Source organism: Pithys albifrons, chromosome Z (assembly GCF_047495875.1).
Source record: "Pithys albifrons albifrons isolate INPA30051 chromosome Z, PitAlb_v1, whole genome shotgun sequence".
In the NCBI taxonomy this organism is placed as follows: Eukaryota; Metazoa; Chordata; class Aves; order Passeriformes; family Thamnophilidae; genus Pithys; species Pithys albifrons.
In genome coordinates this window covers 61,568,231-61,712,409 of record NC_092497.1, presented here as the reverse complement: position 1 = coordinate 61,712,409, position 144,179 = coordinate 61,568,231, and the positions used below count along the sequence as shown (strand labels likewise).

Genomic DNA, 144,179 nt, shown 5'->3' with positions numbered 1-144,179 from the left:
AACACAGCCCCATACCAGCCACTGTGAAGCAAATTAACTCAATCCCAGTCAAAACCAGCACACAGTACATGTGTGCAAGCAAGGTATGCTTGACTTTACATCAGGAACAAAGAATGCTCAGTCAGTGCTATTTTAAGTATCCATAGCAAGGCTACAAGAAATGTTTTATAACTCTTTGCCTCATTTAAACAACTCTGTTACAAACCTGATTACATAGAAATGAGTAAAACTAAGCCTGGGAAATGCTTTAAATTAGCTCTTCGCTTTGAGTATTGGCCACTGCATTTAATGGAACAAGGGAAATAGAACAAACTCCTTCTAATAAAAAAGTGTCTGTTTTTTTCATTAAATGATTAAAATCCAATCATACATTTGCATTTCTCATTGCACATGCTTCTCATTCCAGCTGTAGAGATGAATAATTTGGGGTATTTTTCTACAAGGCTTATTTTTTAATATAGGTCTAGTTCTGAAGCTTGTTTTAAAAAGGGTATCAAACTTCCACGTGTCTGAAGTTGCAATGGACATTTCACAATTGGAAAGTGACTCTTCCAGGAAGAGACTTGGAGAGCCATGTTTTTTGCTGGAAACCATTGCAGAGTTTCGTGGTAACACCTGAGGAACACACTACATATTCAATCCCAGGCATAAGAGTCAGGGATTTCAACCTCTTGAATCATTTGCTCTCCCAAACCCAGGTTGATGTTCATTAATATCAAAGGCATCTTCATTTCACTGACACAGATACATCACTGTGGTAGCAATAATTACTGTCACTGGAGGAAGCACCCCTGGCACAGGCTCATGTACTTTGCTCTATGCAGAGCACTATCTTCTGTTTGTTCTTTGCTGTCAGCAGATTCTCTCTGGCAGAAGTATTTACAAAGGTCTAAAGAGGCACAGGATTAAAAAAGCCGCAGTTTCTGCTTTGCTATTATTGCTATAATTGGCCAGTATAAATCAGGTAAAGTCACAGAGAGTGGTAAAGCTCTGGAATAAAGTGGTGCTTTGTTTCACATTTCAGTGTTTGACAATGGGAATATCTACAAGGCATACATGGGCTTCAGAGGAAGTACAGCCTGGATACCTTGGACTACAACTTGGTCATTGTTTTCCTTTAATTGTTTGCTGCTACTTTATTTTCCAGAAGTTGAACAGACAGTCATTGACAGCTGACTGGCTCTGAAACTGACTGAAGTCATGCAGGCTGGTATCAAATTCTACCAGGAACCCAAACAGAGGTGCAAGTTGCACTGTCCTTATGCTGATATTTATACTTGTGACTCTAACTTTAAAAATCCAGACGCTCAATATCCTAGGAATTTCACCACCATTAGCTGGGGGTCTTGAAATATTACTAACTTAGGTACTACTTCTATCAAAAACTCACGGTATAATCACATAGGAATGAAATGCTATAGGTTCGTGGAAATAAAATAACTTTGCAAAAGAAATAATTGAAAAATAGAGATGTTGTTTTATTTGGGGGCAGGACTATTTTTATATTTAGGAAGGTCTGATCAGAACACATCCGGGTGGCCCCACCTCAGTTTTCTTTTATCTAATACCCTTGTTCCATCCCATTTGATTTTCTGCTTTTTTGATTCTCTTTCCTGCTTAGTCTAATGATAGCATATTTTTTTATCCTAACACATTCATGCATATATCTGTATCTCAATGGGAGTATTATCTAAAGAAACACCTCTGGAAATCAGCTCAGCTCTCTCTCTACTGGCCTTTCATGTCAAGTGGTAAGTTTTTGTAACTCCTGGTGTGTCTGTCTCCCAGTTACCAGTGCCATTCACCTTTTTATTCAAGTTTTCTCCACTTACAAAACCATTTATCCTTTAAGATAAATCCCCTTATAATTTACATTACCAAGATAAAGCATCAGTGGTAGGGAAGGCCAGTTGAACCTAAAGCACAGTGCTAAATGTGTACAACATCTCCCTTTTCAGGGAGGCAGTGAAATGAAAGTGTATGGAATATCTCCCGTGTGTCGGTGTGTCCACAGGACAATGTCTGTGTTTCTTACAGACCTTCATACTACTCAGAGGGGACCTCTCTGCATGTAGTAGTCATGACAAATTCTCTGAGGCACTTAGCCTGTTTTGCTTCTCTGTCCTCCCCAAAGGCAGCAGGTATTTGAAGTGATCAAGGAATGCAGCACCAGCCCCAAAATACAAGCTCCCCAAGGACATCCCAAGGCTTGACTGACTGTTTTTTACTGTTATTACCAGAATCCTCATATCAAGTCATCCATGATATGATTTTTTCACTGTTTAACAGCATGCAGATGTTAGCATCATTCAGATGTTGACAGTATTCAGGGTCCTTCACACTGAAGAAATTCAGGTGTCAAGACAGTAAAATTATAGAGGCTTCTTAATCATTTGGGCTAATGTACCTGAAAACAGGGCACACATGTAAAAACCAAGTACATGAACATCCTTCCTTATACCCAACCATGACAGTGAACTTCTAACTCTTAAATTCTAGCTGTCTGAAATGTCATGTCAACATAAGGAAGTGACAACATAAGGAATTGACTATTAACTAGAGTTAATATTTTTTATTTATGTATTTGTTACTCTTGAGATGAATTCTTACTATAACCTGGAGAAGATTGTGTACCTTATCATTTTTACTTCACTCTCATGAGATGCAAAACACTCACTTGTGTTTGATTATGTGTCCATTTGAGAAATAAGGAAGGAATATGTTCAGCAATACTTTTTTGAGTCAAATTATAACATTTGTTTTTATAAGAGACGCATGACTGCACACTGAGTGGTGACTGCTTATGCACCTTTTACATTTTAATGGAATCAATGAACACTGGACTTCCCAGGCATTCAAAAGACATGGAGAAAGTCTTTTACTGCATGCAAGTGCATAAAATTACCTTTAATCACAGAGTCATTTACAACACCACATCTCTCTTTTCAGCATTTATGTTTGAAATGTCAAGATAGAGGATTTTCAGTGCTAAGCTTTCCAGATTTCTTCTAGTTTGCTTCCTTTTATTGGAGGCAGGAGTAAAAAATACTTCAGCTTCCTTGAAAAACCGGGAGCTGTCAGATTTTCAGCATCCTCTTTGAGTTATGACAGCACAAAAACAGCCATTGACAAATCCCTTGACATGCAAGGTCTAGTGATTTCCATCAAAGAGAGGTAGCACTCAGATGCAGTTCCAATCAGTTTGCTCTTGGATGACTGATTTTTGTTTTTTCTGGAGTACTTTGCTGACTTTTAGTCTTTTGTTATTAAAGTATATATAGGCATTTTGGACGCTATCACATTGATTAGAAAGAACACGCTAAAATACCAGGATGCACCCACTGCAACTTGTAAACTCGGCAAGCAGAAACCTCAGTGTTTCACTGAACTTGTTCACTCAGTTTATTATGCTCCTCTGTCTTTACAGATGGGGTTAAATGGACTAAGACAGGCAAAAAAGATTGAAAGTGAATAAAAAAGGGCACGCTTGTGATGTTCAAGAGCTTTCCTGTGCAATGTCTGCCTCCCTTGGGCTGCCCTGCAGGCATTGTATGGAAGGGAATGATGGCCTGCAGAGAAGAGGAAGAATTTGCTGTGATGCCTGATAAAGCCTTGCAAAAAGCTGAGCAGACCCAAGGATATAACGTACCCTGTGGCCACAAGTCACTGGTTCTCTGGTGATAAAAGGTATTTGCACAGGAGAGGGGTTGACAAACTGGAGGGGCTGAGGGGAAGCCACCTGGATGGCAGGACTGCATCCTGTTCACTGCAAGAAGAAGCCAAGTCCTTTGTAGGGTGGCTGTCTTTAGTTTTCTTCTTTTTTCTGCTTTTTGGGAGGTGGGTGTTATTATTTGGCTTGGGTTGGGTTTTTTTGTGGAGTTTTCTGTTGCTTTGCTTGTGTTTGTTTGTCTCATGTTTTGTTTCTTTTGAAATGTCATGAATGTCACACCTCTTCCAAAAAATGCAGCCCTCCCACACAGAATTAGAGATGCTCTGGAGAGACCAGAAGGCAGTGTGGGCTGACAGCTTTGCAGTTTCTACAGATGTGCAGCCTTCTGTCAAGAAGCAGATCAGCCCAGTGCAACCATCACCATAATTTATCTCTGAGCTACTGCTGATAGGATTGAGCCTGAGAGATGACATGTCCTGCGAAAGGCCTTTCTGGTACTGTACTGTGGGGTTATAGGAGAAGGTGAGGGCACAGGGTATATGCAAAGTGGTGACATTTGAGCACAAGCCTCTTGTCCACATCTGCTTTTTCCCACCTTCACACTCCTTGTCTTGTCTCCTCTGCTGATATGTCTTCATTTCTTCTCTCACTCCAGCTTTGGCCTGAAGTAAAGAGGTACAAAATACTGGAAGAACAATTGTCCATGTGGCATTTCACAAACTGCCCATTGTCTGTGGAAAGGGGAGAGGGAGGTGCTGACTTCTGGTCCCTGGGATACACTGACAGGACACATGGCAATGGCTCAGAGCTGTGGCAGGGAAGGTTCAGACTAGACATGAGGAGGCATTTCTTTAGCAAGAAGGGGATCAAACACTAGGACAGGTTTCCTTGAGAGGTGTTCAGTGCCCCAAGACCACCAGTGTTCCAGAGACATTTGGACAATGTCTTTAATAGCATGGTTTAACTTTTGGTCAGCCCTGAGGGGGTCAGGCAGTTGGCCATTGGATGGTCATTGGACTAGATGGTCATTGTAGGTCCCTTGCAAATGAAATAGTCCTACTCTGTTCCATTCCATTTTTCTTTCTAGTCTAGTCTAGTCTAGTCTATATTCTAATTCTTAAAAAGGCTGTTTGCATGGAGATGCTCAGCCCATTTTTCTTTCCCAGGCATCACAGTGTAGAAATCAAAGGTGACTGCTTGTGTTTCACCTTGATGTGCCTTTTACTCTTGGAGAAAGTCAGATTGGCTATGGAGAAGGTAAGTCTGCTGAACAGCACAGCTTGTCTGCTGTGATGGTAAGCAGAAATAAACCACACAATGACAAATTTGTTCTCATGTCACCTCCCTGTGCCTTTACTTTCCCCTTTTATACTGAAGGATGTGGGAGCACCAGTGTCCTTATAGGATCTCTGTGGGCAAGAAAGATAAGGCAATGGTGTCCCAAACTAAGGGGAATATGGTGGCTGACTATTGCATAAAGTGTTGTAAAATCTTTGAGGGGGAATGAAGATTAAACAAATCAGCTCAGAAAAAAAATCTCTTCTTTGCTATCCTAAGGTGAGTAATTTCAATGAAAGTGAGAAAAACACAATTTTTCCCGTTATCAGTTCCACAGAAGTTGGATACTTTGTTTATTCTGGGCATATGCTGGAGCTTTAAAAAAAAATTCTCCCAAATAACTGTATCAGGCTGCTGTTCAACTGCAATAAATACTTACGGTCATCCTTATTATTATTATTACACCACCAACATTGCCATCACAGTTATCCATCAAAATGTCTAATAGGTCAATTGTAGAAGATCCGAAAGAACATGCTGTAGAGAAAAATCCAATTTTTGACTATCCTGTTGGAGCTAAAATGCTGTCATTATGAGTAGGCCTGTTCTACAACATCTGAAAAGCTGAACCCTTGTGAGAGATGCTGACAGATAAACACTGGTGCAGCTCTAGGGAGTTTTCAGATGGAAAAAATGAAGATGGTGGGTGCAGAACAGCCAAACCAAACAGACCAAACCCAAATCTACACCCCAGTACAGCCAAAGGATGCAGCTATCTGGCTAATGATGTGGCCAACTGCTGGGCAATGCTTGGGGTGATGTAGCCTTAGTGCCACCCTCCTGTTTCCAAGACACGGAGTGCTCTGCCCATGACTTTGCTGTACTTCAATCAGAGAGCAGGAACTGATTTTTCTAGGAACAGGAGGTTCCTGGAGGTTACTGCTGTTAGCAATGGGTTTGGCAATCAAGACAAGCCATTGAACATGATGTTCTGAAATTGCTCATGGCCTGCAATCTTCCATCACAGCCCCTGTCCAGACCAGAGTGCAGTGAGAGAGGCACTGCAGCAAGTGCCATCCATCTGCCCTGTCCAGGTACACATGTTGGAGCTGAATGTCTTCTGTTGGTTGCTCCCACAGGAGGGAGGCCACAGCTTCCCATCTGCCACACATGACTGTGTTCAGCTGCATGAATCATATGAAGTTTAACAGGGACAAGTGCCGGATTCTGCACTTGGGATGGGGCAAACCCAGATGTACATATTGATGGGGGAATGAGAGGGTGGAAAGCAGTGTCAGGAGAGACCTGAGGGTCTTGGTTGATGACCATCTGGACATGAGTCAGCAGTGCCCTGGCAACCAGCAGGGCAACCATGTCCTGGGGGGCATCAGGCACAGCATCGCCAGCTGGTGAAGGGAGGGGATTGTCCCACTCTGCTCTGCACCAGGGCAGCCTCAACTGGAACATTGTGGCAGTTTTGGGCACAATACAAGAAAGATATTGAGCCTTTACAGAGTGTTCAAAGGGGGGCAATGAAGATGGTGAAGGGCCTTGAGAGGAAGTGTGTGAGGAGCAGTTGTAGGCACTTGGTGTGTTCAGCCTGGAGGAGACTGAGGGGAGTCCTTATTGCAGTTGCAACTTCCTTGTGAGGTGAAGAGATCTCTTCACTCTCATGACCAGTGGTGACAGGACTCAAGGAAACAGCATGAAGCTGAGTCAGGGGAGGTTGAGGTTGGATACTGGACAAGATTTTCTACCCAGAGGGTAGATGAGCACTGGAACAGGCTCCCCCAGAGCAGTGGTCACAGCAGCAAGCCTGTCTGGAGTTCAAACAGTGTTTGAACCACTCTCTCAGGCACATGGTGTTATTGTTGGGGTTGTTCAACACTCTGGGTTAGGATTGCACTATCACATTTTTAAACAGAATCACTTAGGACAAAAATCTGTAGGAGTGATGTATCTTGTACAATTTTTTTTAATGTTGTTGATAAATACTATCAAAAAAAGGAATAGCAGAGGAAAAGAGCATAGAGAAAGCAAGAACGGAGTGGGAAAGACAGCACTTTAATAATAATGTATTTCTGCATTTTTTTTGTATCACCACATTTGCTCTTCCCATTTGTCCTAGTTCAGCAGGAGGGACCAGCTAACACTGTGTGGGGGTGATCAAAGCTGTGTATTCTACCCCCTCTATTCATTCCCCAAGGACAATGGGCCATTAGCAGCAGCTGCCCAGGGAGTCATTATCACCTTCACACCCAGCCTGAGGGGGTATGGCTGCTAAGGGGTCATCAACAGTTCAACAATACCCCCTGGCTCCAGAGTTAATCACTCATTGTGTGAGTCCCTGCCCAAGGGGAGGGACTGGGTGCTCCCTGAGGTTACATAAGTGGTGGGTAAGAAGACCTCGGGAACTTCTCGTCAGATCCAGAGAAGCAGCAGGACCTCGACAGGAGGAGATCAGCAGTCTCGGCCAGACTACAGCCCTCGCCTGCACCAACAGGTTTTTCATTTCCTTTTGCTCTGCACTTGGGGGAGCCACAGGGGGTCTCAGCACAAGGGCAAACAGACACCCTTGGGTTTGTGCCCCAGGACACTGGGTTGTACTGCTGGGTTTTTGTGAGTTGAAAGCAATTTCCCTTTTGTGCCAGTGTATTTATTGTAATATTATTATTAAATTTTAGCTCTGACTTATAATCTCTCTCGTGGTGAGTTCATTTCCCCTGCTGGTTTGCCTTTAAATCAGCACATCTTTTTTACACAACGTGTTTCTCCATCTTTTTGCATTACCCACCAAGTGCAACCAGGTCCTTGAGCAAAGACAATCCCTTGGATGGGTTTGCCTTTGTTTGAGATGGGACTAACCCAAACAGTCTTTCCTAACATACCTCTCATATGGACCACAGGGACTTTATCTCCATCTACAGTATTCAAGAGTTCTGATTGGGCAGGGCCAGCTCAATTGATGGAGCCCCGGGTGTTGACCAACCAGGTGGCCTTTGCCAAATGCAGCTCCCAGTGTTTGAAAGTTTCTCCACCCAACGCCTTCAAGGTGGTTTTCAGCAGTCCATTACATCGCTCAACTTTCCCGGCAGCTGGAGCGTGGTAGGGGATATGATACACCCACTCAATGCCGTGCTCTCTGGCCCAGGTGTCTATGAGGCTGTTCTTGAAGTGGGTGCCATTGTCAGACTCTATTCTTTCTGGGGTGCTGTGTCTCCACAGGACTTCTTTTTCAAGGCCCAGGATGGTATTCCGGGCAGTGGCGTGAGATACGGGGTATGTCTCCATCCATCCAGTGGTTTCCTCTACCATGGTCAGCACGTAGCGCTTGCCTTGGCATGTTTGGGGAAGTGTGATGTAGTCAACTTGCCAGGCTTCCCCATACCTGTATTTCAGCCACCGTCCACCATACCATAGAGGCTTCACCCGCTTGGCCTGCTTGATGGCAGCACATGTGTCACAGTCATGGATAACCTGTGAGACACTGTCCATGGTTAGATCCACCCCTCGGTCACGAGCCCATCTGTATGTCGCATCTCTGCCCTGATGACCAGAGGCATCATGGGCCCATCCGGCTAGAAACAATTCACCTTTATGCTGCCAATCCAGATCTACCTGAGAGACTTCAATCCTGGCAGCTCGATCCACCTGCTCCTTGTTACGATGCTCCTCATTAGCCCGGCTCTTGGGTACATGAGCATCTACGTGACGGACCTTCACACTCAGCTTCTCTACCCAGGCAGCGATGTCCTGCCACATCTCAGCCGCCCAGATGGGTTTCCCTTTGCGCTGCCAGCCAGCCTTTCTCCAACGCTCCAGCCATCCCCACAGAGCATTGACCACCATCCACGAGTCAGTGTAAAGGTAGAGTCTTGGCCACTTCTCTCGTTCAGCGATATCCAAAGCCAGCTGAACAGCTTTCAGCTCTGCAACCTGACTTGATCCACCTTGTCCTTCAGTGGCTTCTGCAACTCGACGTGTAGGACTCCATACAGCTGCTTTCCATTTCCGGCTTGTCCCTACAATGCGGCAAGAGCCATCTGTGAAGAGAGCATATCGCTTCTCCTCTTCTGGTAGCTGGTTATATGGTGGGGCCTCCTCAGCTCGTGTCACCTGCTCCTCTTCTTCTTCAGAGGACAATCCAAAACTCTCACCTTCTGGCCAGTTAGTGATGATTTCCAAAATCCCAGGGCGATTAGGATTCCCTATCCGGGTTCGCTGCATGATCAGAGCGATCCACTTACTCCATATGGCATCAGTGGCATGATGAGTAGAAGGAGCTTTTCCTTTGAACATCCAGCCCAACACTGGTAGTCGGGGTGCCAGGATGAGCTGTGCCTCAGTGCCAATCACTTCTGAGGCAGCTCGAACTCCTTCATAAGCTGCCAGGATCTCTTTCTCAGTTGGGGTGTAGCTGGCCTCAGATCCTTTGTATCCCCGACTCCAGAATCCCAGCGGTCGTCCTCGAGTCTCCCCAGGTACTTTCTGCCAGAGGCTCCAGGATGGGCCATTCTCCCCGGCTGCAGTGTAGAGCACATTCTTCACATCCTGTCCTGTCCTGACTGGCCCAAGGGCTACTGCATGGGTAATCTCCTGTTTAATCTGCTCAAAGGCTTGTTGTTGTTCAGGGCCCCACCTGAAATCATTTTTCTTCCGTGTCACAAGGTAGAGAGGGCTTACAATCTGACTGTACTCAGGGATATGCATCCTCCAAAAGCCCACGGCACCTAGGAAAGCCTGAGTTTCCTTCTTGCTGGTCGGTGGGGACATAGCTGCTATTTTGTTGATCAACTCTGTTGGAATCTGGCGATGCCCGTCTTGCCACTTCACTCCTAGGAACTGAATTTCCTGAGCAGGTCCCTTGACCTTACTTCGTTTAATGGCAAAACCAGCTCTTAAGAGAATCTGGATTATCTTCTTTCCTTTTTCAAAAACCTCCCCTGCTGTGTTCCCCCATACAATGATGTCATCGATGTACTGTAGATGTTCTGGAGCCTCACCCTTTTCCAGTGCAGTCTGGATCAGTCCATGGCAAATGGTGGGACTGTGTTTCCACCCCTGGGGCAGTCGATTCCAGGTGTACTGCACCCCCTTCCAGGTGAAAGCGAACTGCGGCCTGCACTCTGCTGCCAACGGAATGGAGAAAAAGGCATTGGCAATGTCGATGGTGGCATACCACTTGGCTGCCTTGGACTCCAGCTCATACTGAAGCTCCAGCATGTCCGGCACAGCGGCACTCAGGGGGGGTGTGACCTCATTGAGACCACGGTAATCCACCGTCAGCCTCCACTCTCCACTGGACTTTCGTACTGGCCATATGGGGCTATTAAAGGGTGAGTGAGTCTTGCTGACCACCCCTTGGCTCTCCAGCTCACGAATCATCTTGTGTATGGGGGTCACAGAGTCTCGGTCAGTGCGGTATTGCCGACGGTGCACTGTGGCTGTGGCCAGCGGTACCAATTGTTCTTCAACTTTCAGCAGTCCCACAGCAGAAGGGTCCTCTGAGAGGCCAGGCAAGGTGCTCAGCTGTCTGATTTCCTCTGTCTCCACAGCAGCTATGCCAAAGGCCCAACGCAGTCCCTTTGGGTCTTTGAAATACCCATTCCTCAGGTAGTCTATGCCAAGGATACATGGGGCTTCTGGACCAGTCACAATGGGGTGTCTATGCCATTCCTTCCCAGTCAAGCTGACTTCAGCTTCCAGTACAGTCAGCTGTTGGGATCCCCCTCTTACCCCAGAAATAGAGATGGATTCTGCACCGACGTATCCTGATGGCATCAACGTGCATTGTGCACCAGTGTCCACTAAAGCTTTGTATTTCTGTGGGTCTGATGTGCCAGGCCACTGAATCCACACAGTCCAATAAACCCGATTGTCCCTCTCCTCTACCTGGCTAGAGGCAGGGACCCCCTAGTTCTGGTCATGGTATTCACTGCGCTCTCCCTGTGAATATGACTGGGAGGTTCCTTCAAGAGGATCGGGCATAACATCATCATTCCTATACTGTCTGGAGCCTTGCCCACGAGAGACCGGAGCAGCCTTTAACCTTGAAGAATTCCCTGTGTTAGTTGTGCCTCTTTGCAATTCACGTACCCGAGCTGCTAAAGAAGAGGTGGGTTTCCCATCCCATTTCCTCATATCTTCTCCATGCTCATGGAGGCAAAACCACAGATTTCCGGGTTGAGTGTACCCTTTCTCCTTAGCTGGAAGACGCCTGCTTCTGATGGCAGAGACTCTCCTTTGTTCTGGAGAGATATAGAAGAGTCCTTCCTTAATCTTCTCTTCCAGTTCAGCCAGTTTTGTTTCAACAGCTGAGACGTGGGCTCGTAATGGAGCAGTGACAGTGTCTTCATAAATCCTGAGTTTGCTGACCAGTGCACCTACCTTGTCTTCTCCCTCTCTCCACTGCAATGTTGCAAGGTAGCGAGAATACATTTCTGGTCCAAGTCGTGCAAATTTTAACCACATCTGGGATGTGCACTGGACACCATCTGGACTTTTAGGGAATCTCTCGTCTTCTGAAAAGATTGTCTCCAGTATGGCTAATTCCCTTAGGCACCGGATACCTTGTTCCATTGTGTTCCACTGTCCTTGCTGTACGTGGAGGTCCTCCTTACAAAGATATCTCTCTCTTACGCTTGACAACAGTCGCTGCCAGAGGCTGAGAGTTTCCTGTCTCTTTCCAATGCCCTGATCAATGACAACATCTCGAGAAAGGGATCCCAGCTGCCTTGCCTCATTCCCATCTAGAATTGTATCATTGGCTGCAGCATCCCAGATTCGAAGTAGCCAGGTCAAGCCTGTTGCGTGAACTCTCTCCGGAGCTCATGCAGCTCTCCCAGGGATAGGGACCGGGTGATTATTTCTGGCTCCATTTCTTCTGCTTGAGGTGAAGGTCCTGACTCTTCCTCGTCATTCACTATACGAACTGATTTGGTCTTTGATTTTCTTTTCTGGACAGGGGCAACTGCTATCGGTTTCTGTTGTCCTTCTGGCTTCTCCATGGTTTGTGTGGACATGGTGCTGGTTGATTTGTTTCCCTTTCTCTCTGGCTCAGCTGTGGTTTGTGTGGACATGGTGCTGGTTGGTGTATCTCTCTTCCTCTCTGGCTCAGTCATGGTTTGGGTGGACATGGTGCTGGTTGGTATGTCTCTCTTCCTCTCTGGCTCAGTCATGGTTTGGGTGGACATGGTGCTGGTTGGTGTATCTCTCTTCCTCTCTGGCTCAGTCATGGTTTGTGTGGACATGGTGCTGGTTGGTGTATCTCTCTTCCTCTCTGGCTCAGTCATGGTTTGTGTGGACATGGTGCTGGTTGGTGTATCTCTCTTCCTCTCTGGCTCAGTCATGGTTTGGGTGGACATGGTGCTGGTTGGTGTATCTCTCTTCCTCTCTGGCTCAGTCATGGTTTGGGTGGACATGGTGCTGGTTGGTGTATCTCTCTTCCTCTCTGGCTCAGTCATGGTTTGGGTGGACATGGTGCTGGTTGGTGTGTCTCTCTTCCTCTCTGGCTCAGTCATGGTTTGGGTGGACATGGTGCTGGTTGGTGTGTCTCTCTTCCTCTCTGGCTCAGTCATGGTTTGGGTGGACATGGTGCTGGTTGGTGTATCTCTCTTCCTCTCTGGCTCAGTCATGGTTTGGGTGGACATGGTGCTGGTTGGTGTATCTCTCTTCCTCTCTGGCTCAGTCATGGTTTGGGTGGACATGGTGCTGGTTGGTGTATCTCTCTTCCTCTCTGGCTCAGTCATGGTTTGGGTGGACATGGTGCTGGTTGGTGTATCTCTCTTCCTCTCTGGCTCAGTCATGGTTTGGGTGGACATGGTGCTGGTTGGTGTATCTCTCTTCCTCTCTGGCTCAGTCATGGTTTGGGTGGACATGGTGCTGGTTGGTGTATCTCTCTCCTCTCTGGCTCAGTCATGGTTTGGGTGGAAATGGTGCTGGTTGATGTATCTCTTTTCCTCTCTGGCTCAGCCATGGTTTGGGTGGACATGGTGCCTGTGGATTTGCTACTTTTCTCCTCCTCCTGACGATGCTGTACCACACCAAGCAGTGTGCGGTAGGCAGTGGCCAGGGCCCAGCAGGTTGCTGTCAGCTGCACATCTCTGGGACTATCAGAGCATCTTCCTTTCACATAGCTTAGCATTTTGGCAGGGTCCTGCAGTTGTTCCAGGGTGAATTTCCAGATCATTTGAGGAGAGAAGATCTCCAAATACTGGCCCATATCTTCCCACTTCCCGTGCCACTCAACATCATCTGCTCCCAGGGCAGGCCTCCAGCAAGCCTCCTTAGAAAGCCCAGTTCTGACCCTAAACATGGTGTATACAGTACAGAGGAGACAAAGCAACACTAACAGCACTAACAGTAGGATTATGCTGTCCCTAACATCAAAAGGAAGCTCAATATTTTCAATGATTGTTGTAGCAGAGGTGAAAAGGTGGAAGTAACCATCTCTGCCTGTTTTCCCCACAGTCTGGGTGCTATTTTTAATGAGACCCCAGAGGTAACAACCCAAACCAGGACAGGCACACCAGACTGAATATACATTCACAATGAAATTCACTGCTTCTGATGTTATGACAACATAAACATAGTATATTAATAAAGCAATTTTGATCCTTCTCCCTGGTATTAAAGAGACAATCAAAAAAGGCAAATGGTTTCCCATGTGTCGAAATATGAACAGGCCCAGATACACCATCCACATGAATACATCAGGCAACATGGTAGTCAGGGAGTTTCTGTATCCAAATACACAAAATGAAATCGTAATTCTGACTTCTCTCTCGTGGCCCCACGTTGGGTACCAAGAGATGTGCTGGTTTAAAGGTGAACCAGCAGGGGAAATGAGCTCACCACGAGAGAGATTATAAGTCAGAGCTAAAATTTAATAATAATATTACAATAAATACACTGGCACAAAAGGGAAATTGCTTTCAACTCACAAAAACCCAGCAGTACAACCCAGTGTCCTGGGGCACAAACCCAAGGGTGTCTGTTTGCCCTTGTGCTGAGACCCCCTGTGGCTCCCCCAAGTGCAGAGCAAAAGGAAATGAAAAACCTGTTGGTGCAGGCGAGGGCTGTAGTCTGGCCGAGACCGCTGATCTCCTCCTGTCAAGGTCCTGCTGCTTCTCTGGATCTGACGAGAAGTTCCCGAGGTCTTCTTACCCACCACTTATGTAACCTCAGGGAGCACCCAGTCCCTCCCCTTGGGCAGGGACTCACACAATGAGTGATTAACTCTGGAGCCAGGGGGTATTGTTGAACTGTTGATGGCCCCTTAGCAGCCATACCCCCTCAGGCTGGGTGTGAAGGTGATAATGACTCCCTGGGCAGCTGCTGCTAATGGCCCATTGTCCTTGGGGAATGAATAGAGGGGGTAGAATACACAGCTTTGATCACCCCCACACAGTGTTAGTTGGTCCCTCCTGCTGAACTAGGACACTACTTTTACACTTTCAATGGAAATAAAGGGAAATCATATCTCCTTTGTTAGCAGATAGTACTCCACTGATTGTAAAAAACACAAACTGTGAAAAAAGCTGACACATAAAGGATGGGAACAGAACAATGCAACATTGAAAGTAGAGCCCATAACTCAAGAGCTTGACTAAGAGCATGTTTAGAGAGATTTTGTAGAGAGCTTTAGCGAAGCCAAGGCAGAGTAGCCACTGCTCTCCTCTCATCTACCAAACTAGTCATATAATTGTAGAAGGTATCAGGGTGGTTAAGCAGGATTTCTCCTTGGTGAATCCATGATGAATGTTTCTGAGGACTTTCTTGCCCTTCATACACCTGGAAATTCCAGAACTCACCTGTTCCATCACCCTCACAGAACAAAGTAGATAAGTAAGGGAGGCAGCACAGGGCTTGTGGAAGATTGGCACAGGGCTCAAGGAACGGCTTTCCAAGGCCACACAACACTGACACTCTGAGTAGCCATTTCTGTAGCACAGAAAAACAATCAGTAGCTAAAAGCAGTGTATTTTTGCTACCTTTTTAGATATATGTAGCTTTTTATTTCTTGCTAATGATTATGATTTCTCTCTCTCCTCAGTTCTGGGAAATCACTTGTATTAAAGCAGGCCTGTAGTCCTTTCTGACAGCTCTAGAATCTACAGTGTGGTTTCATTTTATGGAGTAGGTTTATTGAGCTATATGCAATAAAGTATCAAACAATAACTGTTTTCACTGGCCAAGCTTTCCTCTTGCTCATCTTATTTTGCTTAGCAGAAACAGGTTGGCATAACACTTTCTATTAGTACAAAACCAATATGGCACTGCTGAACACTCACAAGGCAACCAGGGCCGCTCCACTACACTGTCAAAGACTCTGAATGATGCATCTTGTAACATGCAGAGGTAAAACAATGCACTGCTGTGCTACAATGCAAACCTGGACATAAGAGGAGGCAGCGAGAGAAGGAAGGACTTCCAGGATGACTGCTTGGATTTAGATGCCTTGCTGCACTCATCACAGGCTGGTGGACCCTCACTGTTCTTGTCAGAAGGTGAAATCACCCACCTTTTCCTGAGACGTTTAGTTCCAATGAACCTTAAGGAGACAAAGAGCCACAATATTTGCATGGGTTTTAAGGCTCCATTTCAAGTCTAGCTGCACTATACCTACATATGGATCTAGGCAAGTAGGGGTCAGAAACACCACTGACTGCTCAGTCTTACTATCCTGGTTCTGTGCACTGTCCTTCAGAAACTGGATTATCTCTTTCTAAAGCTGATGAAGCTCTGCCTTTTCTGCACCTTCCTTCTGTTTTTGACATGTTTCAACCACCTGTCAACAGAGACAAATTAACCATGCTGTTACTTTTAAAAACCTGGAGGTCTGATACAAGTTTCCAACTCTACCACACTAGGCTGGACAACAGACTAACATTTAAACAACCCACATGTACCTACTTTTCAACTGAAGAAAGAAGTTCCAGGCATTCTGTGGGACCTGTCCATCTTCCACAGTACAGTAAATAAGGGAAGAGACCTCAGGAGTATGAATTCTGATTCTGATACCTGCATTAAATCTACAGTAAAAGTATACTTAGACAGTCCTCTGATAAACCCTGAAGAAAAAATTTAAGCCTTGATGGATCTCCAGCACTACAAATAGGAAGAGAAGAACAGCAGCAGTCCATGTTGAAATTCCAGTGTGGAAAGCATCAACAGAACTGAGAAAGAGAAAACAGGACCCTCAATAACTGCATTTAATAGCTCCACCTGGTGGTAACCTACCTGTTTCTTCAAGGCCATGCTGACAGACTTCAGGAGTGCTGGGTGAGCCAAACAAAGTTTGGGTTGCCCTGAAGCAGCTTTGTGTGTTTTTATCATTAAGCGTGGAAAACACCATACAAGGCACAGGCAATGGAGGTCATGACACTTCACAGCCAGCCTAGAAAGGGATCACCAGACCTGTGAAGGGCAAGTCAGACACTTAGAACTGACCAAATGAGGCAAAGGACATGCAGGTAAAATAAAAGTGCATTTGGGACCCTGCTTGACTTCTAGAAATCAAATAGAAGAAAGGTGCTCCACCCTCTCAGCCTGCAGACTAATGTTCTTTGTCACACTCTGTCAGTTTAATGGATTGCATCTAAGTCTTACTCAGTGGAAAAGAAAGGAATATAGTTAAAATAAGTTATTCCTGGTTATGGTCCATGCAGAGATCTTAAGTGGTCTGTGGCCCAAAAACTTGGAGATTCTGTAATGAAGACTAGGTAGATCTGATCAAAAGGAAATATATTTTTAGAAGACAGAAAGCAAAGTACTCAGCCTACCTCTAGGTATTTCTTTTCTTGATGATAAAGTTCAACGATCTTCTCACATGCATCACACCATTTCTGTTTGTCACCACTAGAAAAGGAGAAGAAAATCTCACATAAACAATTCAAGTTTTTCCATAAAACCAAAAATGGCTTTCAAATTTTAGAAAATAATTATTAATAGATATAGATGCCAAACAAATAATACTGGTTATGCTTCAAAGTTTTACTCATTGCTGATGTGAGTAAAAAAAAACACATTAAGGGATTTTATTTTTCTTTTTGAACAATTTTCAAAGTAAGGAAACAAACTCAATACTTCAGTCAGTTACAGTGACAGCTGAGAGCGTGATTTGTTTAGACCTATACCTCTATAAGTTGAATGATACATACTCTGTGATTCTAAAGCAGAGAAAAATAAGTCTACTAATTAATGCAGAGTTACCAATGAACTATCAAAGCTAAATGCATCAAGGCAGTATATTTCATCAGCAGACAGAGGATACACAAAACGCTTTAAACTGCTAATCTCAAGTACAATTATGACAGGAGTACTTCCTCTATCAAAACAGACAGGATCAAGAAACATTATACAAGTACAAAGTGCTAACCCACTGATTTTTTTTTTCTAAAAAATCACCTATTTTGTGTATCAGCAATGGCATTCACTGAACCACAAATCTTAAGAATGAATTATGGTATTTAATATACTTTACCTTCCATAGAGTTCCAAGAGCTTTTGGTAAACATCCTCTAAGTCTTCGCTGATATCTGTTTGGTTGGATTTCTCTTTTGAATTTGATAACCACTTTAAATAAGAAAAAAAAGTTTTGGTGTCAACAGTCATGTGTGACAAGAACAAGTTCTGCCTACAAATATTATTTTATTGACTTCAGTGGGGTCAATAGTGTTTATATAGCACTCACTGAGCAGAATTTATGTTGATATTTTTACAGAGCCTTCTGACTCCTTGTATTTTTAAGTGAAAAGCTTTCCTTGCTTCCTGAGCTAATTGCCAACAACTATTTGAAACTTTCCTCTAATATGTAATCTGTCTGCATAACAGACAATATAGGAAGCATTAAGTCATGCCATAAAAGACCCAGACCCAAGTATCATATTGTCTTGTACAGGTAACAGAAAGCCAAAATCCAACTGCAAAACAGAAAATTTTAGTATGTCTTGAAAGCTGGCAACAACAGTTATAATTTAAAAAGGTGCTTATATTGGAAACATGAGATTCTTAGAAAAATAGTAATTGTTGCTGTCAGAGACAGACTTAATATGCAACCTTATGCTTCACAAATCTGCAAATGACACAACAGTATGTGGTAACTATATCCTGTAATAGGCTGTCATGCACACATCCCCCAGCACTCAGCTATTTTAAATGTATACTACTGCTTTTAAATAATAACAAAAAATTTCAGTAAAAATTCACTTGATGCTGGAAGGTGGAAAAATAAATAACTAGCTAAAACGAGATAAACTAGATAAAGCTAGAAAAGCATTGTCATGTGTTTCTTCAACTGCAAGAAATTTCTAAGCATGGAACAATGGCCTGCATTTGTTTCAATTCATGTTCTCCCTTGCATGCTTCACTGCTACCTAGTCTACACAGGAAGTACAAATTTAAACTCCCTGAAACTAAAGTTCACTGTGGCTTTACACTGGACACACAAGTAATAAGAACTTCAGCTCCTCTGAAGGTTCCCTATAACTAAGGACCTCCAGAAAACACAATCGAAATCTGAACTCTTCTTTGTTCCTGTGTTCAACTCCATAGTAGCACTCTTCAGGGGAAAAAAAGAAGTGGATCTTTACTGTAACTGACAATAATTGGTTTGCTTCAGGTTCAGTAGCTTCTTGTATTCCCCTTTGGCCCAATAAGGATGCTCTAAACCAAGAGCTGCCAGGCCAATTAGTTAACCCATGTGTTGTAGCTATTTTTTTCATGCTTCAGGACTACCTAGAAATACACAATTTTAAGTGAAATGAGGAATGAAATGAATGAAATGCATATTACAGCTCCATCATTTGACTTTTATCATTACAGTTTAGTACTCTACCAGGTAATGCCAGAAGGAAGAGGCTAAGATTAGTAACTTCAGCTTTTCCTGACAAAGAGTGCTTCATATCTGAAGTGTTCTGTCAGTAACCATACCAGGAGTTCAGCAATTAAAGCACCTTTGTGAGGTCAGGATCAGAAATGGATTTTTATCAATAGCATTCTATACTTCATATTCTTATCACCATGTATAAGCAAATCCAAAAGGAAAAGGAATAAAAGTTCAATTCACTTGTGGTCAACTAACGGGAATGATCAATGAAGTTAAACCTGAAAATCAATCTCAACCATTGTATCAGTAAAGTACTCCACACTCTGCATTACTATACAGCTGTAAGAGTATGGGAACAGCAAACAAAATGTGCAAAAATATTATCTTACAAGGAAAAAATTCATTACCTTGCATTGCTTTGAGGCTTCCTTATATTCTATATTTATTATGGCATCTCTAGCACTCTTTAATGTTGTTCTCACATCTTTATTTGTGTGGCTACTAAGTGAAAAGGACATATAATCAGTTCTTATAAAAATAACTACTCAACTTCAAAATGTTATTTATATCCAACTATAGTTGCACAGAGTATTTTAAACACCATAATACAGCGCAAAATCCCAAAATACAAACACAACAAGAACTGCTGGAAAAAATAATATGGTTTAAAAAATACTTAAGCTGAGCTCCAAGGCAGGATTCAGTCAATAGCCCAAGCAGTTGATACAAAGTAGCTATTCCAGAATGAAAGCTTTGTTAATGTTTAAGGTAAATTTACATGGGAGGAGATGTGTTATAGGACAGGCACCTCAGTTATGCTCCTAGGAAAACACCCTGCAGATAGCCTCTTTTAGGAATTACTAGCCAGTGAACTGTATTCAAGAGGCATTTCGCATTGGATATGTGCTCGATTCTTAAGGATCAGGGGTTTCCTTGTGTGGTCCCTCCAGCAGCACCATGACCAGCCTGTCGCTGCTGCTCTGTGTGGCCTTCCAGTTTCTCTCACTTCGTGTTTATTAAAGGCAGACCCTGCTTGCAATTACACCACACAAAAGCATTTAAGGACAAACAAAGAGGCACTCACAACTGCAGGGCAGGGCTGCTGGAACAGTGCTGGTGTGTGATAGGAATGCTGTTCTGTTGGCTTGGAAAGTGGGAAGGAAGGGAAGGTTGCTAAACACTGTTATCATTGGCAATTTCTGTCCTAATAACATTAGGGATGGGATGGAAAGTTCCTGTAATCACTGATGAAATGACTCAGTTAAGTTGTTGGGCATCATATCTTGATTAACTCAGGCTTTTATTAATTATCAAAAATTGACTTGCCAGATGAGTCTTTCCAGCTAGAAGGATAAAGGAAACAATAGATATGTTTTTATAAATTTCTAGCAGCTTTATTACAATGATTTATCTACACATTTGCATTAACCTCAAGGCAGGTAGGGAAGATTTTATTTTTTTCATTCACAAATACTAAGAATATTTCTTTGTGCAGTGTTAAAGAGAGTGCATTTTTTTATCCTTTTCTCACCATAGTTCTATATGTACATCTAGCATACTGGGCATGCTTTACTTCTAGGAAAGGGAAAGCCTGACTTCTCTGCTTCATCTGAGCTCTCCTTACTGTGGAATCCAACATAAGGTCAATGATATTACTGACAGGGCAGAAAACATTAACCATTTGTCCTAGTTCAGCAGGAGGGACCAGCTAACACTGTGTGGGGGTGATCAAAGCTTTGATCAAAGCTGATCAAAGTATTCTACCCCCTCTATTCATTCCCCAAGGACAATGGGCCATTAGCAGCAGCTGCCCAGGGAGTCATTATCACCTTCACACCCAGCCTGACAGGGGCAGAGCTGCTAATGGGCCATCAACAGTTCAATACCCCCTGGCTCCCAGAGTTAATCACCCATTGTGTGAGTCCCTGCCCAGGGGGAGGGACTGGGTGCTCCCTGAGGTTACATAAGTGGTGAGTAAGAAGACCTCAGGAACTTCTCGTCAGATCCAGAGGAGCAGCAGGACCTCGACAGGAGGAGATCAGTGGTCTCGCCCAGACCACAGTCCTCGCCTGCACCAACAGGTTTTTCATTTCCTCTTGCTCTGGACTTGGGGGAGCCACAGGGGGTCTCAGCACAAGGGCAAACAAACCCCCTTGGGTCTGTGCCCCAGGACACTGGGTTATACTGCTGGGGTTTTGTGAGTTGAAAGCAATTTCCCTTTTGTGTCAGTGTTGTTATTGTAATATTATTATTAAATTTTAGCTCTGACTTATAATCTCTCTCGTGGTGAGTTCATTTCCCCTGTTGGTTTGCCTTTAAACCAGCACACCATTTTGATTAAATCATTAGTAGAGCAGAGGAAGTGTCAGGTGCTGTTGAAACTACCAGCTTTTCTAGGGAAAAAAAAAATCAGAAGTCCTGCTGCCTGTTAAAAGGCCTGGGCTTTCATTTGAAAGTGTGCCTGTTTTTGTGGGAGGTGGCGCTCCCTGTGGAAGACTCAAACCTGTTTCATGAAGTGTTTTAAAAATTTCCTTCTCAGTGAAGAAGGCTGTATTCCATTTGGCCAGTTTTGTGGTGCTGAGTCACTTAAGGTGCTGTGCTTCTCACAGGGCTTGCTCATGGAATATGCTGTTTGGCAACTCAGGTCCTAAAGTTCTGATCGAGGTTAACTTGAGTGATGATATGCTCTTCTTGCAACTCAGCCTGAGTTCCTCGATGACAGAAGCTTGTTGGAGTTACACAGAATAATTGGACTGCCTCAGGTCTCACAAACCCAGCAAGCCCTACACAGTTCTTGGAGAGTGGATCTCCAAAAATAGCTGTTGAGTTTTCACCTTCTCAGCCTGTTCAAGAAGCTTCTTTCACTGAATAGACGTTGCTTGTCCAATAACCACAGAATGAACTCTTGTCTGTAGATGTTTAAACAAACATAATTGCTGGAGAAACTTGTGAGTATATGATTGACAGGGTGACACATCACTTGGGTACTCCCTCAAAAGCACTTTCAGCTCAAAGTCCCATTCAAGTTCCTATTTCAGATTACAGCTTTATTTCCCATTTGTCCTACTGAGTGCATGTTCTAGTTGCCACTCACAGTAGTGTACAAAATTAAGTGATTGGTGTTTTGACACATTCGGATATGGGCACCTGCTGAGATACCACTGTTAGCTCTACTTGTGCCAAGGGAAATTATTTTCTTTACAACACCATATTATACAAGAGCATTTGCTGCCACAAAACAAATAGGGGGATTTTTTTTCTGCTTGCATTCCCACTGTTAAACTCTAAATGGTGGAGAAAATGGCAATCTCTGATTGGGAGTGTAGTGTGAGAATGATGGAAGGGTGGCCAGTGAGGTAGTGAAGTACTCGTGCTGTAAGGCTAAAATATTTGAAACAGTGATAGAATAATTGTAATCTTAAAATATTTCTGACATTTACAAGAATTACTTCCTGCTGTGGAATACAATTTTGCTGTTCTTAACAATTTCTGGATTCTCTCTGAAACCTCACACAGTCTAATTATATGCAGTATCCTTTGCAAATTCTCACTGGGATTGTTAGTGCTTAACCCTAGGGAACTGTATGTAATGAAAGCAGTAGTAACACAGACTGTAAATTTTCAGGTTTGCTCTCACTCATTTTTGTTGGGGTTTTTTTGGTCCTCTCACAAATTATTTGAGAAAATTCAAATAGTAAAACTAAAGAGTAAATTGGAAAGCAAAAAGTTGAGAGTATGAAATTGATAAGAAGGCTTACGTTGTCAAATCTGTATTCTTGAGAAGATGAAGACAGAAAGAAATTTATGCTTCTAAAGCTTGATATAGGAGAACGTTATGTTCATCACAGCATTTGTTTCAAATGGCTATTTTAAAAATAGAGACAGTTTTTCAAAATAAAAAAAAAAGAAAGAAAGCATTTTCCTATTTTAATAACATGGCAGATTTCACTGGGAAAATAGTCTTCCTTCATGAGCTGAACCAGCATTTATCTGCCAGTATCTCTTACAAGGGTTCAGTCTCTCAGATGACTATACAACAGGCCTGCTCATAGTGGCAGCATTTTAGCTTCAACTGGATAATTGGAAATTGGATTTTTCTTTCCAGCATGTCCTTTGGGATCTTCAATTGAGCTATCGGATGTTTTGGTGGATAATTGTGATGGTAATGCTGGTGGTGTAATAATAATAATAATAATGGGGATGATTGTAAGTAATTCTTGCAATTGAACAGCAGCCTGAGACAGTTATTTGGGAGAATTTTTATTAAAAGCCCCAGCGTATGCCCAGAATAAACCAATTATTCACCTTCTGTGGAACTGATAATGGGGAAAAATTGTTTGTCTCACTTTCATTAAAATTACTCACCTTAGGTAAGTGAAGAGAGACTTTTTCTGATCTATGTAATCTTCATTCATAAATACTCTGTAGCACTTACACAATAATCATCCACCTTATTCCCTAGGCTTGGTAGAATAATGACCTGAACATATCCAAACAATCTGTTGATGAATTAGAATAGACAACAGAATTGAATATAGATGATTTCATTTGCAAGGGACCTACAATGACCATCTAGTCCAACTGCCTGACCCTCTCAGGTCTGGCCAAAAGTTAAACCATGCTATTAAGGATATTGTCCAAATGTCTCTGGAACACTGGTGGTCTTGGGGCATTGAACACCTCTCAAGGAAGCCTGTCCTAGTGTTTGATCCCCTTCTTGCTAAAGAAATGCCTCCTCATGTCTAGTCTGAAACTCCCCTGCCACAGCTCTGAGCCATTGCCATGTGTCCTGTCAGTGTATCCCAGGGACCAGAAGTCAGCACCTCCCTCTCCCCTTTCCACGGACAATGGGCAGTTCATGAAATGCCACATGAACAATTGTTCTTCCAGTATTTTGTACCTCTTTACTTCAGGCCAAAGCTGGAGTGAGAGAAGAAATGAAGACATATCAGCAGAGGAGACAAGACAAGGAGTGTGAAGGTGGGAAAAAGCAGATGTGGACAAGAGGCCTGTGCTCAAATGTCACTACTTTGCACTTGAGGGCACCAACTCTGTGCCCTCACCTTCTCCTACAACCCCACAGTACAGTACCAGGAAGGTGTTTTGCACACAATAAACAGAATAAAATTGTTGCTGGGCTTAACTGCATTTTTTTCAGTACTTGTCTGAAGTTCTTTGTTTAGAATGTTCCTCCCCGTGCTTGTTATAAATCATGCTAAATTTAATCATTCTGTCTGAATTTTATGGTGAGAAATTGACTTTTGCAGCCATGTGAACCTCAAACGTGAAGTACTAAGACACAGCAGAAGTCTCTCTTATCTTTTCCTTTGTTGCTGTGGCTTTTCAATGGTTTTAGAGTGCAGAAAAGTCCCTTATGTCTGTATGTGGAAAGCTAACAAGTAATACTTCGTTCCAAAGAAATAAATGCCTTTTTTTCTGTCTTATGTGGTCCCCAGGTGCCATTATGTGCCATAAAAACATAAATAGGTTACAACAGCTATCACTACACAAGAGCATTAACATTCTCTCCATTCAGGTGAAGAACTGAACATTAAGTCTGGAAGTAAGTTATGCTTACTAAAAAAACCCAACCCATATACAATTTATATAACTCGTGGCCTTTTCTCCTGAAGAGCTGCAAAATCTCTATCTGTGCAACAAAAATACAAAGACTTGGAAAAAAGGATATAAAAATTAATGTTGGGAGATGTGAATGTCTCTGTAATAGGGCTTCAGGTTCTTCTAGGAATGGTGAGCATTTTGTGGAGAGAGAGAGAGAGAAAGCATAGGGGAAATGTCCTCATTTGCCAAAATCAAGATCTATCTTGGGTATTAAGGAAAACTTGATAGGTTCATTTGGAAGTTTAGATGTGTCCTGGGAAGCAGGGGTTCTTTTTTTCTAGTCATGGACAGAGTTATAACATCCTTAATCCATAGTTTGCTGAGATCCTTTCCATCACTACCTACACATTCCTGATATGTGAACTACATGCTGCCTTTTATTGACCATTGCATGATTCTTCTGGAGTGTAGCTGTGGTTTGAAAATGACAGAGCTCAATGTGATGAAGATGTTTGCATGCATAGATGAAGAACTTGGATTAAATTTTAAGTCTGCTGGGGTGCTAATACAGAACGGAGTACCAACACAGTATGCTTGTAAAACCCTGTGTTATTAAGCAGATGGTCCCCTACATTTTTCACTAACTGGCACTTTTTCAGGGCACGTGGTTTCTTTCCTAGCCAAGAATTACAATCGACAAGTAAAGACATTATCTTACAGATCTTTATAACTAAATTGCTTGACATCTGTAAAAGGAAATATCAAAGTATTACAAAATTAGTCTAATGTAGGGAATTCTTTTTATCAAGGTGTCACAATTTGTCATCCACTGTTCTGGAGACCCTCCCAGATTAAGTGAATTTCCATGTTGTTCTGCAGTCTCACCCTGATCTTCTTTACACATACAGTTTATAGTCAATACAGTTAATGAGACACTGCCAGTACTTCTGTACTTATTCTAGAGTACAATTCTAGGAGTTTATTCTGCAGTATTGCTCTTAAAAATACATCAGCTATTAAAGAACATATTTTTCATTGCTACTCTTGGTTTCCAGCTAATTTTTATAGCTGTCTTTTAAAATGACATAATACCTGTGGAAGCAGAGGAAAAGCATGGAGAAGGTAGAAGCACCATGTAACACATAAGCAACTGGGGCCAGTTCTGCACACGCTGTGCCTCACCCAAAAAATCCACTGCACAGGCTCGAAGGGCACACCCCCCATGGGGAGAGCCCTTCTCAAATCTTCATTCGCGAAGGTTGGCCATACATACATACATACATAAACAACTGGTTTTTCTTGGACCACAAATTGAGAACTGTAAACTTATGGTAAAATATTTTAAATTATATTTGTAAGGTTTTTCATTTTAATTTTAAATTCAGTTGCTAAAGTATTTTTATTTTCTTCTTGGTTTTAGGTAACTTATGAAGCTATTAAAAATACCCAAATGGTCTTCTCTTTCAGAGATGCATCCAGTGGACTATTACTCATCATACACCAAGAATTGCACAGGAGAGTTCACAGAGCAAGAAGTGAGAAAAGTAAAGCATTTTATTACACTCTGTACAGGGACAGATGCCATTCTGGGTAGTTAATGTTCTGAATTTTTAGAGAAAATGCTGGCAGAATGGTATTTGGGGGAAAGAAAAAAAGAGAGCAAAACACCACAATTCAGGTCTGGGAGTAAGTCATGGGGATGTTGGTTAATCAGTCTATCTGACAAATACCCAGGTAGCTTTTGAGGCTCTTGCAAGGTCAGTGCAAAGCACTCTGAAAAGGTGTCATAAACAGCAGTTGGAGGCCCTGTAAAAGCCCAGTAACTGCAGCAAAGCATTGCATGACCCATGTACAAGAGGAACTAAATACTTTTTGCATAAGTGCTGACTGAAATAATGGAAACATTTATGAAAGAGGCAGACTGGCAAAGCACAGTTGGAAGGAGGCACAAATTTTAGGGCATAGATGACATGGTCTTGCATGTAGGCTAAAGAATAAGGTTACCTTAGCATATTATTGAAAGACTAGAAGAAAGAATTAATTGGGCATTCAGAATTCTTTCTAGTTTATAGTAAAGTTTTCATACATAAAAATGGCAAATGCATATCAGTCATAATTTACAGTGTTTTTATTTCAGTATTTTTTTAATTTTTAATTTGAAAAATTACCATGAAAGAACAAGAATTCCTTTGCATTCTAATATGAGATTCTTGAATAATTAAGCTAATCTCTTTAGTAATGTTGGAATAATAAAATAATTTAAAACTCACAGAATTACTTTTCCATATTTTATGATTTAAAAAAAAAATCAACAGAAGCAAGGGGATGTAGGCACGGAAACAAGAAGCTTCCATTGATTACATGTAAGGTAAGAGTCCTTCACCCTGGATATGGTGTCAGGGTTTCTGATGATACAAAAGTGATGACAGCAGCTTGTCCTATGATGCTTTCATGCCTTTTGACTTTTTTTTTATGGTTGTTCAGTGCCCTCAACACTTCATTGGGAGCCAGACCCATGCTACTCATTGGTGACTGAACACTTCAGACTTTGCCATCTGTGGCAGAGGGAGGAATTTCCAACCCGCTGGCTAGAATTCCTTGCAGTTTTCATGCTGTTTTGGAAGGAATATTTTGAACATATCTTTCTCTTGTTGCAAGTGAGATTACTTCAGCCATGGGAGATACTGGGCTTCTTACAAAAACAGTATTTATATTCCCTACAGATCACAGAGAACTTGCTATGGAACATCATCAGTTCCATAAAACGGATATGCATGAAGGAAGTTCCCATGTTCCTGTTTAAGTTGTGGGGCTGGGCATGAAAGGACAGCAACAAATGCCAAACATGGTGTCTCTTGTGAATATACACCCTGCTATACTTGATAAGCTAAATAATTTCAAATTATTTTTTTCCCCAGTTATTATTAGCATTATGCATTTGTAATACAGTCAGAATTAGGTCTGCACTTTGTGAGACAATGTAGTAACACAGCCAGAAGGAGCAATTTATCCGTGGAGCATAGAAGTATAGAATTATTAATGTAGGAAAATACCTCTAAGATCACTGAGTCCAACTACGCACCTGACACTGCTGTGTTCACCACTAAACTGCATCTCCAAGTGCCAAATCCACAGGACTCTTGAACACTTCCAGGGATGGTGAGACCAACACTTCCCTGGGCAGCCAGTTCCAATGTCCGACCAACCTTTCATTCAAGATATTATTCCAAATATCTAATCTAATTCTCCCATTTCCTCTCACTCTGTGACTTGTTAACTGGGACAAGGGGCCAACCCCCACCTCAGTCAAACCTCTTTTCAGGTAGAGAGTGAAAAGGCCTCCCTTGAGCCTCCTTTTCTTCAGGACAGGAAAAATACATATGGAATTAATACCAAATGCAGAAAATTGATAGAGAAATTAAATAAAGGAGCTCATGATTTTCCTTGTTTTTGTTACTGTCATCAACACAACTGCAGGGAACGATTATATAAAGGGTTATTTGTTAGTAAAAAATAAAGGTTCTAAAAAAAAATCACATGTGTTTTAGACATTAATAATTGTTGCTAGCTGTGATGTTTAGCCATTTACTATAGAAATTACAGTGTAAATGCATCCAGAGATAAGATTAAACCTGAAAACATAGCAGGTTCATTAGCTTATCAAAAAAATGTCCATTATGAAGGGTCATATGGAAGGAATGCAATAAAGGCTTTGTACAGGAAATGTATCACAGATCTGCGCACGCATGATAGGATCTGATAATAGGTATCAGTTCTTATCTTCTTGGAAATGCAGGCATTCATTATGAGAGAGAATCAGAGAAACAGGACTGAAATTAAATTACTTATACACACATGGAAATTGGTGTTGAGTGAATTTTTGAAGTGACCTGTGATTAAAAAAACAGGAGGTAAATCTCACTGAAATTAAACATTAGGTGAAGTCACTATTCTAGGCCTTTTTCAGAGTCTTTTAGGCTACCGATCAGAAAAATGTTCATTTCAATGCAGTCTGCTAAACTTGCTTTTTCACAAGTGTAAACTGCAGTTTCTGGAGAGAACATGAGGCAGTAGATAAAACTGACTTTCTAGCGGTAAAAGGCAGTGAAAAATCCTTTTCTCTATTGTTTTAAATTGATTTTCTAAAAACAGAACTGGATATATTCATGTGCTTGTCTTCTTGCAAAACTTTAAATCAGTTATCCTATGAAAAGGATATAAAATCTGAGTAGCTCTGTCTTCCAAATTCTTATATCAAATACTACGTATATATAGTAATCTGTATTAGATATGGTTCTTATATTATGGTATCATCTCTAAGGAGTTTCAAATCTGTTTTTTTCTACTTTGTGCCTTTTCTCCAAATAATATAATTGGACTGCTAGAATTTCATGCAGTGCTATTTGGTATTTTTTCAGTAAAATACAGGAATACAGGAGTGTGCAGTTTTATTCTTATTAAACATGAGAAAATGCACCCTGTGAGAGCTATTAGTGTTCCTGAGGATAGGCTAAAATTCAAAGGAGTCTTGACTGGCTGCAAAAAATTATCTGAACTCAATTAGGTAAAATTCATCATGGATTAAAGGTTAAAATTAAAGGAAAAAGAAAAAACATTAAAATGGTTACGAAAAAGCTTGCATATTCACAATAGGGAAAGGTGCAATATACCTGGAAATTTTAGAGAACCTGAAACAGAATATCGATCAAGAGCATGGTGTAGTGACAGAGGAAATGAGTGACATTCAAGTGTGACTGAAAGGAAAGCTGTATGTAAGACACAGGAGGCAATTTGTGCAGGGAATGGTCAGGGTATTGTCTCTGCTTTATGACATTGTCTTTTAAGAAGGACATAAACTGAGGAGAGCAGTTGGAAGAAAATTATATAAATAAGGGACCTGTGAACCATATTAGGTATCAGCCATCAGAGAAACCTTGGCAAGTGTTCAGCAATGACTACAGCTCACAAAAAAGCATGGAAAATGCTGCCACCCAGAGCAGAAAAATGAACTACTTTGTTATTCAGGCAGTGCTGTTCTGATGAGCTCTTTAGAGAAAAAAAATACAGAGAACTCCAAGTGGCCAAACATGAAAACAGCCTCTCAAGCTACCTAAACTTTGTCACTAGAATTGATTAGAAATAAGTTGAAAGTATTTGTCAGAAATGGCCAAGGTACATATGATCCTGCACAAGATTGGGGAGCCAGTACAAGTTCCCTGAGGATGCTCTTTACATCCCTTTCTACCTGCTGGAGAGTGATTTAGACTTCACTGCTATTACATCCTGGCAAAAGTTCAGTCCCATTTACACAGCACAGTTTCAGCATTTATAATAACCCTTTATCAGCAGCAGTAATTGAGTAGATGTGAATTATTGTAATGAGGTTCTGTAAAAACAGCACATGAGGTCACTGCTTTTGGAGTAATGTCTATTTCTTTAGACTAATGTCTTCTTCTAAGAAAAGGCCCCTTAACCCTAAATTTCTCAGAGGAAGCTTGTTCAGGCTGTCATACAGCCCCCGGTACCTTTACAGGTAGCTCCAGTACAACATGAGCCCCCACAGCGTTCTGATGCATGATGAGATATCCACAGAAAAGAGGGAAGTGCAGAGAAAAGATACTGGATAGGTTGGTGAGAGCCAGAGAGACAGCAAGACATGGTTAGGCTCAGATCCTGTGTCTGTAAACCAGTGATGATTTGTCACTCACAACCAGCAAGGAAAAGCCCCATGGAAGAGCAGGGGGACCCTGCACAAGTAGGAGCTTTGTTCTGAGCTAACTACCGTCACTCTCTGCCTGGGTAGCATCTGTGAGAGCCCAAATGCAGCCACACCACTGCCAAATGCAAGACCTGTATGGGTTTTTTCCAGCATTTTGGACTCCTGGGGTGTCAGTTGGTCTAGGAATCCGGCATGAATGCAGGAATATCTCCTGCTCCATCAGGTATCAGCAAGGTCAATTCCATGTGTGATAACAGCACCTAGCACAGGCCCAGTCTACAGCCACTGAGCTCTCAAAGTTACCTCCTTGATTTGTCCATCATTTTCATACACATGAGCTGTCATCAACATACTGAGGGTATTGATACATTTATGGTACCAGCCATAAACACTGCAGATTGCTCATGCCCAGTCCCACAGAAAACAGAGCTCTCACATCACAGAAAAACATCAGTTGATTCAGTGAGTGCAGTGAAAGTCTCATGAACAAAACCAGAACTGAATGAGGAGGATGCGGTCTCAGAGCAGTAGTCCTTCACTGCTCTGCCTTAAAATATGTTAGGCAGGAATTATAATTACAATGTTTTAGAAGACTTCTGCCACAGAAGGGGAGTTTTACACACAGACATCCCATTGCAGTGTGCCTGTTACAGTCCCCTGCTCAGTCTGTACAGCTCATTCTCTAACTAATGCAAGAATTGCACAAGCCTGCTTGAAACACACTGGTCACATCCACACCATTCTAATCGTTTAAACAAGAGAAACAATAACAAAAACTCCAGAGTATTCTTTGACTGATCGACTTTATTTCTGAATGAGGCATCACAAAATCCACTAAGTATGACCAAAATACTGATGAGGCTTTGTAAGGATGACAAGTATGTTGGGCTCTGAATGGGAACAACATCCAGGCAGTTTGTGTAGCTACTGCTATTTTGCTGATCTTACCTCCTTCTGTAAGTGTGTTTTTCATGAAAACACAGGGGGGGGGAAAGCAGAGAGTTAAAAGAAAAAAAAAAAAAGAAAAATAAGGAAATCCCTCAAACTCAGCCAACACTAAGGTAAAATACAACAGGCACCAGCAGGAGGATAGTGGCCACGCCCACCACGTCACCAGGGCATGCCTGGGCCATGCCCCACACAGCAGTGGTATTCTTCCCTCTCCCCAAAATAGAGGAAAATGAGTTAGAGGAGGGTACAGCAATAAGTTGCTACAATGCACAAATCTCAAACCCTTCTGCTGCTCCCAAACACCTTATTTCCACCAGGTGGCACTTGGCTATATGCTGTCTAGAATGCCTTGGAAAATATCCAAATAGCCAAACTTTTAAGAAAACATCAGGAAAAAATCTATTAGAAGATTTTACCTATTGTCTATATGTGTGGAAATAACCTTTTCTTTTGCTGACTTAAATGTGCTCACTTCCATGGCCAGGTGCTGCTCCAGGAGCTGGTTGGTAGCTCAGGATTCTGTCATGGGACCTGTGAGGGGGTGACCTGACCCATGGTACTCCATGTCTTACTTGAATGAATGATTCAACGTGATTAACAGCCTGGGAAAAACAAACAAAGAGAAAACAGGAGCAAAACAAAGATTAGTTCACCTTATAGTGCAGAGGACAATGTGCTGCCCCTGGGGCTGTGAGATGACAGGAAGGCAAAATGTCATTTTAATGTGGTTTTGGTCAGCAGGTGATGGTCACCAGCTCAGCTTATCTATGCTTAACACTTGAGCCCCATGGCTGTGCTATTTAAGAAAAGGGAGGGAAAACCAGTTCTTTGTTCATCTGGCACCAGCTATATAGGCAGTGTTGTCCAAGTGGCACCAAGCCAGGGCCTGAGAGGAAAGGGAAGGTGAAAACTGCTTTGTAAGTCTGTCACCTTCCCTTATGTTGGGTGCTGCCCCAAACTCAGTGGACTCCTTTAGGCAAGACTCTGTTGCTTCCTTTGGGGCTTTTGCTGCCTCTGGGTGCTATAGACTGAAATAGCAAAGTTCTATTCATACTTTGCAGGTTCACATCCACTTCATTGGTAAGAAAGTTGCCATGAGTAGGTGTGCAGTAAGAGGATCTGGTTACAGGTATTTCATGATGAGGAGTTCTTAACTATACCCCTTATCTAAGGGAAGAAAATATTTTGCCACCTTGCATTTAACATACTCGGTAGCATAATAACAAGTTGCCATAGTATGTTTCTTTTCTAGGACCTCTGATGTCCCAAGGTAGTTATTAATCTGCAGTTGGTTGTAGATAAGCATTCAAGTATCAGCTGTGAAGCAAAGCTGTTGGCTGTTGATTGCTTGTGCCTTTTGGGACACACAGGGCCCGCAACATGCAGACTCAGGTTTCAGAATAAGATGCCTGGATAATTTATGTGTGCAAAATCCAGGCTGACTGTGGAAATGTCATTAGAAAATGAGCTAGAGATTAAGTGCCAAGTGGTATTTTAGTATTGGTTCAGACCTACATATATGTGTGTGTGTCTTTGCACAAATATGTACGTGTGTGTATTCCTATAGGTGTATGTATTTATAAATACAGTTTTTTAGAGATGTCTTCGTAAGAGCGTTTCTAACTACATTGTGCATTTTAGTATTTTGGGCAATTTGCAAAGTTTATAGGCAGAGTCAGTCCAAAGGTGGTAGTAAAAACTGGGGATTTCCTACTCTGGTTCCTGTGGTTAGTTCGCTGCATGCTATCCTTATCTCCTGAAGAAATAAGTGTCAGTGCCTTACTGGGTCATTCTGTGAGTCTGAAAGTGACGCTTCACTTTCTGGGTAAGACTGGGTGGAAGTTCCTTGAACTGGAAAGCAGAGAGTCAGTCGGTCTTTGCAGCTGATTACATGCAGATCAGTTAACAATGGGCCTTGGCAATGGCACACCATCGCTTAAACCACACTTCCCAGTGCTGTGAAACATTGAAAAATGCAGCTGCTGATGCTGACAACGCATGTCATGTAACCTGTGACTTTCAGCAGGATTGAGAGAAGGCAGTGATCGCATGGGCGCACAGCAAGGGCAGCAGCAGAACTCCAAGCTCTCCTCTGCTGTTATCAGGCCAGCCCCAGCATGTCCCTGCTTCTTATCAGCTGGAGCAGAGCTGGGTTCTGACGTGCTGAGCCTCCATACAACCTGACATAGGGAGTTATAGGGGCTGGCTCCACTGCACCGTGTTTGCACATAAAGAGGGACACAAACAAGGCAGGGCAGATAGACACTGTGAAGAGAGGCAATGCTGGACCTCATAATCCTCAGCATCCATTTCTTCATCTGCATTCTCATCTCCATTGTCATCTGGCGTGGACCAAAGGTACAGTGTTGCTTTCAGTGACTCTGGATCCCCCTGCAGCCAGAAACCCCCCTACCCACGGTTCCCCTTTGGGCTCCATGTTTATTAGCACTTGTTTTAGCCTGATTTTTCTGAGGAAGTGAGGGTAGCATGGTTGTACTGGGAATTTGAAAGGAACTGGAACACAGTAGCTTATTGTAAGTAAACCTAATGGGAAAGCACGTTTTTGTCATAAAGCTGTTAAATAATCTTTTAGCAGAGGGAGAGCCTGTTCAATGTTTGAAATACGTAAGAGGAGGAAGGGAGAGGCAGGTACATACATAGGTAAATTTTATAGTATTTTACATTTACCATCTTTGTATTTGTTTGCATATGGTTTTTGAGGTGAGAAGGTGGTTATGGTGCAGAGTAAACGAATAGTGATTGAGAATTTATCTTGTCTCAGCCTCAGTTATCAAGTTGTCAACAGCTGGTTCTCCTTGTCCCAGTTCTGTTAATGAACACATGGACTGAACATTATCACCAAACTTCCGTGCTTTTCTTCATCTGCATGTTGATAGTCTTACACTGAAACTTCCCCTTTCACCTCATGCATCAGTGTTTTCTGTGTGATGTCCCCCGTACCCAGAGAAATCCAAATGTGAACTACTTTATAAGTGGCTTTTTCATTTGTGTGTGTGTTTTTATATTTTAAGGATGTGGATTTGCACAGCTCAAGCACAGAAACAGATGAAACAGGGCCAGGTGGTCTTATATGCATTGGCAAAGAAGAAAACATAAAGAAGTCTGGAAGAATAACAGCCAAAATCAATGGCAGAGAAATTGTTGTTTTCTATCACGACGGGAAATTTCATGCTCTGGACTCTCGTTGCTACCGTAAGATACTTCCACATATGATCTCAATGCTGCAACAATTAAGCAAAATATGTTTGCTACATAAATAATGATGATGTTTTGCCATGTTTCAGATGAAGGAGGCCCTTTGTGTCTTGGAGAAATAGAGGTATGTAAGCAAAATAAAAATAATGCAGCAGCCTAGAGTCATGTGAAAACACTAATGCATTTTTTCTAATACTTTTATCTGAGAGTAACATTGAAAAAATTGTTATATATGTGTAACAGCAGACAGCCAGACAGCCAAATCATCCAATGCATCTATTGTCTTAGATCACTTGCTGTCTTTTCTTCTTCCTACAGGATATCAATGGCCAAGCATGTATTGTTTGTCCTTGGCATAAGTTTAAAATTACCTTGGAAACAGGAGAAGGATTATATGAAGGAATAAACCCTTTGGAGCCATCACCAACACCACAGTGGAAATCAAAAGGAGTCAAACAAAGGATTCACAAGGTCACAATAGACAATGGAAACGTTTATGTGTGTCCTCCAGATTTGTCTGTGAGCTTTGACTCTGATTATTTTGCTGAGAAGTACAAAAATGGTGGTGAGTTAGCTATGCAAAAACAAAGCCCCTCAAAAGCAGCAGAGTAGGTCATGACCAGAAAGCAGAATCCTGGGGAGTGCACCCCAATGAAGAAGCATTATCATAAAATTAAAATGTACTGTGCCATGAAGACTATCTCCAGATTAAATTCTAGTGTTATGTTAAAGGATTGAAACCCATAGAAATGGATAAGAAGCCCTGCGTTGTCAAAAATGTGACTGATCTTGTGCTGAGGATTTTTTTTTTGTACTTGCATTTCAAAAAGACTTTTTTACAGCAGAGTGCCTCATAATATTTGAAATTTTAGAAGCCCTATTTTGCTAGAACTCTTTTACATTATAAGAGGGGGATATAGTATATTACGGCTTATAAAACTTATTACATAGTTAAAGGTCAATAGTCAGTTGTAAAGGTTATGTTTATATACTTAACAGTTTATACTTACAATGCCTTTAGTATAAATGACATGTAAATTTTTAACTTTTTATGTATTTGAGTGATATTTTGGTGTTTAGTAAGTGCCACAAATGAAAGTACAAAACTTGACCATATTTAGGTGAGCTTTTCTATGCTTATTTGTGCATTAATACTGTGAGTCTGGAGAGATATTTGTTTTCCTTCTCCTCATGGAATGACTCTTGTTAGGTCATCAAATAATGTGACAAGGATTTGCTACATATACTTTGTTCTTCCTGATTCTCTTGGTTAAAGTGGAAGCTGTTGTGTATGGTATGTGATATAGTGGCCATTGATTGCTTGTTTTTATTTATCATAAATACATTTTTTATACATTCATTTGAAAAAATGTGCTTTCTCTTTGGAGCCAAAAGTTGTGTTTCTCTGTGTGTGTTCGCTGTATAATATCACACCTGCTCTGAAAACTGAGCAGCATTGGATCACTGAGGCTGGAAAAGACCTCTGAGACCATCCAGTCCAACTGCTAACCCAGCACTGCCAAGCCCACCACTAAGACATGTCCCCAAGTGCCACATGTACACATCTTTTAAATACCTTTTGAATATATCCTCTTGTATGGCTGCAATTCTTCAGCATGGTTCGGGGTTTATTGTGATTTTTTGGCCTTTTTGCAAATTTCACTCAGAGCCAAGTTCAGTTTGAAATGCTTGTTTTTCCACAGGTTTCTCTTGACTGCTGTTTTTAATGTATGCCATGGATAACTAAGTCTGTGTCAACACTATCGTTCATACAAATTTATGTAAAAGTAGTGTGGCAGAGGGAGGTTTCAGAAGAAAATATCTGTGTCCCGTTGTTTACAATGAAAAAAGTAGAGTACAAAATCAATTTATTTTACCACTTCTAAATTGTAATAACCACCTTTGGTCACACTTCCTGATGCTGTTTTTGTGGTCAACAGGAAGAAGTGGCTTCTTGAGAGTGCTGTTGAGTTGACCTATTTCAGTTTTGTGTTTTATAAGAACTACAGCATGAAAATGTTTTCTTCCTCCTCCTCCCCCTCTCACTGAACACTCAGGCAGCAAGTGCCTGCCTTGTCAGATGAATCACATCTACAGAAAATGCTGTTGTACTGACCAGTTCTGTGTTTTGATGGGGTTTTTTTAATTACTATTTCTTTGTTTGCTTTTAAATGAATATGTAAATTCCTCTTGCAACCACAGGGTAGATGGAAGGAAGGTGGGACAGATGATACAGCTGTTACCCCAAGGGGCTTGAGAGGTGCCAAATGTGTTGGAGAATTGCTTCCCTTCACTCCCTCCTCAACCAACTACTTGCATTTGTGGTGAAACTAAACACACATACTGTGTCCAAGTGAAACATATGGATCATTAAAAGGAAAGTATTACAAAATCTTCAGATATACCTGCATTGACTGATGCGATTGCTGAGATATTGCTTTTATTGACTTTTTTTTAAGTAATGCATCGTAAAAATGAATTATTTAAATTAATAAAGATGCAGTTCAGTTTAGGAAACACGAAGTCCAAACAATATGCTATTGCCGGTATGACATTCAGAAGAATGCTAGTAACAAGAAGTTTTATTTAAAAGCTTCACAAACATGTTCATATTAGTGGAAGAGTGCTCAGGTTTTTGCAAAACTGGATTTACTGTCTAAAATTCAGCAAAGTGTTTAATCATATGCTTCCTGTTAATCATATGGACTAGGGGAAACTGCATGTCCAGGTGTTGTCCTTTATCTTCTGTACTTCTCAGGCATAATAACTATCTGCAAGGTTTTAAGGGGTTTTGCTTTTAAATTAACATGTTCTTATTCCCAAGAAGACTGCATTAAAAATCTAAATTAACACTAAAAGTTTGCCAGTTAGTTTGCCTTCTCCTCAATTTTCATCTTGATGATCACAGAAGGAACAGAGAGCAGCTGTGAACAAAGGAGGGAGGGCTGATGGGCTGCTAGTTTTTTATTTTAGTTCTTTTTTCCCCTCTCTTTTTCCTTCTTTTTTCTTTTTTCGTTTATTTTTGACAGCAAAGAACAAAGCCTGCAGCATGTTAAAAAGTCACTGTATAACAAAATGCACTATATTCTGAGCTTTATGCACCAAAATCAAAAATACTATACACATTTATTGTCCCAGAGTTGAACATTTTGAGTCTCTTGTCTTTCCAGCCCTTTCGAGGCTTCTATTTATAATATCTCATTAAGACATGGAAAACACGGAGATTATCCTGAACGGGAGCCAGTGAAGAGATTGGTCGTGAGGGATGGAAGAGAGTGTGGGGGGATCTCAGATGTGGTGGTAGAGCAGCCAAAGCCGGATGAGGAGTGAGGAGCCGGACAGGAGAGAAGAGGGGTTGCTGGTCCTCACAAGAGAAGGATACTTGAGAGGTGAAAACCAGGAAGGGCAGCAAAAAGCACTTTTGGGAGCAAGGAGACTGAAGCATAGTGCGGGACCGTCCGGGGAATGCCTGGAGGGCATGGCGGAAGGCTGGGAGTTGGCTGTTCGCAGTCAGAGACTAACACTGGAACAAGGAGGGAGACGAGGAGTTAAATTACGGCAGTGAGACTGAGGTGGCGTTTAAGGGACGACAACAGACAGAAGGAATGAGTAGCTGTGGGCAAGAGAACACTGAGTCACTGGATAATTGCCAATTCCTGGAGAGATGTGTCAATGAGAGTGATAAACCAAAGCATTCAGGAGTGGTTTTGTTGCTTTTGGGCGGAATCTAGTTTAATTTGACAAATGATGTTTTCCCGTCATTAATCGGCCAGGCAAAGAGAAGAGAAATATATTTTGTGCTCTGGAATGAAAACTTCCGTGATGATTCTGCAAGATATTCCAGCTCTATAAGCTGCTTTCACAAGCAGCTTGAACAGAGTAAGTTATGTTTATCTTTTCATGGAGTCATCTTTTCAAGAAAGACAGGTGAAAACTATGACTGTAGTAATCTGAAGTGCAGCATGAGCCTTGAACTGACATAGATTCACTGTAAACTTTGATTAGACAGTACTAACTGTAAGGCTGGATACTGTAGATTTTCCTTCTGCCTTATTCTGCAGTGTCTCCCTGACTGCACTCAGTGTTGCACATTAAATAAAGGACACCTTCAAAGTAAAACTTGCTGTTAAGTAGGGATTGAAAAGTTCATGAACGTATCCCCTTATGGAGCACATTCTTTGGAAAGAGTAGTCTTTGCAAGATAACAGACCACAGACAGAAAAATACCCACCCAGTAGGAAAACAATTTTAAAAGCAACCTTTCACTGTTGAAGCAGTTTTCAATAGCTTTGTGCTGTTCCTAATGTCATACTTAATATTGAAATTAAATCAGTTCTGAAATTTGCACCTCTGGCTTCTGAAATGATTAAGAGAAGTATCTCATATGGTTCCCTTGCTCATAGTACAAACGGATTGTGAGAGTCAGATTCCCATTACTCTATCCCCTTGGCTTGGCAGCTGCATTCCAAGGTTTCTGGGGGAAGCAGGAAATGGGGAATGGATATAATATCACAGAGAGGTACTTAAATGTCTGTGTGTGTGAGGGGAGGCTGCTCTTTGCTGGCAGAGCCATGGGACAGCTGCTTGCCTCAGCAGACCGGGCCACCGGGGTCTTCCACACCCTCTTTGCACCTGAGGCATCTGGGATCTGTGGTTCTCTGTCGGATCAGCAAATTCAGCCAGCATATGCTAAGGGATGCAGGACGAGTCTGTGAGGCTTAAAAGGGTGTGATAAGTTTGGTCAGTTCTTTGAACTCTATCCAGCAGACACTGGTTTTGATGTGGCATTTATTCATGCAAATCTACGGATTTTGTTAAGTGGATTTTTTTAATTGAATGAAGAATTAAGCAGTTTTCAGTGTCTGACATTTATAAATTATTGAACTAGAATAAAAGTGAAAGTGATTGTTTTGTCTGTAGGCACACAAACTGGAAAATTGGTGCAGATATCCTAATTAACACATTCATGACTCTTCCTCCATGAGGAGAGTTTCCTGACAAGCAGTGGTTGTGATGCTTGAATAGTGGGATTGTTCTCCTGAAACAGATGTTTCAGATGGTTTGTTGTACTACTACCAAAGTAGTTAGAAATATAAAGCTAATGAAGGAAAAACTACCCCAGAAATAATCATCCTACATGAAAAGAAAATGTGTGTTATCTTATTAAAACAACAACAACAAAAGTTATAATTAATTCAAGTCTTCAGATTACAATTAATTTTGGTTGGGTTTGTGATTGACTAAGGAGCCAGATAACACAGAGATTACAGATAAAGGTAATGCCTCTTTATTAACCCATCCACTGTAACAGAAAAACTAGAAAAGCTTTTACTCACACTGAAGTGAGGCTGTAGCATCTTGAGGCTTTTCTGGTTTTTTTTTTTTAGTGTATATATGTGAGTTGTTTAATAGGAGATTTCACCTCTGCTTGCAAATGTCCTGCCTTGATTTCAATTAATATCAAAGATTCACATTCAAGAAAAAACTATTTTTCACAGTGTCTGCTGAACACCCCCCCACCACCAAAAAAAAATTCGCATGTTTAATTGACACAGATTACTACAGGAAAAATGGAATGATTGTGTAGTTGCATTTTGGCCCAGGAAAGCACAACAGAGCAGTGAAGTGATGTCCTCCCCCTATATTCATTATATGGCCTTGAATGTTCCTAGCACCTGGAACACCTGGCTCCTGGCTCAGCAGCCCAGAGACGAGCACCATCCCCTGCATTTGAAGAGCTATAGAAGTTCAGGATCAGCAGCACCTCCCAGGAGGCTGTATCACCTTGCAGTGCTCATGGTATTTTTCATAAGACTCAGCACTGAAAGAATATCCAAAGCTCACAATCAGCCTGGAGGTGTAGGTGTTCTCAACAATTTTCATTATCGATTTGTTTGTGCTAAGCAGAACAAAGGGTTGATGTTAACTAAATTGATGTTCAAGATCCACACCTGTGTCAGGTTGTTATAGGTAAAATTGACCGAATTATTGAGTTGAAGTCGTTTTGAATAAAATTTGAAAGTATTAATAGGCAACTAAGCAAAGTCACAGCACTGGGCTCAGTAAGGAGAAACTTCACTTTTTCTCCCTGACTGGCAAAGATTTGGCAGCTTACAGTCCCAAGTTATAGTCTTCTTACTTCCTCTTTTCATCATGGGTCTTTTTCCATAATCGATTTCTTCCACAACATCTGCCTTGTGACTGGGGTCTTCTTTTCCTCTTCGTTAGATCGTATAGTGGTCTTGTGATGTTTTTAGATACCAAAATGGGATGAACAGTCTGGCTGCACATGTTTTTCGGACACGCAGGGTCCACGCTATCCACCCATCCCCGATAAATGTGGTTTTATATTTAAACCTTACACCTTTTATGGAAATCACAAGGTATATTACAAAATACATTTGAGAAAGTTCCCAAATAGTCTACAGTCTCACAGGATACATGAAGCAAAAATATTTCAATCCTATTTTTGCAATTCAGCCTTAGTTCCTCAAAAACAGCTAAGCGTTATAAATTTATTAAATAGCCACAAAGCTTTCTATGCCATAACAATACTCTTTAAGCTTTATTATTATTCCTTTTAATTGGTTTCGATGAGCAAATTTACTTCAGGTGTTCATTACAAAGTCACAATGAGGGGCAATGGCTTTAAAGTGAAAGAGGGCAGGTTTCGATTAGGCATTGGGAAGGAATTCTTTATTGTGAGGGTGGTGAGGCATTGGCACAAGTTGTCCAGAGAAGTTGTGGATGCCCCATGCCTGAAGTATTCAAGACCAGGTTTGGATGGAGCTTTGTGCAACGTGGTCTAGTGGTGACATCCTTGCCCATGACAGGGAGGCTGAAACAAAGTGATATTTAAGATCCCTTCCAATCCAAACCACTCTGTGATTTTGTGATTTCATTACTTTATGTGATGTAGTACTCCTGGATATTTTTTCAGTTATTTTTTAATAGCTGATAACTGGTTAAATTTTAACTATAGAGACAAAACATAATGACATTTAAGAATGTGCTACTTCTGTGTTGATCTCTTATCCCAATGGGCTTTGCTTTAATAATTCGGACAAGCCAAGTTTTATCAGTAATGTTCTGCTCATTTCATGGACATCTTTTACCAAGTTTTTCTTTGCTGTCCAGAATGGAACTATCCAAGACCATTCATAGCAGTAAAATACAGTATATCACTAATATTGCCTGATCAAGCCTGCATTTTCAAATTTTATCAGGCAGTTCCCTGGTGACTAATGTAACCAGTGCTTCATAGCTGTGAAACTGAAGAAGAAATAAACATTTTAAATGTTCCCTAGTTTTGGTATAGGTTAGTATTTGTCTATTAAAGAAAAAGTGAAAATGCTGCAAATGAAACAAACAAAAAAAATATACTAAATGTGGTTTTGGCATTTACCCAAACACTCATATCTTCCCAGTGCAAAATGGAAACAAGAAGCAACCCACAAGTTCCCTCAGGCTAAAGAAAATAAATTAGATTTCTTGTCTTTTTAAGTTCAAACAGGACAAAAAGAGCACTGTTGTAAATCCCTTCCTGAGATGTCAGATAAGCGATGGAGCTCATAGTGGCTGCCCCTTGCTCAGGGCAGCAGTTTTGCTCTCTAACATTGGTGACCGTTACTGAAGCAGTGACACATTTACCTTCTTCTTACCTGTGTGGGGCAGTTTTGTCAGAATACTCCCAAACCCTCCCTGTTCAGTCTTAGGACAAACCACATTGCCCATCAGAGACGGGTGGGGAGGAGGGGGAAGGACTGTCTTTTGTTGCTGCCACGCCCTTCTAAGTCCTTTCTGTGGGACTTGGCTGCATGTGGAAAAAGAACACGAGTTTATTTACAGAATTGTTCCAGGTGAAATAAAAAGTGCAACTTCACACTGGCAAACTTGTTCAGCATTAAACAGGCTTCTGTAACATCCTCTCTATGCCTCAGGAGCAACATAAGCATTAGTAAAGAATGAATACTTCTAACAAAATCGTTGTCAAGGTCTTTCATCTTCAAGTTTCCCTGCAGGCTGGGAAATGGAACAATGGAGGGTGAGGCGCTCAACAGCCAGCAGACTTCAGGTCTTTATTTCAAAGGGGAGGAACTGAGTTTCCAAAACAAGGCGCCCTGACTCTATACAAGTCTAGCTGACTGCAGCTGTGTCCTGTCCTGATGAGCATGGGGCATGCATGATGCGGAGACGGGATGTCAGCAGAACACTTGAGGTTTAAGAGGAGCTATGGTATGTCGTTTTGCACATAAATGCATATTACACAAACTATCTCTGCAAATAAAGCTCTAACTGCCAGGTTGTGGCACTTCATCAGTCACGAATGAGGTAACTCTGCGATCATGTCTTCACTGAGATGACCATCCTTTCCAGTCTAATAATTCAGGTTCCAACAAACAGAAGCCTTACAATTTAGTGGTATTGTAGCACCTAAAAAATCCGTGGAGAAACACAGCTGCTGCCTCCCCCCTGCCTTGTGCCCGTTTTGAGGGAACCATGGGCAATTTCTGCTTTATTGACCCTGAATTCCTCTGACAGGCTGAGAAGTTGCCTGTGGCCAATCTCCTCTTTCTCAAGTGGCTCCTGACCCTTCTCCAGCACATTGGCCACAATGCAGTCACCAGCACCTGCTACCTGCCACCAGACCAGCAGGAGGGAGGTCTCCTGTTGGAGGCCATGATGGAGCTAATGGAGTTTGTAATGCTGCCTGGAGCAGCAAGCTGTGGCTTTCCTGGCCCACCAGAGCTTGAGTACTCAGAAGTCCCTGGCAGCCCCCTCTCTCCAAGAACTGCCTGGAAGACCAGCCCCACACTACACCCTTCTGCTTCAGGGGGCTGCTTCACACCTCTTCAGTCACCTGGGTTGAGACCAAGGCTTTGATATGTGCAGGTGAAGGTGCTGGTGGAGTTCATGGTTGAAAACTGTGTTGATATCTTAGGGGAGGAGATGGCTGGCCTCTCCTGTCCATCAGCCCAAGCAACCCCTGTCCCCAGTGACAGGCTTAAGGAAGAACCAGAGGGTTGTCACAGCCTGAGGCTTGGGATATCAGAAAACTCAAAGTCAAGAAGACAACTGGTGAAGGGCTTTGGGTGGGTTTTGCTTCAAGTGTTCTTGGCTTCTAAGAAGTTGCTTTGCTGCATGTTTGTACATTTTAGAAGTGCATTTGGAACAGCAAAGTGGCCCTGGAGGCAGAGCAGACAGGGGACTATCAGGTAAAAACCTGTCTGGATAAATTCCTCTTTGCCAGACATCTTTAAAGAAGATGGGGGGGACACAGTGGCAGAGTCCAAAAGTCAGGTGTCTGTCAGCTTCAAAAACTCTGGGCCAATGTGTCCCAGGGACGGGTGCACTTTCTGCTCTGCCCACTGCTTGCAGCCCATCTCCTGATTATGGGTCCATCCTACTCAGAAAATGACACATTGTAACCCAAAATGGCATGCTTGTTTCCCAAGTGTATTAGGCATATGTTGAATTCAACTCCAAAATAGCCTAGAAAAACAGACGGGAGTAGCTACCATCTTCAGAGGGCTTTTCCTCAGCTCCTACTTTATCATGGCTTCATCCAGTCTGTTTTGGGGTGGGTGGACTGTGCAAGATGTGGATGATGCAAGCCAGTGTCTTCTCTGCAGAGCTAAGGTGGTGATGATTTGGTAATTGGTCACTTACTAATCCAGGCTATCTCTTGCCACCTTTTAACTCCAAACTGTCTTGTTTAGGTGCCTTCAGCTTTGCCTCCAGCCTCACCCCAGTGTGTGGCAGAGTCCCTGGTACATGTGAACAGCAGATGTGATTTGTGGAATAAAGACTCTACATGTGATAGGGCTATAGAGAGGTATGTTTATTCTGGGTCTGGCTGTACGTGGGATAGCTCCTCCAAAAACATGCTCACCTGGTCGAGCTAACAGCTTGTTTATATGCAAGTAAGTTATACATTTTCATTATTTCTTTATGCATAAATATTATTTTCTTAGAAAAGGCAGGGTTATTATAATGAGTTCTAAGAACTGATTTCCATCTTCTCCGCCCCCATGCACCTCCGTCTTGCACCTGCACCTTTCCTCCTGGTAATTAGGGGTCAGGATCTCTGGTGGTCTTTGGGGATGAAGTTTGTAGTCTTCCTCGGGTGAACTTTTCACCTTTGGCTCAAAACTGCCCCAAACCAGATCTGTTGGCAACTATAACCAGTCTAATTGGCGAATTTCTCTAATTATCCTGTTCTTTTGACATATCTTCTAATTTATCTCTGTTTCATATGGTGTCCAGTCTATTTTAGTTAGTACAAGAAATCCCTAAGGCCCCTTAGTATAGAAGCTTCAAGGACACATCTGTACCTTGTGATTTTTGCCATATTCTAAGCTACTTTATATAAAGTGATTTTTATAATAACTATTAAGCAAATTCTATAATAGACATTACCAATCAATAAGGATAAGTCCCTCCAATCAGGTGAGCCTTTCAGAGGAAGGGAGGTAAAAATGAGCCTTGTTAGCTTAAAAATGAGAACTGACTCCAGTGGGTACCCGGGCCTGGTGCTCACAAATGTGGGTGAGCTTATCAAAGAAGTTGAGAGTGGAGGGAACCTGGGCTGTAGTGACCTGATCTCAGGAACATGAGACTGACAAGGGTCCAGGTCAGGACTGTGAACTTCAGCAGAACGAGCTTTCAGGTGTTTGAAGAATTGGTGGATGAGATCCCTTGGGATCTATCCTTTATCTTAGAGCACAAGGGCTCTCCATTCCAGTGTGTAAGGAATCAAGCAAAGCAAGCAGGCAACCATCGAGGATCAGTGGGGAGTAAACTGAGGAATAAAAGGAAATGCACAGCAAGAGGCAGCAGGGCCTTGTGGCCTGGGGACAGTGCAGAGATACTCTTTGGATGTTTAGGGAGGGGATCAAAAAAGCCAAGGCACAGATGCAACAGGACTTGGCAAGGGATGTGAAGAATAACAAGAAGGGATTCTTTAAGGAAGGACACCAGTCAGAAAACAAAGGCCAAGGAGAGTGCACCCCCTGATATACAAGAAGGGAGAACTGGTACAAACAGATATGGAGAAGGCTGAGGTACTCACGAAATTCTTTGCCTCAGACTTCACTGGCCAGCAGGCTTCTGATAACTCTTGAGTCCCTGAGGCTCCAGGTGCGAGTTGGAGGACCAAAGTCCCTCTAATTTGATTGTTTCTGAACAGACCATCTTTCATGCTGACCAGTCTGGTTTTTGGGTTGCATTTTTCTAGCAATTGCAATGCTATTAATAAAGTAAGAGATGCTAAACCTAGTTACTACAAAATATGTAATGCTAATCATACTTTTATTTACCTCAATTTAGAAAAAATAAAGTGCAAAACCACGTTATTTATTCATGGATTAAATCAACATTTTATTTTTAATTTGGAGAGCTGATATTCAGAAATGTCAGCTTCTAACTGAATACTATTCATATGAAAATTTATCAGATCTATCCTGGTCCTTCTCAGTGGTTTCAGAAGTAACATATTTAGTGCAGATCTGAAAATAAATTTTTAAAAATATAATAAAATAATAATTAAAAAACCCTGACAAGCAAAAATTCAAAGATCAATTGTGAAAATAAAAAAATTACAGACTGCTATGAATTTCCATCTCTATCCTCTTCAGTGGGAGCAATTGACAGCTTGAATTCTTGCAGAACCAGTGCTTAGAGTTGTATTTTCCACATCATCTATCCATCAGACTGTAGTAGTAAATTTTGACTAAAGTGAACTGAGGGTGGAAAATCCTCAAAGGCACAAAATTCCTCATAGCTTTGTAAAAATAGGCAGTTCACTAGAAAGACCTTAACTAACTTCTTCGGAGATGACAGTCAAAACAAGAATCCTTCTGTGACCATATGTTATATACCCAGGTTCTGAGTCAAGGAAACAGTCATTCACTGGCTCCTGTCCCCAAACATGACCCATTTATAAGGACAGTTTCATTTATGCCCTTTTATCACATGCCATTTCCCACATCATATACAGAATTACCATCCAGCAAAGGCTCCTATGTGGCCAAACACCTCTGGAGAAAGGGCTGCTCTTCCAGAATAAGCAGTATGAGTGTGGAATAATGCAAGGGGCTACAAGGCTAAAATTAAGTGATTTTTCTGTTACAGTGAAAGCACTAAGGACAACATTCAATTCTGTGAAAAACATTCAATTACCTAACTGTCTTGGTTTGAGATAAGCAACTGCCAACCCCCCCAAGCACAGAGAGAACACACACAGCTCTTGCTGCTTTCTTGCTACCTTGATACTGGCCTTTGTAGTTGGAGACATGCAGACAGCAGAGAAGGCTGAGAACTAGAAAATGGCAGTGAAATCATAACAGAAAGGAAAACAATAGAAATCAGAAAAATCAGGAAAATAAAGGGGAATAAAAGAAACAAACAGATGATTGAAAGTCTAGCTGTGAACTAGATTTGTGGATTTTTCTAACCAAAACAATTTTTTTAAATATGACATGGCCATCCAATGGCCACTTGGCAGATGTTTAACAAATGTCTAAAGAAAGCTAATTAACAATGTGCTCTGTCTTTTAATTCTGTAACAGTGCAGTTGTCTGAAAAAAGAGTTTGAAGGTAACTTGAAACAGGAAACTTACTCCTGATAAAGTTCTTTTTATGACTCACTGAGACCTTACAACTTTGATAGGTGAATAATTGGGTTTGTTATTTGTATATTTAGGTATCATCTTTGTTCTTTAATTTTCTTTTCTTAAAATGGACTTTAACTCACATGTTTCACTGACATCATTTTCATCAATAACTCACATGTTTCACTGACATCATGAATGCTATCTGCATTCCTGTTACATGTTTTTACTAAGAAAAAGCAGAAACATGCTTTTAATAAGAAAAACTGGAAACTTACACATTACTGAACAGAAGTGTGGGCAGGCAAAGGGCAGAGCTTCTGTGGGAGCACACTGAATAGTTTGAGGCACTTTGCTCTCTAGAATTCACATGGTGGGTCACTGAGTCTTTAAGTGCTTATCCAGAGGATCATAAAGTGGATTAAAATAGCCCAGAACTTTAATCTTTCCCTGCCCCCAAATATCAGCCGCATCTCTGTCCAGGGTGGTCCTGGACAGAGGACCCTGTGGAAGAGGAGACCCAGGCAGCAGAGACTGTGGAGGGGTTTGATCAGGGTATGTCATCAGGCTTACCCAGAAGAGACCCTTGCTCCCTCTCTGATGGGGAGCTCCTGCCACTTCCCCATGGCCTGTGGTGATTGCTCCACGCCCACTTCTCCCTGCAGCTCAGCCTCAGCCCAAGGCCAAGTTGACAAGTCTTGGCAAGGGAAACCAGTGCAGGCTGGGGTGAGAGTGATGCTTTGCTGCATGACATGGTGGTTCAAGTCCACCTTGTGGCAATGGATTCTATTTCTAAAAGAGCAGAAACAACATATAAACTACTTTTTTTTGATCCTTTGACCTGCATTCTAATGCAATTAATAGCACTTGTTAAATTATGACATGAGAAAGAAGCTCTGCATCTACTGTTGGGGATTCCCACCAGTTGTGAGTGGGGTTTCTTCTGCAGCACATAGTGCTTTCAACGTTTCACTTCTGTATGGGGTGAAGGGCTCAAAGTTTGGGGCAGGTAGGCACGAGATGGGTCCCCTCATGATACAGGACTTTGTTCCCTTCACTGCAGAAGGCAGTGACTATGTGGGACATCTAGAATTGAATCTGGTAATCCATGTCTCACCCTCAGCAGCTTTCCATAGCTAGTTGCTTGCACAGCTCTGTTCTACCACAAACTTGATCTAGTTTAAATTTGAAAAGTGACAGTTTTCTTTCTCATTCTCGTCCCTAAAGATCATTTCCCACCCCTTCATCATTTTGTTTCAATATTGTGCTGATATTACTTGATCTGTTACACTCAGACTAGAAAAAACAAGTAGTTAAAGTAGATTTCAATAAATGGCCAGGAGCAGATAACATATTTGAGAACATTCATCAGAAATGGTTACAAGAAAACAGAATTGCACGTGGGGTCTGTGTATTATTGGAGGTGCCAGTATTTTGAAAAACTGCTTTAGCAGGCCCTGGGGAATGCCAAAGCAGTGGGACTAGGCACCATTCCTGGTGAGATGACAGTGTGTGACAGAGAATGACATCAAGGGTGTGGATAAACACAGTGGTTGGAAGGTGTTGGAGAGGCTCCAGTGAAGTTCCACATCACTGGCTTTTGGAGGAAGGGCGGTAAGTATGCCAATAAGGGGGGTCCTGTGGGCATAATAATCCTCTTGCATTTTCAAAAAGCCTTTGAGAGGCTTTTTGCAAAGCTTATTAAACTTTGTAAAGAAAATCAGTTGCCACAAGTTTGGATGAGAGGTTGGTGGTTTTGGAGTTGAAAGCTGGTGTAAGAAGAGGAAGTGAAGGACAAGGCTTAGTGGTCACTCTCTAAGAGGGAGATTTGTGCATTCATGGGATAATTCAGGTCAGACGGGACCTCTGAATGTCATCTAACCCAGCCTCCACTCCAAGCATGTTTAATGGGCTCAGGTTGTGCAAGAAATTCTTCAGTCCTTGAATACCTCCAAAAATAGCCATTCCACAACTTGATACAAAAGCCTTGGAATTTGTGCTGTTTTTTCTTGATGCCTTCAACTGTAACCTCTAGAAGGCATCGAACAGTGAAACCCATTGTGTTGGAGGGACAGCAGACTTCATCTGGGAGTGACAGTGCCATCACTGAAATAGGCTTCCATATACAGGGAGCATTGAACTTGGTGTCCTTAATGTCCTTTCCAACCTATTCTGTGATTCATGTAGGGAAATTAAAAAAAAAAAAGTGTCTCCAAGTGCTTCCTATGCAATTTTTCTGGTGTGGTTATGCTGAAAACTGCTAGTGGTCCTTAACACCATCCCTCCTTTCATTCCTTGCTTTCCCACACACAGACAGCTTTTGTTGATAGGGCTGTGGCAGATGGCTACAACAATGAAAAACCTTTTTTGTTTGTGCTTTGTCCGGGCAGGGGGTCTTGGCCGGTAGATCCTGAAGCAGCTGTGTCTAGTCTGGATAAGCATCAACAAAGCCAAGGCTGTCTCAGGTTATTTTTGGCCATATTAGGAGGAAACGGCTCTGTACAGTAAAGTGCTTTTTTTTTTGTTATTTAGAATTATCTTCTGTCTTTGGAGGAAAAAAAACCCCAAACCTGGAAATTTATCTCTCCTGGAACAACATGGTTTCTCATGCACCTAAAGCTGAAACCATCAACGCAGCACCTTTGTGTAATGGGCACTCAGATAATGAGAAGGCCTGGCAACAACTTTAATTTCAAGTGCATTAAATCTCCTCAATGTCCTAAAAATATAGGCTAGATAGTTCTGTATGAATCCATTCAAGGAAGGCTGCATCTTCTACAAGGGAAAATTCCTCCTTCTTGATTTGCCTGCAATTAGGTCCCTGCACTGGATAATATCATTCCCCTTTGTTATCAAGGACTGCATATTTGGTTTCAGTGCTTTATCTGAGGTACTCACTGGAAAGCTACAACAGAAACATTTGAAAAAAAAACCCAATAATGTTACAGTGCAAACTGCACAAGAGTGAACATGTGATTGTTTCCTGAACCCTGTCAAAGACTCCCTTTTCTGCAGTTGTTTGTCAGTGGCAATGGCAAATGCCTGCTGCCTGAAATGTTTGCTGATCACAGGGTATTCAACTTCCAGATTGCCAAACAGGGAATAGTCAAGAAATCCTCTGTAATCCTCTCAGTTAAACAATCTTTTACAGCTTTCCCTTCCAGTGCCCATGTAACTTGCTCAATGTATCTGGGGTAGGGGTGCCAAGCAACTTCTCTGTGATATTTATTATTCTGCCAAATTGAACTCATTTCCTTTCCTGTTTTGTTTGTTTATATGAAATGTATTACACAGTCCCTCAGCAGTGCAGGCAAAAACTGGGTTATGGACCTACATTCACAGGAGAACAGACAGCATTCTCATCTAATTTTAATGCTTGCTTTTTAAATGTCATTTTCAATTTTCTGATTGCTGGAGCATTATTATAACAGTTCAGTATTTTAGTCTGTATGCTCTAAGTGCTGTTCACCAGCTAAGATGACTGCCACATCCACCACCTTCTTACTTTGCCAGAACTGATAGTTCTGTCAGTGCCAAGTAGTTTCCCAGGTGGTTAAAGGAAGGTGTGAGAGAAAAATAAGTGTTTTCTGCAACTCCACCATCTCAGTTGTTACCCCTGCCCTTGGCACCCTTAGGCAGGACCAGGTCAGCAGCAATGACTAAGCTATGTTAATTGGAGTTCTGGGTTAATTAGGTCATGTCTCATTAGGACTGCCTTATTTACCAGCCCAGTTTTTCTTATGGGTACATGTAATTAAAGACAAATTATATATGTGTCTGTGCATACATATTTGTGTATGCATATGCACATAGACATTTATTTATTTATTTTATTTAGCTATACTAGGTTGTGCTCAGTAGTGTTGAAAGAACTTCTGCCGAAGGTTTCCTCATTTTCAACAGACAGACTGCTACAAGTTCAAATGTAATGATTCCAAAGAATCCTTAGTGACCTTTAAAAAGTACACAGATAGACATGGTTGCAAAATTTTGAGTGCTCTGAGTGTGTTGACTTACAAAGTTAACATCATACACCTATTGTTTGAACACCACTGAGGTTTTGGATGTGGAGGATGATACATCACAGTAGGAGGAGTCAGAGGATCATCCGTGGAAAAAAATCAGTCATTCCCTTTGATTGCCTACTTTTTTTAAACTCACCTCAGAAACTTGGATTTAAACTTTACGGTGGGGGAAAGAAAAACAAAACATAAGCTCCACCTGCCACTTGTCTTAGTTTTCTAGGCAAATATCGAAAAGCAGAAGTTGGAATGGAATAAAATGTGTGAAAACAAAAATTATTGTTTTGTTTTATGGTTTGTTTTGGGTTTTTTTCAGTAGGCCCTGTAGAATTTGTAATAAAAAGACAAGTACTTCATTAGCATTCATTAGCAAGTATTAATACTTAAGATTTTTTTAAATGGCCCTACCCATCAATACTATATTGGTATAAAAACTTTAACAGTGACATTAAATGGCGTCTCCTACATTTGCCAATAGTGTAATAGTGCTTCTCTCAAAGTATGGACTGTTGCAGGCAAAGCTCTATTAATTTGTTGTAGTTTGGGATTATTATGTAAATTCTCTCCCCTGCCACTTAACTGCCCAGGCCAGCGGTTAACAAAAGAGGCAGTTAACTGTGATCGCTGGGGTGGGGGCAGGTTTGTCTCTTTTGGTTTTTTTTTTTGGATATTCTGCTCAGTCTTGGCTCGGCGGAAGGGGGGAGTGGGGACTCCAAGGAGGCAGGCTGCCCTGCTGGTTACTGCTGGGGTTTTTCCCTGGCTGTCTTGCCGCTGCCTACTTCGGACCACCTTTTCCTGCCGTGCTGCTGCCTGCCTTGGATTTGCTGCTTCTTGGACGGGGAACACAGGGGGAAGAGACTGAGTCCATCTGAAAGCCCACTGCTCGTCTGTTTCGCTGGAGAGGGACTGAAACTCACTCTGCAGCCAGCCGAGTTGTGACAAGGACACTTAAGTATAACCTTTTCTCCCGGAGGAAAACCTGCTGGGTTTTGTTGTTTTTTTTTTTTCTCTTATGGTGTTGGGGAAGTGGGTTGCACTAGTCTGTTTACATATATATATATATATAGCAGTTATCCTTCTTGTATTAAAATTCCTTTTCTTAAATTTGATAAAGAGTGGTGTGATTGTTGTGGAGGGGGCCCCTCCCCTGCTTGTGGGTAAAACATTTTGGTTTTTCCCCTCAAACCGAGACATTTCTTGGCGCCCAACGTGGGGCTTGTAAACAAAGAAGGATAACTGCTATTTTGTGGCACCATGTGGGTCTTGAGCTTAGGGTTCATCAGGACCATCCTGTATAATATATTGGCTTTTTGTTGGTACAAATTCATGCCAAAAGGAGCGGCAGGTTTAAGTCTTATCAACAAATCAATGAGCAAAACTCAAATAGCCGCAATTATTATTGAGTTCTTACTCTGGATTTATGGTGCCATGAATTCGATGCCTTTGGATGTCATGTGGGTGGTGCTCTCCAGGCTGTTTTCCTGCCGCAACCTAAGCTGCTACCTCTGGGGATTCAGTGATAATAGTACGGACCCTTGGGAAGGAACAAAGGGGAATCTCTTCTCCCAACCCTTTGTCCATTCCCCATTCAAGTCTGCTACAACAGCTTTTGAGATGTTTAAATTCTCCCTGGATGCCAGAGATATCTTGCTCTTTATGGTTTTTCTGCAGGGTTGTATCCCTGCAGCTTACAGAATGTTTGAAGGTAGGGCCAGGGTTTTTCCAGAATGCATTCAGAAACCTAGCCCAGTGAAGGGGGAAAAGCGAGAGAATAAAACCCCTGATGCCACAGTGAAGGGAGAAAAGGATGAGGCTAAACCAGGAGGACAGGCCAAGCCTATGGAAGTTGCCCCTATTCAGAAAAGGAAATATAAGACCAAATTAGACCATCCAGCAGACGATGAGGGGGCTGCTGCACCTCCACAGCAAGCAGACCCAGAGCCTGAGATCATCACTGAGTCATTGTCATTTGATAATCTCCGTAGTTTGCGGAAAGACATTGCTCGACACCCGGGTGAGCCCATCCTGACTTGGTTGATCCGAGTTTGGGACCTTATGGGTGAAACCTTACAACTGGATGGTGCTGAAGCCAGGTTTTTTGGGGGCTCTGGCCCAGGACGTGGCTATTGAACAGGTGTTCGTGAGGGAATCAAAGCCCCTTTCACTCTGGGCACGACTTCTAACGAGTATAAGAGAGAAGTTTGTTTATAGAGAAATCCTGCAGGAACATCATATTAGGAAGACTTGGAAGACGATAGAAGAAGGAATTTTACGTCTGAGGGAGATGGCAATGATGGACGTGCTTTTTGGAAGAGGTGGGCAAGCCAATAATGACCCTGACAAGGTCAGATGCACACCACATATGTGGTGGGACCTTTCACGCTCGGGGCCAGCTGAATACACCGATTTCCTGGCATCCATGTATAGGGAAGAGAACCATGAAACAGTGGGCGCAGTAGCAAATAAGCTCCGGATATATGAAAGCATGACCCACAGCCCAATGCAGGCCCGTATTTCTGCTGTAGAGACATTGGTTGAGAGTCTCAAGACGCTGCCTGCAGAGGTAAAAGCGATCAGAGAGGAAATTAGGGAAAGTCTCCAAGTGGCACCAGTGCGAATGAGAACCTCTGAAGTCAGAGCCAGACGCCCCCCAGCCAGAGGAAGTGGACAGACCTCACGAACTGAGATGTGGTACTTCCTGGCCAAACATGGAGAAGACATGGGACGGTGGGATGGGAAACCCACCCGTGCCCTTGCAGCCCGAGTACAAGAACTGAAGGAGAATGGAAGAAGGTCAGTGAGAGTAAGTGCAGTCCCAGTTTCCCACGGGCAAGAATCTGACCCACAGGAGGGCACCTCCCAGGTGTACTCATCGAGAAAAGGTTCTGACCGCTATGACCAGGATCAGTGTTAGAGGGGCCCTGCCTCTAGCCAGGTAGAGGCACGGGACAACCGTGTCTATTGGACTGTGTGGATTCGATGGCCTGGTACATCAGACCCACAAAAGTATAAGGCTTTGGTTGATACTGGCGCTCAATGCACATTAATGCCATCAGGACATGTGGGCTCAGAAACTATTTCTATTTCTGGGGTGACAGGGGGATCTCAAGAGTTGACTGTGCTAGAAGCTGAAGTGAGCTTGACAGGGAGAGATTGGCAGAAACACCCCATTGTGACTGGTCCAGCCGCCCCATGTATCCTGGGCATTGACTACCTCAGGAATGGATATTTTAAGGACCCAAAGGGGCATAGATGGGCTTTTGGAATAGCCACTGTACAGACAGAAGGGATTGAACAATTGAACTCATTGCCAGGTCTCTCAGAAAGTCCTTCTGCTGTTGGACTGTTGAAAGTTGAGGAACAGCAAGTGCCAATTGCCACCACGACAGTGCACCGTCGGCAATACCGAACGAACCGTGATGCTGTGATCCCCATCCATAAGATGATCCGTGAACTGGAGAGCCAAGGGGTGGTCAGCAAAACCCACTCACCCTTCAACAGCCCCATCTGGCCTGTGCATAAGTCTGATGGAGAATGGAGATTGACTGTGGACTATCGTGGCTTGAATGAAGTTACCCCACCGCTGAGTGCCGCTGTGCCGGACATGCTGGAGCTCCAGTATGAACTGGAGTCCAGGGCAGCAAAGTGGTATGCCACTATTGACATTGCTAATGCGTTCTTCTCCATTCCTCTGGCACCAGAGTGCAGGCCACAGTTTGCTTTTACCTGGAGGGGCGTGCAGTACACCTGGAACCGACTACCCCAGGGGTGGAAACACAGTCCCACCATCTGTCATGGACTGATCCAGACTGCACTGGAGAAGGGTGAGGCTCCAGAACACCTGCAATACATTGATGACATCATTGTGTGGGGGGACACAGCAGAAGAGGTTTTTCAGAAAGGAGAGAAAATCATCCAGATCCTTTTGGGAGCTGGCTTTGCCATCAAACGGAGTAAGGTTAAGGGACCAGCCCAAGAGATCCAGTTCCTGGGAGTGAAGTGGCAGGATGGACGCCGTCAGATTCCAACAGAAGTCATCAATAAGATCACAGCAATGTCTCCACCCACCAGCAAAAAGGAAACACAAGCCTTCCTGGGTGCCATAGGGTTCTGGAGGATGCATATCCCAGCATACAGTCAGATCGTAAGCCCTCTCTACTTGGTAACCCGTAAGAAGAATGATTTCCACTGGGGCCCTGAGCAGCAACAAGCCTTTGACCAGATTAAGCATGAGATTGCTCAGGCTGTAGCCCTTGGACCAGTCAGGACAGGACCAGACATACAGAACATGCTCTACTCCGCTGCCGGGAATAATGGCCTGTCTTGGAGCCTTTGGCAGAAGGTGCCTGGTGAGACTCGAGGCCGACCACTTGGATTCTGGAGCCGAGGCTACAGAGGATCTGAAGCCAACTATACCCCCACAGAGAAAGAGATCCTAGCCGCCTATGAAGGAGTTCAAGCCGCCTCAGAGGTGATTGGCACAGAAGCACAGCTGTTTCTGGCACCTCGACTACCAGTGCTGAAGTGGATGTTGTCAGGACAGGCTGCCTCTACACATCACGCCACTGATGCTACCTGGAGCAAGTGGATTGCCCTGATTACGCAGCGCGCCCGTATAGGAAAATCAAATCGCCCTGGGATCCTGGAAATCATCACAAACTGGCCTGAAGGTGAAAATTTTGGTCTAGCAGATGAAGAGGAAGAGCGGGTGACACGTGCGGAAGAAGCTCCACCATACAATCAATTGCCAAAAGAGGAAATACGCTACGCCCTCTTCACCGATGGCTCCTGTCGCATTGTAGGGACTAATCGCAAATGGAAAGCAGCTGCATGGAGTCCCACACGACAAGTTGCAGAAGCTACTGAAGGAGAAGGTGGGTCGAGTCAGTTTGCAGAGCTTAAAGCCGTGCAGTTGGCCCTGGACATTGCTGAACGAGAGAAATGGCCAAAGCTTTACCTCTACACCGACTCATGGATGGTGGCCAATGCTCTCTGGGGATGGTTAGACCGATGGAAGAAAACCAATTGGAAACGCAGAGGGAAACCCATCTGGGCTGCCGATATATGGCAAGATATTGCCACCCGAGTAGAGAAGCTGATTGTGAGAGTCCGCCACGTAGACGCACACGTGCCCAAAAATCGGGCCAATGAGGAACATCTCAACAACCAACAGGCAGACCGAGCTGCGCAAGTGAAAGTATCACAGACAGATCTGGACTGGCAGCACAAGGGAGAGCTGTTCTTGGCTCGATGGGCCCACGATGCCTCGGGCCATCAGGGCAGAGATGCCACTTATAAATGGGCACGAGACCGAGGGGTGGATTTAACCATGGACATTATCTCTCAGGTTATCCACGACTGCGAGACATGTGCTGCCATTAAGCAGGCTAAGAGAGTGAAGCCCCTGTGGTATGGTGGGCGCTGGGATAAGTATAAGTACGGGGAGGCCTGGCAGGTTGACTACATCACACTGCCACAGACCCGCCAAGGCAAGCGCTATGTGCTCACCATGGTGGAAGCAACCACAGGGTGGCTGGAGACACACCCAGTGCCTCACGCCACTGCTCGGAACACCATCCTAGGCCTGGAAAAACAAGTGCTGTGGCGACATGGCACCCCAGAACGAATTGAGTCAGATAATGGAACTCATTTCAAAAACAGCTTAGTTGCTACCTGGGCGAGAGAACATGGCATTGAGTGGGTGTATCATATCCCCTACCATGCACCAGCTGCCGGGAAAGTTGAGCGGTGTAATGGACTGTTGAAAACCACTTTGAAGGCGTTGGGTGGAGGGACTTTCAAACACTGGGATCAACACTTAGCAAAGGCTACATGGCTAGTCAACACTAGAGGCTCTGTCAATCGAGCCGGCCCTGCCCAATCAGAACCCCTTCACACTGTAGATGGAGACAAAGTCCCTGTAATACACCTGAGAGGTATGCTAGGGAAAACAGTCTGGATCAACCCTGCCTCAGGCAAAGGCAAACCCATTCGTGGGGTTGTCTTTGCTCAAGGATCTGGTTCCACCTGGTGGGTGATGCAGGAAGATGGAGAGACACGATGTATACCTCAAGGGGAACTTATCTCTGGGTAAACGACTCATATTACTGTATTTGTAAACACTTAATTATTTGAAAGAAAATTTAAGTTTAATGTAGAGTATCGGCATGGAAGAGAATTTAGGGGTGGATAATGTTGTAGTTTGGGATTATTATGTAAATTCTCTCCCCTGCCACTTAACTGCCCAGGCCAGCGGTTAACAAAAGAGGCAGTTAACTGTGATCGCTGGGGTGGGGGCAGGTTTGTCTCTTTTGGTTTTTTTTTTTGGATATTCTGCTCAGTCTTGGCTCGGCGGAAGGGGGGAGTGGGGACTCCAAGGAGGCAGGCTGCCCTGCTGGTTACTGCTGGGGTTTTTCCCTGGCTGTCTTGCCGCTGCCTACTTCGGACCACCTTTTCCTGCCGTGCTGCTGCCTGCCTTGGATTTGCTGCTTCTTGGACGGGGAACACAGGGGGAAGAGACTGAGTCCATCTGAAAGCCCACTGCTCGTCTGTTTCGCTGGAGAGGGACTGAAACTCACTCTGCAGCCAGCCGAGTTGTGACAAGGACACTTAAGTATAACCTTTTCTCCCGGAGGAAAACCTGCTGGGTTTTGTTGTTTTTTTTTTTTCTCTTATGGTGTTGGGGAAGTGGGTTGCACTAGTCTGTTTACATATATATATATATATATAGCAGTTATCCTTCTTGTATTAAAATTCCTTTTCTTAAATTTGATAAAGAGTGGTGTGATTGTTGTGGAGGGGGCCCCTCCCCTGCTTGTGGGTAAAACATTTTGGTTTTTCCCCTCAAACCGAGACATAATTATTCTGTTAATAATCGTATCAAGTCCTGTTTTGAATGCATTCTTGCCCGTGGGATTAACAGTAGCATGTGTTCACATAAGAGAGTGTTGTTTATCAAGTGGTGTGCCTAAAACAGTTTTACTCTCTTTCGTTATTTTAGTGTGTAATAGTAGTATCTGACAGAGAACATGGCATTTTTAGGATGGATTTGGTATGTCTCTTGAGGAAGCTGCAATAGGTGGATTAGATGATCTTCAGAGGCCCCTTGCAATCCAAACCATTTTATCATTCTTTTTTTTTGTATTTCATTTTATTATAGTTAGATTGTCCTCTTCTGAAAACAACGCTTTAGTAACATCATAAAATGCTGAAAAAATGTACACAGCATTAAAGAAGTTACCAGGTTTATATTGGAAAGATAGATACTATGTAATTAAAAAAAAAAAAAAGAAAAAAGGGAAGGAAAAAAGAGTTTAAATATTTTAACAGAGGATCTTTACATTGCTCTGACATCTGTCACAGACATCTGTCACAGAATCACAGAATATGCTGAGTTGGAAGACACCCACAAGGATCATTGAGTCCACCCCTTAGCCCTGCACAGGACCATCACCACGACTCACACCATATGCCTGAAAGTATCATTCAAATACTTTTTGAACTCTGTCAGACTGGGTGCTGTGACCACTTCCCTCTGGTGCAGTGCAACAACCTGGGATGGCGATGTTGGTCCTTTTCCTGGGGGGCAGCATCAGAAGCGGGTCCTGCAAACGCCCTCCGGTGCAGGGCGGGACCCTGCGCTGCTCCAGCGCCTTGTCCTGCTGCGCTCACCTGGCTGCACCTGCTTTGCAGAGATCCAGCTCGCTGTGCCCGTGGCTGCGCTCCCGCTCGCTGACGTCAGGATGCGATGGCCGTGACCGCCCGTCCTGTTGCTCCGGGTTCAGCGGGAGCCGCCGGGCAACACTGCCCGGGCTGCCGATCCTGCTGCCGCTCCCGCTGCCATTGCCGATCCTGCTGCCATTGCTGATCCTGCTTCTGCTGCAGCCCCGGCGTGCAGCTGCAGTCTCGCTTGGAACAGACAGCACCGAGCTATCCAGGCTGGCCGCCGCCGCGGGAATGCGGCAGCAGCTCCGGAGGTCACCGCAGCGAGGCTGAGCGTGGACACTGACAAACAAGCCGAGCCCGCTGGGGATTTGTAATGCAAGCAGCCTTTCCAGATTTCTTTTCCGCTCTGCTCTCACCCTGCTGTTGGATTTGAGATCATGTATGTGTTTTGCTGTTGATTACAGGAGGGTGTTAAAATCCAGGGAGGGAAGAGGATTCGGAAGGATTAATATGTTAGTTTTGATTTAAGGGGATTGTATTTTCTTTCCCCTTATCCCTGCCCTTCATCTTTGTCAACACAACTTTGTCTTTATTATTTTTATTTTAGGTCTGTTAATATTGTAGCTTTTGGGAATGAAAGAGATGGTTTTTCTGAGGACAACCAGCAGCCCAGCCTGATCTGGAGCTATCTCGGGAGAAGTGCTCTCATTTCCCAGATCGACAGCAGCTTGTCTTCCAGTCACGTTGGAAACCCAGTTTTCACAGAGTATCAAGCCTGCGTGTTTGGAAATGTCAGACTGGTGGTGCACGACTGTCCTGTCTGGGTAAGACATCGGTCTCGGTCTTTTTAACTGCACTTAACACTGTAAGCTCTTCTTGTAAAATGAAAACATATCCTAATTTTAATCATTGTCATTGTTGTTGGATTTTAATCATGTATTAATCATATTTCAATTATGGGATATATTAAAAGTGTATAAAATGTAACCAGGCAAATGCTGCAAAATCTCAAAGGTGATACAGAAAGTTTCCCATTAACAAACCCCTGCCCACCTCCCTGCAGGAAGGCGGTATTGTCAACTACGTTGCTTAGTGGAAATGTTGTTAAAGATAATCCATAAGTAAACAAGAATGCCTTTTTTGTGACGGTGAATCATCCCTCCACATATTTGTCAACAACAAAACTTTTTTTTTCCTGTAAAAATGAAAAGGCCGTAAGTTTTCCAGCTGTGACAAATGATAGATTAAAAGATTTGATATTTTGCAAAATACAGTGTAGGAAGTAACTTTACTTCTCTTCCAAGGAATAATCACATCTTAACATTATTACCCTTATCTGATGGTAAATAGGTTTTTGCAAGTTGTCAGCACTGTTGTTAGTAAGTGAGATAACTTAGTTGTGGGCATGAGCAGACCAATGATTATGTAAGAAATTATACTGATAATCTAAATTAAAATATTTTTAATGACTACTTAGTAGCCTTAAAAAATGTTCAGCTTAGCAGCTTTTAGAAATTAAAACAATAATCAGTTTCAGCTCCATAATTTTATCCTTTGGGTGATTTTTGTGCTCCTGTAAGGGAAACCTTTTTCCCCCATCTTCAGGAATCGTAACAGCTCCACAAAATACATGATCAGAAGCTAGCAATCTTAAAACTAAACAATCTAGTTTAGCTGTCCTGTTCTTTCTTTTTCCTGCTGCATTTACAGACACCAGTTCAGATGGACTGAGGGAACCTGTTTCTAATCTGTGAAGCTGCATGTGACCTGCACGTGCAGTTTGCTAGAGTCACTGAAGCGCAGCAATGAGTTAAATCTCCTGAATATAAATTAAGGCTGTAAGACTTCAAAGGCTGTTTTCAGAGGAATGGAGGATGGTAAGGGAGGTGGGAAGGCAAGCGGGGATATCTGGAGAAGGGGGAAGAAAGGACCTAATCTGGAGATGCAGTTGATGTGTTTTTATGTTGTGTTTTTTTCTATTTGCCCTTTTTTGAAACAAGGTTCTTCAGCTCCTTAAAATTTTTGCCCTTCAAAAGCTACCTTGTTATTGTCTGAGTTACTGCGTTTCTGAGGCCTCAGATTTTTTTCTTTTATCAGCTAAAGGAGGCAGGAGATATATTACTAGGAATGTTCAGGACAAACTGGCATTTTTCTCTTATTTGAAGGCATCTCAGATAGCTGGACTGGACTCTGCAGGAGGTTATTTGTTATGCATGAAGCAGTGTCCTGCACAACAGGACTATATTCCGTAGTCTGGATGCTTGAGGTTTGCTACATCACAGTGGTTGTTTCGGGGCTGTTCCTCTGGTAGCTTGGGGAAACAGTACAGAACAATTCAAAATGTTGATAGACTTTGCCTTGAGTCATATTCTGCATAGAAAAGGATCCTCGTTGCATGTTACCAAAGCACAGAGGTGGTGGTATGGTGGGCCTTGCATTATTTCCACCTCTTACTGCCTGAGCATAACACAAAGGCAGATTTTCATTTTACCTGAGATTTGTATCTCATCTAGATTAAATCCATATGATTAAGGCAAGCTAGTTGTAGACATAAACTTGGCAACTGAGCACACTGATAACTGTGAGGCTCAAAACTCAGGGGTGCCCAGCTGCTCGGTTTGTCCTCCCCAGACATCAGCCTGGAAAACCAGCTTGGATGTGAATTTAACAAGTAGAGTTCCCCAGTGCACTGGGGTGACCCTTTTGTACAGCAGACTGTGGTACAGGGTGAGTTTGCCTGACTTCCAAGTCTGCTGATGCATGTGTCTGTCAGCCCAGGCAGGGGATTTCTAAAGCAGATACCTCCGTCTGTGCAGCAGATTACTTATCTGAGTAAGTTCAGGGGACTAGAATTTATGGAGAGTACACCCGTAAAATTTGTCCTGCTGCTGGCCTGATAAGAAATTGCAGAGAAATCTTGAAAAAATGGAGAAGGCTCTGGTATGTGGTGTGGAGGGCACCACTGGGAAGAAGTTTCTGTTGATGGAGACTGGGTCTGTAAATGCATCCTAGAGAAGCATGAACTTTCCAATATTCCCAATGGAGTTCAATGGAAATCCCAGGAAAACAGTACTATGGGGTGGCCAAGTGCTGCTCATCCCCACAAACAGTATTTGCTGTTGCTGCTGCCTCAGTTCTAGGGCTGGGCTGGGTGGACATGGGGACATTCACGAGCAGCTTTTAGAAAGAGCGTGGGCATTGCAAGGGCACTTGTGTGAGGAATTTCACTGCTGTTCCATAAAGGCATTCATAAATCATTTTTAACAAAACAAGTATTGTTGTCTTGAGGGATCATGTGATTTTGAAGAAAAATTATGTTTTCAATATCTCTGAAGGCCTAATTTTCAACATTAAATCTTGAGAAGTATGATCTACTAACGGCAAGAGTATATTATGGGACATGTAGAATGGAGGCATGCAAGGAAAGAATGAAGCTTTTTCCTAGCAAGTCTTAAGAGAAATAGCAACAGAATTATAATTTTAATTAATAAGGTCATCCTATATTAACCTTAGTTCTGCAGTAACTTTTTCCTTTTGTGTCAATAGCTGACTTGGGAAACAGACTTTGCCAAGACCAGGTAGCATGATGAGGAATAGCTGCTACAGGAATTTCATAGATGGAGCCTTAAACTAAGGTCATTCCTTAATCTGAACTGTTGCTTATCATCTGAAGAAATTCCCACTGTCATTTTTGCATGAAAAGTTCTCTAAAAGTGATAATTGAAGGAGGCTCCAGATGCTCTGTCTCAGTGATGCCTTGTGCAATTAAGCCATTGTTGCTGGAGGGGCTTTCAGAGATGTTAAATCAGGATAGTGAGGGTGTACAGAAACTGCACAACAGTAGCAGTGGGTGTCTTGAAACGCCAAGTTAGCATATTCTGCACTTTTCAGTTCTTGATGTACCCAGGGCTTACCCTTGCCCTGGGAAAGCAGGGTGCCTCCCCACCAGAACTTCATAAAATTTGGTAAAATCCATTCTGACATGATTAACAGACACACATGATTGTGGCACAGTGCACAGATCTCCACAAAGCTCCCACAAGAGGCAGCCACACACACTTGGGAAGCTGTGACAGCCTGCATCACATTTATGTAGGATTTCTTTCTCCTAATACTTAAACAAATAGTTGTATTTGCACTCCTGTATGACTGTTTCTGGTAAGGATTTTGCCTTCTCTCATACGTGCAAAACGGAAATACAGCAAGTTGGGCTCAGTACAAAAAGGATGAGGGAATCATATGAGGCAAGGAGCAATTTTTTTTATTGTTTTGTTTTCCAGAATACAACTTTTTTCCTGTTAGTATTATTTTCACTATGTTATATTGACCTCTTAAGCCACTGTTATACACACGAGCAGGGACATGCAAACAGAAGTCTACATCAACGTGATTGGTTGAGATTCCTATCAACAAGTAACAAGCAATAGGATGGGATGAAACAACCTCAGGTTGAATCTGGGGAGGTTTAGGTTGGATAACAGGAAAATTTCTTCACCTCATGGGTTGTCAAGCACTTGAACAAGCTTCCCAGGGCACTGGTGGAGTCCCCTGGAGGGATTTAAAAAATGTGTAGATATGGTCCTTACCGATATGATTTAGTGGTTGGCTTGGCAGTGCTGGGTTATTGGTTGTGCTTAATGATCTTAGGGGTCTTTTCCAAGGTAAATGATTGTGGGATTCTAAGAATATTGTAACAGGTGCCTCTGGTTGAGTTTAGGGCATGGAGAGTCTTTCAGGACAGTGTTGACTGGACAATGCTCTCCTTGGAGAGCCAGGGTGAGGGCTGGGGCCAGAGCAGTGCCAGGGTGTCTGTGTGTTGGTTACCTACCTGGTCCTCTGCTGCTGGTGGGGCTGGTGTCAGGATGAAGCCATGGCTTCATGTATTTTGGTATCCAGAAACCCTTGTGCTCTGATGTAGGTCAAGATGAGGTTTATGCTGATGATAAGCACAAGAGTCAGACTTGTTTTTTCACATGGGCATGGCTGTGTTAATATTGAACAAAACCTTAGACATCTTCCCAAAATCTTTCCTTTGTGACATGAGATTTACCTCCATTGTAAACTGGGGGGAGACCCAAATGATATACAAACACACCACTACATGTAAAAAAGTACATATTAAATTCTGTGAGAAGTTTCCAAAATGTTTGTTGCTATACATGTTTAAAGTTATGGCAGAGTTATTGTGTATTTGTGCTCTACACCTTGCTTATCATACTGCTGGTTGTCTCTAAGCTTGTTGAGATGGGCAGTTGCAAACCTGGGCTGAACTTGAAGACAGCTAGAAGAAAATTGCAAAGGAACAGGCACACTTTCTGTCTCCCAACACAGAACAGCTAAATATTCTGCTATTTTTGCCTTTGTACTGTATTTTCCCTTAACCCTTGGTTGTGTTAAATGTATCCAACCCTATTAAAAATTCTCTGTTGAGATCTTCATTAGCTAAAATGTATTAAAGCTGCCTCTTGAAAATTCTCATTTTTCTCCTGCCTGCGTGATCAGGTTCTGCAAATGCTTATCTAGCTGGCTGTCATGAAGCACCATAGCTGGTACTTTTACTGCTAGATGTGCTAAAGAGGCATTTTTCTGTAAATGTTATATACTTAACAGAGCCTAAACGATTTTGTTAAATGCAAATGAGACTTTCCTTAGCCTGGGATTATAATAATCTAACTAAGTTGTCTCAAAAATACAAGTACGAAGAGCATTGCACCTAAAATGCTCTCTTATCAACATGATTAATCATGTAAGGGTTATTATTGATAAATTGCTAATTGTGGTTTACTTGTTGCAGAACAAGAACATCTGTTAAAGAAATCAATTGAATGCCTATTATTATTTTATTTCCTGACTTAGTTCTTTGTAAGGGCAAGACCTGAATTGGAAATGATGTGCACTGACAGTGTAGGCAAATATTTGCTGACTTTGATTTCCATCAAGGTCATGTTACTTCTTGTACTTAGGAGCATTGCCGCTACCTCACCAGATTTCAAACAATGACCCTTTTGAAGTGATCCAAAATAGTTTTATTGACAATGCAAGCCATGTCACTTCTTGATATTACTAATCTTTTATGTATTTGACTCCCATTAATGCTCTTATTTCTGTGATTTGTTCTTCAAAATTCACATTGATCCTCCCCAACCCAAACTGTGAGTCCTGCTCTTTTATAACTTCTTCTGTGCTCTTTTATTCCTCTTTTCAACCTCATCTTTATTTCATCATTGCTAATTTCACTTTTTTTTCCCTCAATATCCTGACTTCTTCTGGTTTTGTTTCATGCTATTCAGGGCTGTTAGAATCACAGAATCAGAGCATAGTTTGGGTTGGAAGGAACCTTAGAGATCAACTCATTCCAACACCCCCTGCCATGGGCAGAACACCTTCCAACAGGCCAGGTTGCTCAGAGGTTTGTCCAACATGACCTTGAACACTTCCAGGGATGGGGCAGCCACAGCTTCTCAGGGCAACCTGTGCCAGGGCCTCACCACCCTCAAAGGAAAAGATGTCATCCTTATGGCCAATGTAAATCAACCCTCTTTTACTTTAAAACCATTGCCCCTTGTCCTATCACAACAGGCCCTTCTAAAAAGTTTGTCCACATATTCTCATAAGCCTCTTCTCAGCATTGAAAGGACAAAATGAGGTCTCTCTGTTCCAAGAGGTGCCAGTATTTTAGGGTTTTTTTAGTTGTTTTTCAGTTGTCTGGACTTGTTCCAGATTTCTGTCAAGAGTTTTCAATTGATTTTATATGTAACCCAAGGCTTTCCCTGGTATTTTTGAACTACCTTCAGATAAAGCAGAAATTGTGAAATTATAGTTCCATGACAAATACACAAGTAATAACTGTGTATTGCCTATGGATACAGTACTGTTGTAAATTAACAGGGTATTAAACAATTTGAAAGTGTAAGTCTTACAGCATGGAACAACAAAAAATGCATGTGAAGTCAAAGAATAAAGTTTAGGTATGTGATTGAAGTCCTTGTCCTGAAGACATTAACACTTGTTGAAGCGACATGGAATCTCTTGTGAAGTAGATAAAAGTCACACTGAATTTATTAATTTTTTATTTAACAGCTCACAGGTACATAGTACAGTTCCGTGTAACCCTTCCCCTAAAATGGTGTGATTAATAATGCTTTTGTATAAATTGCTGAAAACCTCTACCATTGAAACTGTGTTTATTTCCTAAATGAAACAATTATAAAGTGATTAGATGTAAAGTTTTTGCCTGCAAAGAATATTCCTAGAAAAATCCAATTTTTATTTCTTCTTGAAGAATTCCTGAATTCATAGGAGACATTTGTTGTGTATTATAACTTGTTCTCCAAACAAGGAAATTGCAAAGCATGAGTTCTGCTCTTTGTTGCACATCTTCAAATAAGAGCTTATCAGTGAGAAATACTTCTGAAAAGTTTTGCATTAAGAACATTGAATATTTTACCTTTTTCTTTATAGACAGTAAATCCTTGATCAGTGTATTTTCTTTTTAGGGCATATTTGACAGTGACTGGTACACCTCTTGCAGACTCATTGGAGGAGCTGATGTTATTGTGATTAAATACTCTGTCAATGATAAGATTTCCTTTCAAGAACTAAAGGACAGTTATGTCCCAATGGTAAAAAAAGCATTAAACCACTGCTCGGTTCCAGTAATAATTTCTGCTATTGGTGCAAGAAAAAACGGTATGTATCCAACCCCCTGTAACAACAGTTAAAATCTCATTTGGAAGTTTGGTGTGGTGTAATTTGAGTGGAAGCTGGTTGTTTTTCCAAGTTGCTAACAGAAACAATTAGTCTGTCAGGATGAGAGTAATATGCACATGTATTATGGCTCTGTAGACGGATGTATTGTCAAGAACATTGTGCTTAATTAACCCCAGTGATGAAAGGCAATTTATCCTTCTCTGACCTCTGCAATGACACTTCTTGCGGAGCCATCACACATGGGGATTAAATCTAGTACTTTGTATCAGGAAACATACATTTAGGCATGAGATGAACACTACAGTTAAGAGTTCTCTCCGGTCTTCTCTCAGGTATAAAGTATCTCCAGTGTATGAGATTAAAATTGTATCCACCAATTTGCAAACACTGGAGAGTGGGTGGGAAAAACCTTGAAATTCTCTGGGATGTCATCAGATGAATGGGCACACCAGCCTTTTTGGCAGCACAAAGTGTCACATGCTGCTGCATCAACAGAGTTATCTGTTTTGACAGAGTAATTATGGTGCAGATATGGTATAGCTATGGTATAACTTTCTGTTCACACTATGCCCTGTCCAGTCTGCTGTGAGAGCAGCAGAAATTGATTTTACACAGAATACTTAGAGTTGGTGTTGTTGTGGCTGTTTAATCAATGTGGAAATCAGAGTCTTAACATCTGTGTAATGACAGAGTGGACTTACAAGCATCCAACAGCTGACAAGGACAATGTGAGGGTAATGAGAACATACTCACCTTTTGTGTGGATGTTAGGAACTCCTATCTATATCAGGCAATTAAAGTTCAGAAGGAGTACAGATGCCCATACAACAAACTTACAAACTTTATTCTGTATTTCCAAGTGTTTCTCATTGTGCTTTTACTGACTTTCATATGGACTTTTTAGTCATGGGGTCTAATTTTTAATCTACTTTTTCCACTAAAGCAATGAATGCAAAACATGACCCTGACTTGCCTTTTACTTTATAAATTGGTGAAAACAATTGTTTCTGAGCATCCCTCTTTTTAATGTGTAAGGCTTATGATGGATGTAGATGCAGACAGTTATTTTACAACTTACATAGAAATATTTAGATATATGAAGTATATCTTCCGTGGATGGAATGTTCAGGTTTGCCATGGTCTACTTATAGATCTTTTAGCTCAGTGAGTGATAAAGGACAGTTGAATAATTACATACCAATTAAATAGTTGTGTTCTTCCCTTTATTATTTACTGATAATGACCAAATGTCTTTATGCTCTGATTTATACAGGGGTAATAAATCTGCCATTCTGAAGGCTAAATTGTTTGTCTCCCCCACACCTTTTTGTACACTTCATATTTAAGCACAGGATACCACCACACTGAGGGACTCCGCTACTGGTTTTATTTTTCCTTTTCCAGCTATTATTTTTCTGTCTTTCTCCCTAAATAATGCAGCCATGGGAGACATCAGGCTGGACCTCTGGGTTTGCTCTGGGACCTGTCAGAGCAAACTGCTGTGCACACACAGAACCCTTTTGTTTCTAGGAGGTATTTGTGAACACAGCAGTTTGCTCATACAAAGTACTAAGATCTTAATCCTCTGTAGTGTTAAATGGTGCTGCCAAAAAAAAAAAACCAAACAAACAAACCACAAACTTAAAAACCCCCAAATCTCTTTTATTAGATGTTGTCTATAGGTCTAAGCAGAAGACACTCAATGTGGACAGCACATTTTAAAGAACAACCATGGCTGGCAGGTTCTTACTGACATTAAGCAAAGCTGAGCCAGGGTGGCTAACAGATTTTTAACAGTTAACTGCCATAATCATAGAAATACCTATTTTGGTTTTTAAAAAATGCATGTAAAATATGTGTAATTGAATATATTCTGCAGTTTGTACATAACCATCAGAGTTTGGTCTGGAGTGAAAATTTTCTGCTTCCATTACTGTATATGCTTCTTCTTGGACAGGCCATGATAATCAGACAAGTTTAAGGGTGACATTAATGAGTGGTAACACCTGAAGGCTAATACAAGACCTGGGCATATAAAGGGCATTTTTGAGCCACAGCCAAATTTGGCTTCTTGAAGTCTGACTGGTCTTTTCCACCATAACAAAACCAATGAAGTAATCCTAACATAATGTATACTGAGCTTTGTAGAGAGGCTAGTATTTTGAACTGATTATTAAGAAGTTGCTTTTTTTCAGTAATTATAGATGTCTTGCTATAAGATTACTATTTTTCCATTTCCATCTTTGTTCTTTTCTAACTAAGGTATCTTTAAAACTACTTAGGAATCTAAGAATTCTGGATCATTTGACCAAAATGGCTTTTTTTTTCATCACTTTTGCCCCAGGAGTGCCTTGCACCTGTCCCCTGTGCACTTCAGACAGGAGGAGCTGTGTTACAACCTCTGAGGGAGTTCAGCTTGCAAAGGAACTAGGAGCCACTTACCTGGAACTGCACACTCTTAATGACTTCTACATACAGAAGTACTTTGGAGGAGTGGTGAGTGAGAATCCTCTGGGTTGGAAGCAGCATGGCACAGGTGGGAGGTGCACGACTGATGTCAGGGCCTTGGAGAGCAAGTGCAGGTACACAAAAAGCCCTTCCACCAAGGGCAAATTCCTACAGATGTGACATTTAGGTTAGATATTAGGAAGAAATTCTTCACTGTGAGAATAGTGAGGCACTGGAACAGGTTGTTCAGGGAAGCTGTGGATGCCCCACCCCTGGAAGTGGGCAAGGCCAGGTTGGATGGGACTTGGACCAACAACCTGGTCTAGTGGAAGGTGTCTGCCTATGGCAATGGGAATTGGAACTGGATGGATTTGAAGGTTCCTTTCAAGCCAAACCATTCTAGAATTCTATCTTCCCAGCTGAATTGGCAGTACCAAGTTTGCTCCAGTTTTAAGTAGGAAGGTTTAGGAAAACCATATAACATATTGAAATAAGTTTTACACTTCTGCTTGACAAGATACAGTTACCACCTAAAGGGGTTGGTAAATGGAATATCTTTGTGTCTGTCATTTCTAGGAGGATGAAACACACAAGAATTAACCACCATCATTTGAATAAATAGTCTTTTAAGTAGTGCTAATTCCACCTAAACATGGTAGCTTCTGGTAAAGGAGCATTGGGACTTTTCTGGACAACTGGTCATTGTGTCAGTATCTTCAGTCCTGCATACAGTAACCTGTTTATACTTCTTAGTTTGATGTCTAAGTTGTTTTAAATAACTAGGGTTAAAAAAAAACAAACAACAAAACAACAAAACCAACAAAACTATTTCTGGTTTTAGCTGGAATATTTCATGATCCAAAGTTTGAATCAGAAGTCATCTGAAAAAATGAAGAAAAGGAAAAAGACTCAGAAGAGCCATCGAGTCCAGCCACCTCAGCTTGAACAGCCAGGTGCTCACTGATGTCTAGTCTCTGTTGTCGTTTGTTATGTGTGTCATGTTCTGTGTGTAATTAACATTTGTAATTGTTACTGTGAGGTGTGCTGTCTATTGTCAGCTCTACTGGTTATGTTGCTCTAGTTGCTTCCTGTCTTAGCGACAGTTTAATTAATTTAGGGAGAATTGCATGGCAGGATGCAACATTGCAATGGACTTCTAGTTAATTTTAATAAAACTAATAGGAGTGGTTTTCTCGTGGACTTGATGAAATAATGAAAACATGAATTAGCACAAGCTTTACATAAAAAGCTTTACAGACAAATTCCAAAAAAAAGTTGTTAGATTGTGAATTTATTATTCTACAGTATCATCAAACAATGTTTTTGTTTGCTGCAGATTAAGCAAAGAAGAGATGTATGCCCCTGCATGTGATTTCTGAGCATCTGATGGATTTATTCAGTGAAATAATTACTGACAAGTAATTGCCTCTAAATTTGTAATTGCCTCTTCTTACATGTGTTAGCAGTTTGTTCAGATCCTTGAGCAATCTCTGTAGTTTGGGACACAGAGTCAAGGTTTCTTTATAATGTAACTGCCTAAAGAGGGTCATGAAAGGATGGACACTTACTATTAAAACTAAGTATTTCTTAACTTTTTTTATTTTACTCTACGAAGTATTTCCATTTTTAGAGTATTTCACTGAAGATGTTCAAACAGCATGTAAGAAAATTTTCTTAATGAATGCTTCCTTCAGAAATTGTCCTTCATTCGACCACACCAGTTGTCCTGTGGTTAACACTTACTTCAGTCTTTACAGCCTGATTCATTGTCTTTCACAGAAAAAATGCCAATCCTGAAGGGTGAAGCCTCTCACTACAATGCAGACCTGCACAACCTGCTCTGCTGCTGCCAGTGTGCTGATGTGGCCTTCTACCCCGAGGACCTCAGCACGGTGGTAGAGGCTCACAAGATCATCCTCTGCTCTGTTAGCCCCCTCTTCATGCTGCTCTTTGAGGTGAAGAGCCCTGCCGACATCCCTGACACTTCTATCCTGCAGATGGCACAGAGTCTTTTCGCGGTGGAGCCAGGGACTGCCTTCCCCCCAGAGCCCCATGAGGTCGTGCCCTGCATCCCACCCGTCAGGGTGGTGGTAAAGGATTCTGTCTTCTGCTCTTGCCTACCAGACATCCTCCACTTTATTTATTCAGGTACCTGCCAGGAACAGGTCTGGCCGCTCACGTCCTGTGCAGCTGTTGTCTTATGAAGGTGCATGTGCATCGCCCTGAGGAACATGTCTTTGCTGTTGCAAAATGATGTTTCACCATGTTTCTATCCCTTGTATGAACAATGTCTATATGAAAAGATCACATTGCCTAGATTTACCAAAAATTAAACTACTGTCATTCCAGATCTATTAAACCTAAATTAAATTAATTCATAAGCTAACAAAGCTAACATCAATAATATTCAAAAGATTTGCTAAAAGAAAATCTAAAATCTGGGACAGTTTCACATCCCAGGCTTTTAAAATATTTTGAATGGTTGCATGTTCTAAACACAAGGACAAAAGTACAGGCTTACCAAAGAAAACTCAAGTAATTTTTCTTCTGGGTATGGTGCTGATGAAGAGAAAATGGTGGTAACTTGTTGGAGTCTGGGAACCTCTGATGTTTCATGAGTTCTGGTACCAATTCAGTACAGACAGTGACCTCACCTACCTAATGCCAGCTGTCTGTTAAAATAGCACTGATATTTTTCTAACTTTTCAGATGTTGCTTAGGAATCCTCAGCTGAAAGTTTGCTTTGTTGTCTTTTTTTTTTCTGAAAGTACCAAATACATGTTTGTTCTTTGTAAAATATTTTTCAACTTGTCTGTGCATAATATATTTTTTATATTTGTTGAAAAAATTAGTAGGCTTTTTAATGATGCAATCCCATTTTATCTGCAATACTAAAAAAAGGAAAAAAAGCCACAAATAACTATAATATTACAACTATAAAGAATCTCAGTCAATATCTGTATACTGATATTTGCCTGACATATGAAAAATATTCTGCCTTAGTTGGTGAGACATGAGCACTGGCTTATGAAGACACAAGAGAGAATCTTTCAGCCTTCAGTTAGAGATTGTACACTGAAGGTATCTCTTTCAGTTTTTTGCAAAACAATGCCAAACATAAAGAACAGATGCAGAAGTTTTTCAGTGTGAATGGATTTCTTTTGTTCTTTCTTACTGGAGACATGAATAGGGGATTAAACCTGAAATTTCAGCAGGTGATGGGGTAAGTGTAGCATCTTGAAATCATAGAATAATTTGTGTTGGAACACATTTATGAGATTATCAAGTGCAACCACTAGTCCAGCACTGCCAAGCCCATCACTAAACCATGTCTTCAGATGTCACATCTACACATCTCTTAAATCCCTCCTGGGATGGTTACTCCACTACTGCCCTGGGCAGCCTGTTCCAGTGTTTGACAGGCCTTTAGGTGAAAAAATTTTCCCTGGTGCAAGTTGAGCATATTTCCTCTCATCCTGTTAGTTATTACCTGGGAGAAGAGAGTGATCCCCACCAGCTGCAATCTCCTATCAGGTGACTGTAGAGAGCCAAAGGCCCCTCTGACCCTCCTTTTCTCCAGACTGAACATCTTTGTAAACATCTTCATCTGTTATCATTTGTAACTTGTGTCTTCTGCCTTGTGTGCATTAATTTTACTTTTTCCCTTCCTTTATACCAACCAAAGATGTGTGAAACTGTGTAGCTGCAGGAAAAGCTCTGCTTTAGGTCACAGCTCTCAGCTTGAGAGACATGACCAAAAGTCATTGTGCTTTTTGGTGCCTCTAAGAGGCAAGGAGGTCTTTTGAACTTGAGGCACAGGCTGGGAAGAGCTAAATTTATGAGTTTTCAGTTTTTCAGGATCATGGCATGATGCCCATCAGTTTTAAGCACTTACCATCCCTATGGTACAGATGGGAGCTAAAGAACTTCCACAAATATGGACACACTGAGAATTACTTTTATCCTGAATCTCTACCTGCATTATGTAATGACTGAGGTGGGAGGAATTCAGAAATTGAGTTTGAAAGCAAGTGAGATGCTGTAGTCTGTTGCTACTTGATTGTCAAAGTACCATGGAATTTTTATTGTGCAAGAAATGCATCTTGCTCTTCCTAAACACAAAGGTTTGGCTGATTTATGTGCAACAATAAAAGGTTTCTGCGTGATCTGTCTGGCATTGATACCATCTTCTCTCTGCCTCCTGAGGCCTGTTCTTTGTTGGTTTATAACCCATCTCTCCCTGGTCTTGTTACAGGTGCTTTCCAGTGGGAACGATTAGAAGAGGATATAAAAAAGAAGTTGAAGGATCCAGAAAAAACTGAACATGTTCTTGAGAAAGTTAAATGCATCCTGAAAACTCCGGGAAAGGTACATCTAACTCTTTGGGTCACTGTTAGTTGCTTAAGTTCCTGAGAAATTATTTTGTAGAAAAGGTTTCCTTGTCAGTTTTGGTTTTTTTAAAGTAATTTTGACTTACACAGCCCGTACAGTGTCATCAGGGGGTTGTTTGCAGGCACGTAGAGCATAGAAACACAGAGATGCTGATGCAACATGCAGAATTAATGTAATCAGTAAAAATCACACAAGTGGGTATTCTAGAAGGATTACCCGTATTCACAGCTTTGCACATTGTCTGACAATATGATTATGTGTTGCTAATTCCCATGTAATAGAGGCTGCCCAGGAAAGCTTTGCTTTCCTGAATATGTGCCAAAAGTTGGGCTTCTGTAGTAGATCTGGAAGGGTGGTTTCTCTTTCAAGTGCTGCGATGTGGAAAGCTGTCTATAACTCAATATATTTAATTCAGTAGATGACTTCACAGTAAAATGTAATTCATATCACATTATTAAGTTAATAAAAAGTTGCAATATAGAACTAGTTTTAACAGTCATTTGCTGGTGGAACTTTTATGTTCCCATGACAATAGAGAATTTGCTCACAGTATTTCTGTGTGTTTAAGTTGGAACCTGTCTCAGGTGCACTTGAGATAACACAAAATAAAGATCAAAAAGTTACTGAGCTGTTTTAAGCTTCTGAGTGCTTAGTTGTAGGCTTGCCAGTCCTAAATGTCTGTGACTAAAACATACATAGGTTTGGACCTGGAAAGAACCGAAAATTTTTGAGATAATAAGCCTGAGCTGTTGTTGTTTCTTTTATTCTTTTTGTATGCCTTCAGAGTACTTTTATTTCACATTTAAACATTTTTCTTTGAAGGCCAAAAAAATGAAGCGTTATTTTTCTTAATAAAATTTTTTAAAATAATAAATTTAGATTTTAACCATAAATTCAACCTTGTCTGAATTTCACTTATCACAATCTAGCAAAGTGATTTTTATGTTGTTCCTTTTGGCAACTTTAGATTACATTTTTCAGGTAAGAAAATCAAAACTGAAAATTGACTGGGAGTACTGGGTTTTGAAGGATCTTGACACAGGCGTGCCCAGATTATTTTAGGAGAACTCTGTATTCCAGCCTTTAAGCTCCATCTGCCTCTGTGGAGGCAATGCCAGGGAAATATCAAGAAACACACAACTTTCACCATATAAATGATGCCCTGTAATTTTTAATTCTGTGGGCAACTACACATGACAGTGCTGTATTACCGATTTATTTTTCAGCTAAACCCTGTAAAGGACTACAGGTCTCACCAGATAAAACAGCTGTATAATACTTCTCTCAGGCTGTTCTTTAACACACCTGTCCTAGCTGATGTCATCTTCAAAATACAAGGTAAGGTCTCTCAGTTCTTCTTGGCGGGGGCACCACTGTGACTCCAGCCTTTATCCTTTATTCCCTCTGCAGAAGTGTGGGACATGGAGATGGCCATGTTCTGTGGCATCACAAATAAGGAAATTTGCTATCACTGTGGAAAGCAGGGAAAGCTTGTCCCTGTGGATGCTCTACAGCAGTATCCATTATCAGCGTAGTTTGTCTGGGCTGTACGGTGGCCTTTGCCTGTCTGATAGACTTTGTGCCTTCCTGATTGACATACACCCCTCAGAGGCTTAACGAACTGAGGGCTGTGCTGCAGGAATAGCAATGCCACAGCACCAAGGCTAAACCACGCATTGCACAACAGCATCAGTGATTTGATTCTGTTCTCTTTCTTCCTCTTCCTCTTTCTCTTTCTCTTTTGGGTATTTTCATCTTGCTTTACTTTGTTTTATTTTATATTGTTTTATTATATTTTGTTGTATTTTGGATAATGCTGTTTCATTTTGGTTTATTTTATTTTATATTTTATTTATATTTTATTTTATATTTTATTTATATTTTATTTTATTATCTCACTCCTGTTCCCACCTGCACAAGCACTGGAACATACTCAAGGGCTCTGCCCTGCATCACACCTTGGAGAGCCATGATCTCCACATCTGTGCTTATTACCCTCAGTGGAAATGCCAGAGATGATGGTTATTCACTCCACCTTCCCTCTCTGTCTCAGGCAGGTGCTGGCTGTGGATGTGAATTTCTTACCCTTCCAGAAGCCAACAGGGACTTGCTTTATTCTCTGTCCTTCTTCCCCCCAGAATGGGCACCCCAGCAGTGTACGTAGATGTCCTGGGGTCTGATGACCTGCAGATCTGGTGCCATCAACACCCACTACATTTGGCTGCCCAACGTGCTGCAGTGCCATTTCTGGAGGAAATTAAATGTATTCATCCTTAAATTGAAAGATATGATGGGAGAAACCTATTGCATGCTTTTCTAAGAATAAGAAGGTTTTTAAATGCTTAATGGTTTTCTTAATTTGTCTGTACCTATCCTTCATGCAGAAATAGTCTTTTAGAATTAGAAAATTGTTTGATTACTTTCAGTTTTATATCTCAATACTTCAATTAGGAAGCATTTAATCCTTCAAGCATAAGCACAAAAGGACAAGCAGATTCTTTCTAGATGTTCTGTTTCATATACCAGGAGGGGGGAAAAAACACAAAAATATCTTTGAAAATGAGAGGAAAATACTCATGTTGCGTTCAATGACACAATTCACATCAGTGTCCCTCCCACTCCTGAAAGAGGCTTTGTGGGAAGTTGATGAAAGCAGAACAACTCTGTATTTTTTACAGGAAAAACCAAAACCTGAATGGGTTGACAAGCATTTTAAAAAGCATGCTTATGTGCTAATAAAATGTGAACTGTTTTTCCTAATACTTGATACACCTTCCAAACCTTTTTCTCTAATTCATCAACCACAATAACTGTATTAAAATTAAGGAACTACTAAGAAACTGAAGGCTTGAGTCTTGATCAGACAAATAAATTTGTAAGTTTTCAACTAATTCCTTGGATACTCCGCATTGCTTTGAGCTTTCTAGCTTACAAAAGTGCTTGGGAGCCATGGAAAATGGGAGCCCTTTATGTTTGTGGAAGGACACATAATGTGACTGAACGTCCTAATTAGTAGATTGGTGTCCATTCACATGCACATACAGAGCCGCATGTGTGTTTTACATCACAGCAGCATCATATATTGCTCATGTTATGACCACAAATATATAATACCATTCACTAGTGTTCTCTCCATATACAAATATATACATTTTGGATACAGCTTAGACATTTTGGAAGTAGAAGCACGGGGAAAAGAAATAGAATAAAAAATTAGGACTTCAAAGAATAAGGTAGGTGCCAGTGTTGCGGTTAAAGCAGAAATAAGGACAGCAACTCCTTCGTACGTATTTACAGTATATCTTTCTTGCATATCAGCTAATCTGTTTATTATAATTCTGGTTAAAACATTTACATCCAACTGTAAAACTCATTTTGGTTTTAGTTGCTGTCCTGACTGGTGCTTGTTTGGCACTTCCTTGCACACTGATGGGACTGCTCAGTTCAGCAGGACTCTGCAGCATTCTGCGTGTCAGCACTTCCATTAAGAGCCTGTAGCCACTGCTTCCCAGGGCTGTTGGCCTCACTAGGTCTTCCAAATGCTGTAGCAGAGAAAGGATTCACTTGCAAATAATACAAAATTAATATATTTCTGGAAAAATTCATCAGGTGTGGTTTTTTTCCTCTAAGACAGCCATCAGGAAATCCATGTAGACAAAATGCTTAACCCAGTTAAATTCATACTTAATTAATGGAATTTCATCTGGAATAATTTGCTTTTAGTTTGTGTGGTTATTCTAGTACACACGTTCATTACCAAGGGATTACTGGTGAACACAAGTTACTCATAAAATCATAGAATCATTTAGGCCGAAGAACCCTAAGATCATCAAATCCAGCCATTAATAATTTCCATAACAATTCATAGGATTGCATATTTATGCAAATGGCTGGAGGTTCAGTTACTGTGAACTGATGTATTCTATTTTGTTTGTTTTATTTTGGTTTAATTTTTATTTTGCTTTTTGTTTATTTTTGCTTTTTTGGTTATTCAGTTTTATTTTATATTTTATTTAGTTTTGTTTTATTTAATTTCATTTCATTTTATTCTCACTCATGCTGCCACCTGCACAAGCACAGGACATCTCAAGTACAGTGGTGTCAAGAGTTTTTGCTGGTATAAAACCCATTTCTGATAGATAAAATGTTGCTCTATTTGTCTCATCTGATGTTGAGAGTGTATTGTCATCATAAATTTGGTATTCCATTTTGTTTGATAGGCAGATGTGATCATCTTGGCCAGTGTGAAGTGAGTGTGTTATGAGTTACAGTTAACTTCAAATATTTAAATCATGTTCAGTGAAGTGAAGACCTTCTAAGATGAGCTTTAAAATAAAGACCTTTCCGTGTATATAAAATCATTGTATATTTTTATCTTGCATCCTGCAGGTGCAACTGTACCAGCCCACAGGGCAGTTCTGGTGGCTCGCTGTGAGGTTATGGCAGCTATGTTTAATGGTAATTATCTAGAAGCAAATAGTGTCCTGATTCCAGTGTATGGGGTTTCCAAAGACACTTTCCTCTCCTTTCTGGAGTATCTTTATACCGACTCCTGCTGCCCAGGTAATAAAATTTTAAAGAACCACATATATCTGTTGCTTATTTTTCCACAGTAGGACATTGATAGAATGTAATGTAGCAGCATTTCTTTCACTAAAAAATGCCAGTATTTTAATGTGTAGCATTTCAAGAGAGAGAACTTGTTCATATTGTGCAATAAAGAGAAATCGATCTTACTCAATTAAAACCAGCTGTAGGCAGAAAAATATTACTAGTAAAATTATATATTTGTTTTATGCTTACATAGCAAGACTCAAAAAAGGTGAAATTTTATTTCTGATCCATTACAATATTTCTAATTTTCTTTCTACATCACAATAACATTGCTTTCTAGCATTCGTTCTATGTTTTATTTCAAAGTTGTAAATTTTTTAACATGCACATAGTTAAGTTTTATATAAACAGCGTGAAATTTCAAGAATACCTAATTTATACACGTGGATATATTTGTATGTAAAACTAGGAAAAAAAGTATATCAACAGGAGTGGGCTAAAATATTCTGTGTGTCTTAACCTTTGTCTTCTTTTATGAGATGATAGCCTACATACTGAGTATGAAATATGATCTAAATACAGCTAATTTTCCCTTAATGAATGAATGAATGATGTTACAATACATATTTTTGCTTTGGTTTTCTTTTGAAATAATTCTACCTTATTCTTCAGTTTTCTGTGTGTTTCTCTTTTCATTCAACCTAACATTTCTTTGTCCATCAGTTCAAATATACAACCACTATAACATATTTAAAAAAAATACAGTTGCTCTGTTTTGTCTTTACCCTTTTTGCTATATTCTCTTGTAAAAGTATTATAGAAGAACTTTCATGAAAGAGAAATTAAAAAACTAAATCCCCATTAATCATAACTTACATATATCAGCCATACTTGACTCAGCATCTTCAAGAAACAGGATATTGACAGCAATTTTTTACTCCTGCCTGCTAAAATGTTCTAAACACTCTTTTCTTCTTAATCAAATAGCTTATCTGGAAATAGAAGGTGATATAGCTAACTTAAAATTGTAAGACTGAAAAATAAGATGATCACAGCAGTTTGACTTTGTGTTTGTTGTTACGTATTTAAAAGATGACTTGGTGAAAAGTGGCTTTGATTAACTTGTCAGGAAAGTAAAATACATGTACTGTATGCTTATTGTTTTTCAGCCAGTATTCTCCAAGCTATGTCTCTGTTGATCTGTGCAGAGATGTACCAAGTAATGAGACTTCAGCATATTTGTGAGCTTTATATTATCACACAGCTCCAGAGCATGCCTAGCAGGGAACTGGCATCCACAAGTCTCAGTATTGTTAGCTTGCTCAAAAAAGCTAAGGTATGTGTTGTGTGTATCAAATGAGAATATATATGTTGACCCTGATTAGTTGTTCAGGTGCTAAGATTTTTAAGACCTTAATAATATCTGTTCCTGTTTGTTCTCAAGTTTCCACCTGTTCACATATTTCCATCAGTGACTTTACTATCTCCCACATTCAAAACTTTCTTTAGTGAATTTCTATATTGACAGTGGAAATCTGAAATATTTTGACATGTGAGACATGGTTGTGTTTCAGACATGGAAACATTACATGTTGTTTGTGTTTCCTTTCCTCTCACAGTTTCACAATTCCGATTGCCTGTCAACTTGGCTTCTTCATTTTATTGCCACTAACTACCTCATCTTCAGTCAAAAGCCTGAATTTCAGGAACTTTCAGGTAATTTATCTGTTAGTTCTGAAACAATAAATGTTTTTCTGTTCTTCTTAGATCAGGAGTGATGTTCTGGACAATGTAACTTTTACATGAGAAGATGATTAGGGTTTCTTTAGGCTGTGCAGTCTATTCCAGTAGTATGGTTCACTATCCTATTTTGGGACCAGCATGTGACCCAGCCAGCACTGCATCACCTTGTCTTTCGGTCCCCATCCATAACTGAATTGCCTGGAACAGTTTGGACATAGTATGTCAACCCCTTCACATTATAATTTTGTTTAGTTTGTACATTTGAATCATGGTAATGAGTCATTTGAAATGCATCCTCTTTAAGTGTTAGACTTTTCCTTGAATAAGGATTGTTACAGTACTCATGAAATCAAACAGCTATTGTCCATTTGAGTAAATAAATACAATTTCCTCCAGGGAACTGATATTTGTTTTCCAAAACTGCTATTTGCTTCCTTATGTGTAACTCTAGAAAGTCTGAGTCCTTCAAAGGACAGGAGCCCACTGCTGTAGGCTGACTCTGGAAACTGGGGTAGGGGGATGAAAATCAATCTTCCTGCAAAGGCAAGGGGGATTCATCTAAATAATGTGGCTAAAAAAATTTGTTACCTGATTTTGTCAGTGACAAAACACACAGGCTATAAGAGATTAAAATCTTGCTGAATTCCTAATTATGCTCCTCACTGACTGTTTGTGGAGGAACCAACATACCCTGATTTATGGTGTTGCAGCATGGAAAAAGCCTTCCAGCTGACCACCACATACAGCTATCATCTAGGTATAAAGAATGTTCATATTTAGAAATATCTCTGCTCTCTTTAATGAGTATTGTATTAATTTAAAAACCCCCACCAAACTGTTAATTGCTAACTTAATAGTAAGGAGAGATCGTGTGGTAACTTGTATGTCCTGTGCTATAGCACAGCTCAATGCAAAATGGGCAGTGCTCTTCTTTATGTCTCTTGTATTTATATCCTTAGTGTTTTTTAACCTATTTAAAAGACTTTTTGCAGTGTGTGCACTTGTGCTGTATGTCTGCATATTACATTTAATTTCTCTACTGCTTTGTCTAGTCGAGGAGCGCAATTTCGTAGAGATGCATCGATGGCCTTCCAATTTGTACCTGAAGCAGCTTGCTGACTACAGGAACTATATCCACTCTCAGAAATGCCACTGCACAGTAATGTAAGGAGACTGGACACACACAAAGTGCATCTTGACTGTGAAATGTCAGATTGGGGATTATGCAAAATATAAAAACCATGTCAAGAGTGAAACCAGATGCTTACCTGCTCTGGAACACTCCATGCCATGCTGTAGTGCACTTACAGACATTCCTTGTTTTGCTGATAAATCACTCTATTTTTTTCCTTCAAGCATTGAGAAATGTATCTTGAAATTTTATTTCAAGCATAAAGACTTCATACCCTTGGGGATTAAATGTAGTACAGGACACTGTCATCTGTTCCTTCTTCTAATTTCTGTATTGTTTATTTTATTGGTTTTCATAGTTACTTATGGCTGCTGAACTCAATTCTGTTGAAAAAAGACTGGTTTTGTAAATCATAGTTATAATAGCAGCACAGTAGCAGTGCAGGGAAGCTGAAAAGCCAGGTCATAAACTGTTTATACATTTCAGAATGCAAAAATTTACTGCTGCATTTGTTGGTTTGTAAAATAAATGGTAGGCCTAATAAGAAGTTACTATTAATTTTCTACTTAAAGTAAGTCTGTATTTCTCTTACAATCCTGTGAGTAGATACTTTAATTCCAGAGGAATGCCTATGCATCACTGTATTTTCTAGTGAATCCCAAGTCTCTAAAAATAATTTTTTCCTGACAGTAAATAGGAGAAGAAAGTCTGTTTCAACAATCTGCAGAACACCTTTGCCAGTGTGGTCATGTTGTATTTTTCCCCATGAGGAGTAAAATCAGGGAGAGCTACATCTGCTCAGAGCATACCCATAGGGTACTGATGGACTGGGAAGAAAGGATAGGGGTCAACAGCCTTTGTGGGAGAAAACTCACTGGCAGAAGTGACTTTTTTTGGGAAAAGTGGGTCCCCACAACAGCTGACCATCCAGGTATCCTGGTCATGAAGAAAGTGACCCTCATGGATATGCCAGCCCTGCGAGGGATGTCAGTTTTTGTGGTGGGACTTTGAGCTTGACTGTCCCCAGCAGTGTCTCACTTTATCTTCATGTACTCAAAAGCTACACCACACCATATGAGACAAACCTAACTGCAGATTCTTTGAGATATAACAGAGAAATCCTGAACATTATGACTGGGATGATCTTTGCAGATGCTATTTAGCGTTTTCTTGACCAAAATAATGTCATGCTACTAACTTATGGGTATACATAATACTAATGCCAAAATTAACTCAACCTTTACATAAGGGTGTCTACCTGAACATAGGTGCTTTTCTAGAAACAAAATCTTACCGAGGAATTAAATGCTTCATTATCATTCCTGTTCTTTCAATTTTGCCTCTTCATTTTGGTATGTAGTCTGAAAAAATTCCTTAGTGTTTCCTCGGTGTCCACAGGACACCACATCAAATGTATCTGGAAACTGCACCTGTGAGAAGGTGGAAAGGCAAATTACTGGAGCCGAACCTTTTTATTTTCCCTTAGCTAAAAGATTTGTTTTTCATATTTCAGTACAGTTTTATAGGTGAATTGGTGTTTTCAAATTCCATGCTAGAGTCATAGATATATTTTTTCTGGTGACATTTTGCAGAGTTTGAGAGGGTATTTCCTTCCTTATTTTGGTATACACATACAAAAAAAAAGAGCTTGTAACTCAGCTGGCTGCTGCAGGCTCAAAATTCTGAAGTTAGTTTTACGCAAGAATGATGATTTTAATTGTTTTTAAAGCTTTACTTCAGAAGATCCTAAAATTCTTTAAAAGATGAGATATACTTGTCTATCTCTTGCATATAAAGGAATCTGAAAGACAGAGAACTACATATCTATTTCAAGATCTCTGAAGAAAACTGAAATCATTAAAGAAAAAATGAGTAGGAAAGTTACATTGCTGCGACTTATGTGAAAATGGTAATTTTTATCATTATATAGTTATTAAAAAAGTTAATAATAAATTAGGGTTATGTGAGATAAGAATAAAACTGTAAGTTTTTTAATCTTAAAGTCATGGATAACAATGAGCACACAGCTGAACTCCAGCTTGCCTGGTCACCTGACAGCATTTGCTTCTACCAGCAACCAGCTCAATTACCAAAAGTGAGGATTGTATTGCCTCCTAATGATTTCTTGTGCAAAACTGATACAAAAGCTCTGTGAATGTTTATCTGAGCTGCATGTAGTCCTGAACTTTTAACACTTTGAAAGCTTTCCCAGGTTTTTTGCTAGAAGTTAGTCTGCTGCCAGTGATTTGCATATGGATAACAAGAAAGAAAACACTGGTTTTAACTTTCTGTAAATGTTTTGTAGGAACTTAAAAATAGGCTTAATGGAAATACAAATACTTTATATCCAACCCAGAAAAATATTTTACTATTATGCATTTTAGCCAGTGGTAGCCTCAGGGTTTATACAGAGAAGTCAGGCAGTGTAAAAATATTTATTATTTATTCACAGGTCAATACATACTACTATTCAGACATTAAAACAGCTTTCCATTTTCCTCAGTATACTCGTAATGCTGCCTGTATCAGGTGCAGACATTGACCATCTGATACATTTTAATTCTTGGAAGAATTCTTACTATAAAAATTCTTATTTTAATTTTTGATGATTTTCTGTAGAAATGTATTTATCTTAAAAATATTTTAAACCTAAGAAGTCAGCATTCAGAAACATGACTGAAAATACATCATGATGCTTTGTCAGTTGCTGTTGGTGGCTGTTTTTAGTTGAGGCTTTAGGACCTTACAGTCCTTTTAATGGAGACTTTAAGACTGTGGTTAGTCAGGAGTTAGGGCAGTACTGCATTTGATATTTGTTAATGACTTTGTATAGTATAAAATAAAAATTATTATGATACAAACCCCCACACTTTATACTATGATACAAAGTAAAATCAGGAACCAACTGGAAAGAAAAGTTATTTAAGAAAGTAATTTTGAAAAAGTAATATATCTGAGAAATGCCTCCACTGGTTTAAGCATCTCCCAAACACTCCCGGCACTGGCAGCATTGAGGCAAAGAAGGAGGTCAATGGTGAGTTTGGGTGCCCTTAGGCAGTCCTTGTAGCATTAGAGATTGAATATTCAAGCTTAAGTTTAAGTGGAGATGCAACTCCTGAGTCCATCTTAAAGCTAACTCTCAAAATTCGCTTTTAGAAGATAATGTTTTGAATAATGGATTGCACCATATAACGTGCTGTACCAATATATGTATGTGCTTGTCCCAAACTAAACTAAGCTTTATAGAGAATTATAAAACTTTCTGCAGTAATAATGTTTTCCACATGATAGGTAGAAAACCTCTGCTATCTTCTTTAGGCCATGGTGCATTTTATTTGAAAAAAAAAACAGCTGCTAGACAGAAGAATAAATATTTTATTCAGTGTGCTGAAATTCTTGTATGTTTTTCTTTTAAAATACTCTGCCTAAATTACGTATTTTTAGAATGCGTATGTAAAATTTTGATACAAAATAAAAAATTGTCTCTAGTCTCTCATGTGATTATTTACCCATGTGTATTATAATATTTGTTACACTGGAGATACTTTTTGTAGCTTATTAGAAATACAGAACCATAGAATTGCTTCTGTTGGAAGAGACTTAAAGAGCATGTGATTCCACCCCCCTGCTGTGGACAGGGATGCCTTCCACTGGATCAGATTTCTCAAGAGGAAAGGTGTGAGACTTGCTAGCAAGAGAAGTGCTGGCAGTGGCTGAAGGCAGAAGGTCATTTCCCAGGAGTAGATGGATGGGGGAGCCCACCACTGGATTTTGTATTTGAACTTTTTTCTTTTAAATTTATGTCTTTGCTGTCCTGACCAAATTTGCTATAGTTCTTCACTGTCTCAACGTTCCATTGCAAAAATGAGGAATTCAGCATATCCTAGATAACTTAAGCTGACTCCTGCAAATTTGGAAGTTCAAAGCAGACATTTCCAGATTGCATGACGAAATTTTTGAAGCTGCTCTCAAGCTGAACCAGCTCCTCCCAGTCCTTTTATGCAACTCCTAGTGTATGTAAACTTTAATGGCAAAGTTAAACGAATAATCCTCCAGAAAGTGTGTTGAAAGAGGCTGTTGTAGAAATCTTCTCATGCACGGACACACCATGCATGTCTGTAAGTACATCAGAACTGTTGCTAGAGGGTGTGTTTTACAGCATTTCAGAGGAGAGTTGTATTAGGGTGCTCTCAATTTCACTGAAATACAAGACTGCAGCTGTTCCAAGAGGCAGAGGAACCTAAACTTACCAAGAATGAAGATTTTGGCTTTTCCATTCCTTCACAGGAGTGGGATGCAGACTGTCACTTCCTCTCACTGCTGATGAGGTTCAGGCAGAGCAGCCACTCCACTTGGCATCATGGGAGTTTGGCAGTAGGCAGAGTTTTCCTGGCTTCTTGATGAACATTGGGAACAGGCTTGTGTAGCCTCATCCCACCTCATCCCAGTTCTGTCATGGTAAGAGGGACTGTACCAAGGGAAGGTCCTGTCAAGGAGAAGTTATCAAGGGGCCAGGTGATGCAGTGCCCCAAGGCTGGGCTGGTCCCTTAGGTTTTGTCTGCTCAGAAAATCCTACAGGTTAGATTGCTCGTCAAAAATAAGTTTCAGGCTTTCCAAAAAGAAGAAAAAAAAAAAAAGAAGCTTGGACTTGAAATATGATAATGAAACTTACAAAAAAACAAGAAAAACTTATGCCCCACATAAATGCAGCAATGGCACATGACAAGGATGAATATTTTAGGGATATTTTTTGCTCTGCATGAGACTTCCATAGAGATGATGCTGAGACAAGCTGGTAATGCTTGTACATCAAGTATTTTCTGATGTTTGAATAATGCCTGACTGGGAAAGCATGGATGTGTGTGCACAGCCCACTGGTTTATTAAACACCATATCAACCTGTGATCATCACACAATACAAGAGGGACAGCTGCAAAATGGGAATAGAATTTGGAGTCTTAGTTACTGTTCCAGTAACTGTCTAATGATAGGTTTCAAAGTCCATAATGAGCCTTGTGATTTTGGGTCCTACAGTGGTGACTTGGTGTGACCCCAGCCATGATCTCAGGTCACTCACAAAAATGGGCCCAAGTGGATCCATCTTGCATTGCTGAGCATAGGGCCTAATACCTAAGTCTAAATCAAGACCTTCTGAAAGGTTTCTGCCAAATAGAATGCACTGAACTGATGATAAAACTGAACAATCGTTTTTATCCATTTTCTTCTCAGCTAATGGTGAGTCACAGTTCAGAGTTGTGCAAAAATGGTGGAGAAATACCCAGGAGGAAATTTTTTTTATACTCATCCAAATTCATTGAATTGCCATGTGGTGGCCACATGCACAGCTGAAAGCTGTTTATAGCAGTTGGTGAGGGTTCAGGGAATATTTGTCAGAAAATAACATTAATACTGCCATGATTTTGTAATTGTTTCCCTTAATGTGGGCTTTGCACCACTGGGGAGAGAATACTTGGGATGCCAAATAAAAACAGTGCTTGCAGAGTCAGACAGGCTGAGTATACTTGTAGGAATTCTTTCAGGATGATGTGGAGTGATTAAAATTGGTTTAAAAACTTACATGAAGATGCTACTCCTCTTGTTATTTCAAATAACTTTATTTTCAGAATAAAGAGTAATACTTATTAGGATTTTGAGTGTGATGTGGCAGTAGATGGGTACCAAGTCCCTGAGAAATCTTGTCTAGTTAAGTGAAGCACTTAGAAAGCCACCCAGACCCTCACTGTGCTTTGCACCTTCTTCTCTCTCCAATTTCTTTAATAAACAGTTGCTAGGAAAATTAATGTCCACTATTTGGACACTGCAACAATAATGCAGGAGTAAATAGTTATGTGTATCAATAAGAACAGTCCCTTCATCTGGGAATGCAGTATAATGTCATTTTACACATGGACAGTATTGGACACAGCCATGTTCTCATTTTTTTCCTCTTCCTATAACTAAACCCAGACATTTGAAATTTATTTTCTCTGAAATATACTGTAACAGTTGTCTAGACTTGGGAAATAAATGGTAAGTTCTGTGTTTCTGCCAGGAATAAGCAGGCCTACCTCTACCCTCCCATGTGGCCAGGGGTAATAGGGGGCCACCGTGGCAGAGATGGCCAAAGGAAAAGCACATGGGGACCTCGGGGATGCCACAGGCTTCTTACAGTGGTCATCAACAATCTTGCCCCTGGGGTCTTGCCCCCTCTTTGTGCCTGTTCATAGGGAATATTAGCAGACACCTGGCCAGGATGTCTGGTTTAACTCCTGTTGGTAGAGATGAGTGTGGCTTTAGGGCAAGCCACAGAGAATCACATGCTGTGGGATGTTGTTGCACTGGAGGACAGGTGCCAGAAAACTGCAAGCTGTGCACTCTGGGTGATGCAGCAGCCTCTTCCCTAATAGCCCTGGTTGGACTGTGTGTCTCACAGGGTGTTTGCATGAGAAGTAGGGGAAGGAAACTACTCAGAATATCTCTCCTCCCTCTCCCCACACAGCCACCTGCATCCCCACATGGATCTCCCTCACATTCCTCTGCACATCCCCTGTGCATCTCTCCCCACACATCCCCCCACACTCCCTGCTGCTGCCACAGGATGAATGGTTTCAGTAGCCTTTGTCCCACATGTTCCCTGTTTGTAGGTTGAAAAGGGGACAAACCAAAAGGGATGCAGGGTGCAAAGTGCCCATTGATGGTGTTGGGGACATGACCCAGTCAATGCAGGCAGGGAGTCGTGAAGGATGTCAGCACCTGTCTGATGTCCTTCAATATGCCAAAAATATGTGCTGACTTTTCAGCCTCATTGCAAGCAGAAAACTCTGGTTTTGAAAATTAGTTTTATAGAAGAGGGAAGGGGAAGCTATTGAGGGTGTTACTGTCTAGTGGGAAGGAAGAGGAGCTTGGCCAAGGCTGTGGAAAAGCATCAGCATAAAGAAGGCTGCCAAAACACCCTGAAGAAACTGGAGTCTTTGTGAAAGCAGACTTGGAGGAAAAGAAGCCAGTTCATGGCAGCAGGCAAAAGCAGGGTTGAGATCCATATGCTTGAAAACAGACCCAAAAATTCCTCAAACTGGCTTCATAGGTGGAGTTTCCTGGAAGAAAGCAAGACTGAAAACTTCAGATTACTTTCATCCTCCTGTCCATCTACACTGTGATGTTAGTGCAGGGCCTTCAGCATCATCTCCACTACATCCCACTCCCTGCTGTCCCTCATGGCTTTCTTTGCCCCAACACAGAGTGAATTGACCTCCAAAATGGATGCAAATCCTTCCTCTCAGCACCTACAGAGAAGAAGATATGTCCACTCGAGGTCACACCTTGGAAATGTCTTCTGCTGACATGAGATGTAATGCCAATTTTTGACATTTGAGCAACACAGAGGGTTTTGGTGGGGGGTTTGCTGTTTGTATTCAGGCACAATAATCCTTCACAGAGCTAAGGCAGAGTGTCTTTAGATGATATTTTAAAACGATAAAGCACTGTCAAAAGGGAATAAGAAGACATGCTGTATCTGTTACAGTGATGATGTTCAAAGTGAGAATTTCTCCAGGTTTTTAAAACATATTATTATATTTAATTTTCTATTATAGTGATTACAGAGAAAATTTCTTATTTAAAGTATTTTTAAATGAAATGGAAAAATGTTTCTTATCAAGGCGATAAGCACTTTCTATGTAATCAGAAACACTTCAGCTTGTACTGTTACTTAAAGGCTGGAATTGCTGTAGGGAGAGATGATGTGTCACTCAGCATTGCAATGACAAACACCTTTAACATGGAGGTAATTAGGGGACACAATGTGTGGCTGTGCATAGCCTTCAGTTTTAGCTGGAATCAGCAGGAAAAATATGTTTGGCACAGTATGTGGCAAAGGTTGTAGGGGTTTAATCACATTTCTCTTTGCTCCAAAACCTGTCATGATAGAAGATACCCCTCTAATAGTTTGTGTGAAGGATGTCAGGCTGGTCTCAACTTTTTTTTAACAGCAGATGCTTATGCAAATAGTCACTGAAATCTGAGAGTAAAATTTATTCTGTAATTACCCTTGAACAACAGAGTTTCTGCTGTTGAACATGTGGTACCACATGCAGTATCCCAATCCCAGCAGTTAATTACTGAAGGTCTCTCCAAAGCCCTCTCCTCTCTCCCATCAGATTTCCTGTCTTCCAGGTGTCGCAGGAATGGGTACTCTTGGCAACTGTCACAGCTCATGTGACATTTGCTGAGGGTTGGTTTCTTGTAGCCTCATTATGCTGTGTGCTGAATGGAATCTGCAACGATATGGAACGTCTGGTCCTGGGTTATTAGTCCATTAACCTAGGAGAAGTGTGTGCTCTTGCTTTACCCCGACCATGTCGTCTCTGAGAGCCCTCGAGAAAGGACACACAGGGACCACTGGTGAGGACAGGGAACAAAGAGGAAGTTTATTCAGGGGAACAGGTTTATATGGACTTTGGAGGGATACAAACTCACCAATAAGGGAAAAGGGGGGAGTCTGGCTTTGGGCCAATAGGAGTAAGGAGATTTACATTCAATGGGAAAGGGTTTCAGGTAACATGAGGTCACAATTTTTCTCCCAGCCCCCTGGCCTGACAGGGTATTCTGGGAAGAAGACGCAATGACAATGCAGTTTTTACATTTAGTACATTCAAATCACATTAAAAACATCAGTTGTTAAATCATTCTCAGTGACTGGTGGATTTTCTTCATCAGCCCATTTTTGACGTGACATTCTCCAAGCCATGTATTGAGAATGCATTGCTACAATTTGCTTCCCTGCTTCCTGCTGGGAATCATCAAATGTGAAGAAACAAAGCTGCAGTGCAAGAAGATGTAAAACTTTTAAAATAATTTCAGATTTCCATCTTGGTTGGGAAGCTGAGAGCCTGCTCCTGCCTGAGCTGCGGTGCAGATATTCCTCTGGTATCCTCTCTTTCTCCAGTTGTCTGCATTTCCACATCTCTGGGCTACACAAAACGAGCCAATCTTTGTGTGGCTGGCAGTGGCATGGTATTGCTGCACAAAGTCTCTGGTGCTGGCAGACAGCGGGCAAGGAGAGTGTTGCTGCCTCTGGATGTGGCAAGAGTGATGACTCAATAGGCCAGAGTTTCCCCACAGTCAGTCCCCAGATTATGATTTAATTCCAGGGTATTAGGAAGCTGGAAAAAGGAGGCATAGCTCAAAGATCCTGGTCTGTTCCTTGCAAGAGGTGAAAGTGGTAAATTCCAATATTGGCTTACTTCTGATTTTCAGAATAAACTTCTGCCTAGCACTGCCACAGAATTTCTGCAGGAATCCTTAATTTTCCTATAAATTTATACTCTGCAAATTACACTCAATAAAAACATGGTTTCTACCAGACACAAAAGACTGGGGCTGGTATGTGATGCAGGGAGCAGCTAAGGTTTGAGTATTGTGTATTTTGTAAAGGCAGACTTACATTGCACTGAAGGTAGAGAATACCAAACTGCAGCACTGATTTAAGGTACAGTACAGCAGCCAGCTCAGAAAGGAAAACTGGTGCCTCTGAAGTTCTTTTCCTAAACTGTGGAACAGCATGGCCTTGTCAAGGTTTGTACCCTGGAAGCCATGAAAAGCAATGTACTCTTCATCAAAGTTTGCTTCATATTTGCCTTAGATATTAGAAATAAATTCTTGGCTCTGACTGTGGTGAGGCCCTGGCACAGGATGCCCACAGAAGCTGTGGATGTTTCATCCCCTAGAAGTGCCAAGGCCAGATTTGACAGAGCTTGGAGCAACCTGGGATGGTGAAAAGCAGGGTGTTGGAGCTAGATGGTCTTTAAGGTCCTTCCAATCCAAACCATTCTCTTATTTCGAGCCAAACGAGGTTGCTAAGAAGCAAAAATTGTTCTGTTTTTAATGGCCTTGTAGGTTCATTATCTCTGAAGAAACAAGACAAAACTATCCTCTGGGAATTTACAGAGCGATTGACATGCAGAATCACAAACTATGCTGAGTTGGAAGGGAACCATAAGGATCATTGAGTATAAGCCATTGCCCTGCACAGGACCATTAGCAAGAGTCACACCATGTGCCTGAGAGTATTGTCTTGGTACTGTGCTGTGACCTGGGGAGACTGTTCCAGTGCCCAATCACCCTCTGGGAGAAGAAACTTTTCCTAATATCCAGCCTAAATCTCCCCTGACACAACTTCAGGTCATTCCCTTGGGTCCTGTCACTCATCACCACAGAGAAGGGATCACTGTCTGCCCTTCCTTTTCCTGGCTCACGGAAATTGTAACTGCAGTGAGGTCTCCCCTCAGTCTTCTCTCCTCCAGGCTGAACAGACCAAGTGCCCTCAGCCATCCCTCATACAGCTTCTCCTTCAGGCCCTTCACCACCTTCATTGCCCTCCTTTGGACACTCTTTAATGGCTCAATTTCATTCCTACATTGTGGTGCCCCAAACTGCCACAATATTCAAGGTAAGGCCTCCCCAGGGCAGAGCAGAGTGGGAAAATCCCCTCCCCTGATCAGCTCATACCCCCAGGACATGATTGGTCCTCCTGGCTCCCAGGGCACGGATGACTCATATTCAACTTGCCACTGACCAGAAACCCCAGGTCCCTTTCCATGGCATTGCATTCCCCAGTCTATACACACAGTCGGGTTGCCCCATTCCAGGTACAGAATCTAGCACTTCCTCAGCTTCATATGGCTGGTGATGGCCAGTGGTAGCAGCGGAGGGCCTGCCAGTGGAGAGCAAGTAACACAGTGTTTGCAGTCCTTAGAAGTCCAGTCTTTCTTAGAAAATGCTGAAGAAGGTGGTGTCAGCATGAAGACAGACACATATCATCAGCCAACCCTGGTCTGCTCCAGAAGCCTCAGGTTGCAAAAGAGAGCATGCAAATTCCAAACAAATCAACATTTCACCCAAGTACGAGGGGTTGTTTGGGTTAGAAAACTGAGTTCTGATTAAAGCTTTATTTTTAAAAGGTTTCCAGCATCTTGCAGGCTCTGTCAATCAGCAGCAGGATGTCAGGGTGAGGGGAGGCACCACTGCAGCAGAATTCACCCTGTGCTCCCCATAGCAGCCTTTGTTCTGCTGCTTCCTTGCACAGGGGTAGGAGAACCCCTTGCCTATAGCCAAAAAACAGAGCAAAGTCTCAGGATTTAAGAGTTAACCTTTTATTGAGTTTCAGTTGAGAGAGAACAGAAAGGCGGCAATAGCTCACATGTTCAACCACAAAATGCCACAGGATGTGTCATGTCAGAGGCTTAACACAGTTTGCAAGGAGACAATTGAGGAAATTGTAAAATACTCTCCAGGAAAGAAAGAGGAATTCAGAGCCCTGCTTTAATGTTCCCAATATTGTCCTCTCTCCCTCAATTTCATACCCTTCCCCAAAAGAAGCTTATGGACTTGCTGGCCACATCTGTCCTCCATGACATAAATAAAGAAATGGTTGTAAACTCAGGGAAAGAACTAGACTTCAGAGTCACGCAGGTCTTTGCAGGAATCAACACTTGGGTCACTAAAAAGACTGCTTGGGACAGACTATTTGTAACAAAACTAATAAATGCGCAAAGTTTCTGTGAGATATGTTAAGGTTTCATTGCAAACAAGGATATGCTCATTATAGTCATTGATAGGAGGTTAATTAATTGCTGAATGTTAATTGTTCATTGATACTGGTTTTGCAGTTTGTGTTAAGCTGTATAATTGACACCTATAGACAGTGAGGAGGATTTAGGCGAATCAGAAAGCATGTAAGCAAACATGGCCAATTAGTACTTGTTTCCAGGGAACCAGGCAGCTGGAAACAGGGATCGGAGAGGTGGGGTCAAAACCAGAGCTGTATCATGATGAACTACTGGCCAGTGGCTTTGTCCTGCTTTGTAAGTTTCAGAAAGGACATTATAAATTCAGACATAGCTTGCTGATGCTTTCCCTTGGAGGCTTGATGGGGAGTTCTAGGGTGCTTGAAGGGTTTCAGGTGAGCTGTAGCTGTGCCCTGTGCTTTGTCGGAGCCCTTGCCATTGCAGGTGCCACACAGCAGGCTTGGTAAGAGCAGTGGGAGTGAGGGCAGGGCCAAGGAAGGCTCCAGGGCAGGACCTTCCCACCAGGAGGGTGCTGGGGCACCTGCCCGAGCCATCCCTGTGGCTGTCACTGCAGCCACTCTCAGAAGAATCACCATCGGTCATGTCAGGCCATTGGATCACACTGACTGGTGACACTGGCACAGCCCGGGAGTGTAGAGACAGCTGGAAATCTGGCTGTGCCCTAGCTGGCTACCAGGACTGGAAAATGTGTGTATTCCCCTGTTGAGGCAGGTTTGAAAGTTCCCATTACAACAACACGGCTAAACCTGAAGCAGTGCCTGAAGGGCTCAGCCTTTTTCTGTGTTTTTATAGTGTTGGAGCCATGCAGCTCAAACTCCTGAGCCAGGCAGAAAAGGTGCCAGGAAATGAAGATGCAAAGGCTAATGAAACTGAGGCACCATCTTCAGGGATGGTTGCTTTTCATTTCTTTAATGAGTGCCTCTAAGTTTGAAACCTGGCAATCAATTTTTGCAGTGTTTTTTTGGGGCCAAGGGATGGGTTCAGAGATCTCAGGTGAGTATCATTCATTACTGAACTGTTCTGAGCAGTGTTTGCCCCAGGAGCCTGTCTCCAGGCAGACACAAGGTGCACAGCCACCTCAGGGCACTCAGTGGCACCAGCAGCAGTGCTCCTGCCTGGAGCAGTGAGCTGAGCCAGGAACACGCACCTTGGCTGAGTGAAAGGGGCTCTCACTTGGCTGTGGCTGCAGTCGCCGCCCAGCAGGGACATCCCTGACAATGAAGTGCAAATCTTGCTCTGCCTCAACTTCCTGCAGAGCATTTTAAGCCAGCAGTGTCCTGCCTGTTGGAGAGAGAAATGCAAGCCTGTGTGGCCTTGTCTCCAAGGGAGCTTGGCTGGGGTTCATTGGAGGAGATGGAGATGAAGCTGGCACTGGTGTCCCTGTGTTTGAACTGCTCCGTAAGGCAGCGTGAGAGGACCCACTTTCTTGTATTTCACAGCTTCTCATTGGGGAATGTCTGTTGGACGTGGGATTGATGATTTGGGTGATTCTTGGTGATGGTTTAAATAGATCTGAAGTGCATATTTACCATTCAGTAACTGGGATTAGACGACTGAAAGTAGGAAGAGAATTGTGATGTTTGTGGGTACTTTTCTTTTGGGCTGGCATTGAGGAAACTCAGGTAGGACTGGTAGGACATGGGGTGCCTTTGCAAGGTGCTCCATACAGTAGCAGTTAAGGACTGGGGCTTGTCACAGAATCATAGAAGGTGCTGAGTTGGGAGGGGTCCACAAAGCTCATTGAGTTCAGCTCCCGGCCCCAAGAATCCCACCATGTTCCTGAAAGGTTGTCCAAGGGCTTCCTGATCTCTGGCAGACCTGGTGTCTTGACCCCTCTTCTGGGGAGCCTGTCTGGGTGAAGAGTCCTTTCCTAATTTCCATGTTAATGCTTGATCTTGGTTTCTCTTCACTTTTTTTCAAGTCCTTCAGGGACATGGCTTTAGGAGATGTTTTGCTTGAATGCTGTGGCAAGTTTCTGTATCTGCGCTGAATTTAACATCTCAAAACATTAGTACTGCCTCCACTAGACAAGTGGAAAGGTTACAGTGTTCTCAAAAACTGAACTGTGTGTGTTTGTGTGATTAGGTTTGCAGTTGAATACCACAAAGGCAGAGTCGAGGCCGCAGGCAGTGTGGAAGGGCATTAAAGGCTTGCCCTCCACTGCAAAATGGAAGAAGTTCAGAGGAACAGGTCAGTCTCTGTGTGCCTGATAGAAGAGAGAAAGCTGCAGGTTTTGTCACCACTACTCATTGTCTCCTTCAGGTCCCAAACACAAATCAGTGGATTCAGAGAAGTGCCTGGTATGCCACATCCTCCCTCTTGACCTGCTGGCCCCACCTCTGCTGATGCAGCCGAGGACAGGGTTGTCTTTCTGGGCTGCAAGTACATGTTGCCAGCCTCTCTCCAGCCTCCAGTATCACTCATTTATGAGTGTTTTTTAATGACTAGTTGTTTGTTAATGCCCAACTTCATGTATCTTTACTATGGGGATTCTTACAGATCTGTAAATTATGAACAAATACAGGTTCATCAGTCTTGGCTAATTCTTTTAAATCACATTCCTTATCTTCTCCCAAATGCCACTTCTTTGGGGTTTTTTCCCTTAACATTAGCAAAAAAACCAGAAATTAGAACAGTCAGAGACAGCAGACCTGATCCTGTCCTGGGAGGCAGAGAACGAGCCCCCTGAACCCTGCAAACATCATCCGCAGAATATTCACTGGAGTTTCTCGCTGACCATTCAGGGACAGGGTCATTCACTTGCTGGCTCTGCAGAATTACAAGAAACCAGAGTTACTTGCCTGGTTGCAGAGAGATGAAGTCATGCAAAAGGACAGGGATATCCTTGGAAACATCCTTCAACAGGTTTTTCCTCTTCCTATTCTTTTAGTGCTGATTTCTACCTGTGTCACTCCAGTGCTGAAAATGAAAACTAATGAGCAATTTAGGCAGTGTGGTTTGTTTACGTTTTTCTTTGAATTTTATGCAGATTTCACAAACTCCAAGTCCATAGGAGGAAGGGAAAGAAGGACTCCAAACATTCAGGGCAGAGGGGTTTTTTTTTGCTACAATGGCAGGCACTAATTAACTCTTTCTGAAGTTGTTGCTCCTCATGTCTCCCTCTTTTCATTGCACTGTTGAACTGCCAGTGGGGAGAAATCACCCAGGGCTTCTTTTGATTGTGTTAAATAATGGTTGTTGTGGTGATTTCTTTTCGGCTCTGATTTAGCTTTGCTGTACAAATTTTTGAACTGCACATTGCATTTATTTCCTTAACTGTCTGCCTGTAGGTAGACGACCTGAATCCAAAGGATAATTCTTGCAGTCTGAAGGCACACTTATTTCAAGACATTCAGAAAGACTGGCCTGGCTACAGTGAAACAGACAGAAGGACTTTGGAGATAATACTTTCTAAGTAAGTTCAGTCTGTAGGGGAAGGACAAGAGGCATTTCAGAAAACTTCCTACAAAATGAAGGTCTGTCTTCTTGATAAGGAAAGAACTAGGACAATAAAAACTTGATCTTGTAACCTGCAAAGTCAAAAAGCTTTGTAACCTGGCCTGTGGTTTACTGGAGTTCTGGTGTGAACTGTGCTGTGTAAACATCTGCACAGTTTTTTTCTTCAAAAACCTTGGAAGTGGCACAGACTCAAAATTACATTGAAAAGCTAAACAGAAATGGACAAAGAGCACTTGATTTCTTAAACAGGGACATACACAGCAGAGTTCAGTTCCTTTGTTATATCTGTGTGTTGCCTCATTTTAGAATCTGGACTTGCAAATCAGAAGTTGGGTTTAACCTGCAGGCATCTTTAGTCTGCAGGGGCCTCTTGGAAGTGGTGTAGTGCTTGTAGAGACAGGTGCTTGGGATGACTTTCCACATTTACCCTGGACGTACACACGTTGCCCACAAACCTTGGGATTCCTTTGGAAGTATTTGCGCTTGAATCCATAAACATCTGAGCATCTATCTCCAGGTGCCAGTAACAAAATTATGAACAGAAGGACCAGGAAAAATCCATACTTTGTTTCAAGTTGGTGCTTGCACTGAAGCTTTTGTGTGGACTTAGCTGTGTCAGCAAATGAACTTGAATTTTTAGAAATGTATCACTTGCAGCAAAGCTGTTCACCCAAGCTGTACTGTACATCTTGTGTTAATTAATGTTCCTGTTTGTATTTCTCTCCAGTTTGGTTTCCCTTTTGTACTTCCTTTTATACTCCTGCTATACCACATCACAACTTTAACAGCATAAAAATTGAGTGGAGCATCACATGATAGCTCTTTTCTCTCCTCAAGATTTAAAGCTCAGATAACTAAAAGACTGGCAAGAACCCCTAAAGTTTAGCAGGACTACTGTGTGTATACAGGGGCAATGTAAGCTGATAATGAATATAAAGGACTGTGTGGGGTTTAAGTGTGCCACAAAACCCCAAAGGAGAAGCAGTGAGAGATTACCAAGGTTCTGAATGTTCCATCTTGTTCCAGCTCACTTTTCCTTATGGCAGCTTTTTTTTTTATTGAGGTTATTCTTAAACATTCCTTTAAAAAGAGGGATTAGAGGGTAGGTGTGAGGTGCTTACCTCGTGCCATTTAAAAGGGCGAAGAGCAATCTACAAGTGCAAACCGCTTTCCAACCCAGCCTTGCCATGTTCATGAGGAGCACTCAGTGTTTGCAGCCTGTTATTGGAGCCTTAGTGCCACTAACCCCCATGCCATGCAGTTGACTTTCCTGCTGAGATTAATGCTGAGATTCAGCCAAACTTTGGGCATCTCTAATTGGCAGGCCGAGATGGATAAAAACATGGCAGGAGAAGGACTTATCTTCCTAGTATATTTCTTGCTAGAACTTTGACATTAATATCTCCATCTATTTTTATTTTCGATGCAGCTGCATCTATTGCTGCCTAACTTGAATGGCTGTGCAGATGCCACCTCATGCCTTCAAGAAAAGCTGAGCTGGGGTTAATCCTGTGCCAGCACAAAACCTGTAAAGCCATGCTGTCTTTCTAAAAACAGTATTGCCAACTGTGGAGAAGGTTGTGTGAGCCCTGTTATCTTATGCAGCTACTTCCAAGTAATTTACAGTGAGAACAAAACTCTGAAGTACTTTTAATGCTCATCCAGTTGGTACTGCTCCATTCAGCAGCACCTCAAAGTCCTTCTTGGCAGGGCTTCTTTCAGTCCCTTCATCCCCCAGCCAGGATCGATACCAGGGGTTGCTCCAACCCAGGTGTAGCACTTTGCACTTGACATTGGTGAACCTGATGAGATTCCCAGGGGCTACACCTCAAGCTTCTCCAGGTGCCTCTGGATGGAATCCCAGCCCTCTGGTGTCAGCAAACTTGCTGAGGGTGCACTTAATCCCACTGTCCATGTTGTTCTTGACATAGCTCAAGAGGTACATGAGCTTACAAACGTGGAAAAGAATAAAGGCACCTCCTGTCAGTATAACTCATCTACTAGCAATTTTAATGATATTTATTAAGGCCCAACTTGATGCATCTCTGCTATCTGGATTCTTCTGTTGTGTAAATGCTGGACAAATACAGGTTTATCAGTGTTGGTAAATACTTTTAAATCAAATTCCTTACCTTCTCCCAACATCCCATATGACACTTCTTTCTTTTGCCCTCACTTTAGGAAACAAAGTAGAGGTCAGAACAGCCACCAAAAGGAGTGCTGATTCTCTTCCTGGGAGGCAGAGAACGAGCCCCCTGAACCCTGCAAACATCATCCGCAGAATTTTCAGTGGAGTTTCTCACTGATCATTCAGGGACAGGGTCATTCACTTGCTGGCTCTGAAGAATTACAAGAAGCCAGAGTTGCTTGCCCGCTTGCAGAAAGATGGAATCATGCAAAAGGACAGGGATTCCCTTGGAAACATCCTTCAGCAGGTGAGATCAGGAGTTTGTGCCAGCCATGCTTCCCTCCTGCTATTCCTATAGTGCTGATTTCTACCTGTGTCACTGCAGTGCTGAAACTGGAAACTAATGAGCAATTTAGGCAATGCTCCTTAAGTTTTCCTTGAATTTTATCCAGATGCCACAAACTGCAAGTCCATGAGAGGAATGGAAAGAAAGACTCCAGACTTTTGGGGCAGAGCTTTTGTTTTGATAGAATGGCAGGCAGGAATTAACTCTTTCTGATGTTGTTGCTCCTCATGTCTTCCCTTTTGTCTCTCTTTTTCTTGCACTCTTGAACTGCCAATGGAGAGAAACTGCCCATGGTCATGGTACTTACTATTTCCATGGGACAAGTGTCTGAGCAGGCAAGTTTGCTAGTTACATGGGCCAGTATTTCATTTGGATGGAGTTGATGGTCTGCTTGGTTCTTCTTGGCTTCTCCTCCTATCCGTTGGAATTGACTTCCAGGGAAGGGTGTTCCAGGCAAATCCTAAATGAAAAAGGTGGAGGTGCAATTTGGAGCACAGGATTCTTTGCTGTCGTACGAATTGTGTCTTCATCTGCCTTGAAACCTTTATTAACTGTGTTACGTTGCAAGTACTTCTTTTGAGTTCAGTTGTACTTGGGTTGCTCTATCCCAGCCATTCCTAAGATGCATTTGTGAAGTTGTAGTGGCTCTTTCCTTCCTTTCTAAATATTTCCTGTCCCCATAGACTGTGGCTGAATTATGCAAGCATTATTATGTCAAGCAGAAATATTTCCTCATTATGAAGGAAAAGAAGTGTTTTGGAACATAGTAAAGGGATGAAACTTCCATATTTATACAGTTTGGGCTGATCCTACACTGAATTTTCAGAATTGATTCCTTCAACCTCCTATGTTGCAGCCCGATTCAGGTGGGCCTGAGTGACCACCTTACAGGTTTCGTTTTCACCTTAAAAGGACATGTTTCCAGCCTCAACCAATTGGAGTCAGACCACCGCAACTGGGGCGGGATCACTTGAGATCATATATACCTGTGTTTTTGAATAAACTTGGGATTTGCTTTACATCACATTGGTGTGTGCAGTCTCCTCTAGGGCCTGGCGACAACAAATGGTGGACCCCGACGTGTCTCAGAACATGAAACCCACCTGCAGGCCTGCCTAGAGCCTTAAGAAGTGGCCCCTGAGAGCTGCTATGCCCCAGTTTTTTTGGGTGCTTTGTGGAGAAGCCCCTGAGAGCTTCTGTCTCCTGTAAACTTGGGAGTTTTGTGTAGTGGCCTTGAGAGCTGCTGAAAGAACGTGGACTGAAGGAACCACGACCTTCGAACCGGTGAGTTAAAGAAACATGGGAAATTCCAACTCGTCTAAAACCAACTTATTGCTTGATAGATTTGAGAAACTAGCTCGTGTTACAAAAACAAACATTAAAAGACAAGCATTACAGGAATTTTTGGATTGGTGTTTCAGTGGAGGGCACCTAACAGATGCCAATTCCACGCTTTCCATGAAATTATGGGACAATATTGGGGCAGATTTGTGGAATTTAGTGCAAACTGCACCAGACGAATTTTTACAGCTCATTCCGTCATATGCAGCTGTAAGGAAAATGCTGTTAGAGGTAGAACGAGCCCGTAAAAACCTCGATCTACCGGAGAGAAGGGAAAAAAGTTTGTTTTTGCAGGGCGATTTTTCCCCTGAACATCCTTCTGCACTGCCGTGGGCACCGCCGCCCGCAGAAACGCCACCGCGGTACCCACACGCGGCACCGCCCTCTCCCGCTCCGGAAAACCTGGCAAGACCACAGCAACCATGGAATCAAAGCTTTTCAACGCCGCTCATCACGGCAAAAAGCCAAGAAGTCGTCTTTGCACCGCCTTACAACTCACAGCAAATGAGACCACTGGCTGCCGCTGTAGAAGCGGCCGGACCTCAGCAGCAACCTTGGAACCCCACGAGACACGCCGCAGAAAACCAAACCGTGAGTGAGTTTTATTTAAATCCCAACTCCGAAAAGGCGCGATGGGAGATGCCCTCAGCCGAGAGAGACATGTGGAGGGGGAGACAAACCCCTTGGAGTTTCTCTTCCCCTGTCCATCCACCTTCGGTGCCGGCTCCACCGCCGCCGCCGCCAATGCCCTGCGGGTACCTCGGGGCTGGGGTCGCCCCACCGCCGCGCTCCCCGCCGCCCTGCGGGTACGCCGGAGTCACTCCGTTGCGGCAGGAGACTGTTGAGGCAGACATTCCAGCAGGGCTACAGCCGCCCGCCATAACCGCGTGGCCAGGAAAACAGAGAGACCACGTGATGGCAAAGCCCGCGAAATCAAACAAAGGAACGGCGCGCCCTTACCACGAGGCGCAAGGACCGCCCAACCCCCCTCCCTACTGCATGCAAATCACAGCGCATGCGCCAGGCGCGGGTCCGCCGCAGCCTGCAGGGGCCGGGGTCGGCTCCGAATTCGCCCGCTCCGGAGGCGAATCAGTTCCCGCGCCACCACCACCACCTCCTGCGTGGATCGACTACGTCATGGAGAGGGGAGAGACTCCTCCTCCGTGGAGCAGAGCCACCGGAGCTCCCCCTGGTCGTTCCCTTCACTGCGTGCCATTCACAGCGCCAGCGTCAGCGCCGGTCGCGCAAGACCCAAGCGCTGCAGCACCAGCGGGGACCCTCTCCCCGATGGCCGTGCGCTACCCGCAGCTGCCAACACCAGCACGGGAACCCCCCACGCCGGTAGAGACTGCCCCTGCGCCGGCAACCTGGTACCTGCAGCCTCCATCACCGACAGCCACACCCACCGGCTGTATCCCAGAATGGAGAGCAACACACAAAGAAGCCTCTGTTTGGGACATGCTGGGAGGAGCTAGGAATCACGATGTAATAAAAAAGGGATTTGAAAGATCCAAAAATGCTGCTTTAGCTGTCTTTTCTAACCTTCCTAAAATAGGGAAGCCTCTGGTAACTCAAAAGACCATTTCAGAAGCCTTCACAGCTATGGTGAAGCCAGATGAAAAGCATCTGGCCACCATAATTCAAAAGGTAGTTAAATCCAGAGAGTATCTAAGTGTATCTCTTGCATTTGTAACCTGTCTTGTTGCTGTTACTAATCAAAATGTATGGATAGTGCTTTCTCAACAGGAAAATCTAAAAAAATTCTGCTCAGATAACATAGTTAAAGCAGGAGAACCAAACAAAGTGTGCCTTATAGGAATACCTTATCATAACATCAAAGATTTCATTCCTTTTGGTATTGAGGAAGCAAAAGTGTCCTGCAGTGGTACTGGAGAAACCATAGCAGACATCATATGGCAATTGAATACTTCCTTAGAGAGAGATCCACAAGAGCTAAGGTTAGTAGGAGCTCTCCCTGGAAATGAGTCATGTGTTGAATTTCACCCTGTGCATTCCAGTGTATCTGAATGGTCAAACAAACACTGGTCACAGCAATATTTTCCTGTGGGAAGCACAGATGTCACTCCTCATAATAAGAGTTACACCAATAGCAGTTGGTGTTGGAATGTTATTGGTTCACAAAATACAAATTACCCCAAAACTAAATGGGTTCACACAAAAGGTAACCAGAGAAGAGCGCTGCCTCCTGGATATTTCTTAATTTGTGGTAATAGAGCATGGCCTGGAATACCTGCCCAGGTAAAAAGTGGACCTTGTTACTTAGGCCAGCTGACCAAATTTACATAATCAATACAAAAGCATGTTAAGTGGTCTAGTCCTCAAGCTGAGGAAAACACCATAGAACATTGGAGTGATACAAAAAATTTGCTAGCAGCAGTTTTTTCCCCAGTTGGTGTAGACAGAGCATTACGTTTAGTGCAAATGCTTAACTACTGGGTGCAGGAGCAACTAAACATCATTGCCAAAATGCTTAATGATTTTTCAACAGATGCTGATAGGATAGAACAAGCAGTATTACAAAACAGAGAAGCCCTGAGATTCTTGTTGATGATTCATGGTTACCAATGTGATGAGTTTAAAGGGATATGTTCCACAGAATTAAGTAAACACTCCAAAGAAGTACAAGCAGTGAAAAATAATCCTGACAAGCTAACAGTTGACATTTCTCCTTTAAAGAAATGGGTTCATTCCCTAAGCCTAATAACCTGGCAAGAAGCAGCACTGATTCAAGGAGTATTGATCCTAGTTGTTATTATGATTTGTTTGATTGTTCTTATTTGCAGGAGTGGTCATTAACTGTCCAATCAAACAAGAACAGTCCAGTTCAAGTTAGCATGTTGTTTAGCCTGTATTTTGAAATTCTGTTAATTTTCAGTTAAAGTGCAGTTTTGAGCTTATTGCACTGCAAGTTGCCCAGCAGGCTGCAGGGGTAAGGATACCTGTCCCCTAAGCTGCTGACCATTTTTTGCAGAATGTAAGTAGTTATGTTTAGCCTTTGTGAATTTTCTCTGTGAATTCACACTTGTTTACTGCTTCAACAAGAGTGTATAAGGACTAAAAATCAAAGCTTCATTCTCAAACCTCTGTGATGGCCACACAGAAGTTCTGAGAATGGACCTTGAGCATGAAGAGATTTAGTTCAGCTGGACTGAACTTGCTTCTTTGCTAAGTTAAGTCACTCTGCACTCTTGAACACTTTGCACAAAGTTTAATAAAATTTGTAGTTTGTTTACAGTGGTTTGTGCAGTGACGACTGCACAAAGAGACCACAATTTCACGCGTGAAAGAAAAGTTTCTTGTTTTGCACTAGTTGTAAGTTTGCAAGTTCCAAACATACATGTCTTAGTCATGTATTAGTTTGTGTGAGTTTACAAAGGTTACTGTACCTCCTTCCAAAAGTTCTATTTTGAAAAGAGAGGGCGAGGTAGGGATGTGTAACCTGCAAATACCCTGTTAAGTCTTGAATTAGCAAAATTTGAGATTTTCAAAATGTTATTTCTCAATTTTCAAAATTTTCAGCCTTTCTGTTCAAGTTGCAATATGCATGATGTGTATTCTGTTGTTTGCATTTTTGCTTTGTTCTTTGAAACAAAAGGGGGAGATGTTGCAGTCCGATTCAGGTGGGCCTGAGTGACCACCTTACAGGTTTCGTTTTCACCTTAAAAGGACATGTTTCCAGCCTCAACCAATTGGAGTCAGACCACCGCAACTGGGGCGGGGTCACTTGAGGTCATATATACCTGTGTTTTTGAATAAACTTGGGATTTGCTTTACATCACATTGGTGTGTGCAGTCTCCTCTAGGGCCTGGCGACAAGACTCCTAGGTTTGTTGCTTTGCTTGCTCAGAACAGTGACAGGAATTTTCACCCTGAAGAGACACACAATTTGACGAGAGCCACGTTCTTCCATCCAAACTGAAACAGTTCCTTTATCCTTCAGGTTGATTGTAAAATTCCAATATCTCACCACTTAGATGACAAAAGTCAAAACATTTTCTCCTGTCCCTTTATGTTTGGCAATGTTTAAGGAGACTGTCTCGAAGTTGGTTTCCTTTAGGAGGGGTGAACTTCCTCAGGGACCTGCTTTGCATTCCAAAAGGGTCCTCTTAGCAGCACTGACCCCTGAAAAGACTATTGTGCATTTTTCTGACTTTAAAAAGAAGGTAGCAGGCCTTATTTTGTATAAATCTGAAAGCACTAGGCTGAGCAGCTTGAGTATTGTCTTTGAAATGGGCCTTAGTTTGTTTTTCAGGAGTCAATTACGATTTCTGGGTATATTCATTACTTTGAGTTTGTCTCTGCTCTTTAAGGTTAGCTCTAGGGAGGTTATCCCATCCCACTGTTCAGTAGGAAGCTGTACTTTCCTCTGGGCAGGCACTTGAGAAAGCAAAGCAGCTGTGTTTGGGGGGCGACATCCTGTGGTCGCTCATGGGGTGATGAAAACATGCCTGGTTCCAGGCAAAGCCTGTGCTCTGCCAGAACTGTGCAGTTCTGTCAAACCAAAGGGCAGCAGGTGTCCTGCTGAAGTTGGACAAATCTACACTCAAACATGGAGACAGTACTCTTCAGTTATTCGAGAAAAGAGAACTAAATGGACCACAATTGTTTAAAGTTTATGTTCTAAATCTAAGAGCTAATTGAACTTTCACATCCAATAAAAGCCCTGGGAAAACGGTACAGGACTTTCTTTTTCACTCTGACGGATCTTTGCAGTACCAATTCAGGATCTGCAGTTTGCATTCAGGTTTAATGAACATTGATTTCCTTAACTGTCTGCCTGTAGGTAGCTGACCTGAATCCAAAGAACAAGTCTTTCAGTCTGAAGGCACACTTCTTTCAAGACATTCAGAAAGACTGGCCTGGCTACAGCGCAAGAGATAGAAGGACTTTGGAGATCATACTTTCTAGGTAAGTTCAGCCTGTTGGGGAAGGACAAGAGGCATTTCAGAAAACTCCCTGGGAAATGGAGGTCTATCTTCTTGATAAGGAAAGAATTGGGACAATAGATACTTGTACCTTGTAACCCGAAATGTTGGGCCATCCTTACAGAAAAGCAGCTCCAACTGAGAATGCCACCAGCACCACCCATTTGCCATCTCCAGGGCCTTCAGATGCAGATGCTCCATCAAGATCCTCTCAGGTATTTGGTGCATATTTTACACATTCTATGGAGAGTCTTCAGATATTTTATGAGACTTGGTGCTGCTGTAACAGCTGTGGGGTGAAGCACTACTCCTGCTTTAGAAGCAGAAGAACTTGAAGCATTTCTTTCTAAGTAGACGTCCATGGATGTGAGCAGTGTGTGCTTGGTAGGGAAGAGCATGTGAACCAGCATTTCAGCTGGAGAACAGCTGGAGCGACAACTGTAGCCAGGCTGGAGTTGTCCCTCTTCTTCCCAGCTCTGCACTTGACACGCTGGAATCAGCCCCCACCAGAGTGTCTGACCAGAAACTGAGACCTAAACAAACCTCACCGGACCTCCTATTTTGGGGAAGCCTTTCTTAGATCTCCTGAAGGAAGCCTCTTTCTCCTCAAGCCTTTTAGCTGTAGACTTGAAGAAGGACTTGCCAAATGCCAAGATGAGAAACTAGGAATGGCATAAACCAAATAGTTAGGTGTAGTACTTTCTTATTGGAGAGCTCTTTCTGAGTTAAAAAGTTGTGCTTTCAACACTTGTGTATTCAGAAATGCTTCTTTCTCAGCATGGGAGCAAAGCCTACTTATGATCTTTTATTAATTAGTTATTTTGTTATCACTACAGAAAAAACCTTTGGATTCCACTTCTACCTGCCCTGTCCTGAGCAAAAAGCAGAGGGTTGCACACCTGACCCATCAACTCCCACCAACGGCCGGGGGCCTCTGTCCTGCTTCCTCAACACTGCCTGCCACAGTCTCTGCTTTGTCAAAGGAACAACCAGATCACTTCACGTGAGTAAAAGAACGATGGTGTCCCTGGCCACACAGTGGGGAGCAGTCTCCAGCTCTTTCCTCATTTGGAGAGATGAGCTGGAGAAGGACTTGCTGGGCCTTCAGTGCTCAGAGCTGAAATGAACACGGTGATGGGTCAGGGCAGGAGCAGCCTGACCCTTGCTGGCAGCGCAATTGCGCAGCAGCAGCTGCAGCCGTGGAGTTGTGTCCCCGTGTGGTCCCTGCAGTGCAGGAGTGGAGGGGGAAGTGTGTCTGTCTGGGGAAACACTGCCCGTGGCCCGGCCCGCAGCTTCTGTCGGGGCAGGGATGTCGGCAACAGTGCTCAGGCCTCCTTCAGCTCTGCAGCTCTGCTGCATCTCCCGACTGCCTTGGAGCAGGTGGCGTGCCAGCGCCTGTGTCCCATTGGATACAGTCAGGGATGCTCCGTGGAAAGACTGAGAGCAAGGGTGGCCCTGCAGGGAGGCACTTTAGTGCTTCGTGGTTTAGGCTGGGCATTCAAACCCACCTTCAATTCCCAGCCTCTGCTGGGTGAAAAGGAACAGGTTCAGCTCTGTGCTGTCTGTTTCCCAATCAGCTCAGAGCAGTGGCACTGAGGAGTGAGGGAGATAGTTCTTTGTTTTACTGGAATAGTGAAGTAGGAAGTCCATAACCTCCACAATCCATTGCTGAAAGTTAGGAATGCAAAACAAAACCGAAAGGAAAACACCCTTCACGCAAGATTTCATGAAGCTGGCTTACTTCTGATTGGAATTAAAAATATAAAATTCCCTGTGAAAAGAGCCATATTGGGAACAGAGTCACAGATAAACTCCTTCTCTCAGTGATGTCAGAAATGGACGTTGTGCTGTGTCAGTCATCTGCCCGATGGTTAAGAGAAAGTTTGAAACCTCAGAGCACCTACAATGTGATCCAGCTCATACACTGTGGTAGTTTCTTCTAAGCTTCTCCTCCTGATTCTTAGTGCTGTGTAATTCACGAGTCTGATCACAGCTTTAGCATAAAACCAATATCCATCTTAACATAAAGGTTACATGAGTAAAGGGACTCAAGTTTTTAAGTAAATTGTAAGCAAAAGGAAGGAAATAAGTTCACATTTTTCCTTATTGCTCCTCTCCACACAGTTGCACTGCTGCCACTGAATTTCAACCTGTAGAATTTTTACTGCTTGTTAAAATTAATGTCAGAGGGTCTTGGAGGATTCATCCCCATGTGGAGGTGCCTTTGTCATCCCAAGACAAACAGGTCCAGAGGGCCAGAAGTCGTGGTGTGGAGGGTTGGGAAGTGGGCTCTGTTATTTGCATTGCCACTTCATCCTGGATTTGCATAAGGAGCTTGTTGAACCCACTCATCATTGACATGAGGGAGAAAGGAATGAAGACAGTTTCACTCCCATCAGTGGCTTCAAGCATTAGTAGGTTTTGCTCTCCTTAGGGGCTGATGTGGTGGTGGTTTGGGTTTTTATTGTTGTGGTTTCAGACTTCTCCGGTTTGTTGCTGTGGCTGCATTGCAAGTGCCTCAGTTGAATGGACAGTGATGGAACTGGTGGTCTCTCAAAGAATAAATTTTGTTCTTAACTCTGCTTTGCTCTTCAAAAGCCATAAATGTAGCCTGAAACCTGAGGCCACCCAACTTCATAAATGCACTCCCTTCCAAACATGTAACACAGACGGACTTTCAAAAGAACATGGAACTAGATTAAGTTGTCCCTTCATAGAAAGAGTTTGTAATCTGGCAGTGTTTCTTCCCTCACTGAAGCTGGTGCCTTTGTTTGTCCTTTGATATTGAAATGATTGCCCATGTTTCCTAAGTGTGCTACAGCTGCTTCTGAAGAAGAACTCCAAACTGAAAAATATTAGTAAATAACTGTCACAAAAATGTGCCCCATTCCCAGAGATACCTGACCACATTCCATTGAAGCACATGCACTTGCCTGTGGAAGCAGTAAATCAGGGAGTGAAGGGACCTGAGCTTGGGGGTCTGGGCTTGACATTCCCCATGTGCTTAGTGTAAAATTGCATGTGTGCTTGACAGAGTAGACTCAAATTAGAATGTTCTCTTCCAACACATTAAGAGCCAAATGTTGCCATTTCCCAGGAGAACATATGGAGCTATAGTCTCCTACGAGCAACGCCAGCGCTACGAGGAGGACTTCAATGCAGAGTATGGCGAATACCAGAATTTGCTGGCTCAGATAGAGAGTATCACCACGACATTCAGGAAGTTGGACGAACAACACAAGCTTGTGACTCCGGGGTCCTCAGAACATCAGGTAAAGAAGGAGAACACTGTGAAGAAGGTCCTGGTGAGCTGAGGCGGTGCTGAGACACCGGTGGGGAAAGGACTGGACATGCCTGGCAACCAGTGGCTGGAATCCCAAAAGCTTTCCTGACGCTCTATTTGCCCTGATTTTCACCATGTAACTAAATCTAAAGCCACAACTTCTTCATCTGCCAGGCGGCTGATCCTGGCTAGAGTTTTAGCAGAGAGGGCTGCTCAAAACCTGCCACTCTGGCCATCCAGCCTGGGCTTCTCTGATTTGGACACACACATTCCACACCTTCCATATCAGAATTTTTCAGTTCTGTCTGCACCCTGAGGCTTCTTGGATGGTGTTTATTTCAGTTTGGGCCACATTGCAAATGCATTTGTGAGCAGTAGGAGTATCTTTTAGATTCCCTGGGACTGCTCACTGAGAGAAACTGGCAGATCTGCTCAGACCGTGCTTGGGCTGGGTCTGCTTTTTACAACCCCTTGTCAAATAAACCCCCGTTTTAGCTGTCTGTGAATACACAGCAGGGTGAATGATGTCCCAAAGGCAGACTTTTAGGATGGGCTTCTTTTGTTGCCTCTTGAAAGGACTAAGTGGAGATCCTGGGTGATAGCTGGGTCTTTGGGATTTGGTTTTGCAAAATTCCTACAGGAGTGATGGCTCATAGAGAAGAAAATCTCTTGAGTCAAAATGAGCATATTTTGAGTGGTTTAAATGTTTCCATTTTGTGGTTGTAATGACATGTTCCTCATATTGTCTTCTTGGTTTATTTTTCTTATAGATCCTTTGTCATCAAGTCCTAACAGAGTATCAGAAGATCCAACAGGTACCTGTAACACCTGATCTGCAGGAGGTGGTAACCACCGAGTCGGCCTCAAGGCTATTGTAAAGCAAAGGACATGGACGTGGAGACTCTACAGAAATGTTTGCATGCCCTAAGTTCCTTTTTCTCTTTCTTTATAGTGCAGCCCCAGCTACTCTGAACTGAAGAACAGGTGCCAGTGTCTTCACAACAAGCTGTCTCATATTAAGAGACTAATACAGCAGTTCGACCACCAGCAAGAGGAGTCCTGGCACCTGTCATCTCCTTCAGACACCAAACATCTTTGAGCTGGGGCTTACTTAGTTAGAATTTCAGATTGGTTTCTCTAGGATTATGTAGCTTAGTATAGAAGAGTAGGTAGTTTATTTGAACACATAGATTAGTTTTCATAAGATTCGTTTTCATTAGATTAGGTAGGTTAGTACTGTGCCTTGTTCATTTATGTTGTAGTTTGGGATTATTATGTAAATTCTCTCCCCTGCCACTTAACTGCCCAGGCCAGCGGTTAACAAAAGAAGCAGTTAACTGTTGATCTCTGGGGTGGGGGCAGGTTTGTCTCTTTTGGTTTCTTTTTGGATATTCTCCCCAGTCTTGGCTCGGCGGAACGGGGGAGTGGGGGCTCCAAGGAGGCAGGCTGCTCTGCTGGTTACTGGGGTTTTCCCTGGCTGTCTTGGTGCTGCCTACCTCGGACTACTTTTCATGCCGCGCTGCTGCTGCTGCCTGCCTTGGATTTGCTGCTGGTTGCTCGTATCTTTCTGCTTCTTGGACGGGGAACACAGGGGGAAGAGACTGAGTCCATCTGAAAGCCCACTGCTCGTCTGTTTCGCTGGAGAGGGACTGAAACTCACTCTGCAGCCAGCCGGGCTGTGACATGAACACTTAAGTATAACCTTTTTCTCATGGAGGAAAACCTGCTGGGTTTTGTTGTTGTTTTGGTTTTTTTTTCTTTCTCTTGTGGTGTTGGGGGAGTGGGTTGCACTAGTCTGTTTACATATATATATAGATATATATATAGATATATATATCTATATATATATCAGTTATCCTTCTTGTATTAAAATTCCTTTTCTTAAATTTGATAAAGAGTGGTGTGATTATCATGGAGGAGGCCCCTCCCCTGCTTGTGGGTAAAACATTTTGGTTTTTTCCCCTCAAACCGAGACAATTTAAAACAGAATATTAGTTTCCATAAGATTATCTAAGTTAGTATTGTAGAGTAGGTAGTTTATTTAAACCCAAAGATTTGTTTTGCTACGAATAGCTCAGTTATTATTGCAGAGTAGCTGTTTTATTTAGAGCCTAGGATCCAGTTCCACTAACATTCTAAGACACCATTTGACATTTTCATTAAAGAATTTTCAGTATTAATAACTTCTTGTGTTGCCCTTGTTGCTTTTATCCCACTTGAAGCTGCTTCTTTCTGGTCTCGGGGGATGCCCTGATGGCACCGGGCCCCGTGTGTGGCAGTCCCGGTGCCCACGGAGCGCTCAGAGCAGGGCCCGGGGGCTCTCCAGGTGCAGGGTCAGCCCTAGAGGAGTGGAGAGACACGAGGCTGGGCATCTTTCTACAGAAAAGGCAACGTAAGCCTTGAAAATAGTGTGTTTCCACCTGCCATTTCCCTGTGGCTGCTGCATTCTCTGTGGGCACCTGTGAATCACAGCTGGGTTTCACCACACACACCCCCTGCCTCACGGGCACACACGCTGCTCTCTCATCCTCAGCAGGCAAGGGATGAGCCACAGTGTTGGGGCCAGCCTTTCATTGTACAGCTCCTTTCTCCAAGCAGCTCTTGCAGGGCAAAGCAGACTCTGGAAGAAGACACAGGATGCAAAACAGGCAGCACATTCCGCTCCTTCCTGCGCTCTCCTTTCTGCTTCAAACTACAAAAAAGTCCTGCCAATCCTTACCTCTATGTACTATCCTGTCCTTCTAGAGAGTGCCTGCCAGAAAGAAGCATTAGTACAAGCTTTACAAGGTGAAATTCTATTTCTCACCTTGACACAGAATGTTGTTGGAAAACATACAGTTGCAGAAGATCTAGAAAATGCAGAAATGTTACAGCTCATCATGCATGGAATCTGCTTTTTAAACAGGCAAGAAATAAAACAAACCTCCTTCCCTATTTATCCCCTGCTGGTAGAAGAAATGATGTCACTTCTCATTTGCCACTAAAGCAGTTTATATCAGCATTTCTGAATTCACTTTTACACGAGAAACTTAAACAATTTCCAGCAGTAAATCCCTCTGTCACTGGCCTAAAGGTTTCCACTTGCCAAGCTGAAGCAGCTGAAGTAGCTCCATGTGCCATCACACATTGAATTAAATTGGGAAGAGCACAGGTTCTTCCCTAGAGAGGCAAGTCCTAGAGACCCAAAGCTGTGCAACAAGGAGAAAACAAGGCTATGGGCTCCTCTGGGACATTTGCATGGAATTCTCCTGAGGGCTGTTTTAGTGTATAGAGCGCAGGAACTCCCTCTTGTAAAACCAAAGACAGCGCTGCCATACCATCATCCACCTGCTAAGCTGCCCACTGTTCTTTCCTGAGTCTCCTATGGCAGCCTAGTCCACTTTGATCCTGATGGGAACAGGAGCTGGACCAGATCCTAAAGTGAGCAGAAATCTTTCATTTCCTACAAGGGACTATTTGCAATTTCCATCTTCTCCTGTAACAAAACTAGCAGGTGAAAGAAAACCAGCAAGAGGGGGAAATGAGCATAAACTGGGCTTTGCTTTTCTCATTGCTGCAGGTGTTTATTTTTCCACTGTAAACCTTCAGCTTGTTTCACCAACATTCCCAGCTGTGTGCCTGAAAGCTGAGGTTCTCTCTGCTTTTCCTGTTGGTGGGGGAGAGCATGTGCCACTTTCCTCCTGTGGGGATACCTTTGGGAGCTCACTAAGGTGGTGATGGTGGGGAAAACTTCAAGACCAACATCTCAAGGCATTTCCCAGAAATCACTGGTGGCTGCTCTCCATACCCTGCTGGTCCCTGAGATGGTTTCCTATAAGAAAGAGTGATGGAAATAAAGATGGACGTTCCAGAGAATCATTCTTGAAAAGAAACTTACACAGGGAGCCTTGATTGCGTTAGAACATGGCACAGACCCACCTACAGGTAGAACATTCGTAGGACTTACTTAAGCCTTCCCCAGATAGGAAATGACATGGGTGGGACAAGAACACTGAATCAGGAAAATTGTTGCCATTAACTGTCTTCTTCTGGTCTATTTTCTTGGTTTTGCCAGAAAATGACACGACAAAAGAGTGATGCTGAATGAGTAGATACTGAGAAATGATCTGAACAAAGAGGATTGTGTATTGTCACACCCACACACACTCATATATATTCATATACAAATACATTCATATGTATGTGTGTATATAAACCATAAAGATGTTTTGCTGTAGAGCAATATAGAAGAGCAAGCAAATACTAACAGAGGAAAAGGCCAAAAGCAGTGGAGACAAAAACTGAATCTTATAATCTGAGCATGACAGCAAGGAGACCAGACATGGCCAGAAATGGACACAGTTTTCAGGATCAACATTTTGTGACATGCAGAATGAGCCTGGAAGATAAAAGACTTGGCCAGGGTTGTTGCCAAGTGCCACAGCTGTCCGGATCCTCAGTGATGTCACAGCTGTGCGTTCTGCCCTGGAACGTGGAACTGCCCGTTTCCAAGGACATGTGACAGAGCCCCTCAGAGCGTTCGACGCCCGGAGCGAGAGCGCAGTGGGAGTGGCGTTGGAGCTGGAGTGTCACTGTTGGAGTCAGAGTGTCACCGTCGGAGTCGGAGTGTTGTGTTAAAACAGGTTCTTGCACCCGGTGTGCAAGAGTCTGATCACGCACAGTGTGGAGGTATTTGATTTGGACTTCCAAAGTCCTCTTAGCTTCCCTCTACCTCTGAGATCATGGGTACCTCTTGAACCCTTGACAGGGCAAATCTACCGACAAGTTCTTTGTCTTTCTAACACCTGGACACCACTCAGAGCTGGCTGGCTCCTTTCTGATTCATGGATTAAATCTCCTTTCTGGCTGATTTGCCAGGAAAGTACACAAAAATCACACAAACAACATCCTCTCTTAAGAAAATTTTTACATATTCTTTTGCCAACAGAAGCAGTTGGGAGCAGGAGCACCAGTGGCGGAGTGGGAGCCCGAGACGGAGGAGCTGCGGGACAGAGCACGATCCGCCATGTCCAGGGGGAGCAGGACCTGGAACACCATCGGGATGCACGTCGGGCTGTCCGAGAGCTCCCAGGACTGCCAGGTGATGGGAGGGCCCCGGGCTCTGCAGGTTGGAAGTCAGTGGAAGTCAGAGGCTATCTGTGCTGTGACACTCACTAAACTCGCACTCTGGCTCAACTCCATTAGAGTTACCTACCTAATTGCAGATGCTCTTTGGTTTTATTAATAGTTGTTTTATTAATAGCTGAAAAGAATATCAGAATGGAGGGGGGAATGAGGGAGGGAGTTCGGACTGTGCCGAGGAAAATTTGCAGTGAAGGTTTAAGGTCAGAATTTGGATTTTTCAGATCTGACACCCACACCTGCCAAATTGTGTCTCTTCCTGTCACTGGTTGTACAATAGTAGCAATGCCTACTTATGGTGAATAGGTGGATAAAGGCTCTGGTGTTTGGGAAGTGCTCTTGATGAAAGGATGAGCTCTGTGTCTCCAGGGTTTGTGCAGCAAGCAGGTCATGGAACTTTGTGCTTTGTAAATATTACCTGACTGCCAATTACTGTCTGGGTCATGTGAAGACAGTGAACATTTAAAAATAAAACCCAAATGTGCAACCAAACAATTGAAAAGGAATTCGAAAAGAAATCAGAAAGATACACTGAAGGAGGTGAAATTCCTGGTATATCTCCATAGCCATGTCTTCGACTACCTCTTCCACCCCCCAGCATAGTGCTTTTAATATATGGGAAGAATTTGCAGGCTAGTTGGAGGATGTGGAATTAAAAGTGACATTTTGAAGAAGACAGCAGAGGGTCAAAGAGCATTCCACACTCATCCTGAAGTGCTCCTGCCAGGCCAGTGGTGATGCTGTGGCCAGGTCACAGCACAGCACATGTGTCAGACCACAGTGCTGCTGCCAGAGTGAGGGTCTGAGCTGTGGGTTTTCCTGGGAAAACTGCCTCTGCCAAGGGCTGACTGGCAGGAGGCAGGAACAGGGTGTCCCTGTGAGCCACAGAGCCTGCTCCTGTTGGTCCCCTCACCAGTCTGGCTTTTCCCAGGTTGCACAGGTGCTTGGTCAGAACAGGCCAGAGTTTGTCTCAGTTTGTCTCAGTTTGTTCCATGTCTTGGCTTTTTTGTTGTCACTTAACTACAAGAGTCTATGCTCATTGGAGAAGATTTGGAAGTTTTCTCTGCCTTCTTTCATTTTCAAGGAGCTTGCAGCAAGAAATCTTTACCATTTTAGTCTAAAGTCCCAAATTTCAAAAGAGGAAATTTTAAGACTTAACCTCTACAGAATGTCTTTTGTTCACTTTTTTTCCCCTGTATCCTTTGCTAAGACCTTTGCTTTTTTTTTTTGAAGTTCATGATGATTCTGTACCAATTCAGTCCTTCTTTCCTTCCTTCCTGGGATTTCATTTGTCATATTTAGGCTGCCATCACCCAATATTCCCTGTGTACAGATGAATAGGTTTGGTGTCCTTACTGCCCTGTGCACTGCTGTACTTACAGACACTTGTCTCTGCCCTTTGGCACTAAATGGGGGTGCACCAAAGCAGGTTTGGTCTGTGTTATGGCCAGTGATGCTCCAGGCAAGGAGGGCCCTTCCGCAAATGCCTTGCTGTGCAATTCCTGCACTGATGCTCATGAGGAAGGCCTAGGAGAAAACTGTTTTACTATAATTTTTTATTTTGAATTTCTTCTCTATTTTTCACGAGGCCTGGGGCACAGGACTGGCACAGTCCAATGGCCTGGTTGGCTGGCCCAGGGAAAGCAGCAGGAACACTCTGGAGAAGCCAGGCTTCTTGCTGGCAGCCACCCTGTAGGTTGGCTTTGCTGACATTTAAGAGCACACCTTGCTTGTGGTATTAAACTGACACTAGTGTTGGTGGAGTCTCTCCTAACTTTTGTATTCTACTGTCACATCAGTGCTGGACATCCAAGCACTTGAAAGTAAGAGCTCCCTACACAACTCATTTGAAAACTCTGCCAGTGAGGGAAGGTTTCAGGGGCTGATGAAATTTTTCTTGGAGTTGTAAGGCACCATAGCTGAAATTTGTGTCTTGTAGAAACTTAGAGCAGAGGTAAAAGAATTGAGTTTCCTGCAGCTGCCACCAACTAGGAATGATCTGCTCAGTCCCTCCTGTGTCTTTTCAGCCCTGATCCAGAAGACAGGCTTTCTGCATCTCCATCAGCCTAGAGAGATGCATTTGATGTCAGTGGTAGGACTTCCTGCATGCTTCTCCTTTTTTATGTGACGTGGCTGAAATCATAGAAGAATTTTGCATACTCAGTTTCTCCTGGAAAGTTATGGGTCTAGTTAATCACCAGCAGTGGGATGTAGGCTGAAGGTTTAGGAAACTGTTTCTTTCCTTGTAGCCAAATGAAGGGCAAGCATTTAACTTCCCTGTGCCAAGTGCTGGTGAAGACAATCCTCAGGGAAGCTTTGACTGTGAGCAGCAATCGAGCTCAAGGTAAGTTTTCCTTCATGTTTTCTTTCATGGCACCTTTCAGTAGATTCTGTAACTTTGAGCATATGGTGAAAACCTCAAACAGAAGCACGTTCCTGGTGATGAGCTGCAGTAGAAAGTGAAATCCCAGCCTTAGTTGGTAGTTAGAAAGATTTGCTTTTCTATCGAATTCTCTTTGGTTTTGCTGAAGAAAAATTGACCTTTTGAATACTTTGCCCCCTCCTCTAAAAGCTTTTGGAGCTCATGCTGGTCCAAGCCTGGCCCAGATCCATTGTACCACTGAATGTCAATAGGATTATTATGGCTGGCAGCACACTGGCCTTGATGCAGAGTTGTCTTATCTTGACAGCCACAAAAAGAGCATCTGAAAGGGGACAGATTTCCAAGGCTGGCACAAAGCAAGCAGCAGGAGTTCATGCCAGGAGGGAGAAGTCTTGCCTCCACTCTTGACCTGTCTGGGGTCAGTTTCCTCTTGGCAAGGAGCACCTTGGCTTGAATGAAGCTTCTTGACATCAGATTAAACTGAAGCTGGATTAGTGCTGAATAATTCTGACTAGGGCCCGAGGTAGTTCTGATGTGGTTTTGCTAATTTTCCTCAAGATCTAGTTCAGATGAGCTTTCCCAGGGCACTGTGGAGGCAGCTCTCAGTTTGTGCAAAGTGCCTGCAAAGATAACACAGAACTGGTGTGATGTTACACACAGTCATTTAAAAAATTACTTTTTCTTTCTGTTTTAAATGCACTGGGTTTGGAGCAAGGAAGCAATCCATAGTTCTTGGCTATTGTCAAAACCAAAGCTCTATCATGTTGAACTACTGGCCAGTGGCTTTGTCCTGCTTTGTGAGTTTCAGAAAGGTCATTGTAAATTCAGACATAGCTTGCTGATGCTTTCCCTTGGAGGCTTGATGGGGAGTTCTAGGGTGCTTGAAGGGTTTCTGGTGAGCTGAAGCTGTGCCCTGTGCTTTGTCGGAGCCATTGCCATTGCAGGTGCCACACAGCAGGCTTGGTAAGAGCAGTGGGAGTGAGGGCAGGGCCAAGGAAGGCTTCAGGGCAGGACCTGCCCGCCAGGAGGGTGCTGGGGCAGCTGCCCGAGCCATCCCTGTGGCTGTCACTGCAGCCGCTCTCAGGAGAACCACCAGCACGGCCCTGCCGTCGGTCATGTCAGGCCATTGCAACCACACTGACAGGTGACACTGGCACAGCCCGGGAGTGTAGAGACAGCTGGAAATCTGGCTGTGCCCGAGCTGGCTACCAGGACTGGAAAATGTGCGTATTCCCCTGTTGAGGCAGGTTTGAAAGTTCCCATTACAACAACACGGCTAAACCTGAAGCAGTGCCTGAAGGGCTCAGCCTTTTTCTGTGTTTTTATAGTGTTGGAGCCGTGCAGCTCAAACTCCTGAGCCAGGCAGAAAAGGTGCCAGGAAATGAAGATGCAAAGGCTACGGAACCTGAGGCACCATCTTCAGGTATGGTTGCTTTTCATTTCTTTAATGAGTGCCTCTAAGTTTGAAACCTGGCAATCAATTTTTGCAGTGTTTTTTTGGGGCCAAGGGATGGGTTCAGAGATCTCAGGTGAGTATCATTCATTACTGAACTGTTCTGAGCAGTGTTTGCCCCAGGAGCCTGTCTCCAGGCAGACACAAGGTGCACAGCCACCTCAGGGCACTCAGTGGCACCAGCAGCAGTGCTCCTGCCTGGAGCAGTGAGCTGAGCCAGGAACACGCACCTTGGCTGAGTGAAAGGGGCTCTCACTTGGCTGTGGCTGCAGTCGCCGCCCAGCAGGGACATCCCTGACAATGAAGTGCAGCTCTTGCTCTGCCTCAACTTCCTGCAGAGCATTTTAAGCCAGCAGTGTCCTGCCTGTTGGAGAGAGAAATGCAAGCCTGTGTGGCCTTGTCTCCAAGGGAGCTTGGCTGGGGTTCATTGGAGGAGATGGAGATGAAGCTGGCACTGGTGTCCCTGTGTTTGAACTGCTCCGTAAGGCAGCGTGAGAGGAGCCACTTTCTTGTATTTCACAGCTTCTCATTGGGGAATGTCTGTTGGACGTGGGATTGATGATTTGGGTGATTCTTGGTGATGGTTTAAATAGATCTGAAGTGCATATTTACCATTCAGTAACTGGGATTAGACGACTGAAAGTAGGAAGAGAATTGTGATGTTTGTGGGTACTTTTCTTTTGGGCTGGCATTGAGGAAACTCAGGTGGGACTCAGGTAGGACTGGTAGGACAAGGGGTGCCTTTGCAAGATGCTCCATGCAGTAGCAGTTAAGGACTGGGGCTTGTCACAGAATCATAGAAGATGCTGAGTTGGGAGGGGTCCACAAAGCTCATTGAGTTCAGCTCCTGGCCCCAAGAATCCCACCATGTTCCTGAAATGCTGTCCAAGGGCTTCCTGACCTCTGGCAGACCTGGTGTCTTGACCCCTCTTCTGGGGAGCCTGTCTGGGTGAAGAGCCCTTTCCTAATTTCCATGTTAATGCTTGATCTTGGTTTCTCCTCACTTTTTTTCAAGTCCTTCAGGGACATGGCTTTAGGAGATGTTTTGCTTGAATGCTGTGGCAAATTTCTGTATCTGCGCTGAATTTAACATCTCAAAACATTAGTACTGCCTCCACTAGACAAGTGGAAAGGTTACAGTGTTCTCAAAAACTGAACTGTATGTGTTTGTGTGATTAGATTTGCAGTTGAATACCACAAAGGCAGAGTCGAGGCCGCAGGCAGTGTGGAAGGGCATTAAAGGCTTGCCCTCCACTGCAAAATGGAAGAAGTTCAGAGGAACAGGTCAGTCTCTGTGTGCCTGATAGAAGAGAGAAAGCTGCAGGTTTTGTCACCACTACTCATTGTCTCCTTCAGGTCCCAAACACAAATCAGTGGATTCAGTGCCTGGTGTGTCACATCCTCTCTCTCGACCTGCTGGCCCCACCTCTGCTGATGCAGCCCACGACAGGGTTGTCTTTCTTGCCTGTCAATGCATGTTGCCAGCCTCCACTATCTCTCTCTTTTAATGAGTAGTGGTTTCTTAATGCCCAACTCCATGCATCTTTCTATCAGGATTCTTACACATTTGTAAAGGCTGAACTACTAGAACTTTATCAGTCTTAGGAAATACCTTTAAGTCAACATCCTTGCCTTCTCCCAGCATCCCTTATGACATTTCTTCTTATTTTTTGGCCCTTCCATTAGGCAAGAAAGCAGAGGCCCAAACACCTGCACAAGGCAGTGCTGATCCTGTTCCTGGGAGGCAGAGAACGAGCCCCCTGAACCCTGCAAACATCATCCGCAGAATTTTCAGTGGGGTTTCTCGCCGACCATTCAGGGACAGGGTCATTCACTTGCTGGCTCTGAAGGATTACAAGAAGCCAGAGTTGCTTGCCCGCTTGCAGAGAGATGGAGTCATGCAAAAGGACAGGGATTCCCTTGGAAACATCCTTCAGCAGGTGAGACAAGGAGTTTGCGCCAGCAATTTGTCTCTCCTGCTATTGATTTAGTGTTGATTTCTACCTGTCTCACTCCAGTGCTTAAACTGAAAACTAGCAAGCAACCTAAGCAATGCTCTTTATGTTTTTCCTTAAATTTTATCCAGATGCCACAAACTGCAAGTCTGTCTAAGTTTTTCCTTTGACTTTATCCAAACAATACAAACTGCTTGGGAGGAAGGGAAAGAAAGACTCCAAACATTTGGGGTAGAGGTTTTGGTTTGCTAGAATGGCAGGAAGCATTTTACTTGTTCTCATCTTGTTGCCTTTCATGTCTTCCAATTTGTCTCTCTTCTTGCACTCTTGAACTGCGAATGGAGAGAAACTGCCCAGGGGTCATTGTGTGAAATAGTGGTGGTTGTGGTGCTTTCTTTTCAGCTCTGATTCAACTCTACAGTACCAATTCTGGATCTGCACTTTGCATTAATTGCCTTAACTGTCTGTCTGTAGGTAGCCAAGGTGAATCTAAAGGATAATACTTTCAGTCTGAAGGAACATTTCTTTCAAGATATTCAGAAGGACTGGCCTGGCTACAGTGAAACAGATAGAAGGACTTTGGAGATCATACTTTCTAGGTAAGCTCAGTCTGTAGGGGAGGACAAGAGCCATTTAGAAAAACTTCCTAGGAAATGAAGGTCTGTCTTCTTGATAAGGAGACAACTAGAACGATACATACTTGATTCAGCCATGCTGAATCCAAAGGATAATTCTTGCAGTCTAAAGGAACACTTGTTTAAAGGCATTCAGAAAGACTAGCCTGGCTACAGTGAAATAATTAGAAGGACTTTGGAGATAAGACTTTCTAGGTATGTTCAGTCTGAAGGGGAAGGACAAGAGGCATTTCAGAAAGCTTTCTGGGAAATGAAGTTCTGGTTTGATAAGGAAAGAAGTGGGACAATAGAAACTTGATCTTGTAACCTGAAATGTTGGGCCATCCTTACAGAAAAGCAGCTCCATCTCAGAATGCCACCAGCACCAGCAATTTGCCATCTCCGGGGCCTTCAGATGCAGATGCTCCATCAAGAACCTCTCAGGTATTTGGGGCACGTTTTAGATATTGGTGGAGAGGCTTCAGGTATTTTATGAGACTTGCTGCTGCTGTAAAAGCTGTGGGGTGAAGCACAGATCTTGCCTTTAGCACAGAAGAACTTGAAGCATTTCTTTTTCATTGGATTCCTCTTTTAAAGACACACTGCAGCAAACTTGCACACATGACTTGTTTGTTGTGATTCACAAGAAGCTCTGCTAAAGGCAAGAAGTGTTTGTGGGTTTGGTACCTGGCTGTGTCTGTGCAAGGCTCTGAGTGATATGGCAGCTCTAGGACATAAAACATGGCCAAACATTCCTGTTCTATTGTTTAGATAGAAATCCTAGAAATGTCTGCCATAAGAACAAATTGCAGTAGTGATTCACTTGGAGCAATATTGTTTATCCAGGCATGGCAGCATTTAAGGAAGGCCTTGTTTTGGTTCAGACAAGCCCATGTGTGAATGGCTGGAGGCTTTGTGAGATGAAACTGCACATCAGTGCACTCAAGGTACAGCAGTGAGCTGGGAAGTACAGAGCCATCCACCACGGAGATAACCCTATTTTAACAGAAAAGGAGTGACACAGCTCTGTTTCTCTCTAACTGCCTTCCAGTCAGATTAAAACATGGTGTAGGTCCCAGCAACCTCTTTAGACCTGCCTGTGTCCACACAGAATGTGGATTTCTTTCAGCAGCTGGCACAGAGCCATGTCTGGCACTCATGGTCCCAGCTTCTGATGTCCCTGGACGTGAGCAGTGTATGCTTAGTAGGGAAGAGCATGTGAACCAGGGTTTCAGCTGGAGAGCAGCTGGAATGACAACTGTAGCCAGACTGGAGTTGTCCCTCTTCTTACCAGCTCTGCACTCGACACGCTGGAATCAGCTCCAGCCAGATTGTCTGAGCAGAAACTGGGACCTAAACAAACCTTTGCAGACCTCCTCCTTTTGGGGAAGCCTTTGCTAGATCTGCTGAGGAAGCACCTTTCTCCCCAAGCCTTTTAGCTGCAGTCTTGAAGAAGGACTTGCTAAATGCCAAGATGAGAAACTAGGAATGACATAAATTATATAGTTAGGTGCAGTACTTTCTTCTTGGACAGCTCTTTCTGAGTTAGAAAGGTGTGGTTTTAACAACTGTGTATTCAGAAATGCTTCTTTCTCAGCGTGGGAGCAAAGCCTAATCCTGATCGTGTATTACTTAGTTATTTTATTATCCTGACAGAAACGAACTCTGGCTTCCAATTCCACCTCTCCTGTGGTCAGCAAGAAGCAGAGGATTGCACACTGGGCTAGTCAAGTCCCACCAACATCTGGGGGCCTCTGTCCTGCTTCCTCAACACTGCCTGCCACAGACACGAACCAGCCGACAACATCCCACCCTTTGGAGTTCAGTGAAAGTATTAATGCGCTGCTTTTCCTAACTCCTCTGTGGGTAAACCTTGGTGACAAAGGAGCACTGAATCCAGAGACTGGGGACACAAAGATTCTGCTATTTATTAGTGATGTCCTCTTGCCCCTGCTTTATGGCCCTGGAAAAATCATTTCTACCATTACCCTACATTGTAACCTGTTAGTTTAGAGGAGAACAACAACAAAGCCCGGAAGCTGTTCTGCTGGAATCTTATAGAAAATTACGCTCCTCTTTAAGAATTCTCCCTCTGTACTGCAAGAACAAAGAAATATTAAGTGGATTACAGTAGGGAAAACTCTGGTTAAGAGGAAGAAGAACTAGAGAAAGGGAATGGAATTTTTTTCCATTTAATTTCCAGTAAACTGACAGAGGACTGAAAATCCATTTGTTTTCATCAACAACTTTTAAGTCTGCATGCTGGAGATACGAGCCTGTCACACACTTGTGGCAGTTCATTTAACTAAAACACGTGGATCAGATATCAGTGATTTCATTGGGGTTCATTGAACTCTGCCTGTGCATGGAAAGTCAAACAGCTTCGTAACCTGGCCTGTGGTTTACTGGAGTTCTGGTGTGAACTGTGCCATGAGCTCCTCTCCATCTTAGCTGCAGAATTTATTTCTTCAAAAGCCTTAAATGTTGCACAGACTCAAAACTACATTGAAAAACTAATTAGAAATGGACAAAGAGCACTTGATTTCTAGGGCAGAGTTCAGTTCCTTTGTAAATTCATCTCTGCCATCTGGATTTTCCTGCATCACTAAATGCTGGACAAATACAGGCTTCTCCGTCTTGGTAAATACTTTTAAATCAACTTCCTTACCTTCTCCCAACATCCCATATGACACTTCTTTCTTTTGCCCTCACTTTAGGAAAAAAAGCAGAGGTCAGAAGAGCCCCACAAACCACTCCAGATCCTGTTCCTGAGAGGCAGGGAAAGACACCCGTGAACCCTGCAAACCTCCCCAGAACTTTCTGTGGGGTTTCTCGCCGACCACTCAGGGACAGGGTCATTCACTTGCTGGCTCTGAGGAGTTACAGGAAGCCAGAGTTACTCGCCCACTTGCAGAGAAATGGTGTCACACAAAAGGACAGGGATTCCCTTGGAAACATCCTTCAGCAGGTGAGATCAGGAGTTTGTGCCAGCAATTTGTCTCTCTTCCTATTCTTTTACTGCTGATTTCTACCTGTCTCACTCCAGTGTTTAAACTCAAAACTAACAAGCAACCTTAGCAATGCTCTTTGTTTAAGTTTGTTCTTTAGCTTTATCCAGATGCCGCAAACTGCAAGTCCATGAGAGGAATGGAAAGAAAGACTCCAGATTTTTGGGGCAGAGCTTTTGTTTTGATAGAATGGCAGGCAGGAATTAACTCTTTCTGATGTTGCTGCTCCTCATGTCTTCCCTTTTGTCTCTCTTTTCCTTGCACTCGTGAACTGCCAATGGAGAGAAACTGCCCATGGTCATGGTACTTACTATTTCCATGGGACAAGTGTCTGAGCAGACAAGTTTGCTAGTTACATGGGCCAGTATTTCATTAGAATGGACTTGGTGGTCTGCTTGGTTCTTCTTGGCTTCTCCTCCTATCCGTTGGAATTGACTTCCAGGGAAGGGTGTTCCAGGCAAATCCTAAATGAAAAAGGTGGAGGTGCAATTTGGAGCACAGGATTCTTTGCTGTCATATGGATTGTGTCTTCATCTGCCTTGAAACCTTTATTAACTGTGTAACGTGGCCAGTGCTTCTTTTGAGTTTAGTTGTACTTGGATTGCTTTATCCCAGCCATTCCTAAGATGCATTTGTGAAGTTGTAGTGGCTCTTTCCTTCCTTTCTAAATATTCCCTGTCCCCATAGACTGTGGCTGAATTATGCAAGCATTATTATGTCAAGCAGAAATATTTCCTCATTATGCGGAAAAAGAAATGTTTTGGAATCTAGTAAAGGGAGGAAACTTCCATATTTATACAGTTTGGGCTGATCCTTCACTGAATTTTCAGAATTGATTCCTTCAACCTCCTAGGTATGTTGCTTTGTTTGCTCAGAACAGTGACAGGAATTTTCACCCTGAAGAGACACACAATTTGACGAGAGCCACGTTCTTCCATCCAAACTGAAACAGTTCCTTTATCCTTCAGGCTGATTGTAAAATTCCAGAATCTCACTCCTTAGATGACAAAAGGCCAAAAATTTTCCCCTGTTCCTTTATGTTTGGCAATGTTTAAGGAGACTGTCTCGAAGTTGGTTTCCTTTAGGAGGGGTGAACTTCCTCAGGGACCTGCTTTGCATTCCAAAAGGGCCCTGTTACCAGCACTGGCCCCTGAAAAGACTATTGCGCAATTTTCTGACTTTCAAAGGGAGGCAGCAGGCCTTATTTTGTATAAATCTGAAAGCACCAGGTTGAGCAGCTTGAGTATTGTCTTTGAAATGGGCCTTAGTTTGTTTTTCAGGAGTCAATTACGATTTCTGGGTATCTTCATTACTTTGAGTTTCTCTCCACTCTTTAAGGTTAGCTCTAGGGAGGTTATCCCATCCCACTGTTCAGTAGGAAGCTGTACTTTCCTCTGGGCAGGCACTTGAGAAAGAAAAGCAGTTGTGTTTGGGGGGCGACATCCTGTGGTCACTCATGGGGTGATGAAAACATGCCTGGTTCCAGGCACAGCCTGTGCTCTGCCAGAGCTGTGCAGTTCTGTCAAACCAAAGGGCAGCAGGTGTCCTGCTGAAGTTGGACAAATCTGCACTCAAACATGGAGACAGTGCTCTTCAGTTATTCGAGAAAAGAGAACTAAATAGAAAGAAAACCCTGGCATCAAAATATATTTCAAGTGGGAAAGAGTGAAAGTTTTGGCACAGTTTGCCTTGATTCTGAAAGATCTGTTGAAGATAAAAACTCCAAACCTGGTTACCTGGTGCAGAGAGAGGTTTTCATAGAGCATATTTCATACCAGCTTACAGTAGTTTCTGTTTTTTATATCCAAATTCCTACATCCTAAATGGACTACAATTGTTTAAAGTTTATGTTTTAAATGTAACAGCTACTTTGACTTTCACATCCAATAAAAGCCCTGGGAAAATGGTGCAGGTCTTTCTTTTTCACTCTGACGGATCTTTGCAGTACCAATTCAGGATCTGCAGTTTGCATTCAAGTTTAATGAATATTGATTTCCTTAACTGTCTGCCTGTAGGTAGCTGACCTGAATCCAAAGAACAAGTCTTTCAGTCTGAAGGCACACTTCTTTCAAGACATTCAGAAAGACTGGCCTGGCTACAGCGCAAGAGATAGAAGGACTTTGGAGATCATACTTTCTAGGTAAGTTCAGCCTGTTGGGGAAGGACAAGAGGCATTTCAGAAAACTTCCTGGGAAATGGAGGTCTATCTTCTTGGTAAGGAAAGAATTGGGACAATAGATACTTGTACCTTGCAACCTGAAATGTTGGGCCATCCTTACAGAAAAGCAGCTCCAACTGAGAATGCCACCAGCACCACCCATTTGCCATCTCCGGGGCCTTCAGATGCAGATGCTCCATCAAGATCCTCTCAGGTATTTGGTGCATATTTTACACATTCTGTGGTGAGTCTTTAGATATTTTATGAGACTTGGTGCTGCTGTAACAGCTGTGGGGTGAAGCACAGATCTTGTCTTTAGCGCCGAAGAACTTGAAGCATTTCTTTCTAAGTAGAAATCCATAGATGTAAGTGAGCACTGTATGCTTGGTAGGGAAGAGCATGTGAACCAGCATTTCAGCTGGAGAACAGCTGGAGTGACAACTGTAGCCAGGCTGGAGTTGTCTCTCTTCTTCCCAGCTCTGCACTTGACACGCTGGAATCAGCCCCCACCAGAGTGTCTGACCAGAAACTGGGACCTAAACAAACCTTAGCAGACCTCCTCCTTTTGGGGAAGATTTGCTAGATCTGCTGAGGGAAGCCTCTTTCTCTCCAAGCCTTTTAGCTGTAGACTTGAAGATGGACTTGCTAAATGCCAAGATGAGAAACCAGGAATGGCATAAACCAAATAGTTAGGTGTAGTACTTTCTTATTGGACATGTCTTTCTGAGTTAAAAAGTTGTGCTTTCAACAATTGTGTATTCAGAAATGCTTCTTTCTCAGCATGGGAGCAAAGCCTACTTATGATCTTTTATTAATTAGTTATTTTGTTATCAATATAGAAACGACCTTTGGATTCCACTTCTACCCGCCCTGTCCTGAGCAAAAAGCAGAGGGTTGCACACCTGGCCCATCAACTCCCACCAACGGCCGGGGACCTCTGTCCTGCTTCCTCAACACTGCCTGCCACAGTCTCTGCTTTGTCAAAGGAACAACCAGATCACTTCACGTGAGTAAAAGAACGATGGTGTCCCTGGCCACGCAGTGGGGAGCAGTCTCCAGCTCTTTCTTCATTTGGAGAGATGAGCTGGAGAAGGACTTGCTGGGCCTTCAGTGCTCAGAGCTGAAATGAACACGGTGATGGGTCAGGGCAGGAGCAGCCTGACCCTTGCTGGCAGCGCAATTGCGCAGCGGCAGCTGCAGCCGTGGAGTTGTGTCCCCGTGTGGTCCCTGCAGTGCAGGAGTGGAGGGGGAAGTGTGTCTGTCTGGGGAAACACTGCCCATGGCCCGGCCCGCAGCTTCTGTCGGGGCAGGGATGTCGGCAACGGCGCTCAGGCCTCCTGCAGCTCTGCAGCTCTGCTGCATCTCCCGACTGCCTTGGAGCAGGTGGCGTGCCAGCACCTGTGCCCCATTGGATACAGTCAGGGATGCTCCGTGGAAAGACTGAGAGCAAGGGTAGCCCTGCAGGGAGGCACTTTGATGCTCTATGGGTTGGGCTGGGCATTCAAACCCACCTTCAATTCCCAGCCTCTGCTGGGTGAAAAGGAGCAGGTTCCGCTCTGTGCTGTCTGTTTCCCAATCAGCTCAGAGCAGTGGCACTGAGGAGTGAGGGAGATAGTTCTTTGTTTTACTGGAATAGTAAAGTAGCAAGTCCATAACCTCCATAACCCATTGCTGAAAGTTAGGAATGCAAAACAAAACCAAAAGGAAAACACCCTTCACGCAAGATTTCATGAAGCTGGCTTAGTTCTGATGGGAATTAAAAATATAAAATTCCCTGTGAAAAGAGCCATATTGGGAACAGAGTCACAGATAAACTCCTTCTCTCAGTGATGTCCGAAATGGACGTTGTGCTGTGTCAGTCATCTGCCTGATGGTTAAGAGAAAGTTTGAAACCTCAGAGCACCTACAATGTGATCCAGCTCATACACTGTGGTAGTTTCTTCTAAGCTTCTCCTCCTGATTCTTAGTGCTGTGTAATTCACGAGTCTGATCACAGCTTTAGCATAAAACCAATATCCATCTTAACATAAAGGTTACATGAGTAAAGGGACTCAAGTTTTTAAGTAAATTGTAAGCAAAAGGAAGGAAATAAGTTCACATTTTTCCTTATTGCTCCTCTCCACACAGTTGCACTGCTGCCACTGAATTTCAACCTGTAGAATTTTTACTGCTTGTTAAAATTAATGTCAGAGGGTCTTGGAGGATTCATCCCCATGTGGAGGTGCCTTTGTCATCCCAAGACAAACAGGTCCAGAGGGCCAGAAGTCGTGGTGTGGAGGGTTGGGAAGTGGGCTCTGTTATTTGCATTGCCACTTCATCCTGGATTTGCATAAGGAGCTTGTTGAACCCACTCATCATTGACATGAGGGAGAAAGGAATGAAGACAGTTTCACTCCCATCAGTGGCTTCAAGCATTAGTGGGTTTTGCTCTCCTTAGGGGCTGATGTGGTGGTGGTTTGGGTTTTTATTGTTGTGGTTTCAGACTTCTCCGGTTTGTTGCTGTGGCTGCATTGCAAGTGCCTCAGTTGAATGGACAGTGATGGAACTGGTGGTCTCTCAAAGAAACCAATTTTATCCTTAACTCTGCTTTGCTCTTCAAAAGCCATAAATGTAGCCTGAAACCTGAGGCCACCCAACTTCATAAATGCACTCCCTTCCAAACATGTAACACAGATGGACTTTCAAAAGAACATGGAACTAGATTAAGTTGTCCCTTCATAGAAAGAGTTTGTAATCTGGCAGTGTTTCTTCCCTCACTGAAGCTGGTGCCTTTGTTTGTCCTTTGATATTGAAATGATTGCCCGTGTTTCCTAAGTGTGCTACAGTTGCTTCTGAAGAAGAACTCCAAACTGAAAAATATTAGTAAATAACTGTCACAAAAATGTGCCCCATTCCCAGAGATACCTGACCACATTCCATTGAAGCACATGCACTTGCCTGTGGAAGCAGTAAATCAGGGAGTGAAGGGACCTGAGCTTGGGGGTCTGGGCTTGACATTCCCCATGTGCTTATTGTAAAATTGCATGTGTGCTTGACAGAGTAGACTCAAATTAGAATGTTCTCTTCCAACACATTAAGAGCCAAATGTTGCCATTTCCCAGGAGAACATATGGAGCTATAGTCTCCTACGAGCAACGCCAGCGCTACGAGGAGGACTTCAATGCAGAGTATGGCGAATACCAGAATTTGCTGGCTCAGATAGAGAGTATCACCACGACATTCAGGAAGTTGGACGAACAACACAAGCTTGTGACTCCGGGGTCCTCAGAACATCAGGTAAAGAAGGAGAACACTGTGAAGAAGGTCCTGGTGAGCTGAGGCGGTGCTGAGACACCGGTGGGGAAAGGACTGGACATGCCTGGCAACCAGTGGCTGGAATCCCAAAAGCTTTCCTGACGCTCTATTTGCCCTGACTTTCACCATGTAACTATATCTAAAGCCACAACTTCTTCATCTGCCAGGGGGCTGATCCTGGCTAGAGTTTTAGCAGTGTTCAAAACCTGCCACTCTGGCCATCCAGCGTGGGCTTCTCTGATTTGGACACACACATTCCACACCTTCCATATCAGAATTTTTCAGTTCTGTCTGCACCCTGAGGCTTCTTGGATGGTGTTTATTTCAGTTTGGGCCACATTGCAAATGCATTTGTGAGCAGTAGGAGTATCTTTTAGATTCCCTGGGACTGCTCACTGAGAGAAACTGGCAGATCTGCTCAGACCGTGCTTGGGCTGGGTCTGCTTTTTACAACCCCTTGTCAAAAAAATCCCATTTGAGCTGTCTGTGAATGCATAGCAGGGTGAGTGATGTCCCAAAGGCAGGCTTTTAGGACGGGCTTCTTTTGTTGCCTCTTGAAAGGACTAAGTGGAGATCCTGGGTGATAGCTGGGTCTTTGGGATTTGGTTTTGCAAAATTCCTACAGGAGTGATGGCTCATAGAGAAGAAAATCTCTTGAGTCAAAATGAGCATATTTTGAGTGGTTTAAATGTTTCCATTTTGTGGTTGTAATGACATGTTCCTCATATTGTCTTCTTGGTTTATTTTTCTTATAGATCCTTTGTCATCAAGTCCTAACAGAGTATCAGAAGATCCAACAGGTACCTGTAACACCTGATCTGCAGGAGGTGGTAACCACCGAGTCGGCCTCAAGGCTATTGTAAAGCAAAGGACATGGACGTGGAGACTCTACAGAAATGTTTGCATGCCCTAAGTTCCTTTTTCTCTTTCTTTATAGTGCAGCCCCAGCTACTCTGAACTGAAGAACAGGTGCCAGTGTCTTCACAACAAGCTGTCTCATATTAAGAGACTAATACAGCAGTTCGACCACCAGCAAGAGGAGTCCTGGCACCTGTCATCTCCTTCAGACACCAAACATCTTTGAGCTGGGGCTTACTTAGTTAGAATTTCAGATTGGTTTCTCTAGGATTATGTAGCTTAGTATAGAAGAGCAGGTAGTTTATTTGAACACATAGATTAGTTTTCATAAGATTCGTTTTCATTAGATTAGTGTCTCGGTTTGAGGCGAAAAAACCAAAATGTTTTACCCACAAGCAGGGGAGGGGCCTCCTCCACAATAATCACACCACTCTTTATCAAATTTAAGAAAAGGAATTTTAATACAAGAAGGATAACTGCTATATATATATGTAAACAGACTAGTACAACCCACTTCCCCAACACCACAAGAGAGGGAAAAAAACAAACCAAAAGAAACAAAACAACAACAAAACCCAGCGGGTTTTTTTTCTCCGGGAGAAAAGGTTATACTTAAGTGTCCTTGTCACAGCCCGGCTGGCTGCAGAGTGAGTTTCAGTCCCTCTCCAGCGAAACAGACGAGCAGTGGGCTTTCAGATGGACTCAGTCTCTTCCCCCTGTGTTCCCCGTCCAAGAAGCAGAAAGGTACGAGCAACCAGCAGCAAATCCAAGGCAGGTAGCAACAGCAGCACGGCACGAAAAGTAGTCCGAGGTGGGCAGCGGCAAGACAGCCAGGAAAAAACCCCAGCAGTAACCAGCAGAGCAGCCTGCCTCCTTCGAGCCCCCACTCCCCCGTTCCGCCGAGCCAAGACGCCCGAGAAATCCAAAAAAAAAAAGAAACCAAAAGAGACAAACCTGCCCCCACCCCAGCCATCAACAGTTAACTACTTCTTTTGTTAACCGCTGGCCTGGGCAGTTAAGTGGCAGGGGAGAGAATTTACGTAATAATCCCAAACTACAACAATTAGGTAGGTTAGTACTGTACCTTATTCATTTAAAACAGAATATTAGTTTCCATAAGATTATCTAAGTTAGTATTGTAGAGTAGGTAGTTTATTTAAACCCAAAGATTCGTTTTGCTACAAATAGCTCAGTTAGTATTGGAGAGTAGCTGTTTTATTTAGAGCCTAGGATCCAGTTCCACTAACATTCTAAGACACCATTTGACATTTTCATTAAAGAATTTTCAGTATTAATAACTTCTTGTGTTGCCCTTGTTGCTTTTATCCCACTTGAAGCTGCTTCTTTCTGGTCTCGGGGGATGCCCTGATGGCACCGGGCCCCGTGTGTGGCAGTCCCGGTGCCCACGGAGCGCTCAGAGCAGGGCCCGGGGTCTCTCCTGGTGCAGGTTCAGCCTCAGAGGAGCGGTGAGACACGAGGCTGGGCATCTTTCTACAGAAAAGGCAACAGAAGCCTTGAAAATAGTGTGTTTCCACCTGCCATTTCCCTGTGGCTGCTGCATTCTCTGTGAGCACCTGTGAATCACAGCTGGGTTTCACCACACACATCCCCTGCCTCACTGGCACACACACGCTGCTCTCTCCTCAGCAGGTAAGGGATGAGCCACAGTCTTGGGGCCAGCCTTTCATTGTACAGCTCCTTTCTCCAAGCAGCTCTTCCAGGGCAAAGCAGACTCTGGAAGAAGACACAGGATGCAAAACAGGCAGCACATTCCGCTCCTTCCTGCGCTCTCCTTTCTGCTTCAAACTACAAAAAAGTCCTGCCAATCCTTACCTCTATGTACTATCCTGTCCTTCTAGAGAGTGCCTGCCAGAAAGAAGCATTAGTACAAGCTTTACAAGGTGAAATTCTATTTCTCACCTTGACACAGAATGTTGTTAAAAACATATAGTTGCAGAAGATCTAGAAAATGCAGAAATGTTACAGCTCATCATGCATGGAATCTGCTTTTTAAAAAGGCAAGAAATAAAACAAACCACCTTCCCTATCTATCCCCTGCTGGTAGAAGAAATGATGTCACTTCTCATTTGCTACTAAAGCAGTTTGTATCAGCATTTCTGAATTCACTTTTACACGAGAAACTTAAACAATTTCCAGCAGTATTGTAGTTAGTTTATGTAAACCGAAAGATTAGTTTTCCTACAGTTATATGTTAGTATTGTAGAGTAGGTAGTTTATTTAAACCCAAAGGTTCGTTTTCCTACGAATAGCTAAGTTAGTATTGGAGAGTAGCTCTTTTATATAGAGCCTAAGATCCAGTTCCACTAACATTATAAGACAGAATTTCCTATTTTCATTGAAGAATTTTCAGTATTGTCAACTCCTTGTATTGTTGCTTTTATCCCACTTGAAGCTGCTTCTTTCTGGTCCCAGGGGATGCCCTGATGGCACCAGGCCCCATGTGTGGCAGTCCCGGTGCCCACGGAGTGCTCAGGGCAGGGCCCGGGGCTCTCCAGGCACAGGGTCAGCCCTAGAGGAGCGGAGAGCCGCGGCCCGGGCGTCTTTCTACAGAAAAGGCAACGTAAGCCTTGAAAAATAGTCAATGTGGGAAGATGCTGAAATAAATTTCTAAAACATCGCTGGACAAACACCCTAAAAAACTCAGAGACTAATTAAAAAGCGGTTTTTCTGGTTCGGTTACCCTGCTTAGTTCTGCTACCCTGTCTGTGCTGGGTTCTGACCACCACACCCTGTCCGTTGTATCCCCTGAGCTGTGTCTTGTTCTGTTACAGCACACCCGGCAAGCCGCCTTTGTGTTCTCTGGAGCCCTTCTGTTCCCTTGATGGCCCAGACATTAAGCTAGATTGCCTTGTCCTGGGCGTGGCAGGGCTCGCCCCGACCCGGGAGCCCCGATCAGCCCCCGGGCCCCCCTCCCCGCTCTGCCCCTGCGGCTCCAGTGTAGGAAACCCTGTGTGAGGCTCCTGTGCCTCGTGGCTGGGAGGGGGCAAGGCCAGGGCCCCAGCCAGCCCTGCCCCTGTCCCAGTTCTATTGGTTAATGGACCCTAGAGCCTGCTTTTTCCTCAGCTTTCACCCACTCCAGGCAGACCTGGGGACGGCCCCCAGGACTGGACATTGCCTGGTGGTTCTTTTGAATAAACTGATTATTCTCTGCCTTACAACTGGGTGGGACTCTTTGTCTCTCCCTTCCCTTCTCTGCCCCCATGGAACAAAGGAGATAGCAGGGAAACCCTTCTCCCTTTCCCTCCAAGCCGCACAGAGCAGACCCTTTTCCTTAAAACCTCTGTTTTGACCTGCCATTTCCCTGTGGCTCCTGCATTCTCTATGGGCACCTGTGAATCACAGCTGGGTTTCACCACACACACCCCCTCCCTCACTGGCACACACGCTGCTCTCTCATCCTCAGCAGGCAAGGGATGAGCCACAGTGTTGGGGCCAGCCTTTCATTGTACAGCTCCTTTCTCCAAGCAGCCCTTGCAGGGCAAAGCAGACTGTGGAAGAAGACACAGGATACAAAACTGGCAGCAAATTTTGCTCCTTCCTGTGCTCTTCCTTCTGCTTCAAACTACAAAAAAAGTCCTCCCAATCCTTACCTCTACGTACTAGCCTCTGCTTCTAGAGAGCACCTGCCAGAAAGAAGCATTAGTACAAGCTTTACAAGAAGATCTAGAAACTGCACAAATGTTACAGCTCATCAGGCATGGGATCTGCATTTTAAACAGGCAAGGAAAAAACAAATCTTCCCTATCTACCTGTGCTAGTAGAAGAAATGATGTCACTTCTCATTTGCTACTAAAGCAGTTAGTGTCAGCATTTCTGAATTCATTTCTGTAAAAGAAGCTTTATCAGTTGCCTGCAGTAAAACCCTCTGTCACTGGCCTAAAGGTTTCCACTTGCCAAGCTGGAGCAGCTGAAGTAGCTCCATGTGCCATCCCACCTTGAATGAAATTGGCAAGAGCACAGGTTCTTCCCTAGAGAGGCAAGTCCTAGAGACCCAAAGCTGTGCAACAAGGAGAAAACAAGGCTATGGGCTCCTCTGGGACATTTGCATGGAATTCTCCTGAGGGCTGTTTTAGTGTATAGAGCGCAGGAACTCCCTCTTGTAAAACCAAAGACAGCGCTGCCATACCATCATCCACCTGCTAAGCTGCCCACTGTTCTTTCCTGAGTCTCCTATGGCAGCCTAGTCCACTTTGATCCTGATGGGAACAGGAGCTGGACCAGATCCTAAAGTGAGCAGAAATCTTTCATTTCCTACAAGGGACTATTTGCAATTTTCATCTTCTCCTGTAACAAAACTAGCAGGTGAAAGAAAACCAGCAAGAGGGGGAAATGAGCATAAACTGGGCTTTGCTTTTCTCATTGCTGCAGGTGTTTATTTTTCCACTGTAAACCTTCAGCTTGTTTCACCAACATTCCCAGCTGTGTGCCTGAAAGCTGAGGTTCTCTCTGCTTTTCCTGTTGGTGGGGGAGAGCATGTGCCACTTTCCTCCTGTGGGGATACCTTTGGGAGCTCACTAAGGTGGTGATGGTGGGGAAAACTTCAAGACCAACATCTCAAGGCATTTCCCAGAAATCACTGGTGGCTGCTCTCCATACCCTGCTGGTCCCTGAGATGGTTTCCTATAAGAAAGAGTGATGGAAATAAAGATGGACGTTCCAGAGAATCATTCTTGAAAAGAAACTTACACAGGGAGCCTTGATTGCGTTAGAACATGGCACAGACCCACCTACAGGTAGAACATTCGTAGGACTTACTTAAGCCTTCCCCAGATAGGAAATGACATGGGTGGGACAAGAACACTGAATCAGGAAAATTGTTGCCATTAACTGTCTTCTTCTGGTCTATTTTCTTGGTTTTGCCAGAAAATGACACGACAAAAGAGTGATGCTGAATGAGTAGATACTGAGAAATGATCTGAACAAAGAGGATTGTGTATTGTCACACCCACACACACTCATATATATTCATATACAAATACATTCATATGTATGTGTGTATATAAACCATAAAGATGTTTTGCTGTAGAGCAATATAGAAGAGCAAGCAAATACTAACAGAGGAAAAGGCCAAAAGCAGTGGAGACAAAAACTGAATCTTATAATCTGAGCATGACAGCAAGGAGACCAGACATGGCCAGAAATGGACACAGTTTTCAGGATCAACATTTTGTGACATGCAGAATGAGCCTGGAAGATAAAAGACTTGGCCAGGGTTGTTGCCAAGTGCCACAGCTGTCCGGATCCTCAGTGATGTCACAGCTGTGCGTTCTGCCCTGGAACGTGGAACTGCCCGTTTCCAAGGACATGTGACAGAGCCCCTCAGAGCGTTCGACGCCCGGAGCGAGAGCGCAGCGGGAGTGGCGTTGGAGCTGGAGTGTCACTGTTGGAGTCAGAGTGTCACCGTCGGAGTCGGAGTGTTGTGTTAAAACAGGTTCTTGCACCCGGTGTGCAAGAGTCTGATCACGCACAGTGTGGAGGTATTTGATTTGGACTTCCAAAGTCCTCTTAGCTTCCCTCTACCTCTGAGATCATGGGTACCTCTTGAACCCTTGACAGGGCAAATCTACCGACAAGTTCTTTGTCTTTCTAACACCTGGACACCACTCAGAGCTGGCTGGCTCCTTTCTGATTCATGGATTAAATCTCCTTTCTGGCTGATTTGCCAGGAAAGTACACAAAAATCACACAAACAACATCCTCTCTTAAGAAAATTTTTACATATTCTTTTGCCAACAGAAGCAGTTGGGAGCAGGAGCACCAGTGGCGGAGTGGGAGCCCGAGACGGAGGAGCTGCGGGACAGAGCACGATCCGCCATGTCCAGGGGGAGCAGGACCTGGAACACCATCGGGATGCACGTCGGGCTGTCCGAGAGCTCCCAGGACTGCCAGGTGATGGGAGGGCCCCGGGCTCTGCAGGTTGGAAGTCAGTGGAAGTCAGAGGCTATCTGTGCTGTGACACTCACTAAACTCGCACTCTGGCTCAACTCCATTAGAGTTACCTACCTAATTGCAGATGCTCTTTGGTTTTATTAATAGTTGTTTTATTAATAGCTGAAAAGAATATCAGAATGGAGGGGGGAATGAGGGAGGGAGTTCGGACTGTGCCGAGGAAAATTTGCAGTGAAGGTTTAAGGTCAGAATTTGGATTTTTCAGATCTGACACCCACACCTGCCAAATTGTGTCTCTTCCTGTCACTGGTTGTACAATAGTAGCAATGCCTACTTATGGTGAATAGGTGGATAAAGGCTCTGGTGTTTGGGAAGTGCTCTTGATGAAAGGATGAGCTCTGTGTCTCCAGGGTTTGTGCAGCAAGCAGGTCATGGAACTTTGTGCTTTGTAAATATTACCTGACTGCCAATTACTGTCTGGGTCATGTGAAGACAGTGAACATTTAAAAATAAAACCCAAATGTGCAACCAAACAATTGAAAAGGAATTCGAAAAGAAATCAGAAAGATACACTGAAGGAGGTGAAATTCCTGGTATATCTCCATAGCCATGTCTTCGACTACCTCTTCCACCCCCCAGCATAGTGCTTTTAATATATGGGAAGAATTTGCAGGCTAGTTGGAGGATGTGGAATTAAAAGTGACATTTTGAAGAAGACAGCAGAGGGTCAAAGAGCATTCCACACTCATCCTGAAGTGCTCCTGCCAGGCCAGTGGTGATGCTGTGGCCAGGTCACAGCACAGCACATGTGTCAGACCACAGTGCTGCTGCCAGAGTGAGGGTCTGAGCTGTGGGTTTTCCTGGGAAAACTGCCTCTGCCAAGGGCTGACTGGCAGGAGGCAGGAACAGGGTGTCCCTGTGAGCCACAGAGCCTGCTCCTGTTGGTCCCCTCACCAGTCTGGCTTTTCCCAGGTTGCACAGGTGCTTGGTCAGAACAGGCCAGAGTTTGTCTCAGTTTGTCTCAGTTTGTTCCATGTCTTGGCTTTTTTGTTGTCACTTAACTACAAGAGTCTATGCTCATTGGAGAAGATTTGGAAGTTTTCTCTGCCTTCTTTCATTTTCAAGGAGCTTGCAGCAAGAAATCTTTACCATTTTAGTCTAAAGTCCCAAATTTCAAAAGAGGAAATTTTAAGACTTAACCTCTACAGAATGTCTTTTGTTCACTTTTTTTCCCCTGTATCCTTTGCTAAGACCTTTGCTTTTTTTTTTTGAAGTTCATGATGATTCTGTACCAATTCAGTCCTTCTTTCCTTCCTTCCTGGGATTTCATTTGTCATATTTAGGCTGCCATCACCCAATATTCCCTGTGTACAGATGAATAGGTTTGGTGTCCTTACTGCCCTGTGCACTGCTGTACTTACAGACACTTGTCTCTGCCCTTTGGCACTAAATGGGGGTGCACCAAAGCAGGTTTGGTCTGTGTTATGGCCAGTGATGCTCCAGGCAAGGAGGGCCCTTCCGCAAATGCCTTGCTGTGCAATTCCTGCACTGATGCTCATGAGGAAGGCCTAGGAGAAAACTGTTTTACTATAATTTTTTATTTTGAATTTCTTCTCTATTTTTCACGAGGCCTGGGGCACAGGACTGGCACAGTCCAATGGCCTGGTTGGCTGGCCCAGGGAAAGCAGCAGGAACACTCTGGAGAAGCCAGGCTTCTTGCTGGCAGCCACCCTGTAGGTTGGCTTTGCTGACATTTAAGAGCACACCTTGCTTGTGGTATTAAACTGACACTAGTGTTGGTGGAGTCTCTCCTAACTTTTGTATTCTACTGTCACATCAGTGCTGGACATCCAAGCACTTGAAAGTAAGAGCTCCCTACACAACTCATTTGAAAACTCTGCCAGTGAGGGAAGGTTTCAGGGGCTGATGAAATTTTTCTTGGAGTTGTAAGGCACCATAGCTGAAATTTGTGTCTTGTAGAAACTTAGAGCAGAGGTAAAAGAATTGAGTTTCCTGCAGCTGCCACCAACTAGGAATGATCTGCTCAGTCCCTCCTGTGTCTTTTCAGCCCTGATCCAGAAGACAGGCTTTCTGCATCTCCATCAGCCTAGAGAGATGCATTTGATGTCAGTGGTAGGACTTCCTGCATGCTTCTCCTTTTTTATGTGACGTGGCTGAAATCATAGAAGAATTTTGCATACTCAGTTTCTCCTGGAAAGTTATGGGTCTAGTTAATCACCAGCAGTGGGATGTAGGCTGAAGGTTTAGGAAACTGTTTCTTTCCTTGTAGCCAAATGAAGGGCAAGCATTTAACTTCCCTGTGCCAAGTGCTGGTGAAGACAATCCTCAGGGAAGCTTTGACTGTGAGCAGCAATCGAGCTCAAGGTAAGTTTTCCTTCATGTTTTCTTTCATGGCACCTTTCAGTAGATTCTGTAACTTTGAGCATATGGTGAAAACCTCAAACAGAAGCACGTTCCTGGTGATGAGCTGCAGTAGAAAGTGAAATCCCAGCCTTAGTTGGTAGTTAGAAAGATTTGCTTTTCTATCGAATTCTCTTTGGTTTTGCTGAAGAAAAATTGACCTTTTGAATACTTTGCCCCCTCCTCTAAAAGCTTTTGGAGCTCATGCTGGTCCAAGCCTGGCCCAGATCCATTGTACCACTGAATGTCAATAGGATTATTATGGCTGGCAGCACACTGGCCTTGATGCAGAGTTGTCTTATCTTGACAGCCACAAAAAGAGCATCTGAAAGGGGACAGATTTCCAAGGCTGGCACAAAGCAAGCAGCAGGAGTTCATGCCAGGAGGGAGAAGTCTTGCCTCCACTCTTGACCTGTCTGGGGTCAGTTTCCTCTTGGCAAGGAGCACCTTGGCTTGAATGAAGCTTCTTGACATTAGATTAAACTGAAGCTGGATTAGTGCTGAATAATTCTGACTAGGGCCCGAGGTAGTTCTGATGTGGTTTTGCTAATTTTCCTCAAGATCTAGTTCAGATGAGCTTTCCCAGGGCACTGTGGAGGCAGCTCTCAGTTTGTGCAAAGTGCCTGCAAAGATAACACAGAACTGGTGTGATGTTACACACAGTCATTTAAAAAATTACTTTTTCTTTCTGTTTTAAATGCACTGGGTTTGGAGCAAGGAAGCAATCCATAGTTCTTGGCTATTGTCAAAACCAAAGCTCTATCATGTTGAACTACTGGCCAGTGGCTTTGTCCTGCTTTGTGAGTTTCAGAAAGGTCATTGTAAATTCAGACATAGCTTGCTGATGCTTTCCCTTGGAGGCTTGATGGGGAGTTCTAGGGTGCTTGAAGGGTTTCTGGTGAGCTGAAGCTGTGCCCTGTGCTTTGTCGGAGCCATTGCCATTGCAGGTGCCACACAGCAGGCTTGGTAAGAGCAGTGGGAGTGAGGGCAGGGCCAAGGAAGGCTTCAGGGCAGGACCTGCCCACCAGGAGGGTGCTGGGGCAGCTGCCCGAGCCATCCCTGTGGCTGTCACTGCAGCCGCTCTCAGGAGAACCACCAGCACGGCCCTGCCGTCGGTCATGTCAGGCCATTGCAACCACACTGACAGGTGACACTGGCACAGCCCGGGAGTGTAGAGACAGCTGGAAATCTGGCTGTGCCCGAGCTGGCTACCAGGACTGGAAAATGTGTGTATTCCCCTGTTGAGGCAGGTTTGAAAGTTCCCATTACAACAACACGGCTAAACCTGAAGCAGTGCCTGAAGGGCTCAGCCTTTTTCTGTGTTTTTATAGTGTTGGAGCCATGCAGCTCAAACTCCTGAGCCAGGCAGAAAAGGTGCCAGGAAATGAAGATGCAAAGGCTACGGAACCTGAGGCACCATCTTCAGGTATGGTTGCTTTTCATTTCTTTAATGAGTGCCTCTAAGTTTGAAACCTGGCAATCAATTTTTGCAGTGTTTTTTTGGGGCCAAGGGATGGGTTCAGAGATCTCAGGTGAGTATCATTCATTACTGAACTGTTCTGAGCAGTGTTTGCCCCAGGAGCCTGTCTCCAGGCAGACACAAGGTGCACAGCCACCTCAGGGCACTCAGTGGCACCAGCAGCAGTGCTCCTGCCTGGAGCAGTGAGCTGAGCCAGGAACACGCACCTTGGCTGAGTGAAAGGGGCTCTCACTTGGCTGTGGCTGCAGTCGCCGCCCAGCAGGGACATCCCTGACAATGAAGTGCAAATCTTGCTCTGCCTCAACTTCCTGCAGAGCATTTTAAGCCAGCAGTGTCCTGCCTGTTGGAGAGAGAAATGCAAGCCTGTGTGGCCTTGTCTCCAAGGGAGCTTGGCTGGGGTTCATTGGAGGAGATGAAGCTGGCACTGGTGTCCCTGTGTTTGAACTGCTCCGTAAGGCAGCGTGAGAGGAGCCACTTTCTTGTATTTCACAGCTTCTCATTGGGGAATGTCTGTTGGACGTGGGATTGATGATTTGGGTGATTCTTGGTGATGGTTTAAATAGATCTGAAGTGCATATTTACCATTCAGTAACTGGGATTAGACGACTGAAAGTAGGAAGAGAATTGTGATGTTTGTGGGTACTTTTCTTTTGGGCTGGCATTGAGGAAACTCAGGTGGGACTCAGGTAGGACTGGTAGGACAAGGGGTGCCTTTGCAAGATGCTCCATGCAGTAGCAGTTAAGGACTGGGGCTTGTCACAGAATCATAGAAGATGCTGAGTTGGGAGGGGTCCACAAAGCTCATTGAGTTCAGCTCCTGGCCCCAAGAATCCCACCATGTTCCTGAAATGCTGTCCAAGGGCTTCCTGACCTCTGGCAGACCTGGTGTCTTGACCCCTCTTCTGGGGAGCCTGTCTGGGTGAAGAGCCCTTTCCTAATTTCCATGTTAATGCTTGATCTTGGTTTCTCCTCACTTTTTTTCAAGTCCTTCAGGGACATGGCTTTAGGAGATGTTTTGCTTGAATGCTGTGGCAAATTTCTGTATCTGCGCTGAATTTAACATCTCAAAACATTAGTACTGCCTCCACTAGACAAGTGGAAAGGTTACAGTGTTCTCAAAAACTGAACTGTATGTGTTTGTGTGATTAGATTTGCAGTTGAATACCACAAAGGCAGAGTCGAGGCCGCAGGCAGTGTGGAAGGGCATTAAAGGCTTGCCCTCCACTGCAAAATGGAAGAAGTTCAGAGGAACAGGTCAGTCTCTGTGTGCCTGATAGAAGAGAGAAAGCTGCAGGTTTTGTCACCACTACTCATTGTCTCCTTCAGGTCCCAAACACAAATCAGTGGATTCAGTGCCTGGTGTGTCACATCCTCTCTCTCGACCTGCTGGCCCCACCTCTGCTGATGCAGCCCACGACAGGGTTGTCTTTCTTGCCTGTCAATGCATGTTGCCAGCCTCCACTATCTCTCTCTTTTAATGAGTAGTGGTTTCTTAATGCCCAACTCCATGCATCTTTCTATCAGGATTCTTACACATTTGTAAAGGCTGAACTACTAGAACTTTATCAGTCTTAGGAAATACCTTTAAGTCAACATCCTTGCCTTCTCCCAGCATCCCTTATGACATTTCTTCTTATTTTTTGGCCCTTCCATTAGGCAAGAAAGCAGAGGCCCAAACACCTGCACAAGGCAGTGCTGATCCTGTTCCTGGGAGGCAGAGAACGAGCCCCCTGAACCCTGCAAACATCATCCGCAGAATTTTCAGTGGGGTTTCTCGCCGACCATTCAGGGACAGGGTCATTCACTTGCTGGCTCTGAAGGATTACAAGAAGCCAGAGTTGCTTGCCCGCTTGCAGAGAGATGGAGTCATGCAAAAGGACAGGGATTCCCTTGGAAACATCCTTCAGCAGGTGAGATAAGGAGTTTGCGCCAGCAATTTGTCTCTCCTGCTATTGATTTAGTGTTGATTTCTACCTGTCTCACTCCAGTGCTTAAACTGAAAACTAGCAAGCAACCTAAGCAATGCTCTTTATGTTTTTCCTTAAATTTTATCCAGATGCCACAAACTGCAAGTCTGTCTAAGTTTTTCCTTTGACTTTATCCAAACAATACAAACTGCTTGGGAGGAAGGGAAAGAAAGACTCCAAACATTTGGGGTAGAGGTTTTGGTTTGCTAGAATGGCAGGAAGCATTTTACTTGTTCTCATCTTGTTGCCTTTCATGTCTTCCAATTTGTCTCTCTTCTTGCACTCTTGAACTGCGAATGGAGAGAAACTGCCCAGGGGTCATTGTGTGAAATAGTGGTGGTTGTGGTGCTTTCTTTTCAGCTCTGATTCAACTCTGCAGTACCAATTCTGGATCTGCACTTTGCATTAATTGCCTTAACTGTCTGTCTGTAGGTAGCCAAGGTGAATCTAAAGGATAATACTTTCAGTCTGAAGGAACATTTCTTTCAAGATATTCAGAAGGACTGGCCTGGCTACAGTGAAACAGATAGAAGGACTTTGGAGATCATACTTTCTAGGTAAGCTCAGTCTGTAGGGGAGGACAAGAGCCATTTAGAAAAACTTCCTAGGAAATGAAGGTCTGTCTTCTTGATAAGGAAACAACTAGAACGATACATACTTGATTCAGCCATGCTGAATCCAAAGGATAATTCTTGCAGTCTAAAGGAACACTTGTTTAAAGGCATTCAGAAAGACTAGCCTGGCTACAGTGAAATAATTAGAAGGACTTTGGAGATAAGACTTTCTAGGTATGTTCAGTCTGAAGGGGAAGGACAAGAGGCATTTCAGAAAGCTTTCTGGGAAATGAAGTTCTGGTTTGATAAGGAAAGAAGTGGGACAATAGAAACTTGATCTTGTAACCTGAAATGTTGGGCCATCCTTACAGAAAAGCAGCTCCATCTCAGAATGCCACCAGCACCAGCAATTTGCCATCTCCGGGGCCTTCAGATGCAGATGCTCCATCAAGAACCTCTCAGGTATTTGGGGCACGTTTTAGATATTGGTGGAGAGGCTTCAGGTATTTTATGAGACTTGCTGCTGCTGTAAAAGCTGTGGGGTGAAGCACAGATCTTGCCTTTAGCACAGAAGAACTTGAAGCATTTCTTTTTCATTGGATTCCTCTTTTAAAGACACACTGCAGCAAACTTGCACACATGACTTGTTTGTTGTGATTCACAAGAAGCTCTGCTAAAGGCAAGAAGTGTTTGTGGGTTTGGTACCTGGCTGTGTCTGTGCAAGGCTCTGAGTGATATGGCAGCTCTAGGACATAAAACATGGCCAAACATTCCTGTTCTATTGTTTAGATAGAAATCCTAGAAATGTCTGCCATAAGAACAAATTGCAGTAGTGATTCACTTGGAGCAATATTGTTTATCCAGGCATGGCAGCATTTAAGGAAGGCCTTGTTTTGGTTCAGACAAGCCCATGTGTGAATGGCTGGAGGCTTTGTGAGATGAAACTGCACATCAGTGCACTCAAGGTACAGCAGTGAGCTGGGAAGTACAGAGCCATCCACCACGGAGATAACCCTATTTTAACAGAAAAGGAGTGACACAGCTCTGTTTCTCTCTAACTGCCTTCCAGTCAGATTAAAACATGGTGTAGGTCCCAGCAACCTCTTTAGACCTGCCTGTGTCCACACAGAATGTGGATTTCTTTCAGCAGCTGGCACAGAGCCATGTCTGGCACTCATGGTCCCAGCTTCTGATGTCCCTGGACGTGAGCAGTGTATGCTTAGTAGGGAAGAGCATGTGAACCAGGGTTTCAGCTGGAGAGCAGCTGGAATGACAACTGTAGCCAGACTGGAGTTGTCCCTCTTCTTACCAGCTCTGCACTCGACACGCTGGAATCAGCTCCAGCCAGATTGTCTGAGCAGAAACTGGGACCTAAACAAACCTTTGCAGACCTCCTCCTTTTGGGGAAGCCTTTGCTAGATCTGCTGAGGAAGCACCTTTCTCCCCAAGCCTTTTAGCTGCAGTCTTGAAGAAGGACTTGCTAAATGCCAAGATGAGAAACTAGGAATGACATAAATTATATAGTTAGGTGCAGTACTTTCTTCTTGGACAGCTCTTTCTGAGTTAGAAAGGTGTGGTTTTAACAACTGTGTATTCAGAAATGCTTCTTTCTCAGCGTGGGAGCAAAGCCTAATCCTGATCGTGTATTACTTAGTTATTTTATTATCCTGACAGAAACGAACTCTGGCTTCCAATTCCACCTCTCCTGTGGTCAGCAAGAAGCAGAGGATTGCACACTGGGCTAGTCAAGTCCCACCAACATCTGGGGGCCTCTGTCCTGCTTCCTCAACACTGCCTGCCACAGACACGAACCAGCCGACAACATCCCACCCTTTGGAGTTCAGTGAAAGTATTAATGCGCTGCTTTTCCTAACTCCTCTGTGGGTAAACCTTGGTGACAAAGGAGCACTGAATCCAGAGACTGGGGACACAAAGATTCTGCTATTTATTAGTGATGTCCTCTTGCCCCTGCTTTATGGCCCTGGAAAAATCATTTCTACCATTACCCTACATTGTAACCTGTTAGTTTAGAGGAGAACAACAACAAAGCCCGGAAGCTGTTCTGCTGGAATCTTATAGAAAATTACGCTCCTCTTTAAGAATTCTCCCTCTGTACTGCAAGAACAAAGAAATATTAAGTGGATTACAGTAGGGAAAACTCTGGTTAAGAGGAAGAAGAACTAGAGAAAGGGAATGGAATTTTTTTCCATTTAATTTCCAGTAAACTGACAGAGGACTGAAAATCCATTTGTTTTCATCAACAACTTTTAAGTCTGCATGCTGGAGATACGAGCCTGTCACACACTTGTGGCAGTTCATTTAACTAAAACACGTGGATCAGATATCAGTGATTTCATTGGGGTTCATTGAACTCTGCCTGTGCATGGAAAGTCAAACAGCTTCGTAACCTGGCCTGTGGTTTACTGGAGTTCTGGTGTGAACTGTGCCATGAGCTCCTCTCCATCTTAGCTGCAGAATTTATTTCTTCAAAAGCCTTAAATGTTGCACAGACTCAAAACTACATTGAAAAACTAATTAGAAATGGACAAAGAGCACTTGATTTCTAGGGCAGAGTTCAGTTCCTTTGTAAATTCATCTCTGCCATCTGGATTTTCCTGCATCACTAAATGCTGGACAAATACAGGCTTCTCCGTCTTGGTAAATACTTTTAAATCAACTTCCTTACCTTCTCCCAACATCCCATATGACACTTCTTTCTTTTGCCCTCACTTTAGGAAAAAAAGCAGAGGTCAGAAGAGCCCCACAAACCACTCCAGATCCTGTTCCTGAGAGGCAGGGAAAGACACCCGTGAACCCTGCAAACCTCCCCAGAACTTTCTGTGGGGTTTCTCGCCGACCACTCAGGGACAGGGTCATTCACTTGCTGGCTCTGAGGAGTTACAGGAAGCCAGAGTTACTCGCCCACTTGCAGAGAAATGGTGTCACACAAAAGGACAGGGATTCCCTTGGAAACATCCTTCAGCAGGTGAGATCAGGAGTTTGTGCCAGCAATTTGTCTCTCTTCCTATTCTTTTACTGCTGATTTCTACCTGTCTCACTCCAGTGTTTAAACTCAAAACTAACAAGCAACCTTAGCAATGCTCTTTGTTTAAGTTTGTTCTTTAGCTTTATCCAGATGCCGCAAACTGCAAGTCCATGAGAGGAATGGAAAGAAAGACTCCAGATTTTTGGGGCAGAGCTTTTGTTTTGATAGAATGGCAGGCAGGAATTAACTCTTTCTGATGTTGCTGCTCCTCATGTCTTCCCTTTTGTCTCTCTTTTCCTTGCACTCGTGAACTGCCAATGGAGAGAAACTGCCCATGGTCATGGTACTTACTATTTCCATGGGACAAGTGTCTGAGCAGACAAGTTTGCTAGTTACATGGGCCAGTATTTCATTAGAATGGACTTGGT

The 144,179-nt window shown here is 43.1% G+C and overlaps 3 protein-coding genes across 3 annotated transcripts; all 3 read left to right on the top strand.

Moving 5' to 3' along the window:
* The first annotated feature begins 33,237 nt into the window (after positions 1 to 33,237).
* RFESD (Rieske Fe-S domain containing) lies at positions 33,238 to 35,584 on the top strand. The gene is made up of 4 exons (XM_071580456.1): positions 33,238 to 33,366; positions 34,041 to 34,221; positions 34,314 to 34,348; positions 34,543 to 35,584. The coding sequence occupies exons 1-4, from the start codon at positions 33,289 to 33,291 to the stop codon at positions 34,834 to 34,836; spliced, it is 588 nt and encodes a 195-aa protein (XP_071436557.1). The 5' UTR covers positions 33,238 to 33,288; the 3' UTR covers positions 34,837 to 35,584.
* Positions 35,585 to 58,738: 23,154 nt separating this feature from the next.
* RHOBTB3 (Rho related BTB domain containing 3) lies at positions 58,739 to 83,972 on the top strand. The gene is made up of 12 exons (XM_071580455.1): positions 58,739 to 58,961; positions 59,130 to 59,346; positions 66,019 to 66,211; positions 68,577 to 68,728; positions 69,522 to 69,633; positions 70,460 to 70,828; positions 72,936 to 73,048; positions 74,299 to 74,410; positions 77,462 to 77,635; positions 78,796 to 78,962; positions 79,246 to 79,342; positions 80,422 to 83,972. Coding segments are annotated over exons 1-12 (1,824 nt in total). The 5' UTR covers positions 58,739 to 58,959; the 3' UTR covers positions 80,538 to 83,972.
* Positions 83,973 to 93,060: 9,088 nt separating this feature from the next.
* On the top strand, positions 93,061 to 108,688 carry ELL2 (elongation factor for RNA polymerase II 2). The gene is given in 7 exon segments (XM_071581565.1): positions 93,061 to 93,079; positions 94,172 to 94,276; positions 97,727 to 97,980; positions 104,165 to 104,289; positions 107,404 to 107,578; positions 108,360 to 108,404; positions 108,542 to 108,688. Coding segments are annotated over 7 exon segments (870 nt in total).
* Positions 108,689 to 144,179: the final 35,491 nt, after the last annotated feature.

Excerpts from the sequence above, each read along its gene's own strand:
- RFESD (XM_071580456.1), top strand. The coding sequence starts at position 33,289 with ATGCTGGACCTCATAATCCTCAGCATCCATTTCTTCATCTGCATTCTC. Across the intron at positions 33,367-34,040 it reads TCATCTGGCGTGGACCAAAG|GATGTGGATTTGCACAGCTC; the intron begins GTACAGTGTTGC and ends TTATATTTTAAG. Across the intron at positions 34,222-34,313 it reads TCTGGACTCTCGTTGCTACC|ATGAAGGAGGCCCTTTGTGT; the intron begins GTAAGATACTTC and ends GCCATGTTTCAG.
- RHOBTB3 (XM_071580455.1), top strand. Across the intron at positions 59,347-66,018 it reads TGCACGACTGTCCTGTCTGG|GGCATATTTGACAGTGACTG; the intron begins GTAAGACATCGG and ends TTTTCTTTTTAG. Across the intron at positions 69,634-70,459 it reads ACCTCAGCTTGAACAGCCAG|AAAAAATGCCAATCCTGAAG; the intron begins GTGCTCACTGAT and ends TGTCTTTCACAG.